This window comes from Tachysurus fulvidraco, chromosome 5 (assembly GCF_022655615.1).
Source record: "Tachysurus fulvidraco isolate hzauxx_2018 chromosome 5, HZAU_PFXX_2.0, whole genome shotgun sequence".
Classification (NCBI taxonomy): Eukaryota; Metazoa; Chordata; class Actinopteri; order Siluriformes; family Bagridae; genus Tachysurus; species Tachysurus fulvidraco.
In genome coordinates, this window is record NC_062522.1 from 25,292,194 (window position 1) to 25,436,372 (window position 144,179).

At 36.4% G+C, this 144,179-nt stretch overlaps 9 protein-coding genes and 2 long non-coding RNA genes across 28 annotated transcripts in view; 4 read left to right on the forward strand and 7 right to left on the reverse strand.

Annotated features, from left to right (window-relative positions):
* The first annotated feature begins 5,768 nt into the window (after positions 1-5,768).
* bin1b (bridging integrator 1b) lies at positions 5,769-29,146 on the forward strand. 2 transcript variants are annotated; one of them, XR_003440639.2, is made up of 13 exons: positions 5,769-6,138; positions 9,235-9,315; positions 9,614-9,668; positions 16,712-16,806; positions 17,592-17,687; positions 18,758-18,865; positions 19,383-19,468; positions 22,243-22,318; positions 22,447-22,502; positions 22,858-22,924; positions 23,265-23,437; positions 26,508-26,576; positions 26,672-26,731. XR_003440639.2 is itself a non-coding variant. In XM_027146295.2 (13 exons), exons 1-13 carry the CDS (start codon positions 6,058-6,060, stop codon positions 27,003-27,005), a joined length of 1,074 nt encoding a protein of 357 aa, XP_027002096.1. In that variant the 5' UTR covers positions 5,772-6,057; the 3' UTR covers positions 27,006-29,146. The 2 variants fall into 2 exon arrangements, 1 of the variants encoding a protein (XP_027002096.1); XM_027146295.2 differs by lacking the exon at positions 23,265-23,437 and adding an exon at positions 26,904-29,146 and having other exon boundaries at positions 5,772-6,138; positions 26,672-26,773.
* Positions 29,147-33,036: 3,890 nt separating this feature from the next.
* On the reverse strand, positions 33,037-41,629 carry nhej1 (nonhomologous end-joining factor 1). 4 transcript variants are annotated; one of them, XM_027147358.2, is made up of 8 exons: positions 41,518-41,629; positions 38,474-38,660; positions 38,134-38,352; positions 37,843-37,981; positions 37,719-37,774; positions 34,048-34,222; positions 33,861-33,943; positions 33,037-33,300 (listed from the first exon to the last, which is right to left on the reverse strand). In XM_027147358.2, exons 2-8 carry the CDS (start codon positions 38,657-38,659, stop codon positions 33,190-33,192), a joined length of 969 nt encoding a protein of 322 aa, XP_027003159.1. In that variant the 5' UTR covers position 38,660; positions 41,518-41,629; the 3' UTR covers positions 33,037-33,189. The 4 variants fall into 4 exon arrangements, with proteins under 4 accessions (XP_027003159.1, XP_027003156.1, XP_027003157.1 ...); XM_027147355.2 differs by lacking the exon at positions 41,518-41,629 and adding an exon at positions 41,217-41,357; XM_027147356.2 differs by lacking the exon at positions 41,518-41,629 and adding an exon at positions 40,812-40,893.
* A 3,878-nt stretch (positions 41,630-45,507) lies between these two features.
* nufip1 (nuclear FMR1 interacting protein 1) lies at positions 45,508-54,825 on the forward strand. Of its 6 annotated transcripts, none has more exons than XM_027146677.2 (10): positions 45,508-45,989; positions 46,351-46,409; positions 46,599-46,703; positions 46,829-46,891; positions 47,386-47,462; positions 47,584-47,676; positions 47,851-48,041; positions 48,158-48,283; positions 50,890-51,155; positions 52,644-54,825. In XM_027146677.2, the coding sequence occupies exons 1-10, from the start codon at positions 45,788-45,790 to the stop codon at positions 52,797-52,799; spliced, it is 1,338 nt and encodes a 445-aa protein (XP_027002478.1). In that variant the 5' UTR covers positions 45,508-45,787; the 3' UTR covers positions 52,800-54,825. The 6 variants fall into 6 exon arrangements, with proteins under 6 accessions (XP_027002478.1, XP_027002479.1, XP_027002477.1 ...); XM_027146678.2 differs by having other exon boundaries at positions 46,602-46,703; XM_027146676.2 differs by having other exon boundaries at positions 45,515-46,013; positions 46,602-46,703.
* Positions 52,591-56,416, reverse strand: LOC125141195. Its single transcript, XR_007140558.1, has 3 exons — positions 56,283-56,416; positions 52,899-52,984; positions 52,591-52,745 (listed from the first exon to the last, which is right to left on the reverse strand). It is a non-coding gene; the product is annotated as an uncharacterized LOC125141195 (long non-coding RNA).
* Positions 56,417-56,483: 67 nt separating this feature from the next.
* On the forward strand, positions 56,484-73,926 carry LOC113642898 (TSC22 domain family protein 1-like). Of its 2 annotated transcripts, XM_027146674.2 has the most exons (3): positions 56,484-58,567; positions 69,871-69,922; positions 72,851-73,926. In XM_027146674.2, exons 1-3 carry the CDS (start codon positions 56,484-56,486, stop codon positions 73,103-73,105), a joined length of 2,391 nt encoding a protein of 796 aa, XP_027002475.2. In that variant the 3' UTR covers positions 73,106-73,926. The 2 variants fall into 2 exon arrangements, with proteins under 2 accessions (XP_027002475.2, XP_047669474.1); XM_047813518.1 differs by lacking the exons at positions 69,871-69,922; positions 72,851-73,926 and adding an exon at positions 69,422-69,713.
* Positions 64,499-72,605, reverse strand: LOC113642902. Of its 2 annotated transcripts, XR_007140560.1 has the most exons (6): positions 72,488-72,605; positions 66,419-66,526; positions 65,832-65,922; positions 65,536-65,745; positions 65,179-65,316; positions 64,499-65,036 (listed from the first exon to the last, which is right to left on the reverse strand). It is a non-coding gene; the product is annotated as an uncharacterized LOC113642902 (long non-coding RNA). The 2 variants fall into 2 exon arrangements; XR_007140559.1 differs by lacking the exon at positions 72,488-72,605 and having other exon boundaries at positions 66,419-67,036.
* A 2,367-nt stretch (positions 73,927-76,293) lies between the features above and the next one.
* Positions 76,294-84,359, reverse strand: LOC113642900 (coiled-coil domain-containing protein 122). Of its 2 annotated transcripts, XM_027146681.2 has the most exons (5): positions 84,145-84,352; positions 83,802-83,904; positions 80,180-80,578; positions 77,239-77,355; positions 76,294-76,667 (listed from the first exon to the last, which is right to left on the reverse strand). In XM_027146681.2, the coding sequence occupies exons 1-5, from the start codon at positions 84,168-84,170 to the stop codon at positions 76,509-76,511; spliced, it is 804 nt and encodes a 267-aa protein (XP_027002482.1). In that variant the 5' UTR covers positions 84,171-84,352; the 3' UTR covers positions 76,294-76,508. The 2 variants fall into 2 exon arrangements, with proteins under 2 accessions (XP_027002482.1, XP_027002483.1); XM_027146682.2 differs by lacking the exon at positions 77,239-77,355 and having other exon boundaries at positions 84,145-84,359.
* Positions 84,360-88,426: 4,067 nt separating this feature from the next.
* Positions 88,427-93,586, reverse strand: wbp4 (WW domain binding protein 4). Its single transcript, XM_027146736.2, has 10 exons — positions 93,329-93,586; positions 93,171-93,243; positions 92,982-93,044; positions 92,597-92,720; positions 91,870-92,007; positions 91,700-91,767; positions 91,445-91,508; positions 90,795-90,934; positions 89,189-89,388; positions 88,427-88,936 (listed from the first exon to the last, which is right to left on the reverse strand). Coding segments are annotated over exons 1-10 (1,080 nt in total). The 5' UTR covers positions 93,331-93,586; the 3' UTR covers positions 88,427-88,728.
* Positions 93,587-98,808: 5,222 nt separating this feature from the next.
* Positions 98,809-116,855, reverse strand: vapb (VAMP (vesicle-associated membrane protein)-associated protein B and C). Of its 4 annotated transcripts, none has more exons than XM_047813794.1 (6): positions 116,333-116,855; positions 110,273-110,425; positions 108,123-108,226; positions 101,722-101,802; positions 99,849-99,953; positions 98,809-99,711 (listed from the first exon to the last, which is right to left on the reverse strand). In XM_047813794.1, the coding sequence occupies exons 1-6, from the start codon at positions 116,388-116,390 to the stop codon at positions 99,550-99,552; spliced, it is 663 nt and encodes a 220-aa protein (XP_047669750.1). In that variant the 5' UTR covers positions 116,391-116,855; the 3' UTR covers positions 98,809-99,549. The 4 variants fall into 4 exon arrangements, with proteins under 4 accessions (XP_047669750.1, XP_027002539.1, XP_047669749.1 ...); XM_027146738.2 differs by having other exon boundaries at positions 99,849-100,025; positions 116,333-116,848; XM_047813793.1 differs by having other exon boundaries at positions 98,809-99,714; positions 116,333-116,847.
* Positions 116,856-122,436: 5,581 nt separating this feature from the next.
* Positions 122,437-127,152, reverse strand: tubb1 (tubulin, beta 1 class VI). The gene is made up of 4 exons (XM_027147323.2): positions 126,996-127,152; positions 126,372-126,480; positions 124,813-124,923; positions 122,437-124,485 (listed from the first exon to the last, which is right to left on the reverse strand). Exons 1-4 carry the CDS (start codon positions 127,050-127,052, stop codon positions 123,365-123,367), a joined length of 1,398 nt encoding a protein of 465 aa, XP_027003124.1. The 5' UTR covers positions 127,053-127,152; the 3' UTR covers positions 122,437-123,364.
* Positions 127,153-131,781: 4,629 nt separating this feature from the next.
* Positions 131,782-144,179, forward strand: part of gnas (GNAS complex locus) — a 48,319-nt gene continuing 35,921 nt past the window's right edge. Inside the window, exon 1 of one of the 3 annotated variants that reach the window (XM_047813765.1) lies at positions 131,782-133,381. In XM_047813765.1, coding sequence (XP_047669721.1) covers positions 133,243-133,381 — 139 coding nt within the window. In that variant the 5' untranslated portion in view covers positions 131,782-133,242. The remainder of the gene's footprint in view (positions 133,382-144,179) is intronic. The other 2 variants (XM_027146978.2, XM_047813766.1) reach the window with 2 other exon arrangements.

Sequence of the window (144,179 nt, forward strand, 5' to 3'; positions counted from 1 at the left end):
GCAAAAAAATGATTGTTATGTTAAACCCCTTGCTCTTGGTCATCCAGAAAGAAAGAAATGAGGTTGTTTTGTGAGCAAAGGGGGGCCTTACCCAGTATTATTATAGTAATACTAAAGATTCTAATGGGTTTAGTAGGACAACCACTTCCTAGAAAACTACCACTACCTTTGTATATTAGTTTGTTTCCTCACACTATTAAAAAAATCTTATAACTAATTATCAAATATATATGTTGCATGTTATGCAAATCATACATTTGATAATTAGTTATAAGATTTTTGTGATCTTCACAATTGCTATATCATACTTAGTGTAGATCTTAATAACTATCGGAAACAATGTTTAGAACTGTAAACAACAAGGCACCATATTCTAATGAGGTGGGACCGGTTTACTCAAATAACTACGTACCTGACAATGAATTGTCAGAAAATGGTGATGCATGGTGCGGATTGAACCCGGTTTGTCAGAAGATAGGCTTGTAAGTCACCCACTTTAGAGTTTAGATTCAAATGCAGGATTAAAAAAACAAGGTTATTTATTAAATAAAAGAAAACCAGGGTAACACGAAGAACATGAAAAACAACAGAAAAAACTCATTAGAATATGGTGAAACTCGTTATAAACTTGACAAAGACTTGGTGATGACGGAAACCTGACAAAGTGAATCATTTAGCTTTTTACAGTTTTTTATTAATGTTCTCTACAGTGTTTAGGACAATTTCAGTAGTGTTGTTATTTTTTATAGCAGACACATTGTTTGCATTGTCTTTTGTCCTGCACTGTCTTGTTTGTCTTGTCCTGCCCTGTTTGCACCAGGTTGCACAAATGCACTTTGTGACTTACTTACTTAAGTCCTTAGCTCTGTCTTCTTTTATGTAACACTATGGTCCTAGAGAACGTTAACTCATTTCACTGTGTACTGTAACAGCTATATATAGTTAAAATGACAATAAATGCTTCTTGACTTGACTTGACTTGACTTGATTTGACTTGACAATTAATCCCAGTCTGATTATTAAAGGAACAGAACAGATTTTTGAAGAAAAATCCCAATCAGTCTTGTACATGTGTTTGCATTCCTAAAATACAACAGTTTATAAGAAAACAATTTTGTGTTTTTCAGTTATTCAATGTTATTTGCATGGTGTAATTTAACAATGGATATTATCAAGAAACAGCATTTCAAGAATATAAAAAATACATGCCAGAGGCAACATTGGAAAGCAAAAAAAAAACTCCCTGAAATTGTATAAGGAATAAACATTGTTATCTGGATGACCATGGACAGTGTGAGTATAAATAATGTCCTTTCTACAGCTGTATATAATCACAACGCTTCACGTATGATTAATCTATGCTCTTTTTAATTGTCCCACAAACAACACAACACAAATCATACAAAGTTCCTGTTTGGCTATTTCACCTATTTCACCTAGATACCACATTACATCCAAGTCAAGTCAAGTAAAGAAGCTTTTATTGTCATTTCAGCCATATATAGCTGTTACAGTACATGGTGAAATAATACAACATTTCCCCAGGTCAATGGTGCTACATAAAACAAAGACCGAACTAAAGACTTAAGTAAGTTAATCCGAGCCACATAAAGTGAATATGTGCAACCTTGTGCAAACAGTGCAAGAGAAAATACAAAAAAGACAGCGCAGGACAAAAGACATTAACAATACAAGACATTACTCAAAAGATAATACACATAAGCAGCCTCGACCCGTGTAAATACTGTATGTTCTATATTGCATGTGCAGAAGTACTGCAATGAACACATTAGTATTATAGCAGCAGTTATAGGAGTTATTGTAATGTATTGTGCAAAACAGCAGCCGACTGAAATGTAAAAGACAGCATGTGCAAAGAGCAAAATCAGTGTACAAAACAGAATGTAAACAGTTTTATATGGGTGGGAACAATACATGGATGTATATTGGAAGAGTGTGTATTTGGTGTAGGTCAGTGCAGTCCATAAGGTTGATTGCTGTAAATGTAAGTGTGTGTGTGTGTGTGTGTGTGTGTGTGTGTGTGTGTGTGTGTGTGTGTGTGTGTGTGTGTGTGTGTGTGTGTGTGTATTGTGCTCGAGGTATTGAGGAGTCTAATGGCTATGTTAGACAGTCAGGTCATGAGGGACTGAATGCTTCAGTACTATTTTCCAGATGGCAGGAGGGTGAGTGTGTGTGAGGGAAGAGAGACTCCAATGATCTTCTCAGCTGTCCTCACTATCCACTGCAGGGTCTTGAGGTCCCTCTGAAAAACATAGTCAGGGTGGGGGGAGGGAGCTGTGCTTTTCACAGGCTTTTTAAGAAGTAGAGATGCTGCTGGGCTTTCTGGGTAATGGTGCTGGGGTTGCAGACCAGGTGAAGATCTCTCTTGAAGTCAACAACCATCTCTTTAGTTTTATCAACATTCAGAGACGTCGTTCTTACTGATGAGACCCACCACGGTTGTGTCATCGGTGAACTTGATGATATGGTTCGATCTGTGCATTGTTACACTGTCGTGAGTCAGCAAGGTGAACAGCAATGGGCTCCAGTGCTCAGTGTGGTGGTGTTGGAGATGCTGTTTCCGGTCCGGACTGACTGAGGTCTCCCATCCAGGAAGTCCAGGATCCAGCTGCAGAGGGAGGTGTTCAGTCCCAGCAGGCTCAGCTTCTCAATCAGGTGCTGAGGGATGATTGTGTTGAATGCTGAACTAAAGTCTATGAACAGCATTCGTACGTAAGTGTCTTTATTGTCCAGGTGGGGGAGGGTTAAATGAAGGGCCGTGGCAATGGCATCATCTGTGGAGCGGTTTGGATGATACGCGAACTGAAGGGTGTCCAGTGAGGGTGGTAACTGGGTCTTGATGTGCCTCATGACGAGCTTCTCGAAGCACTTCATAACGATGGGTGTGAAAAGTATATGCCCATGGCAATGCATGGATAGCAATAGAAACATTTTGAGAACTTATGGCTTTTCTAACACACATCAGGTTTCAAATATTTCTTATACAACCTTTTATGTGATCAGATTACTACTTGGCCTGTGCCGATGTAAACATTGTAACTCCTTTAAGGATAAAGCTTTTTTTAATGGTGTGTGTATATATATATATATATATATATATATATATATATATATATATATATATATATATATATATATATATATAATGATATGTGTATTGCTGCATCTGGTCAAGAACAGTACAATAAGGATAATAAATTCAGAATTATAGTAATGAATTGTAAGGGAAAATAGCAGGACATCTGTCAGTGTTCTGAATCTCAACAGATTCGGTCATACACAAACAAAAGCATTCAAGCTAAAGCGAACTTGGGTTCTGCAGCAGGACAATGATCCAACACTCACCAGAAAGTCCAAGACCTTGGAGTGGCCATGTCAAAGTCCTGATCTGAATCCTATTGAGATGCTGTGGCATGATGTTAAAAAGGTGGTTCATGCTCAAACCCTCGAATGTGGCTGAATTACAACAATTCTGCAAAGATAAGTAGACCAAAATTCCTCCACAGTGCTGTAACAGACTCATTGCAAGTTATCGCAAACACTTGATTGCAGTTCTTGTTGCTAAGGGTGGCCCAACCAGTTATTAGGTTTAGGGGCAAAGACTTTTTCACACAGGGCCATATAGGTTTGGATTTTGTTTTCCCTTAATAATAAAAACCTTCATTTAAAAATTGCATGTTGTGTTTACATGTGTTATGTTTGACTCATATTTAAACTTGTTTGATGATCTGAAACATTAAAGACAAACAGGCAAAAAAATTCAAGAAGGGGGCCAATACTTTTTCACAAAACTGCACACCAACACACACACACACACACACACACACACACACACACACACACACACACACACACACACACACACATACATATATATATATGGAAGTGGAAGCTTACTAACTTTATTCTGCTTAATTCTGATGAGACAGACGTGCTTGTACTAGGGCCACATGCAGTCAGAAGTCAGCTTTCTGATTACAGAGTATCTGAGTGGCCTTTCTGTTTTATCATGTGGAGCAGTAAAAGACCTATGTGTGATTATTGGCTTACATTTATATCTTATGTAGATAATATCATTTCAAAAAATATAATTTCAATACATGATACAGAAAATACTTTGTTTGCTTTTATTACCGCTAGGTTATTGCCATTTATAGCCTTAGGTTATAGCCATTTGCTTCACATGGCAAAGGGGTCATGCAGCCACCCAGTGAACCCAAGCAACTGAGATGTACATACCTCAATGAGGCCGACAGAAAGAGTGATGAATGCTGCTGGTGAGCACTGCTGCTTTTACTGCTGCCAAGCTGACCACCTCATTGGGCAGTGTTCACAGCATACCATGAACAGCACTGCTGAGAGAGGGCACACCATTTCCTGCCTCTATCTGATTATGCATTCATGATACCAGTCATAATGGAACACTCAAATACCCTCTCTTTTCAAAGCTCTGATTGACTCCAGGGCTGCAGGCAACTTCATAAATGAAGCCTCACTGTCACCTTTTTTTAACTTATTGGCTTGTGGCTGACCATGTATTGACTAATTGATCCTGAAGCAGTGCAGGTTGAGGGGACTTTCTCGTCACTAGTCCCTGCAGCCCTTGAGCAACAGAAAATGACAAAGTTTTTTTTTACTAAACGTGACCTATAATATAACAGAGACCTATAATCTAATTTGTGTCCACAGTGGGGACAAGTGGGAATTTATTACCAATTATTACAAGTATTGTCATGCCATAGATCTTAAAAGCACCTTATCATTGCCTGATTATTAATGTGTTAGTGACATGCTTGAAATGTCAGTCCCTGCCACAGGGCAGCCATAAGCACATCACCTGGAGCCGGTCAGGCACCCTGAGGACATCTTTGAGTCTGGAGTGGGGGTCATCCTTACCCAGCGTTTCAAATTCAAATTCAATTCCATTAATATATTTTTTTACATGATTAAAAAAAACATTATTAAGCATTGCAAATGTATATGTCTTTTGTGAAAAAATGTGCATAATTTGTCCTACAATGGACAGGTATCCTATCCAGGGTGTTTTCCTGTATTGGAGCAAATTCTTCTGCACTGAGATTCTGATCAGGATAAAGCAGTTATTATGGATAAAAATGCATGAATGAATTAAAATGAACCTTGAAACAAATCTCAGTTATGAAAGCTTTTCATGTCAATAATTTTTTTTTTCTATTATTTTTCTAGATGGTTGTGATTTGTTGTGTTGCAGTTTTCCTTTGGCAGCCAAAGGAAAACTGCAACACAACAAATCACAACCATCTAGAAAAATAATAGAAAAAAAAATTATTGACATGAAATATGATAGAAGTGGGACAAAAATTGCTTTGTCCCAAAACAATTATTTAGTAATCAAAGTTTGGCTACTAAATAATTGCTTTGTGACAATCCCATAATAGATCCCATATGGGACAATCCCATAATCCCATATATTTGGGACAATATAATAGAAGTGGGATTGTCCCAAAGCAATTATTTAGTAGCGAAACTTTGGCTACTAAATAATTGCTTTGGGACAATCCCACTTCTATTATATTTCATGTTACTATGCATGAAAGTCAGAATTCCAACTTATGTGCTACTCTCGGCAAAGTCTACTGCCTATGTAGAATAGAAACACCACTAGTTAAAAATAGAGATGAAGATTCCCTCACTCATGCCAATTTATAACTGTCGGCTAATGAATAAAACAAGTTTAACTGCGCCTTTAAGGGGGATGCAGGAGGGGTAACCAAATCGCCTTATATCTGTTTTAGAAGTATTTAAAAATCATTTATGCTGCCGGAAGAAATGACACTAAGGTTATGAATACCTGCGTACACAGTCACTGACTGCAGTTCTTTATGTTTAGTACATGGAGACAGCGTCGTTATAATTGGTCGAAATCGCTTTGAAGTGGCTTTTACTCTGGACGGTGTCTTCAAAGCCCCTTTAAGAAGTTGAAGCACAGTGCAAGCGACGCCTTGAGAGTTCTGACTTTTTGTTGTTATTTGTTTGTTTATTCCGTTTATTTGAACTATGGCTGAGACATCGAAAGGGGTCAACGCCGGGAAATTGGCTAGTAATGTACAGAAAAGAATAAACCGAGCACAGGAAAAGGTAAGAGAATGAAAAACTCCTTGCGTTCTTATAGATATAGATATAGATATAGATATAGTGCTTTTCTATTCAAGGGGCCATGAACATAACAAGAGGAAGAGCTCATGAATTAAACTCATCCCATCTACTTACTTCACTTCACCTAGTGTCCTCTTGGATTATCGCTTTTAGGTCAAGTTATTTCTCAAACTGTTCTGATGGTATATACTGTAGTGATTTACCTCCTCAGGCTGTGGGGCTATTTATCTCTTATGGGAAATTTCATTTGAAAACTTTACTAGTGACATTCAATTTTGTATTGTCCTGGGCCTTGTAAGATTTTTATAAAAGTATACATTTCAGGATTCTTGTTACCCAGGAAGATTTATTTATTTATTTATTTATTTTTCCTCAAAAACTGTCATTTAATTTTGTGTATATTAGTTGAAACAGTTTTAAACATTAGTTTAATGAGGAGATAGTAGTGTTTTAATTAGTAGTAACTGAACATTTTAGGTCAGAAAATTTAAATACTCAAAGTTAATATAATTTCGATTCAGGTTTGCCTAGAACAAGCTATTCTTTGCAAACACCTGAAATAATGTACCTGAATATTTCCTGTAAATATTATGTAGACAGTGGTGTAGCGAGGGCCATGAATTTCACATTTGAAACTATTATTAAAATATTTTCCAGTTCCAAATGGTGAGTTACAGTATGTATAATTTTTAGCAGAACATAGGATATTAGTGTATATATATATATATATATATATACGTATTTATATATATATATATACATATATATATATATATATATATATATATATATATATACGTGTATATATATATATATATATATATATATATATATATATATATACACGTATATATATATATATATATATATATATATATATATATATATATATATATATGAATATTTTAATAATAACACTGTCAAATAACTTGTTTTCTGTTATAGTAAGCAATGGCAATGATGTTAAAAATTGTATATTTTAGAAGTCATGAAGGTATTTTATTTGATTGTTAATTATGATTAACAATAAAAATTAATAATCTGACATCAACATTAAATACCATCAGTGCCTCGTACTTATTAATTTATTACTACAGCTCACATGGTGACTATATGTAGTCTATTTCCTCACACCAGCCCCCACCCCAAAATAATGTCTGGTCTATGCTACTGCACATTGCTGTAAGATAATCATAAATCCTGCCTCAAGTTATTTTTTTCAAGGATATAAAATCTTATAAATTTGTGAGCCTTTATATGTCAGATGAGCTTTTGTTTCTTATTTAGATAATTATAAGGGAGCACTTACTCATGACCATAATTCACAGCACAAATGCCAGTTCTAAATACTGCCCACCACTCCCAGTGAACAGACCTCATGTCAATCAAAATGTTTCCCAGTATACACCCACACACCTGTCCTGTCCCAAAATGTCTTTGGAAGATCATGAATATAGGCTATGAATAGCACATAGGCATCCCTGACAGCTGTGTAAATGTGTGGGGATTTTTTTTTGGATCAAGTGAGGCTGGACATATTTTTAGATCTGCAGATCAACAGGTCCTATTAGATTAAGTCTCTGATACATTTAAAATTATGAATACATACGTTTTGTTTTAGCTAAGATAAGTTTTAAGCTCTTCAAAATCTAAGACTAAGCATCTCCCCAAACCTAAGACTTGTCAGGAATATTGATATTAGTGACTTGATTCACTTTAAAACTGATGGTGTGTGCTTGTTGGTCATATAAAGTGGAGGGAGGTAATGAGCAAACCTTAGCAAGCCAATGCAATTCCACAGGTAAACTGATGAGGTGAATTTGAAGAACATAGAAGCCTTTATTATCGCCACATATACATTACAGCACAGTGGAATTCTTTTTCTTCACATACCCCAAATGTGGAGGTTGTGGTCAGAGTGCAGGGTCAGCCATGATACAGCGCGCCTGGAGCAGGGATTGAGGGTAATATAAGACAGTTGCTGGTAAGTTGCAAGAAGCTAGGAAGCAGAAGCAGTCAATCATTGGTATCTCAGGAGTAGCGTCTGTACATCAAGAGTTTTAGGCATGCTTGTGATCATGTAACAAGAACAATGTACAATGTGTGCAGAGTGCTGGCAGGGACTCATTTATGATTAGCGCAGGACTAGCTATAACAGTGTACCAAAAAAGGAAGTTAGCAGGTGATACAGTACGTGTATGATGGCGTCCTGAAGCGGCCAGCCACTCCTAGTTCACAAAAACGGTCTATGCCCATGAACACTCCTGATCTGCCCTGTACCTAAGAAAAACTGTTCATAAATGGCTTCCTAAACTAAACAAATACATTTTCAACCTTGACTTGCAGCACTGAGAATTTGCCTGAGTCCCAAACAGTGCTTTGTAGGAAAAAGCCTTTACTATGTACTCTACCTATAACTATGAGGTATTGTGGCTATAGACTATACTGTGCTTCATCAGCAGCTGAATTTAATAATCAATGCAAAATTTGACCATGTTTCTATTAAACATAGTACAGTACATTTCAAGATAGCAGCACTATTTTTCTATTAAACATAGTACAGTACATTTCAAGATAGCAGCATCTATTTTTGATGTTATGTATGTTTCAGCATAAATTTATAATGGTGAAGTAAATTTGGCTAAATTAAATGATTGAATTTTTTCATTTATTGAAGTATAATATTTTTTTACACCAGTTAGTGTTTAAAAAAGCTCAATTAAAAGTTACTTATTCATTATTGAATTAATTGCCACATATTCTAATAATCTAATCATTATATTAGTTGATTAACAAAATCATTGTGAGTAGCAACCCTAGTCAGTAATAGCAAATATTTACTAAAATTCCCCGGGTTTTATTAGAATTTAGTGGCTCCTGAAACTACAGCAACAAATTTAAAGACCCATAAAGTATTTTTTTTAAATATTAAAGATAAAGTTTTTTTTTTATTCTTCAGAGCTTAGAGTATGAGCACAATATTATTTAGTTACAGTCCTGCACAAATTAATGGACATATCTTGCACTGATGGTAAAAGCAATGGGTCATGAGCTGGATGTGCCTGGTATGATTTCTAGATGATGCAGAAGCTTGGGAAGGCTGATGAAACCAAAGATGCAGAATTTGCAGAGATTGTGGCTAACTTTAGCAAGCAGATGGTAAGACTATTGTTCATTTTCTTGATGGCCTACTATTTAATTCTTTATTTATGTCTTTAGCTATAACCTGAACATTATCTGAATAGTACATCTGAATATATTTGATTGTTTACTGTCTTATTTAAATTTGTGTAGTGGTAGAAATTATTATTAAATATTCCAGCATTTTTGTAGATACATGTATAGTATACTATACTTCTTAGGACATCCCCCCCATTAAATAACGTGATGCTAATTCTACTGAGATTTGTGTTTAACATGACCTTTAATTTGGGTTGTGATGTATATGCTCTTACAGGCAGAAGGCACTAAATTGCAGAAAGATCTCCGAGCATACCTAGAAGCAGTCAAAAGTAAGTTTTTTGGAATTTTTTTAAACTTGTTTTATGCTGCATGTCTGCAAAATTAAATTCCCATCTCACCTGACAATATTATTAAAAATGATTTATTCTTTATTTGTTTTGGTTTTACTTGTTATTTACACTAACATTAATTATGACATTATAGTGTAGTTTGATGTTGAATTGATAATTAATCTTTTTAACCTGATTTATTTATCACTGATTTTAATGTAGTTACATTTCAATAAACCCATGATTTTCCATACATTCTTGAACATATTTTTAAATTTTAAGACAAAAAGAAATTTAAATCTTTATAATTTTTTTTTATCTACTCCAGCTGGTGAGTATAATGAGTGAATATGCCTGCTTTACCTGTTTTTTAATTAACTTAATTCCAGCCATCCATTTCCTCAACAATTTGAAACTGCAAGTACTTATTTGAAACTGCATAATAAATTATCTAACTTTATCTAAACGGTGGACTTCACTGAATTTTGCAGTTCTACTATTTCAGTCTTTGGGTCTAACATTTCTTTAAACATTAAAATGGTGTTTAAGCAATAAATCTATCCAGAATCGCTGGGGCTGGATAAAAGACCAGCATGAAAAACATAAGCCAGGTTTTGTCTTAAGTCTCCACCTCTGTTAAGAGAAAAAATTTTCACCTGGGCATTTGATGACCTCCACTCCTCTCTCAAATCATCTGTCTAAAAAGTGCAGCGTATCCTGCTCAAATGTGCGTCCTATGTCCTTCAGATACAGGAACACCACTGATTCCAGTCCTGAGGTCTTGTTTCTTATGTGTTTACATCCTCCTATGTAGAGGTTGTTATGTCTACAATTTAGAGCTCTGAACACTCTTCACTGCACTTAACCGCGTAAATTTATATTGCTCTTCTTGTGTTTTGGTGCCCGGTCTCTGTCTTTGGTGGACAATCCTCTGTCTTTGTTGGTTATTAACTTTAAAGTGAACATAAGATTTTTGAAAAAAAAAAAACTTATGAAAGTTTCTTGGATACTCTGCCATGTAAGTGATGACAAGGTTTTATGTTGGTTCTGGGTCTCAGTTTAGTCTGCTGTCTATGAAGCAAGAAGCTGTCTTGTTAAAAGCCCTATTAGTATGTCTTAAGGGCCTTGAGGGCTGCCTTCAGATGATTTGCTTTCTTTTACGTGGAGGTGGGGATGCTTTCTGCTCTGTGGCTCAGTGACCTGATGACTCCGTTTTGTGTTACAAGCATTACAATACATTACAATAGTCCCACCTAGAGGTACAGTAACAAAAGCATGAAATAATTTTTCTGCATCATTTTGTGACATTACATTTCTTATCTTAAGATAACCCGGAAGTTATGAGAGACTGGAGTCAATAATCACCCCAAGGTCTTTTACTGCTGGACATGATGAAATAGAAAGATCATCCAGTTATTCTGTAATCAGAAAGCTTACTTCTGGCTGCCGGTGGTCCTAATAAAAGCAGTTCTGTCTTGGCAGGAGTAAAGCAGGAGGAAGTTATTAAGCATCCACTGTCTAATGTCCTTTTACACATTTTTCAATCTTTTTAAGCTGGTGTCTCTAAGATGGTGTCTCTTGACTTGACTTAGCTGTGTGTCAACCACATAACAATGGAAGCTAATACCATGTTTAGGAAAATTGCAGCAAGGTGTAGCATTTATAGGGAGCAAAGCAGTGAGCAGAACCTTGTGGAACAAATAATCCTTTCTATGCTTAGAGAAGTCTCCATTAAGATCTACGAACTGAGAAATCTCAGTCGAATAAGACCTGAGCCAGGAGAGGTCTGTAACCTTTAGCAACAACAGCATTTTCTAGCCTATCAAGAAGAATAGAATAGTAAATGGTGTCAAAAGCTGCACTAAGATCATGTAACACCCACAAGTAGACCCAACCCTGGTTAGAGGCCAGTAGCAGGTTATTTAGCTTTAACCAGTGCCGTCTCTGTGCTACTGTATGATGAGGCCTAAATCCTGACTGATTTCCTGACAAATCCTACATTTCAGGAATTAATTCCTATGTAGGTATGAGCATAAGTGCTGTGCTACAACCTTTTTTAGGATCTTGGAGATAAAGGGGAGGTTTGATATTGGCCTATAGTTCAAGGTCAGGTCAGGTAATCAGAGGTTTGACAACTGTTAGTTTAAAAGATAGCCAGAGCTAGGGGAAGAATTAATTATTTTAAGAAGGAGTTCAGTAACTACTGCTATTATCTACTTAAAAAAACAGAGGTAAGGGATCCAGTATGCAGGTTGATAACCTTGAAGAAGGAATCAGTGAAATTAAGTCAGTCTCTCAAAGGGGAGTAAAACTAGTCTAAGGGAGTGCTGATGAGAAAGAGTGATATTAATTAGAGCATTATCAAATTGTTTGGTATTTAATCAATGGACTGAATTTTCTGCCTGATATTATAAATTTTTTCTATTGAAAAAATTCTATTCAATTAGATTGTGTGCTCTTTTTTTTTTTTTTTTTTTTTTTTTTTTTTTACAGTGTTTTTAGTCCTAGTTCATTTTGCTACAGTATTAGATAAAGATTTTGGATTATTTTTATCTTCAATTAGGCTGAAGAGATACACTGATCTAGCACCACTAAGATATTTTTTGTAGCACAGATGGCTCTCCTTAAATGCAAAATGAAATATTGATAATTTAGTTTGAAGCCAATAGGGTTGAAATGATTCCTCGAGTAACTCGAGTAATTTGAATGCAAAAAATCTTCAAGGCAACAATATGATGAATCAGCTATTCTTGCTGACTTCTGTGTGTTACTGGCTATGTTAACTTAAGGTAACATGATGCATGAAAGAAATGTAAACCTTGTTTTATAATCACACCAATACAGATCTATAGACTTAAAAGGAGCTTAACAAAATACAGTAAAGAAATAATACACAGTAAGCTCACCTAACAGTACAAGTTCAATGCTACAACATCTGTACTTATATTTAAACCTGTACTTGTGCTTTGAGACCAAAAATGTGCATAAACTTAATTTAATAAATTTTATATATATAAAAAAATCATATCAGAATAATTTTTTTTTGTTGCATAAATCTGTTAACTTTAGTTCTAATCAAAAATAATAAAACATTTTTTGTGACATCACAAATTTGCATAAAAATACACACAAAATGACTTTAATAATAAAAAATGGTGAACTGGACTTTTTTTTAAATTAATAGATTAGATATTATTAGTCTTGGATAGGTCAAAGATTACTAACAACATTGGCTTTTATGCATTGTTAGTTTTTGTGCAGCCTCAGATTTTATTATTTTTTGTTTTTCATTTACTTTTCGCGGACCCATTGGCTGCCATTATAAACGTTTTTTCATAAAAAAAAAACATGCATTCTTGCTTGTTTATGGTTCCCTCAGCTGGGAAGAGGTAAAATTTGTCATTTTTACTGTTGACCAAAAGGTGGTGCTATTACTCTATTTCACAGGTCATGTGTTTGTGTGTGCCAATGTTATTAGTCATCTTTGACATATCCAAGAATGTAATAAAAGGTAATATATATATATATTACCTTTTATTACATTCTTGGATATGTCATATTCTTACATTACATTCTTGGATATGTCAAAGATGACTAATAACATTGGCTTCTATGCACACACAAACACATGCACACTATAGTATGCTGAGATAATCCATAGAACTCAATGTACAAATGTTTTTTTATATATAAAAAAGGTAATATATATATATATTTCACTTTTTTAATATGAAAAATGACATTTTTTTAAAGGTAGAGTGACTAGAAGGAAGTGAGTAAAAAGGCACCTGACTGTGAATCATTATTTATGTGATTTTGTTTGTTTGTTTGTTTGTGTTTTATTCTTATTTGTTGTCATTATGGGGTATTGTTTGTAGAAAAACTGTGACAATATGAGGAACGAACCTTGAAATTCTGTACGCATTATTGTTTTAATGTGATTCTTTTCTGTCAAAGCCTACACATGTGGTGATGTAAGGAAATAAGCACAAAACCAAACACAGCAGCAGTTCAAAGCCACTAAAAAAGAAAAATGCAACAAATGAAAACCGAAGTACAAAATTATTGATGAAATATAAATGTTGTAATCTAAACCTACTTTGCAGACGTTTTTCTGTTTTAGTCTGTTAGATGGTTGAGGGTTTATTTAAAACAGGCACACAATTCAATATTTGTTGGCAAAATTCTGAATTCATGCAACAAGATAAAACATTCAAACCCAGAATAGCAAGATAAACAACAAAGGCTTAATAAGTAAAAAAAAAAAAGAATACACTGAGCATTACACCCAAGGTCAGGTTTTTTAATCCACCAACTACTTGGTTAAAGGTTTTAAATACACAGACTGTTGGAAAAGTGGTTTATATATTAATCACAGAACCACACCCCTAAACATATTAAATAAATAAAAAAAACATCACACAAATAGAGTTGTAAGTCTTTTTTACTAAGATAATAAAAATACTTTACAGTGTCCTGAAGACAAACAGATGGGCAAGGTCCTTACTACATGGACATACTAACATATCTTGTTTAGCTTCTGAGCCTTTTGTTCAGTTTTATCAGAGGCTGATTTATAGTCCACAGAGTCTATCTGGCTTCTTTTAGATGTGAACACAATCGTGTAAAATGTATGAGATCTCAATCTTTTGCATGCCAGTGCTGCAGATGAAGTTACACCTACTGTAGGTAAATTTTCTGATGAACAATCTGTGGTGGTTGCAACAAATTTTACTTTAGCCAATTCTACAATTATAGATTTCTTTAGGTCATCAGCAGCATCACAGATTCTGCTATGGACAGTGGATCTGGAGATGACTTTAGCTTGCGCTTGCAGAGTTGAAATCAGCTATTTGGCTGTTCTACCACTGCAAATGGCTGTAGACATTTACATATGAAATTGATAACAAGCGTGTTGACTGCTAAATCCTATCTGGTAACTTGGCTTGTTGTTTGGTGTCTTGGTATGGCCATGGGCTTCCGGTGACAACATGCTGCTGTTCAGATGTCATGGTACTTATCGATCTTAAATGGATGTTTCCTATGGAAAAAATCACAGAGGAATTATACAAGTGAACTTATGGGTTAATCAGCTTTTGTATACTTTGCTTTCCATTCATTACATCACACTTACAATAAGGCAAAAACATGATTCCTTACTAATATACAGTACATACGACATGAAACTATAAGCATTGAAATAAGAACAAATAAACAAATTAGCATGGATACATGTTCTTGTGATTTGTGTAATGATTATCATAACAATAGAGCACTGCTGTTATTTTATAAAAGCACAATGTTTTGTTATTATTGTGAGTATACACAAAGACCATAGAAATATACACAAATAAAAATAGACCAGTAACAGTTTCAAATGATGTATTTCTCCTATATTTTTGAACAAAGATTATGAGGTATACTCAGTTCTTGTCTACTTCATTTGAAAAACTACAGCAAAAAATCACTTGAAAACTAGAAGGAGTTACTCTTGATAAATTTTTGTCTAAGCATAAACAGGAAAACAGAATGTTGGCTTCTACAAAGCCAACATAATGATGGGGAAACTTTGCTATTAATCTAATCGTGCTATCTGATGAACTGAACCATCAGCATGCGGTCACATTTCCTCCCACTAAAAGTTAACAGTTCGGTGTGGCCAGTGACACATAATGACGCATCCGCTTTGTCAGTCATTTCTGCATTCTTTAGATTCATTATCGTTGCTGTTATGAATCTCCATGTGTCTCAAGCCTTCAGTCAATAACGTCTTCACTGTATGATCATGGTCAGCTCACGTACATCTGTGGAGTTTTGTTTTTCGGTGCAAATACAAGGCTTTTTATTGGTCAGTTAAAATTAGATATTTTTATTGGCTACCGAAATGCCGGGCAGTGGTTGAAAAATTAATTGACATTGCAGGAGTACTCAGTAACTTATTGTGATTTTAAAAATAACGAAAGTAATTACTTAGCCTAATTGGTATTTAAGTACAAGTAAAATTACAGACTTAATAAAATAAAAATAATGTACTTAATTACAGTAATATGAAAATGTACTTAATTACAGTAATATGAGTTACCTCCACCACTGCTAATAGGAATAAACGATTATAATTGTTTTCATAGTTATAGCCTTTGCTACTACCTGTTTTAGCTAAAGATTTACCTTACTGTTTGTAAATCTGCTTCAGTGGTGCTCTTCTTCCTGGTTAACTTATAAATCTACATTAAAAAGTATTTTGTTATTGTGAGTGGTGTGCTGATCTAGCAGCAATAATTGCCTTCCATAGTTAGACATCTCTGTGCAACACTTACTAATATGTTTCATTTCTGAGTCATGACACGGATATTTGTTAGATAGAAATGTAAAACCTGGCTAGAGATATACAGTAATGGCCTATATTGTGGCTAGTTGCTGTACTTTGGGTCTGGTGTGAATTCTAGATCTAGAGAAATGTGACGTGACGTGACATACGGCTAAGTACGGTGACCCATACTCACATACTCAGAATTCGTTCTCTGCATTTAACCCATCCAAAGTGCACACACACAGCAGTGAACACACACCCGGAGCAGTGGGCAGCCATTTATGCTGTGGCGCCCGGGGAGCAGTTGGGTGGTTCGGTGCCTTGCTCAAGGGCACCTCAGTCGTGGCCGGCCCAAGACTCGAACCCACAACCTTAGGATTACGAGTCAGACTCTCTAACCATTAGGCCACGACTTGCCCAAATGTTGTGCATCAGTCACTACAGTGTGTTTCAATCTGTGGGTTAAATGAAATTTGGCCCAACAGCCTTGAGTTTGACACTTTATAAGCAGCCAGAGCTTTCTAAAGTTTCTGAGTTTGAACACTTGTGTTTTTATACATCCCATTCCAGATTTAGTTCCTGAATTTTTTTGTCTGTCTGGCTCTGTCTCTGCTCCCACCATCACTCTTAACTTTGAGTAAAGGAGTTTTAATTTATTTGAACCAGTTTATAAATAATATTTTTTTTATAATGAATTAAAATATACTTTGTATATACCTGTGTCTCTCCTCAGCAATGAATGATTGCTCAAAGCGCCTACAATGCTGCCTAGTAGATGTGTATGAGCCAGACTGGATTGGGAAGGACGAAATGGACACCATATCTGAGGTGTGTAAACATGTCGCCACCAAGTTTTGGAAAAAAGGATCTGTTTTTTTAAAGGCAAATGTTACAATTCAAAATTTTTAAGTTTTTCATGCATAGCATTTTTAGAAGCAGAAGTCAATAGAACTATTAATGTTGCATTTCAGCATAAACCTGTTTTGATGGTACTCCCTCCTTGAAGGAAATAAAAAAGACGAATAATATTCTGTAGGTAATATCTTAGTCTGTAGGTCCTTTATTTTAGTATACTTGCTGTTTTAGCCAACACCATAGTCCTCTACATTGCCTAAATTATGTGTACATCTGAATTTCACTCCCATATGTGGGCCAACCTAAAACTACTGCCACAAATGTAGGCTATTGTATACAAGACCTTAACTGGAACTAAGGGGCCTAGCCAAACTTTGTTCCAGGATCTGGATTTAAATTAAATCCATGAAGACATGGTTTGCCAAAGTCAGGGTAGAAATCTGACCTGAAAGTGTCCTGACCGCAAACGCACTCTAAAATTTTGTATGAATTGTGCTAGGACTTATGCAGATATTAGTGCTCAACCTTGCTAATGCTCTTTTGGCTGAATGAGCATAAATACCTACAGCCACAAAAATCTTTTGGACAGCCTGCTCGAAGGATTAGAGGTATTTATAATAGGAAAGGAGGGATTAAGTCATATAATATGTGTAATTTTTACGTATCCATATGTTTGGCCAAAGAGTGTATCTCTCCTGTGGTTGTGGTTGTAGGAATTGCAGTGTGGAGTCAATGTTTTTATCCCTTTTGTTTTGCAGGAAACAGATGTTCTGTGCGGAGATTTCCATCAGAAGCTTGTGGACAGTGCACTCAGCTCAATGGATGCCTACATGACCCAGTTTCCTGAAATTAAGGTTGACTATGGAACAAATTATTGGAATGTGATTGCTTTACAAAATATCAGTATGAGATGAGATGATAAGCATATAGTGTCATTTTAAATATGCTACAAGACAGATTAATATATCAAAGATTTCAGCTGTTAGCTAACTAAGCAGTGGATGCATCAAAAGTGCAAAATTACTAAACTTTGCCGATCTTTAATTTGGTGCACCATTAATCCTGACCAAACCTCTGTTAGCAGTAAACTTATAAGGAACTTCCAACATGCATCACAGTTGCCTGCAGAAACCCATTATTCTACCACTCTCCAGCCCTTAGGTGAACAACTTGCTTCCTGTTACAGCCAGATATTTTAAATATTGACTCCTTAGTACTGGGTACCTGCTGCAATTTTTGCACCTAACTCAAACCTTATGTTTTCATGCATAGTTTGTGGTCTAACATGGGTGGTCAGTAGTGTCATAATATATCATTTCATTGTGACTAAAAGTGGTTCCTCATTATTTAGGATGCACTTTTTGACCCCCCTTTTGGTCAACAATTCTTCCATGATTGCCAATAACCCTGACTGAGTAGTATCTTAAATATGAAGGGGCCGTTGCAGCCTTTTTTAATTGTATACTCCTACAAAGTGGAATAAAATAGTTGTTAAATGGAGTCATTTGTGGTGCTATCCACACTTTTACAATTTGGATACATGCATTCCATAATGCTCTCTCTCATTTTTGGCATTAGATAGATATAAGTATGTACAAATGGCATTTTAGAATTCTGTAATCTACATCCACAAGATCTATGATCTTCTGCCAAAAGTAAGAAGATTGTATTCTGTATACAGCACATGCACTGGCTCAAAAATAATTCTCTTTGCTTGCCTTTAAAATGACTGCTCATTAATCAACTGAAAAGATTTTTGGAGTTTTTCAAGCTTGTAGACAAGATCCCTTCATCTGCAGGCATTATAGGAACAATCTAAATAATCACAAGCACATCATAGATTACCTCTGTCCTAAATAATGAAAATCCTGTCAGGCTTCGTGGATATAAGCTTGATCTTTATTGCCACCCTTTGTCACCACAGGCACGCATCGCTAAACGTGACAGGAAGCTGGTGGATTTTGATAGTGCCAGACATCACTTTGCCTCTATACAGAAAAGTAAAAAGAAGGATGAGGCCAAAATTGCTAAGGTACCCTTGCATTCCATGTGTGGGGCGGAAGTCCATTATAGTATAATATATGATTATATATATAATATATATAATGTAACCAATTAATTGAAATAATCGAGTAACTGTGTGTATATGTAAATCTGTAGCTAACCTGAATTGATCTCAGATTTCAATTCTGGAAAAAATGTTTGGTAACAAAATTGCATGTCTTGCCTACTTTCGGTACTTCTTTCATTCTCTGAATATACACCGCTTGGCCCTGATGGAGAAAGCTGCTCCAGCAAGGGCTTCGGGAATAATCACATTGCATCAGATGTTTCAAACTAACTTTACAAGATGCCAGGTGACAGACCTAACACTTTTAACTCCCTATTAATTCTGTCTGCTTGACTCACAGTATTGGTATAAACTAAATTGCACGGATACACAGTAACTGTTCTGAAAGTACATATTAATTTGATGCCTTACTTCACATAAATGCTTTAATGTGAACATAACTGCAGTAATACAATTGTGTGTACTTGTATACTGTCAGGCAGAGGAAGAGATGGGAAAAGCCCAAAAGGTGTTTGAAGAGATCAATTATAACCTTCAAGAGGAGCTTCCATCTTTGTGGAACAGGTGTCATATAATTTCTCACTTTCCCATTCTGCTCCATAATGTGTGTGTGTGTGTGTGTGTGTGTGTGTGTGTGTGTGTGTGTGTGTGTGTGTGTGTGTATATATATATATATATATACATTCTATGGGTTTTATAAAGCATTTCATAGTAATATTGTTCAAACTAAAAAGTGTTAAAATAAAATACATAACAGGTCATGGCAGAAAAACACTTTCTAAATATAAGTTTGTTTATTTACAGTGTTTGTTTCTTAGGTTGGTGTCTTTAATCAACTTTTTTTCTGTATGATAAACCTCCAGCATTTGACAGCTATATGAACACAAAGGAGTAGATCTGGTTTCGTCCCCAGCATTTCTTGTTTGCTTCACATACAGCAATATGATTGTTGTGAAAACTACAATCAATATATTGTGCAGTCTGTCAATATATCGGGCAGTTTAATCCTGAACAATCACGTTCTAATTTGTGGATTTGAACACTAGTTAAATTGAGATTGGGTATTGACACTGAGCATACAGGTGAATGAAAATAATTCAGAAATGATTTCAGTAAGAACCTGGTTTATAATTAATTAATTATGTGTTGCACTCGCACTCATCAAATGTATAATTTCTGTACATTTATTTGTACACACACAGCGGTTGAGAGCTCCCTGGTGAATAAACTGGACTACGTCAAACTCTAGCGCGGTGCATGGCGCGAGTTTAGAGACTGTTGGCTCCATTAAGAGATTAAGGCATTTCATTTACTAGAAATGCAGCTTTGTGGGGTAAAGCTCATGTTGGTGGCTTCGAATGGTGAAAGAACTCTGTGCATGTCTCTTGTTACTGCTTATCGTTATTGGAGTTTTTAACAGTTAGATGCAAGCCATTTTATTTGCCACAGAAGTTCACCAATTTTTTTATTGTCAGAGTGTACATTCCCCCCAGCGCTAATGCAAAGAAGGCACTTTGTGAACTCTGTGGGCCTATTGGTGATCTTCAGAATGCTTACATCAAAGGACTGTTTATTGTTGCTAGAGTGCTATTCGGTGCTCCCTAAATTACATCAGCATTTGGACTTATTTCAGTGAACAAGGGCAAACACGCTGGGTCTTGTTTATAAAAAAATCCCTGGCGTGCATCACACCCCACCCCTACCTTGACTACTCAGATGACTTTACTGTTATTCTTATTCCAGCCTATACACCGCTTGTCAGACGCTCTAAACTGGTACTGAAGCAGGTGAAATCCTGGCTGTCAGGACTGTTTTTAGTGCACTGATGGGAACAAGTGAAGGGACCAGTGGCAATTTCACCAACTTTGATTAGTACACATCAGTGACAAAAACCCACCAATTCAGTATCTCAAAAAATTTGACCAATAAAAAGATTTTTTAGTGAATTGTTGGCCCTCTGGAAAGTACGTTCATTTAATGCATATGTACTCAATAATTGGTAGGGGCTCCTTTTGCTTTAATTACTGCCTCAATTCGGTGTGACATGGAGGTGATCCATGACACTGGGGCACTGCTGAGGGGGTATGGAAGCCCAGGTTTCTTTGACAGTGGCCTTTAGCTCATCTGCATTTTCAGGTCTTGTGAGTTTGCTGGCCAGTCAAGCACAACAATACCTTGGTCATTTAACCAACTTTTGGTGCTTTTGGCAGTGTGGGCAGGTGCCAAATCCTGCTGGAAAATGAAATCAGCAAAAAAACTTTAAAAAGCTGGTCAGCAGAAGGAAGCATGAAGTGCTCTAGAATTTCTTAGTAAACGGGTGCAGCGACTTCGGTTTTCAAAAAACATAGTGGACCAACACCAGCAGATGACATTGCACCCCAAATCATCACAGACTGTGGAAACTTAACACTGGACTTCAAGCAACATGGGCTATGATCTGCTCCAACCTTCCTCCAGACTGTAGGACCTTGGTTTCCAAACGAAATACAAAACTTGCTATCATCTAAAAAGAGGACCGGTTCTTTTTCTCCTTAGCCCAGCTAAGTGCCTCTGACATTGTTTGTGGTTCAGGAGTGGCTTAACAAGAGGAATACCACAAGTATAGCCAAATTCCTTTACACGTCTGTGTGGTGGCTCTTGATGCCTTGACCCCAAATTCTTCACACAAATTCTTGAATTGATTTTGCTTGTCAAGCCTCTCAAGGCTGCGGTTCTCTCGGTTGGTTGTGTTTTTTTTTTTCTTCCACACTTTTTTCCCCCACTTTGTTAACATGCTTGGATACAGCACTCTGTGAACAGCCAGCTTCTTTGGCAATGAATATTTGTGGCATACCTTCTTTGTTAAGGGTGTCAATGTCTTCCCCATGATTGTGTAGCCTAGTGAAATGAGAGACCATTTTGTTGGCTCAGGAAACCTTTGCAGGTGTTTTGAGTTGATTAGCTGATTGGCATGTCACCATATTCAATTTTTTGAGATAGTGAATTGGTGGGTTTTTGATAAATGTGAGACAAAATCATCACAATTAAAAGTACTAAAGATTTAAACTACTTTAGTCTGTGTCTACTGAATTTGTATAATACACGAGTTTCACTATTTGAGTTTAATTACTGAAATAAATGAACTTTTCCACGACATTCTAATTTATTGAGATGCACTTATATTTATTTAGATTTCTTGTCTTTCTTTGTTTGCTTTCACCATACCTTTAGGGGGGAAAACAGGTAGATAAGCTGTGAAAGGCAACAAAACGTGTGATTGAATGAATGAAAAGCTATGGTTTTTGTCTCTTTTTGTGTGTACACATAACTCAGATTCGGTTTTTCTTTTTACTCCTCAGACGTGTTGGTTTCTATTCGACCACCTTTCAGAGTTTAGCCAGGGTGGAGGAGAATTTCCACGGCGAGATGGCCAAAGTGAGCACTCTGCTAGCATTCATCTATTTATATCAATATATCAAAATAGTGAATATAAAAATATAAAAAATATATTAAAAAATTAACTGTGTAATATGTTTTAGAATAAATCTCTGTTTTATTCCCAGCTGAATCTCCGTCTGTGTGATATTATGACCAAACTTGTGGAACATCAACAGACTAAGTAAGTGTTTATTGTGCTTTGGACTTTGGTGTTTTAGCTCTAGCATGTTCCTTTGTCTATTATATACTTCATATTAAAACTGAGAAGTTACAGAGAAGTGGTAATTACACTTTAGCAGTGTTGACAGTGTGTGTGCGTGTGTGTGTGTGTGTGTGTGTGTGTGTGTGTGTGTGTGTGTGTGTGTGTGTGTGTAGTAATTTGGCTAAGAAAATATTGTTCAAAGTGTATGTTGTTGCACAAACTCCACCCCATTTACCCAAAACATATTCTACACTTGTTACCTTGTCCTCTGTGTGATTTTGCAGGAAATTTACAGGAACTTTAATAACTACATTGATTTTACATCTTCTTGCAGTGAATTAGCAGCCAACCATAATGTCACAGCGGAGTCTGGGTCTGACGTAACTAAACAAGCATCTAAGGTACTGTTCTACTGAAATACATTTGTAAACAAAAAAGGGACAGAGAAAGGAGTACAGTAGAAAGAATGAGGCACCTGTTCTTCATAGAGTTCATATTTGAGCTCTTTTAAATTGGTGAAATTATGATTTCCACCAATGTGCTACATATAAATGTACCAAGGCATCACACTACTGTCATTTTAGAACACTTACTGTACATTCTGTAGTACAATCTGAATCACAACCACAACAAAGAATAATACATATACACAGGGTGTTTTAGTTTACACTGAAATTTTGAAACATTTTGGTTTATGGAATAAAGCTAACCATGTAATTTGTAACTCTTTGTCATCTTTAGTACCTGCATGTGTATATTTTGGGTGGCATGCTTGTGTGTGTGGAGGCTCAGCCTAGACCAGGGTGACTGGTCCACCCAGCCCACCATATCTTCTTCAGTTGAAGTGGTCCGACAGGACAACATAGCATGAAGATACAGTGATGCCTGATTTAAAAGTTACTGATCTGATACAGGTCAGCAGTGCCTCTTACTTCTGTTAGATCTCTCTCTCATTTTAGACCTTCACCAGCTCAGCTCGTCCCTTCACCATGCCTGTCCGTTCATGAGTCCACCGTATATGTCTTTCACCCACCATTATTTAAAATATATATATAGAAACTTGACAAGTTTGCACTGTTCAAGTATTTTTTTTAATTTGTAGATATGTAGAGAAGCAGGGAAATTTAAAGGAGCTGTAATGTTTACAAAAAATATGGGTAGTTCTCGCAATGCTCAGAACAATTCCATAAACCTATTCAACAGATCTACACCAAGCACAGTGCTAGTTCTGCAAGTAATAATGGTTTGCAATGACATCCCAAGAATGAGTGTTTAACACATTCCTTTTTTAAGACCTTACCACAATGGTACATGGTGACTAGATGATGAAATGGTTTTAAATATAAACTGCCTTTGATGGTTTGTGCCTAAAACATTTTAGCCAATAATCTCAGCCACTTATTTTGTTCATAGAAAAAGTTAAATATATACTAAACATCATTCAATTAAACATCCTAAACTTTGAGCTAAGCCTTTTGTTCCTCTTTGTCTGTGGTACTTGGAGTTTAGCCAAATCCAAATGTCAAACATATGTTGGGATTACAGGGCACAGGATGTTGAAAACATTCATATTGACATTATTGCATCATACAATTTCTGTAGATATTTCAGGTGTTCTGTCATGCTGCAAACTCTACCAAACCAGTTGGTTGGATTCAAATTAGTAACTGGAAAGGCCACTGAAGAACAATGAACTTATTGTCACGTTCATGAAACCAGTTTGAGATGACTTTGTGACATTATCTGTATGCTGGAATTAGCAGGACAGAATACATGGCCACATGGCCTGAGTAGCCGAGGTTGGCGACGGGGCTCCCGATGATGTTTAAGTAAACAAGATCCAGCACGATCACCCTTTTCACTGAAATGTCCACCTGCTTATGACATTTGCGTGGTTGAAATCTCTGGGCACAATCAACAATCTGTCAAGTGAACATTCTGCGGTTCTTTACTATCTTCACAAGGTGCCTTCTACGTATTATTACTGTAGAGAATGTATACAGTAACTATGAAAGTATTGGACAATGCCTTTGGCAAATAAAATGGTCAATGTTATCTAACAGTCACATACTCGATCAGCGATGAGCAATAATCAAAAACAAGCATTGAGATCTTGAACCATTCTGTGTTGATGTAAACACCACTGCAAGACTTACTGTAGAGAGCTGCGTTTCTTTTAGCATGGAAAAAAGGTGAGCCTGTATCGCTGAATGGCAGCATCCAGGATGTCAGTAAGCCATGTCTTTGTGAAAACAAAGCAAAATCATTCTCTAAACTCACACCACATAGTCTGCTGTAGTTGGATGTAATCCAATTTATTGTCGAGGGATCATACATTGGAGAGCAGTCATCATCCAGGCTGGACACAGAGCAACATCATCAGTGGACCAAATGGGGGGGTGACCTCCTCAGCAGAGCAAGGGGCACAGCCTTTGCTGGGCAGTAAAAAAAGAAGGTTATTAGTAATTAGCATTCTTCAAAAGGGCCTGTTCCATCACCTCATGCCCTAACACTGCCTTTATGCTGCTTGTTCTGTTGCATCCATAATATAGTAGAAAATTCTGTTATGAAGCATTGGAGGTTGTGAATACAAAAATGCAATGAAAAAGAGAAAGACAACATAAAAAATACAGATAAACTAAGACTGGAAATTGAGCCAAAATTAGCTAATGATAGGTAAGGCATGCATTCATTTTCATTTTTATAAAATTGAACATGAAAGTTATGCAAAATGCAAACAGTAACCATAATCTTACATGCATGCAAACACAGCCACGGACATAAGTATATAACATATAATGTTCCAACAACTAAAGGAATTGCCCTAAGGCCATCAGCATGTAAAAAATCAGGAAGTAAAGACTCTTGGCTCCAATGTAAGTGGCTGTTAATACCACTGAACTATGCTAGTGGGAAATATATTAGTCAGTATGTGCCAGACAGTGACCAGTATAAGAAAAAGAGACAGAGGTGCAAATTAACAAAAAATAACTTTAGCTAACTAACTAACTTATGATGCAAATCTTAGTTTATGGCAAGCGTTTATCAAGTTGCAAACTGCATTTCCAGCATACTGATGTGAATCTCCAGTCTTTATCTGATATCTCATTTCTTTGCATGCAATTCCTTATTCTTTATTTACTAGCACATTTCGTGATCTCCATTTTACTGAAGAGAAATAATACAGGGGTCTGTTTTTCCTGTTAGCATTAGTTATCTGTTCCTAAGATGCAGTTCTTAGTTTCTTCGATTTTTCTTCGAGTTTTTTCCCTAATTTTCCCATGGCCAATTCCTACCCATCAGCCAGCTCTCCCCTGTCACATGATATACTGCCAACCAGGGAGGTTCTTCCAAGTCATGTAAAGCCAGCTAACGTTATTTCATATCACTGCACATGCAACATCAGGAAAGTGGAAAGCAATATCCACCCACTTTTACATGCATGAGATCTCAGACTCCCATGAATGGCTACTGTCCCTATGATTAATAGGCCAGAAAGAGAAATGCCGCCACCCCCCCCCCCCATTTATAATATTTAATTTAAATAGGGCAAATATTATAACATCGAATTGTCTAGTCTTGCTTATTGTTGTGATTTTACAAGAAGCCTAACTATTCAAATCTAACCACTCAGTAACTCTTTATTTATTTGTTTGTTTGTTTGTTTGTTTTAATTTATGTATTTATTTATTTAGCTAATTTTGCTGTTTGTTGGGATCTTTATATGATTACCATTGTAATATAATTAAAAATGATAAAAGGGGATTATTTATGACACTGATGACCTAATAATACTGATAAAGATTTTCAAATGAAACTGAATAATTAAATTTGTAGCTATAATTAGACCTATTGGTACACTTAAAGCTTTAAAAAAATTTAAATGTGAAATAGCAAATGATCAACCTAGTACTTATGACACATGAAAGTAATTCTAATCAGTCATACTGCCAAATACTAGAAAAGCTCATTTTTCATTCGCAGACAGTTGCAGACACATTGGTAACCAACGGCAGGTCTAATATTGATCTTCCACCAGGAATTCTCTATAAGGTAAGACTCATTTGTTCAGACATTTGTTCTGCAGTGGCGATTTGGAGTAAATGAAAAATGTATCTTATTATCTTTGTGTATGCGCATAATGGCAGGTGAAAGTAATCCATGACTATGCAGCCACAGACAATGACGAGCTGGACCTCAAATCTGGGGACATTGTGCTTGTAATGCCCTTTGTCAGCCCTGATGAGCAGGTCAGTAATTGTTTTCATAGCAATACATTTCATAAACATTTAATGTTTTTAAGGCTAATGTAATTAGCCTTGTGTGATTAACTAGTACCTTTTGTGCCTTTCTTATTTTATGTTATCTGTGGATGTGTAGGATGACGGCTGGTTGCTAGGTGTGAAAGAGTCACACTGGTTTGAAAATAAAGACCTTACTGCTAAAGGTGTATTCCCTGAAAATTTTACCCTGAGATTGTAAACAGGGTGTCTATGCTATTTCTGTTTAAACCATTATCTTTATTTTGTTATTTGCTCACTTATATGTCCTGTTCTGTTTTTATTTTTGGTTTGGATAAATAAATCCATCCCCAGGTTTTGTTGTAAATTATTTCCTGCACTGTGATATAATGGCTGGAGGTAGAGTACATTATAAACATCCCATTTTACAGTAATCTTTGAATGTGACATTATTACAGTCCACACTTGCAATGTGGTGTGTACATTTTAACATTTCTCTTGTAATTGTGCATGTAATTGGCTTTAAGTTTGATTGTTATAATGAGCGAAATCAATATTTGGAACACTTGTGACTAGTTGACTAGTACTTTTCTGCCTAAGTTGTGATGTAAAGCATTACCTTTAGTACTTTGCTTATATTTTAGGATTCAGTTTCACTCTAACCACCAGGAGGGAGTGCTTGTCACCTGGTCATTTTCTTGTGCATATACAGTCATGTGAAAAAGTTAGGACACCACATTAAATATGAAGCTCTTTATTAAGAAATTTCAACTTGTCAATCTATATTTGTTTTAATTTGTACCATTAAATTAAAGCTATTATTTCCACCTTTAGCCGAAAATAACCTCAATTAGGTGTATCTTATAGCCATCTACCAGTTTCTGACATCAACTTTATGAAAGTTTTCACCCACTCGTCAATGCAGAATTCTTTCAGCTGTGTGATATTTCTTGCATGTCCGTTTCAGGTCAACAGACAGGATCCCAATAGGATTTAGAGTTGGGCTTTGACTTGGCCATTCCAAAATTCTCTGTTTTTTACTTTTCAGTGAATCCTAGTTGGATTAAATGGTATGTCTTTGTCATGTTGCCAGGTCCAGTTTGACTTTAGCTGCAATTTTTTGACAGATGGTCTCACCTGTTCCTCAAGCGCCTTCTGATAAAATGTAGAATTCATAGTGGATTCTATGATGATGCATCAAAGCATCCCCAAATCATAACACTTCCACCTCTATGTTTAACAGTTGGTATGAGGTTCTAAAATGCTGTATTTGGTTAATGTCAAACATGTCCTATGTTATGGCCTTCGAATAATTACATTTTAGACCCATGTCCAAAGCACATTATTCCAAACGTCTTTTTTCCTTTGTCTCTATGCTCTTTTGTGCACTTCAGTCTTGTTTCTTAGACAGCAAAGGTTTCCTCCTTGCACACCTTCCATGATAATTAAAGATATGCAGTCTCTTTCTGATTGTAGATTCATGTACTTTGACATAAACTGTAACAAGAGCTTGTTGCAGGTCCTGTTGTGATATTTTAGGGTTTTTGGAAAATTTTTAAAGCAAATTAAGAGCAAACCAAACTAAATATCTAAATATTCTTCAAAATGTTCTGTAACAATATTCTAATAATTTCACCTGATGTGATACACCTGTAAGTAATTTTATTCATTTTAAGTACAAATAAATGTGGTGCTTTCCTTAATTTTTCCTCACAAGACTTTTGATTTTTTTTTAATGATTTTAAAAAAGACCTTTCTTTGGTTTTATTTGTTTAATTATATTATTTGAATCATCCAATATTGTGAAAATGAATCCATCTACATTGTTAAAACCATAAAAAAACCACAGGCTTTTGTGGGGTGTCTTAATTTTTTCAAATGACGATATAAGACAAATGGGCCAAGATTTGATTAGATTTCTTTCTGCAGCAGCCTCCTAGGCATCACTATACAGTCACAGTAGGATGAGTACATTGATTAAAAACCTTCCTTGCCAGTTCAATGGAAGTTCCTTGTGACAGTATAGTATAGTTTTTCCAGGTGTTAATCACCAGACCCTGGTGGTTAGACGAAACTGGAGTCAACCTAGTGTGAATTTGTCAAGATATTTTCAGGGACAGATAGCCAAATGTATTTTATAGAAAATACTACATCATATTTTCTCTATGTCTCATCATATGATCACTATGTCTCAACATGTGTGCATAAGAGAAAAAGGCATCCAAGCTTTAAAGCCCACAGTTGTCTAGTGTTCATAGACCCATGGTTATATGTGTAACTAGCATTTTATTGTTTGTTTGGTAATGGTAGTTATCAGTACAATGTTCACAGCACTTGTCTGTAACTAATTAATTATATTGTATTAAAATGGATTGCTTTAAATATGTGTAATTTTGACTCATTTTGATATAGTTGCATGTTCTTTTAATAATACCTTTTTGAATGGTGCGAAAAATGTCAGAATTACATTTGCTAATATTTCCTCTTTTAAATAGGAAATAATGAAATAGGATTTTCTGCTGATATACTTTGCTAAAATGCTTTGCTATAGGATTGATCCTAACGTATGCCGTAAAGCTGTCATCTATAGCCAAAAATTAATGAGGAGTGTAAACTTTAATCTCCCTCTTTCAATCATCTTTACAAAACCCTAATTAGTGTATTATGTAAATCTTAATTTTGATAATTTCATATTTTACTTTAAAATAAGTGAAACCCTAAAGAAAGAATCTATTTTTAGAAACTTTTACATAAAACAATTAAGCATTAATGTATTACATGGAATCATTTTTGCTGCTTCTGTTATCTGCCACCTGACAGTAGGAAGTTAATTGTTAATAGGTTGAATACTCCATTGAGTTGATCATTTGTTATGGTCTAGGTTTCTTAATAGGAGGCTTAATAATCTCCAATCTGAAGGGTTCATGGACGTGACCTAAAGATAACAAGGAATTAATAATATTGATACTTTTATAGCTTTGTTGTTGAACTTGTGGAGCTTGATCAAAGAATAGAATATGAGATGTTGTCAATGGTTGAACATCCACAGTTTTGTTCCTGGTACTTTAAATTTTTTCAATGAAGAAATCCATAAAGTCCTCACTACTATCTGACTACCTGTGACAGAATGCTCTTTTCAGATATCAGATTTTTTGTTAATCTTGCCACTTTGCTAAATAAGAACCTGGGATTTTTTTGGTTATTTTCCATGAATTTGCCCAGGTGATCAGCCCTAGCAGCTTAAGATATAAGATAAGATATAAGAGAATAAGATAATAGATAAGATAATAAGAGGTTACTTGTGAATCTGACTTTAGTCGTTGGAATAATAGTTTTACCAGGTAGATAACAGTGAGACAGGGTTAATCTTTTCTACATGTAGTGTGTATAGTTTGAGGTAGTGGTCTGTGATATCATCAGTTTGAGGTAGAATATCTTGATCAGCTCCATCTGCTCAATGGCATATAATTAAATCCAGTGTATAATTAATACGATGAGTTGGTCTAGTGATGTTTAGTTTTATTTTTAGTTTAATATAAATGTGAGTCCTAAAGCATCATTTGCATCGTCTATGTGAATGTAAAATCTCCTACAATCAAAACTTTATCAAAATAGACCAATAGTTCTTAAAGCAAACTTTGTTTTTGTATATCCGAGAGTACAACATTAAGAACAAGCACTTCAAATGATTTAAATCTGAATCCTTTTCTCTGAGTAACATTAAGAAAATTGCAATAATTAGTTGCAGCAACACCACATCCACGATCAGTCTGATAGGGCTCCTGCTTATATCGATATCCTGACAGGGGAGATTTATTTAGACTAGATGTAGTCATTTGGTTTAAGGCAGAGTGCATCAATTCAAATCAATTTTCAATTCAATTTAATTTATTTGTATAGCGCTTTTAACACTTTCCCATTGTATCAAAGCAGATTTACAGAAGTATAGAAACAGAAGAGAAAGAAAAAGAAATAAATATATAATAAATAAGAAGAAGAAAAAATAAGAATTCAAATAAATAAGTGAATATATACAATTAAAGTTTAAAATTAATTTTAAAAAAGATTAACTTAAAATTTAAAATATCACATATCTATCCTTTTGCCTAATGACTAAGCCGGAGGCGACTGCGGCAAGGAAAAACTCCCTGAGATGATATGAGGAAGAAACTTTGAGAGACACCAGGCTCAGAAGGGAACCCATCCTCATTTGGGTGACACTCTACAGTAGATAATGTAAATGTAATTAATGTCCTTTCTACAACAGTTTATAACAGTGCAACCGAGAGCCCCTGAGAAACTAATGGGTCATCGTAAACTCTGAGTTCAGTTCAAGACCAGACCATACAACTGACTGACACAACCTTGGTTCAAAAGATAGCATGACAGTTTCCGGGCAGCTTCATCCACAACAATCCCTTGAGCCACTGGCTGCACATGCAGATCAATCCCTGGCAAGGTGAGACTTAACTCAATAAGTAGAGACTTTTAAATAGCCAGTGTTAAGGGAAGAATTTATTTTTAGAAAAGGTTTAATTGCTCCTGATAAAGCAAAGAGTTGCTCTTAGAGATGTAATTCTAAGAAAATTCTTAGAAATGTGGGCATTTCCCCTTAAAATTAAAGAGAAGATCCTAGTAAACATAAAATTGTTCATAAAGCATCTTAACTCTTAAAAGAGCGCATAAGGTCAAAAAGGTTTAGGAGACGTGAGGAGGAATTTTAAGAGGCTTAAGAGGTTCTGTAGCAGAGGAGGAAATGGCCAAATGGTGAGAAAGGGGAGAGGAAATGTATACAATATTTAATAATGTTAGTGAGTTAATAAAATGCTACAGATTAGATTGTGTAGGGATACGCAAACACCTCCAAAATAAAGCCGAAATCCTGAAGCATTTGATGATGACATTTTCAAAGGCTGCTTTCACAAAGACCTCAATACAGCTCTAATTATGGTTTTACCTAAAGACAGTAAATACCATTCTTACAGTTCTAATTATAGACCTATCTCCCTGATCAATGATGATATAAAAATCTATGCTAAAGTTATTGCCAGATGTCTACAATCAGTGATAAATGAATTAATTTTAGAGTGACCGTTTATTGTGGCCAGCCTAAGGCACATCTGTACAATCATGCTGTCTAATCAGCATCTTGATATGCTACACCTGTGAGGAGGATGGATTATCTCGGTAAAGGAAAAGTGCTCACTAACACAGATTTGTGAACAATGTTTAAGAGAAATAGGCATTTTGTGTACATAGAGAAAGTGTTGGAGTTCAGCTAATGAAAAATGAAGGCAAGACAAAAAGTTGTTGTGTTTATAATTTTATTCAGTATAGGTAGGCTTCATTTTAGTATATGCTGCCTGTCTTGTCCTAACCAAAATGTCTGACATTCTCTTTTGTCAAGTTTCTGTAAAAAAAAAAAGTAGTAATTACATGATAGACTGTGATCTATTTTATAATTATAACAAAGTTAAAGGTTTCGGGGTCAGGCATTCTTTAGTGAGGCTCTCTTACTACAAAAGAAACAAATGCAATCCATTCAGGATGTATAGTCTGAATGTATGTAAGTAATTCTAAGATAAGGCACAAGCATAATTGCAAGTATGGTCTGTTGTAATTAAGCTGTTTGTTAATATTGCCAGCAAGTTAACATATGATAGAGTAGCACAGGTAAGTCCATAAATAGCCAAGCTGGACATCAACTGTTTAATGATATCTGTATGGTTTGATTATTGTTCATTTTCTTTGTCTTTTGTGTCCTTTCATCTCAACTCAGCTATAAGGATGAATCTAATAAAAAAAAAATTGAGACACAAATTACAATTTAATCAATCTTTTTTTTAAAGAAATGAATCCAGACATATGCATTCTTTAAAATGGAGACATTTAACATATTCAAAGATGTCCATTTTTTCAAGATTTTTTAAGCATTTAACGATTTATGCTTGTACTGAAAATTGTTTCTCTTTTCATTAACCATGATATTTACTTTATCAGCATGTTCTACTTCTGTTGGGTTTCCTGGTTTTCTGTGTCTGTCCAAAAACCTGCAGGTAGGTGGATTAGCTATGCTAACGTGGAACTGTGTGTAAATGGTGACTTGTAATGAACTGGTGTCCAGTGTTCACAGGAGAGACTCCAGATCCATCATGACCCCAACCAGGATAAAGCAATTACTTGAACAAATAATTGAATAAATAAGAGGTCTGTTTATGAATATCAATAAATATTTACTGTACAGTATAAGCAAAAACCCAGAGAGGCACAAAGATGATGCACAACAATTTTATTCAAATAAATAACAAAAAATGTAAAAAGAATTTCAGAAAATGTTAAAATTTGGTCATTTCTAGAACTCGTGTTTATTAACATTTTCTCCCCTGTCAATCAACATTTACACAATCAACTATTGGACCATAATGTCACTGGAAGAGCCCAGTTGCTTTCATCTTCTTTGGCATATCTGATCTGCCAGCAGATGTGACTACAGGAACAGCAGAAGCAGCAGCAATGGGTAATGGGCATCTGACAGTCTGAAATGAAATAGTCACACGAAATTCAGAGATTTCTTTTCTCCAAACATTACAGTTCACATATACAAAAATAACTGGAAAACATTGATTGACCACCAGTATTTGAGGTAGTGATGCATCTGAAACTGGTCTGGCTTTTCAACATCTTTTCAACAATGTGTTTCTACCCACAGACAGATTCACATTTTCTTCATTCTGAATTTCTTCTGATATATATCTGTATCTACATGATTTTTGTATTACATTGATGCCACATGATTGGCTGATTACACAGATTAGCCTTTAAATCACTGACTGGTGAAGTAAATAACATTGATCATTACAATGGCACATGTAAAGGGCTGGTATATATTAGGCAGCAAGTGAATAGCCAACTCTCAACTGGCAAGAAAAATAATTGAGCGAAGTTGACTAGGGCCAAACAGTGATGGCAGGAAAACTGTGCCTATATATATATATATATATATATATATATATATATATATATATATATATATATATATATATATATATATAATGCATAGGTAAAGATGATGTGAGGTATTTAGACTTTATCAAACCTCTTTGGTGTTAGCAGACTGTGTGTCTTCTGCTTGCTGCATTATACGATTAGCATCAAACCGAAAAGAGGCAGGCCTCATATCTGTAATGTTTAAACAAAAATAATTGATGATGTAGACAATATAAAGGCAGTAGGAATGCACTTTGAAACATAGATGTGTCTAGGATGAATTGAGATGCAGTAACCTGTTGGCACACAGCTGGTCTGGTCCTGGTCAGGGATAAAGGTGTCTACTGAAGCAGAGCTGTATTCGGGAGATTGCTTGCGTTTCCGGGTATTTCTCGCATCACATATAGACACATACAGCTCTTGCAGCTCAGAATCAAATTCCAGACTGTCCTGCAACATCTTTGGAAGTCTCTGAGAATGTGGAAAATTATTATTTTGCTTAAAAAGGCAAATAAATGGAAAACAAATAAAAGTTTTTGACTGGTAATAAAAAAAACACCTATGAAAGGCTGTTAAAGACAAAATTTAGACACTCAGTGACTCTCATTTCATCCTATCATACTCTCTATCAAATCACTTACACTCATACCTCTTTCATGCCCAATTAATTTTCAACTAACCAATAATTAAGTATCATTAATCCTATAAAATTTCATGGTGTGAAACATACTTCAGGTGGTTCATACTGAGCAGAAAAAACACCCTAAACTAAAACTGTACATATATATCCAAACTGTACATGGATGATCAAGGATTTTAAGAGGGTTTATCATCTTGGGTTAATGGATCATAGAGGTACCTTTAAGGAGGAAATGACTGACAGCTGAAATGTTTAAACAATCGCTAGAAATTAAATGGCAATTTGTGGTCTCCTATCAGACATCAACAGGGTTAAAGGAAACAGCTTTGGCTGTTGCTACAATACAACAATCTCTTGGCTCACAGGAGGAGTGGCTGAGAGCCTTTAAGGAATCTTTAACAGCCGTGAGTGATAATTTCATGCATCTTTAAAGTACATGGTCTGCATGTCAAACTTTCAGACCATTTCAGGTTAAGGAGAAATAATTTCAGGTTGGATGGAATCACAGAGGGAGACAGAATTTGTTTCAAACTTTCTTTGTGACCCGTATAACTGGGAAGAGAAGCCGCTGCTCTCACAATGATAAAATATATATAAGCAGGAATGTTTACATTGTTCCGGCTTATAAATGCGCATACATACACAGATCATCAACAAACCCTAGACATTCGGCTCTCCCATACATTCTACTTTCAAATGTTTGCTCCCTGGACAATAAACTGGACTACCTTCAACTTTAGTGGAGTCTAGGGTCAGTTGCATCTTTGTGTTTACAGAGATATGGCTCACTGTCAGGTTTCTGGATGACGTAATTAGTCAGACTCACCTCGTTTTGTGCTGAATGTAATGCAGTTCTGTACGGTAAGGCTCACTGTGGTAGCATGTGTGTTTGCATCAACATGGAATGGTGCAAGAACGCTGTGTTTGTGTCTAGTTACTGCTCATCACCAGTGAAGATTGTGCAGAGTCCCGCCCACCCATCTCGACTACTACATGTAGACTACATCTCTACAGGCTGCTTGTCAGAGGCTCTAAACTGGTCCTGAAGCAGATAAAAACCATGCCAGCAGGAGCCATTCTGACTCTTCTGGACTGTTTTAAATGGAGACTGGAACATGTACCAGCAGCGATTCCATCAATTTGACAGAGTACACAGCATCAGTGACCAGCTACTTCCACAAGTGCATCAATGACATGACCCACTCCAAGACCATCACCACACCAGAAGCTATGGATTACTGCAAAGGTGTGTGCGCTGCTGACGTCTAGAGACAAAGGACACGATGCCCTTAATAACACCCAGCACATGAATAAAAACATATCTAAGCAAGCATACATTTAGGTCCATATGTACTGTATGTGGACTCAGGCACACATTGTTTTTTCAGGTATTTAAAAAAACATTCAAGCCATATTTATATAACTGAGAAAGTGGACACACTCAGGTTTAATTTGAAGGTATTTACATCTAATTTTGAGGAATGTTTTAGGAATTACAGCTCTTGATAATAGCCACCACACTTCAAGGGACTAAAAGTAATTGGACATTTGAATCAAAAGCAAGTAAAAGGTCTGGAGTTAATTCTCAGTGTGGTATTTGCATTTGGAACCTATTGCTGTGAACCTACATCATGTGTTCAAAGTTGCTCTCCATGCAAGTCAAACAGGCCATCAAACAAATTAATCAGAGATAGCAGAAACATCCACAGTGGCCAAAGCATCTGTTTGATTTAGTCTAATGAAAAAATAATGCACTTGTGAGCTCAGCAACATAAAAAGGCCTGGATGTCCATGGAAGACAACTGTGGTAGATGATCGTAGGATCCTCTACATGAGGGGTGGCCAACCAGTCAGAGACCAAGAGCCACATTTTTTACTGTGTTACCGCAAAGAGCCACATCATACACATGGGCACATATGATCATCACCTTTTTTTCCCCTGCCATTTTGAGAGCAAACTTGACACAATCTGTTTACTCAAATGATCTTGCTCCTACTGAGGAATAATGAGGAATTTTTATCCCACTCACATACACGTTTGACGAAGATATCGTATTGAACTCAAGCGAGGCGAACATGCTTACTAAAAAATACACAAATACAAACTTCGGTATAAATGTAAGAGCCGCATGATACCGGGCAAAGAGCCGCATACGGCTCGGGAGCCGTGGGTTGGCCACCCCTGCTCTACATGGTAAAGAAAAACCCATTTACAACATCCAGCCAAGTCTACAATTAGGGGAAGACTTCATGAGAGCAAATATAGACGGTTCACCACAAGGTGAAAACCATTCATAATCCTCAAAAATAGAAAGGCCAGATTAGACTTTGGCATAAAATATTTTAAAAAGTCAGATCAGTTCTGAAAAAAACATTATTTCGACAGATGAAACTAAGATCAAGGTTTGGAACAGCTCATCTGTAAAACATGGTGGAAGCAGTGTGATGGCATGGGCATGGCATGGAATGTATGACTTCCATTAGGTCACTCGTGTTTACTGATGATGTGACAGAAGAATGCTGGCAAAGTATCATAAAGGAGGAAACCCAGTCTTTTGTAATGTCCATGGGATCCAGACTTCAGGCAGTCATTGCCTGCAATGGTTGTAGTTCCTACAATTTGTACTATATTTTTGTTCAACCCCTTAAATAAAAGCTGAAAGTCTGCACTTCAAATGAATCTTGATTGTTTCATTTTATTTTTAATCTGTTGGAATACAGAGCCAAAAATATGAAAATTGCACCCACGTCCAAATATATATGGACCCAACTGTATACACTGTATGTGATATACACATACAAAGATTCCCACCAAATCTGCCATAACAGCTGAGACTGTGATTTATTGTGAATGATTTCACAATAAATCATTTTTTTTAACCTGGGCCCTTTGTTATCCAATTAAACCAGGTGGGGGCAGTCCTGGCCTAATGGTTAGAGCGTCTGACTCGTAACCCGAAGGTTGTGGGTTCGAGTCTCGGGCCGGCCACGACTGAGGTGCCCTTGAGCAAGGCACCGAACCCCCAACTGCTCCCCGGGCACCGCAGCATAAATGGCTGCCCACTGCTCCGGGTGTGTGTTCACGGTGTGTGTGTGTGCACTTTGGATGGGTTAAATGCAGAGAACAAATTCTGAGTATGGGTCACCGTACTTAGCCGTATGTCACTTCGTTCACTTCAATCATTTATATGCAACTAATGTAATTTATTCATAGATCTAAGTCTGAATTAGGAAAAATCCTTATTACACAGTATGTTCAGAGAGCACACATGTACTTTCGTGTAATTAATGAATGAATGTATTTGAAAGTGCGAAGGTGAGTCTCACCTGGTTGAAGTTCTTTCTGTACATCTCTTCATCAAATGGCTCAGTCTGAAGCCTACCTGTAAATGATGTGTCATTAAATTAATATGCACACATGTGGAAGAACTTTTGTATATAGATTATGCACCTCTACTAAGCACTGCTCCATTCTCTTTGTAGTCTTGTATCTCAGCGTCTTTCTTGAGCAACAAAGCAGTTAGTTCTCCAACATGCCTATGCAGCACTTGAGTCATAGACAACAAGGGACTCACTAGCTCTCTGGAAACCTTTTACATGACACAAAAATACACAAGATTACAAACATACATTACACCCTTTCTTTATATATTACACCTTACACTACACTGTTGATTTCTGCCAGATCATTAGGTGTTTGTCACAACACTTAGGGCTTATATATACACTGTATAAATCATACCAATGATACTGAGGCAGGGCTGCAGTGGAACTCCCAATAGAATGGTACATCTCCCATATCACTCTTGAGTTTCACTGTTAGATGGCCCTCGTGATGCACGAGATGGAACTGTACAGATGTGTTCTGTTCAGAAGATTGTCTGGAGAAACAAGGCCAAGCCACTGAGCGCAGGTGAGCAAAAAATGCATGTACTGGAGCCCTTAGACGTTTATTTAGAACCTGAGAGGAACACACAAGATTTAAACAAGATTTTACCATTTTTGATGAGTATTTAGTACTGTCTGTGATATCTATCTACAGTCCATGTTAACCTTGTGGTGAAAGTATGAAAATTCCTTGCCTGAGCACGACTTTTGATGTCGTTTCTGCTCATCTCTTCCTCCCAAACGCTGCTCAGGTCACTCAGCAGCAATCGATATTCTGCGTCACCAAACCAGGCTTTGGCCAACAACTTGGAACCCCCGACATTCACATGCACCCATGGCAAAGCAGACAACGCTCCCTCAGCATGGCCTGTATTCTCCATACTGACACAATATACAACCACAGTTAAAGCACCTTGAAATTTACAACAGACAATAAATGTTAAAAACAGAAGCGCCAACTAATGGTTGAGTTTAAAGTTTAAAGGCAACAACAATAATTCTAATAACTTTTTTTTTTAATTTCTATCACACTATCTGATATTGAATTGAATCTGGAACTGAAGTTATACAATGGTGGGTAACATCTTATTGAGTCATGCTTTCCTCATGAAGTCAGGAGCATGTTCACTTTGTGTAGATCTCAGTTCTCACACTGGTTTCAAAAGGCTGTAGATGGATTCTTTAAAGACTGAATATTTTAGGACCGAAGAACAGAATATAATAATGGATTTCTTATAAGACTTCAAATAGCTAAATCCAAAAAGAAACACAAAACAAACCCATTAACATACATGCTGCATCACACAATAATGATATATTATGGGCTACATAGGGTCGAGGTTATAGTCATAGCAACCAGCCTTTACCTCAAATTAACCGTTCACAATTAGTTCAAAATGCTGCTGCCAGACTTCTTTTAAAAAAGTGTAAAAGCGATCACATTACCCCTCTTCTGAGGACTCTTCACTGTTTGCCTATTGAATACAGAATTTGTTTTAAAATACTTTTACAAGTCCCTGCATAATCAAGCGCCTATTTATTTATCTGAATTATAACATCCTTAGTCTCTTTCCAGAAGCCTAAAATCAGGCAACCAGAACCTCCTCACTGTTCCCTTTTCAACATTTAAGCATAGAGGGGATCAAGCCTTTTCAGTGATTGGGCCACAGCTTTGGAATTATTTGCCCATAGAGTTAAGATTAGCACCGTCTCTGTCCATCTTTAAGTCCCTTTTAAAAACGTATCTGTTTTCCTTGGCATATCCATAGTTTTTCCCTTTCATTTTCATTCTTCTTATTGTTCTTTAATTATGTTGGCTTTGTAGAAGATTCATATTCAGATATGTTGTAGACCCTGGTCTGAAGTTTGTTGCTATCACTTTTTCCAGTACTGGGTCTCAAAGTGGCCTTTTTTCCCATAGACCCCCATAACTTGGCAAGCTTTCAAACTATCTACACCAAACTTGGCCAGCTCCTTTAGGGTGATACTCTGAACAAAGTTTTAAATTGGTGTACCGACTGGCCTTTCGGTTGTCCCACAGCCCCAAAATATGCAAAATCAAAAAAACTTTTTACAACATGGACATGTGACATATCAAAACACTCAGAACAATGAGGGGAACTTCCTCACAGGAATTCTGATGACGTCACATGCTCGTCTTCACTTGCCTCCAAATGTTTTGACACCCTAGCGCTCCACTAGATTTCACAAGTTTTATGTCCACTTGCCTCCAAAAAGCACCAGCCTTTGCAAATACTTGCATCGTCAAAGCCAACATCAAAGTTTGTTGCAACGAACTTTACAAATCTAGTTGTTCTTATTATTGCTTGTTTTAGCATGTTTTACTATATTGTTTAATTCTATTTTGCTTTCATTATCTTCTTGTCTCTTTATTGTACAGCCCTTTGGACAGTCCTATGGCTGTTTTAAATGTGCTATATAAATAAAGTCAACTTGAACTTTATATGTAAACATGTTGAGGTTATTATAACCCACCTGTATCCCTGAACCCCAGGACAACTTTTGGATACTTAGTGATAACAGAAAGGAAAGTGAAGTCTCCACTCCTCCCTACACAAGCAAAGCGACTTAACGCCCTCCAATAGGAAAGCATGTTTTTGCTCTTGAATACTATGGATGTAGAAATAATTATTATTAAAATTAACCTGCTTTTATTCGTTTACTAGATAATTGATGGGGAGATTTGACGAATGAAGCCTGACTTGTTTCGACAAACATCAAAGTAACTCCATTTGTGTTCAACAAACGTAAAGCCCGAGTTAATATGACAACATAAAAATAAATAATTATAATAAAACTGCTTAACCGCAATAAAGTAAATAAATAAAGTTTTAATGCTGTATATTCGCTAAATGCAATGGAGGTGTATAGAATGGGCAAATATGCAGTTTACTACTCTGTAGGGAGCAGAAAACGAATTGCAATGCAACATATTTTAAAGATAATTCTCCTATAAAGCTCCTTATGTGGGTCAGAATCTGGCCATAACTCCACAGCTAATATGAGACCTACCTTGTCAACAAGACTGATAAACACTTCTTCTGTTGTTAAAATGGCGGTTGGCAAACCAACTGTAAGATGCATTTTCCGCAACCTACAGGATTGGAGTATGGAGCGCGTCATATTTAAGGAAGTAAAAAAAATCCTATTTATCAGTCCCGTATCTTTCAAATAATTAAATATCTTTTCTGTAATTCAATTCCCGTAACATTTATTTAAGTGAATAATTATTTACACCCATTTATTTTAGTGACTGAACAGGTTTTGTGCGTTCTCTATTGTAAGCTGATATGTTATGTTTCTGGTCACATATATAGTTGCCTGGTTAATGTTTCACTATAATGATAAAATCTGATGTCCTATACATAATCTTGTCATAAGCACTTCCCTTTTTCTGTTATTGTCAGTTTTCCTTACCATCCCCATTGGTTTGTATATTGCACATTTCTTTGTATATTGCATAGATGTCTCATTGTTCTTCCAGTATCCCATATGTTTTGCCACTTCTTTTCCATTTTAACTCGACTCAAACGCTAAATTTCTGCTTTACTCAAAAGAACTAGATCCTTTAATGACTACTTAGCTTGTTTATCAGCTTCCTCATTCCCTTTTCCTCTGAGGTGGAACCCACAAAAAAACAACAAAAAAAAAAACAGTTCCTTAACCCTAAGTTCTTTATGCCATATAGTTTCTGTAATATTTTGTTTAGGATACTTGCCTCGTTAAAGATGCTCCAATAGCTTTCCACAGCTGAATGTGAATCTGTACGTATTGTTCAGGTAGTACTCTAATCAACCCATTGTAAAAGTAGAGATATTGCAATCAGTTCTGTTGTGAATGCAATGGTTGTTGCTCTTTTTCCTATTTGAATATTGTACTGAGGGATACATACTGTCGAAGCTGTTCTACCTGTTTTAGGATCCTTTGATCTATCTGTGAATATCTGAGTTATGTTGCTGTACGCTTGACTTAAATACTGTATAGCAAATATTTTTGGTGGCCTGTTGTTTTTCTTCCTGAGTGCCTCCTTATGAATATACATATCAGTTTGTGGAGCTGTAAATCAGACTGCCATAATCTATTGCGAATCTTATCAGATCTTATATTGCGGATCTTATATTTTTCTTAAAGACTCGCTCCCCACTCAGCCCCTGCCAGGCCTCTTTTGTATTAATAGACTAACTTTTGGATATGATTACCAAATGTCAATTTTGAGTCCATCCACATCCTTAAAAAGCCTAATACTTTTACTTGCTCTAATTCATGACCATACATTTGTTATACTCACTCAACTGTTTTTCCTCCTTTTGGAGAAACATATTAGCTGTTTTTTAGCAGAAAAGTGAAAACCAAAATAAATTGCTTAGTTTTCAACTTTATTTACTTCCCTTTGTACACTTTCCGCAACATATTTTTCATTCCTTCTCCTTTTCCACAAGACTCCATCATCTGCATACAGTATCTTCCTATTCCCTTTTCAATTTGAGAATATATATCATTTATCATGATATTGAACAGTATTGGACTGCCTACACTAGCTTGGGGAGTTTCTACGTTTCAATAGAATATGTTTGTGAGTATGTATTGTCAGTTCTTACTTTTTATTCTTACTACACAAATGTATCCTTTCCCGGAGAAGTATTTCGTAGCCCCGACAGTGCTCTCTTCATTTCTTATACTGCAAATTCTGCCTCTATTACACTAATTCACATTCAAATTAAAATGTATCTGTATAACACTTTTAAGAGTTGACATTGTCTCAATGCAGCTTAGCAGAACAAACATAAAACAAAAAATTAATATAAAAATTAATATAATACAAAAATTCAAGATTAATGTTAGTTATATTTAAATGTGTTTGTATTTATCACCAATGAGCAAGCCTGAGGCAACTGTGGCAAGGAAAAAACACATTGGATGCTAAAGAAAAAACCTTGAGAGGAACCAGACTCAAAGGGGAACCCATCCTCATTTGGGTGACACTGGAGGGTGTGATTTTAAATATACAGTATTGATGAGGAGTTTGTAGTCCTTAAAGACCACATGTAGTTGCCATGTCCTCTTACTATGTCAGAATACTTCATGAAGCACAGTCCAACTGGAGCTGGTAAATCTCTAGATGTCTCAGGATCCTCACATAGTTGGCCTCATCTCAGTGAAGGTCCAAAATCTTTATGACACTGAAGAAAATTGGAGCTGGTACATTTCTGGATGCCTCTGGATCTGGATGGGTAGAAAGAGAGAAGCAGTGGAAAGGAATTAGCATAGCTGCTATTGATAATTTTAGCAAGCACTAGATAATAATGTGCATGTACTAAAGCATACGATTATGGGAGGTATTTTGAGTGCACCTGACTAAAAAGACATTTAAACTGGGAAAGTGTGTCTGAGCCCGGAACACTATCATAAAGACTGTTCCAAAGTTTGGGAGCTACAATAAATACAAAAACGCCCTTCCACCTTAATAGATTTTGATATTCTGGGAACTACCAGAAGTCCTAGGTTTTGTGATCTAAGAGAGCATGAAGGATTATAGCATGTTAGAAGACTAGTTAGATACATGGGAGCTAAACCATTAAGAAACTTGTAAATAAGTAGCAGCAGTTTGTAATCAGTTCTAAACTTAACATTACCCATAACATTACCCTCTTTTTTCCAAGATTTTCTGATTTACTGTAGCCCATTTTTTTGTATGTCTTTTCATTTCCTCAGATATATTATCATTGCTATGCACCTTCATAAATGTTTATGCTAATATTTCTATTCTGCTCTATTTCTATTCTATATTTTCTAATATTTCTGCTACTTTTCACTATTTTTAACTGCTAACTTTTATTTAATTGTTAGCACTGGTATGCCACTATCTGTGTGAATCCCGCTCATCTTCCTAATCATACCCCATATCTCATTAATTTCAATATCTTCACCAATTCTTTCACAGAATTCCCTCCAATATTTTTTCTTTACTGTTATGATTACCCCCTCACTGAAGCCTGTGCTCTTTTATAGTTAATCATTAAAATTAATGCTTCCTCTTACTTTTCTTAGAGCTTTATTTCTGATATGAACAGCTTCACTACACTCTTCATTCCACCATGGAACTACTTTTTTCCTATTGCCTGTTTTTTTTTTTGCCAGTTGATTCTTCTGCTGCCCTTTGTGTTGCCTCGCACATATGCATATTAGAATTATCTGCATCTTTCATTTCCAGTGATATCCCCTCCAGTTGGTTTTCACTAATCTCCTTCAATTTTTCTCAATTTGCCTTTTTAAATACCCAACTTGCCAATCTACCTACCTCTTCTTTCTGAATATGAATCCCTATTTTACATAAAATAAGAAAATGGTCACTTCCTATGTTGTTTTGGTTTATTACTTTTCAAAAACTCTTACACGCTAAAGTACCCGATACCAGTGTTGAATCTATTGCTGATAGCTTTCCACTTCCTATATCTATTCTGGTACCGGACCCATCATTCGTACACACTAACCTAACTCCAACAGGTCAAGTCAAGTCAAGACGCTTTTATTGTCATTTAACCATATATAGTTTCCTGCTGGCGCCTTAAACAGATGCCCGCTCTTATTCTGTAACTTAGGTAATAAACTGTATGTCTGCAAAAAATGTATTAATAAACAAGAGAAATAAAATACAATTTGCTCCAACCCCACCTTCTGATTATAAACATTTGCTTAACCTATTGATTTTGGGAGTGTGTGTATATATATATATATTCTGAAGTATTGTTGGTATTTGCAACGAATGTGAGCAGCCCATTAAGAAACACACCAAATGTGCATGTGTACCAGCCTGTTTACAGCAAGATCCAAAGATAAAATGATGTACTACAAACACAAATGCATGGCCATTTACTGTCATGACCTTTTTAAACTGCATTCACAGCTACGACTATACATTTGCATTCTTGAAATGTGTCTTATTAACCTTGATACAATACCATCTGGAGCAATAATATTGTACATATTGGTTCTCAATATGTCAGCTTCAAAAATGTCTTGACTTGCTTCAACTGAAACAATATTGGTTTTGAACAAAGTGAAAGAAGTATCACGTACATTGTTATTACTCGGTTTAAAAGTATATTGCCTAAAGATTTAAGTGTTTTGTGATACCTTGGTGTATTTATCAACTGTCATTATGCACAGAGACTTTGACATGGTGTTGTTTGCAGCATTGTCAATTTTAATTACAGAGAGCTTAAACTTTACTTTGAAAATGTTTGATTTCATTTCTTTCAAAACAGGAGAGTAAATAAACATATATAATTAGAAATTAAATATTCTTCTATAAAAATAAAAATATATCTCCTCTTGTGTGTGTGTGAGAGAGTGTGGGTGTGTTTGAGAGTGTGTGTGTGTGTGTGTGTGAGAGAGAGAGAGTGTGGGTGTATGCCTTTACTGTGTGTGTAGTAGGGGAGATGACCCAGTGGGTAAGTTGACCCATCGCCACTATGCAAATTTGGTGTAATGTGACCATACATTCTGAAGGACTACATCATTTCTAATTTGTTGTGAAGAGGAGAAGCACATGGGACAATTTTTTCCCCCCACAAAAACACTTATTTGCTTGTTAAAGTTGATTTTCTGCATTTCAGGTATACTATGTCATATCTATGTAGACATATGTCTATGTCTTTCTTATATTTTCAGTTGATAGGCAACATCCCAAATTAACAGTAGATGTCTTCGTTGTACTTCTGTCTACATTTCTCTTGCCTGGAGATCCACATAAGTAAAATCTGGCTCATCGTACCCCACTCTCCCCTACACTGTAATATGAATATGTAGTTGTAAATAAAAACAGGAAACGCCCTCCTTCGGTGACCCCCGACGTCATCAGTCACGTGGTAGAGTGTGATACGCGCTTCACCACACTTTGTCGTGAAATATCTGGTCGGTTCCTAGTTTTCACACGGCGGTGTACATCCCAGGCAGGGTTTCTGTTTATCGCCTGGCTGTTGGTGGACATGGCTGAACCAGAGGGATGTTCATCTAGCAACACAGGCTGGACGTCTACGGCACCGGTCAAACCGCCGAACTCACAACAGGCTCCTCAGCAAGAATCGCCCCATTTTCAGGCATTAAGAGACTGGAACTGGTTTCAGGCTTCGCCGACAAGTTCGTGGAGTCCCAACACGAGGTGTCTTTATAATAGCTACGGAAGTCCAGGTTATGTACAACATCAGTCTTCTGGTAGGTCACGTGTGAACTGTCTGCACTGCACGTGGCTAATGGTGATCTCATACGTCCCAAAACACCACGTGTGTTTGTCACTATATCACAGCAGTGTCACTTCCGATAACTACATTTTTAGTTTTAATGGTTGTCAGTAAAAGTAGACGTACCCTTTCAGATTTGTCTAGTAAGTCAGGCACATGGTGCATGTTTCTGTTCTTGCTTCTGAAAGAAAATCAGTATTTCTCCTGCATGCATATTCAGGCTCGTGGCCGAATATCATCTGTGCACGTGGCTTTCATTCTATTAATTCATTTCAATTAATTTCTAAACATTTGTTTTTTATAATTTGCAGGATATCACCCTGTTGAATTCAGGAGGCAAGACCATGGCCAAAACCAGTGGAGAAAAAGAGTAATAAAAATAAATTATATATATTTTTTATATTCATATATACAATTATTGTGTACTGCACTGTGTGTGCTAATCATTTAATCTTTTGTAATTAAATGATAAACTGTGTAAAAGTATGTCCATGTTTTATGTTATGCTAATGTAAGTCTGCTGTCATGCTTTGTGTGTATTATTGGGTCTTTTGTCCAGCAGAAAAAACAGAAAGAACCAGAATACAGTCATTTCTGTGATACTTGTGACAGAGGTTTCAAAAACCAAGACACATACAATGAACACGTTGCCCAGCATGTAAAGGTAATCCATCATACATGTAAATGTTTAGCTGTGGGACTTCCAATGAAAATAATTTTTTCATTTTAAATTTTTTGTTCATTCATCGTAAATGTAGATTCTTTTTTTTTTTTGTGCTTCCTTCCCAGTGTTCTTTTGATGGTTGCAAATACACTGCACATGAGAAGCTTGTCAAAATCCACCGGAAAAATGTGAGTGAAGCTAAAATTAAATAGTGCTTTCACAATGGCAGTTTAGTCTGAAAGAGTGTGAGGTTTGCATGAAAAATTGATAATGTGAAAAGCTGTCCTGTGAATGTGATATCAAACCTGTGACTAACTGTAGGAGGTCGCTTGAGTTCCGTTCCACTGGAACTGTGCTGAGATTCTTGTGAATCTGGACACAACTTGTGCTCTGGTCTGCATTTGCTCATGCAGTAAAGTAACCTGTGCAAATGTTTTAGCTGATAATAGCATTGTTAGACCTGAGTGGCAGTGGACTGTTGTGGTTTATATACATATATAATGAGTACGAGTGTGTGTATATGAGGTGTGTATATTTAGTGTGTGTATGTATATGGTGAGTCACGATAGAATCAAATGACAAACACCATGTGGAGCACTAGGAACAATCATACTCTTAGTATGACTGCAGGTAATGTGCTCATTTTGAAAACCATTTTTCTTTTCTCTTCTATGGCTTTCAGTGTCATACCCCCGGAGCAAAGCGTATAAAGTTGGACACGCCAGAGGAAATTGTAAAATGGAGAGAGGAAAGGAGAAGGTAAAATTCTCTAATGATTGCATAACTGAGTAACTTGTAATTGTCACCTATTTAATTGTTCTATGATTACAGTAATGTCTTCAACAGTTTAAGAATAATAAATGATGATTGTTTTATGCAGGAACTACCCAACCCAAAGCAATGTAGAGAAGAAAATGAAGTTGCTGGAGGTTAAAGAAAAGAGAGGAGATGTGCTGGAAACTTCTCAGTTTAGGTATTTTATTGTATGCATATATATGCTGCTAGTGTACAGTTTTATATGTTTGACTTACTCCTGACAGTCAGCTTTTGAATATAAATTGATGCCTGCTGGTTATTTGACTCAAAACAGGTGTTGTGTTTTAATGCAGCGCAATTACTTTTTTATTTTTTTATTCAATACAACCAGTTGTTTTAAGAGACGTGGCAGGGGGCGTGGTGGGCATTGTCATGGAGAAGGTTTCCAGACTCGCAAAGGACATGCATATGATGGCTATCACCACTTCCATCCAGGTACTGAAAAGATGGAGCTGGCATCACCTCTGACATGCCTCCCCCATGATGTAGATCCTCTAGGAGCCCTGGCCTCCAATGACCCAGGTTAGATGAATCCAGCAACTGCTTTACTATAAAAAAATTATCAGTATTTATACCAACACATTTCTGTGTTTTTATTTAAAGGGAGCAAATTATTTCAGTCTGTATATTTTTGTCAGATTCAGAGAAAGAGGAGTCGGTGAAGGAGATTGCCGTGGCCCCTAAAAATATGACCTCCGCTTTAGGATCACTGATGTCCAGTTATGGAGATGTGACTGAAAGTGAAAGTGACCAAGAACCAGAAGGTGAGCAATGTCCTGTATAAATTCTTCTATCCATTCAGAGTCACATTAGCTAGTAAATGCCAGTATTTGACTGGTGAAAATTCTATAGCAAAAAATAATAACAGCATGAGGTAGGTCACATGGTGGTGTCCCTAGAAGTCATCTGTATTTGGCTGAATTAAAAATTCTGTAAACTCTGTAAAGAGTGGTAAAGAATCAGACATCTACAATGCATGCTGCATTGGTAATGCCAACAGCATTGTGGATGACCCCACACACCCACTCTTTACCCTCCTGACATCTGGAAAAACATACCGAAGCATTTTGGCCATTACAACCAGACTGGAATAGTTTTTTTCTAAAGCTATTAGACTCTGGAATACCCAGAGCTAGACTAAACTGAAGTGACCTACACATACACACACACCTCTATTCAATTTACACGTATGTTAAAAGCACCACTTTTTTATTCTCAGTTCTGCCAAATCATTTATGTTCATGGCACATTAGATTTTAATGCTGTGTAGATGCTATTTATGCACATCACACTCTAATGCTGCTAATAATGGCTAATGTTTATAAGAAGTCTTTTCTTTAGACAATGGTTTATTTACTAGTCTGTGCTATTTTATGCATCTGTATCTCCATCGGTTAGAGAGCCATCAAAGAGCCAAGTCTGATGTCACTGTATACGTGTCACGTTTCCCAGCAACGTTAGCGCAGCAGCGGCAAACACATCAACAATGGTGGATGTTGCTTTACTGTTAATGGTCATGGCTTTGTGGACTTACATTGGCATCCAAACATGGCGAATCCAACGTGTACGTGCAGCTCCATTTAATTTGTATAAACGGAGGTTGTAATCGAGAAAGTACATAACATTATTTTATCATTAACCCAGAAAAAAGGTAGCCTTAGCATGTAGCTACCTACTACATATCATGTGTGCTGATAATTGATCCTATTGTGGTAAAGTAAAAGTGTATTAAATATTAGGTGCTAACAGTAGCCCCGCCCCCAGCCCTGACGTACGCAGTTCTTAAGTCTAGACCAGCAATGTTTTGGTGCTACTTAAGAACCACTTTTCCTGGTTCAGAGCCGGTGCTTTGGGTGTCGAAAAAGAGAGAACTGATTTTAAATTAGGCTCTGGCTCTGAACCAGTTTATCACCACCCTCACATCCTCCTATACTGCTGCTCCAAACTGCTGCCAAAGTTAATGACTAGATTATCTTCTAAATATGTAGCAGCATATACACTGTGGCACCTCAAAACCCAATCCATCATTCTTAGTAATGTGGCTGGCACCCTGATTAATCAGGATAGAAGTACGACACATTGAAGCCCACTCCTGCAGGAAAATGGGTGGTCTCCAACCATGAGCAGAGTTAAATCAGCTCTCTTTGGGCACTCCGGTCCCAACTCACCTGTCTTTGCCACTGCCATTACCGGAGCATCATTGACTGCTCAGAACATTCGTAGGAGTTTATGGTGGTATAGCTGCTGTGCATTTCTCCTGTCTTTGTGCACAACCAGATATTCAGCTAGTCCTACTCACCATGTGAAATCAAAGGGCCATTCACTGCTCTTCATCCTCAGAGGCTCAGTTTCATCTAGTCATACTTCATGGTTCACCAGAACTATTACGAAGAGATCGTCCAAATCTTGATTAAAGGTGTGCAGTGGTGCATTAAGAATGGCACCAGCTGAAATTAGCCACTGTTTGGGCTAGTGCTTTCTCTACCCCAAGTGGCATCAGGAAAATTTGAGATACACTAGATGAGAATTTGTAATAAGAATTAACTTTAGTTAAACTTTAAATATGTTCAGCATTTTTTGTCAGTGATTAAGTATAAGGCCCTTGGTTTTTGTTTATTTAGGTTATTAGACTAGTGTAGCTGCAGGCTTATATTTCAACCAGGCATTAGCCACAACTGATACCACTTGTTTAATCCAGTTATCTTGCTCTCCAATCATTTACTGTGCCTCATTTTTGGTCATTTTTTGGCATAAGTGTTGAAAGCCTTTAAAATCCACAAATTATTATTATGCAGTAGAAAAATCCATATATATGCTGCCTGTCTAAAAAAGTTACCACCTGGATTTAACTAAGCAAAAAAGGTAAGAGCCTTCCTTAGGATAACTAAGTTAACCCTAACTCATGCAGTGAGTAGCTTCTCATTTATTTAAACCATCATGTTGGAAGACATATCCTGTTGTCATGGAAAAGATCTTACTCAGTTTCTGATGGGTCAAATTATTGGCCTGCATTAAGCAAAGAAAACAACCAAGAAGATTGCTGAAACTGCTAAACTGAGCTAAGAACTGTCCGACGCATTATTAAAACCAGGAAGGATGGGGGAAACAGGAGAAAGGTGGTTGTGATCAGAGATTACTTAAATATTTGTTGAGCTCAAAAAAAAAAGTGAGAACTTAGGGCTATGTTTAATAGTGATGAAAATAAGAAAACTTGAGGTATACAGCTTGTTAACAGTTGATACAGTAGAAGAAAATGCTTATTTATGGGCACAGTTAAAATATAAGTTATATAATGTCTGTTGCTTTTCTTCTGCATTGCAGTTTTTGTTTTACATGCATTGTTTAACAAGTGGGTTGTGTTGCTTGTTAGATGACCGAATCCTGAAAAACGTTGTGGCTTTAGAAGAGAACAAGGCCTTGCTTGCAGCTCATCCCAACGTAAACCAGAACAGTGCACCAGAGCTTGTAATGAAGACAACAATTGAGGAATCTGAGAGCAGTCAACAAGTACCACAATTTCAATCAGAGTCACGTATTGTGAGGAGCGGATGGAATTGTGGTGGCAGAAAAAAAGGAAGACAACATAATGAACCTCGGACTGGACCACAGAAACGTCGTCCGACTTTACTAGAGATGGTGAGAATTGCTACTTTCATTTTAACGCTAATTGCATTACATTCAGTTGGATTTATTTATTAATCCATAACATTTCATGAGCATTTTTTTTTCAGTAAAAACTTCCATGAAGAATTAAGTTCCCTCTGAAACTATTACAATGGCAAAGCTTTATTTATTTTATTTATTTATTTATTTGTTTGTTTGTTTGTTTACTTGTGGCTGTAGACTGAACTTTTGGGTTTGAGATCAAAAGATGACAATGAGAAGAGAATTTTTTCAATTTCTTTTATGATCTTTCATTAGTTTTAGCCTCCCATTTCACCTGTGAAGACACCTAAACGATGAGAGAACTGACTATGATATTGAAATGCCTCTGAATGATTTTCTTGCTTTTCTCAAACATTGGGAATAACCAATACAACAACTGGAAATGTCCTGAGAAAGAAAAAACATTACTGGTACTGTATACTGAACAACAGGCCACAGGAAACAAAAGCAGCTGGTAGAAGAAACTTTGAAGTAAAAAATAAAAATCAACAGTCACTGACGTCAACAATCTCCACAGGCAGGGGTGAAGGTATCATACTCGACTGTTTAAAGACTTTTAAAGAGAGGAGAAATATAGAGGCCATAACAGAAGATGAAAAAAGAAGAAAAAGCACTTTTTAACCGGAAGAATTGGAATTCAAAGAATTAAGGTGGTGAGCCACAAACGTCTAGAACCAAAATCAACCTCTGTTAAATTTGTGGCAGATGAAATAACCAAAACATACAGTCTCTGTGAAACATGGTGGAAGTAATGTTTTGGCTTCGGTCTGCATGGCTGTATTGCCTCCTTTTAATGCAAAAAAAAAAACAAAAAACATGCAGATTTTTACATTTTGTCTGCTCCCAAATGCACCCAAATTATCAACTGCTGCAATACAGTTTCAAGATATAATCTAAAACACCGCCAACTCAGCAGAGTTTTATCAGGGGCAAAAGTGGGAGATTTTAGACTGGCAAGTCAAGCACCATATCTTAACCCAAATGAGCATGCATTTCACCTCCTGAAGAGGAGACTAAAGGAAGAACCCCATGAAACAAGCAACAATTGAAAAATTCTCTGTTGAAAGCATGGAATATTTTCCATTTTGTGATGTCAGTGGGTCGCATGATGGTTAATGTAAGCAAGGAATATGCAACCAAAGATTTAGTATTCTTTAATTTGCTATAATTTGACTTTCCTGTGTGAGTTCAGTTCAATTAAATTTTATTTGCATGGAAAATGTCACAAAGCAGCTCCACAGTACTAAAAAAGTGACAGTTTTTAAATATTAATTTAGATTAATCCCTCTCATACTTCTGGTGGTCTGATAACAATTGAAGTCCTAAGCTCTTGTCTCATTTCTATATTCTGATCTCAAGCCCAACTGTGTTTGGTGTAAAGCACAGACAAATTATTTGACAGGTGTATGATAAATGATTTTTTCATTTATTGTAAACAGTGTATTTTATTCCTTATAGTTGCTGGCCCCAGATATTCGCCATGAAAGGAATGTGGTTCTTCAGTGCATTCGCTATATAATCCATAAGGACTTCTTTGATCCAGCTTGTCAAGACTCTGACCTGGTGAGAATAGTTGCTGGTTCAGTAACTGAAGGGTTCTGTGTCAGGAAATGATGTTAGTGGACGTGCCATAACAACATAATTATCTCTGGAATGGAACATTCAGCCGGGACGTGTTGCCTAGTCAGCCAGTCACAGGAAGAGAATACTTACTTTGACTTTCAGGACATACTGGCATACATGACACAGGAAATGGAGACCGTTGCTTGCAGTCATAACGATTGTTGTCATCAAGGTCACTGTAATATTATAATTATTATTATATTATTATTGGCAACCCTTATACACAGCAAATCATTATTAGCTGGAATACATCACAGGTACTTTTTTTTTTTTACCAGCAGCCATCAGGTTTTATTTGATTTTGTTGCAAAAAATTATTGTTAGGAGTCATTTCAAGTCCTATGAATCTTTTCGAGTAAGTGAACACAACATTGTTGTTGACTTGAATGAAGGTCTGAGCTTATAAATGAGGAGTACAGTGAAATTTCTTTTGTTGTTTGGTCACGAGTACCATGCTGTTTAATTGACTAACAAATGATGACCAAGGTAGTTTGTTTATTTTAGTGTTTTGTTTAACCCACATTTAATTTTTTAAAACATATTAACCCATGTTAAAATGAATTACTGTTATTTTCTAACAGTTTACTGTACTTCATGGCAGTAAGAAGGTAACAAATTATAAACCATTATTCCTACATGCATGCCTGTTGAAGGATTTGATTAGATTGTGATTGCCTATTTCATTATTGTTTTTATTTGTCATGTCAATCTCAACAATTTTTCTGTAGATTTTGCATCATGTTGTGAATTGTTGCAGTATGTATTCATTCTTTATAATATTTAGATTTTGTGCATAAATTGTAAAAATAGAAATAAGCCCTTGAATGGATTTAATGATATTTAATTTGCAAAATTGTGACCATTAGCCACAATCCTTAAAGCAATACCCACTAGTAAAGGGCGATGCTGGTGCAAATAAAACAGGAATCACCAAATATTTATGATGCATCATTTGTAATATGTGCATTCTTTTAAAGCTTTTACTGCCACTTTGTCTTCAAACAGTGCCCATCCATATTTAATCTGTCTTAAATCCTTACCAAAGGGCTATCACTAAGGTAAGATATTGACCTTGTTCAGTGCGTGTTTAGTCATTCTTCTTCCTTCAGTAATAGTTTTATTTGTGAGAAGCTAGCAGCATTATTTCGGTAGGGGAAAATCTGGGTGTCTTAGGAAGAGATCGTAAACACATAAGCTATGGCATTAGAACCATAACAGAGGGTAGAAGGGATCATGGATTAGCAGCATAGATGCAAAGCCAGATAACACTCTTTACCTATGCCACATGAAATTAGTTATGTCTTTAGGGGAACAAGCAGCTTGTAGCTTATAAGTCAACTTATGGTTTATTGTAATTTTTCCACATACACAGTATACAAAAGAACGAATTGCTTTTCGTATGGACCAAGGTGCATAGGTTGTGAACACAGTACGAAATTAAAACAAACATGATTTAGCAGTAAACCATCCTAGAGCTATGGTGTGTTAAGTATGAGGTCAATGTAGTAAAAATGTAGATTGAAGTGGAAGTGCAGTCAGAGGTGACTGCAAATTTGTGCATTAGTACAGTTAAAGTGACGTGGCATACGGCTAAGTACGGGGACCCATACTCAGAATTTGTTCTCTGCATTTAACCCATCCAATGTGCACACACAGCAGTGAACACACCCGGAGCAGTGGGCAGCCATTTATGCTGCGGCGCCTGGGGAGCAGTTGGGGGGTTCGGTGCCTTGCTCAAGGGCACCTCAGTAGTGGGTAGCTCGAGACTCGAACCCAAAACCTTAGGATTACGAGTCAGACTCTCTAACCATTAGGCCACGACTGAGTGCAAATGTCAGCAGATGCATTATATGACCAATGTGCATTTTAGTGCACAGTATAGTAGCAGTGTTCTAAACCATACAAAATTCATTAAAAACAAAAAGTAATAATATACAATTGCTTGGTAATGGATGTGAACACTGACTGTTTACTTTGCAATGAATGTGTGAACTGAGAGACCATAAGTAATGTCTCTGTAAAAAGGTTTTTTATTTTATTTTTTTATTCAAAAGAAGAGAGAAATCTTTTTACCAAATTCAATGTATTATAAAATGAACATGCGAAAATATCAGAATCAGATTACAAATATTTAAAGCATTCCATTTTAATACAGTGTAATCAATTTGATTTGTCACATCATTCCCAGAACATAACACTACAATGTCTAATCCAAACTAAACATTAAAACGCTAGTTAAACATAAAGTTGTGGGTCTGCGAACACTTGCTAACTGTCAGAACGTTTTGTTAAACACCTGGATGCCGTTTGTTTTCATGTGTAACGACAATTATATTCAGAGGTAAAACTGAATAGCAAATAGGAATTTAATTTATATATATATATATATATAATGTGGTATTTAATGAAATTGCTAATAAATTACTATATTTGTATGCTTTGAGATATTCCACACATAAGAATCACTGATATACATTATTAAAATCTGTGTTCTCATCTTGGAAAGTGATCACATGCATGTTATTTATTTTATCTATTTAGGTGATTCATTCTCTAAATCTTTTTTTTTTTTTTGCATTTTTTACTACTATTTTCTTCATGAATACATAGGTTTGTTACGGATATTTGTTTTGTGATCATAAGAAAAAAAAATCCTACTATGTTTTTGTTTAATAGTATAATATAATAATAAATATTAATGTCTGGTAGCATAGGTTGTCACAGCTGATCTATACATCTCACTCATATGGACGATTTTGAGACGTGCTTTATTATTAAATATAAAACTATCAAACTTAAAAGCAACACGACCTTCTTGCTACGTAGTGACAACTGAATCGCAAACTAAAGATACACCAAAAGAAAAAAAAAATACCACAAAACGTAACGTGACACATTGTGATATTTTAAATGTTGTCATTACTGAATGAGTCCAGCAGCAGCAGCTCACTGGCCCAGCTGAGCAGTGAACCCGTGTTCACGGTCTCCTCCCACTCCTGTCGTCAAAGGATGAGTTGTTAGCCTGTCTGTTAGCATACTAGCTAACTGCACTCAACTATACCAACAGACGGCTGAAAATCCAAAAAGAAAGAGGATGATACAGCAAACCTTCTAACATCTGCGAAATGGATTTAACAACTTGACAGCCATTCGAGGAGGACTAAAACCAGAACAAGGCTGAAGCTGCTCTAGCTTTTCCTTTATTAATAAACCTTCCAGCAGACTAAGTGACGATGTTTGACCCAATATGATGAACACGTATAGCATCTGTTTGTATGAAGTTATCTACCCACCGTATATCGTATGTATGACAACGGATGTCGGTCCCCAACTGAAGGAATATGTATTTACTTAACGAATGCGTTGAATTGTGTTTAACACGCACTTCTGCGTGCATTTCAGACTTGTCAGTTTGCAAGCAACCTAGCAATAGCTGGCCTGAGAAAGTATTGTAGTTAGCTTGGGGGCACTTACCTGCTGAGTTAGCTTTCAGCCAGTCACTTTGATTAGCATTGTAGTTGCTCAGCGTCTCATCCGAGCTGGAAGCTTTTAATCTGTGAATAACGGGACCTTACTGTTTGTTATCTAACTTTTCGCCAGCTACGAGAGTCTTTAAACTCACTTTTTACAAAAACGTTTCCCTCTCGCTATTTAGTGAAGGCACAGTTTTATGAAATGCATCATTCTGAATTAACCGGGGATTCTCCCGGAACCAAGAAAGTTGCACACGCATCGATTTTTACCAGTCGTAGAGGCAGTAATACTGGAAATGGTGACATGTCTGCCTCTCTGAATGCAGTCAACATGAACTGCAATGCCATTTTGACTGATGACCACGAGTCGTCAATATTAATTCATCATGCACCCCCTGCTGGATCATCCTTATCAACATCAACCTGCCTGAATTTACACATCCAGTCTCAATCTCTCCAAAGTGCTGGGGCACAAGGAAAAAAGAAAAGTGGCTTCCAGATTACAAGTGTTTTGCCAGCACAGGTTAGTGCTAACAATAACAACAGTATAGCAGATGATACAGGAGGCTATGATGATATGGATGAGTCCCATACTGAGGATCTGTCCTCTTCTGACATTTTTACAGTCACAGGAATTCGTGAGAGAAGTTTTTCAGAAGAAACACTAAATGGTCTACATGGAAGAGAGACCCCTGGAGATATATTACCCAATGAACTAGGGAATCCTCACCTGCACTCTGTTCAGCCAGGATGTATGTTGAATGGGACTGTTTATCACCATAAGGACCATGGGTTGACCTCTATACCTACACCACAACAACCATTTCAAGGGCTAACCATGTACTCTTCATCACTTAATAGCAGTGCTCTATCGTTAGGCACCACTGTGCAGTCTGTTGCTGCTACCCAGAGTAGAACCCAAAGATTAGCTTCAGTCCAAGGTGCTGTTGTTGATGTTTGTGCCACTGTAAATGTGAACCAGATCTCAATTTCAGCATCAGGTTCTGCAACTGGTTCCAGTGGAGCAGGGATGCCAGGGGGTGTGATTAGGTCAAATGCTATTGAGGGAGGACTCCTTGGCACAACAGGAATTACAGTAACTGCTATGCAGAATTTCACTGCACCCGGGACTACTCAAATTCAGTCTTCCACAGCCATTGCCTCCCGTTTCAGACTGGTAAAGCTGGACTCCAGCTCAGAGCCCACCCGAAAGGGACGATGGATGTGCACAGAGTATTATGAGAAAGAAGGTGCTGCTGCAGCTCCATTTGCAGATGCAGCCTCTAGCTATCGAACTGTGGATAATTGTATCTATCCTGAGAGTGATGGTACAATTGAAGCATCCTCTTGTAACACACTGAGTGTTTTAGGAGATCATGGAATGCAGCTTACCCAACAGAACTGTGTTCCCCCTGCTGTCTCTGTTCTTCACCCAAGTCTTTCTCAAAAAACTTCTCAACTTCACACGCATTCCCAAGATACTGGAATAAACACTCTTACTTCACCACCTTTAGCATCCTGTAACAACCCACAATTTATTTCAGTCCCAAGTCTATTATCAACTGAGAGTCAGCCTTCCCCTCCCATGGCCCAACAACAGATCCCATATAATGTAGAAGGCCTTTCTGAAAAGTTAATGGGTGGCTACCCTATAAATCAATTTTCTAGGCTCATGAGCCAGGATTTACAGGCAGTAGATTATGCACAGATTTCAAATAGCACCCAGGCCCCTTCTCAGTCTCATCAGATGCTGACAATTCAGAGCTGTATAAGGCTTAGGGCTACTGCAGCACCTAGCCATCCAGCTGGGACCCCCACAATACCTGTCCCACAGTCTGTATCTCCAAAGCCCCAAGTTCCATTTCCACAGAAGGTGTTGGCAAAAGGAAGCACAGTAAATCAGGTCCAGCAATATCAACCACAAATGCCTCCAGAACAGCAGGCTACTGCTAATCAGCCACCCCAATCAGTGTCCTTGAATACAGGCCAGACTACTCCTAGTATATTTTCCTCTTCTCTTCAGAGCAATATTCAACCAGCCATTCCAACATACCTTCTGCATGAAGGTCTTGCTGGCGATCACTCTGGAGGCCAGTCCTCCCAGATTCTTCCAGCAAGAGACCCTTATGGTAGTGTAGCACCTCTGATCACCTCACAGCTTGAAGATGCCAGCCGTCTACTTTTCCACCAGTCCCTATTTTCACAGTATGACTCTGAAGCAAGTGTCAGTTTTGGACAGAAGGGTAGTGCCAGTGGAGATGCCAGTTTGGGCACAGATGAAGACAGGTAAGAGTTATTCTCACCTCAAATATATGATAATGAAACTGTAGAAGCCGTATAGGAACGTACCATGTTAAACCAGTAGGGGGCAATCTCTCTTAATGAATATAATGAGTGCACCTGGGATAGAGGTAGTGTTTTTTGTGTGTACGGGGGAAGCTCACAGCTTTTTGACCGTGAAATATGAGCGCGAATTGGATCTTTAGAAGGATATGTGAGATGTATTGTGTTCGAGCCTATACCTTCATCGTTTTGGAAATTTGTTAGTTGTTTAGCTACACATGTGATATGTTCAGGATTGGCGTGGACATGAACTGTGGAGGAATGAACAATGGAACTATGGTGACTGTATGATATGCTTTTTCCAATAAAAGACACATAACAGCATATAAAGAACATTTGCCTTAATTGACACGCGTCAATTAATAGCTCACTCCCCACACACACACGATTCACCTCTGACTTTAGTGAAAAGTCAGCCACAGAAACTAAAACAAATTTTCTTCTAACTATTGCTCACAGAGAAACAAACACCACGTGCTAATTTGTGCTTTTACTTTAGGACTGAAAGTATTAGTGTTGTAAGATGTAGGATTGTTTTGCCAAAAATGAGTCTCCTATTTTTTTGGTCTGTATAGCAGTAATCTATAATTTTGTCTGGGCAACAGACATTTGCATTTGACTAAAATGCTGTGTAGACTTGCTTGAGTTAATAATGTGCTTCTAAATATAGCATCACTTCTTTTCCATTCACGGGCTGTTCATTTACATAATATGACTCACTGAACATTATCTGGTCTCCTGGGCACATGGCCCTTGTTGAATGAATAGAAAATAATCTCTTTTCTTTTTATGCAGGGAGTTAGTGATTGATTGTTTCCCATGTTGGGACCATACTAGGACTTCATTCATTGCCTTGCATGTCTTTTAGTTTAATCACACCGTCATTGCAGAGCTGTTGTTTGTTTCGTTTTTTGCTTTTATTTAACGGAAACACAAACAGGTTTTATACTGATGCAGGACGACCAATATGAGCACTGTTCTGCAAGTGTCTGGTGATGCAGTTCCTTAAATCTAAGTACAGTTAGTAGTGCAGACGTCATTAAAATTACTCTGTAAATGTCGTTCAATTTTCAGCTGCATATAAACAATGTTTGCGCCCTACTTGAGACAGCCGGGGGCTCTGATGCTGATATCACTTGCCTTCTTGTTCTGATTTAAATGTTATTCCTACTAGTAAGTATTGGTCATGTCTTATAAATATATGTGCATAAGAATGTCTTATGAATGTTAATATTTAGGAAATACTTATTAAGACACTAAGTGTCTGTTATTGTTAGGGTTGATGCCAATTGGGCTACTTAAAATATTTCAGAACCTGCTGATCTCATGGGAATCTTAAACACAACTTTAGAGTTTACTCAGAAGTGCAAAAGACAAAAAGCCTCCTCTGAATAGTGCATCTCAGGCTGAAACACCTTTTTGGTGAGAAGGATCAGAGGAGACTGACCACACTGTATTGAGTTGAAATGAAGTCCACAGCAACTTAAATAAGCACTCATTACATTTGTACTGAGCAGAAAACATTTTGAAAAACACAACACATAAAATGTTGAGACAGATGGGCTACAGAAGTTGGGAAGTCTACTGTTGGGACAGAAGATCAGTTTCCACTTTTGTCCACAAAGAACAATGATTTGAGGCTTTATGTGCACAAACTCACCAATCTGCCCGTTTTTTCTGACCTATCTTATCACCAAGGCATTTCCAGCAGAAAAGTCACTGCTTTGTTTTTTGCATGTGTGTTCCTAGCAGAGACTGTTGTGTGCAAACATTCCAGAAGTTTATGAAATGCTCAAACCAACCCATCTTTCCATTATCGGATGATGGATGGTTCAGTGCTCTATGAGATTTTCAAGGCTTGGGATATAGTTTTATAATGTAACCATGCTTTAAAGTGGACTATGTGTGCATGTGTACTATTAGGAACACTATTATAATACTGGGTAGGGTCTCCTCTTGCTCTCAAAACAGCCACAGTTCTTTGTGGCTTGGATTCCTTTGAGATTCTTGTCCGTGCTGACATAATTGCATTGCAATATGTTTGCAGATTTTTTATGAATGTCCCGCTCTGCCACATCTAAAAGATGTTCTACCGAAATCAGAGCCAGTGATCTGGACTGTTACTGAAGAACTGAACTCACTGTCTTTCAGTGAGGAACCAGTTTGAGATTAAGTCAAGGTGGGTAATTTGTGGCCATGAAGGGATGTTGTTCATGCTGTTGGCACTTATGTCTAACCCTACTGTCTTTGTGTCTTAGCAGAAAAATATATTCATCAGCTCAATATGTGTTTCCAGTCTTTTTCTGTCCAGTTTTAGTGCCCACTTCACCCTCAGCTTTCGGTTCCTGCAACCGGACTTTGGGTGTTGTAACCTATCTGCCTTAAAGCTTAACTTGTTTGAGTTTAGTTAACTTAACCAAATCTGCGAGTTGGCAGGGTTTTGTAAGTATTGCACTGCTGTAACATGAATGGCCTATTAGATCCTTGCATTTAATAAATAGCTGTATAGATCTTCATAATGAATACAGTGGCAAAGTCACAATGTGGAGAATGGAACATGTTTAATACACATTCTGAATTGCTCCTTTAATACACCCCTAAAGTGGATCTGTAATATTCAGAGCAGGAGGCTGTGCAGGTTAGAGAGATGTTTAACTTTACTTTCAAGTTACTTTCAAACTGTTCTGTCACCAGTCTTGCTGTGTGTATTGGTGCATTATCTTCCTGATAACTGTTTAGTGTACAATGTTTGAACTATTGTCTGCACCTGCTCCTCTAGAATTGTTTGTTATTCCTTAGTAGTGACATGCTTCTCGCACAAGTATTATTGTAGGCCTAGGGAATGACATGGTAGCACATCCTAAATTGATCCACACCTCTGCTTCCTTCTGAGTACACAGTAGTCCAGGTGCTAGGCTTCTTTGGGGCTTCTCCTCACTGCAACTGTCCCAGAGGTTGGAATCGTGTGATGTGATTGACCTGGAGTCATCAGAGTGCACTACGTTTTACATTGTCCACAACCCAAGATTAATGCCGCTTTGGTGCTACATGAAACACCACAGAGCTAAGGAATTAAAGTGCATTGTGTGCAAACAGACAAAACAAAACACTACAGGTCACTACCCAAACAGCATGGACCAGTGTGCATACTGTATAATACCTTATACAGTATACTGTGCATAAATATAGGATATTGAAATGTAAGAGCAAGACAGCATGTGCAAAAACAGCAGAAAAACAGATTAATATGAATGGTGCTGTAGACAAGGATGTATACTGAATGAGAGTTTGGGTGTGCTTTTGAATTTGGTACAGTACAGGTCAGTTCACACAGTTAAGTGTGTGTGTGTGTGTGTGTGTGTGTGTGTGTGTTCACACAGTTGAAAGCACACACGGTTGAGTGTATTTTCAGTACAGTGAAGTTTTGGTTGTTGAGGAGTCTGATGGCTTGCGGGAAGTTGGTTGTGAGGGACCAAAATGGCAGGAGGGTGAAGTGTGTGTGTGTGGGGTGAAGAGTGTGTGTGAGGGGTGTGTGGGGTAATCGACAATGCTGTCTGATTTGTGAATGCAGTGTGTGAATGGTGTGTATAAATGTCTGTGATGGAGGAAAGAAAGACTTTGATGATCTTCTCAGCTGTCCTGACTATCCGCTGTAGGTTCTTGCGATCCGAGTCGGTGCAAGCCCCAAACCAGACAGTGATGTATCTGCTCAGGATTTTCTCGATGGTTCACCTGTGAAACGTGGTCAGGAGTTTTGGTGGATGATGTGCTTTTCTTAGCCCATAGGAAGTAGAGATGCTTCTGGACTTTCTTGGTGCTGGAGCTGGTGTTGAGTGACCAGGTGAAGTTCTCCGCTACATGAACACCAAGGAATTTAGTGCTATTGACGATCTGTGCTATTGACGATCAACTACCATCTTTTTCGTTTCGCCGATGTTCAGAGTCAGGTTGTTGCTCTACACCAGGCTGTTAGCTGTTGAAATGTTCACCATGCTCATATCATCTGCGAACTTTGTGGTTTGCCTTTACTATTTGATGTACTTCCAGATAGCCTGCACTTTTTGAATGAAGTAGGCATGGTGGGTCATAAAAAAACAAACTAGGTCTGCAATCCAGGTAAGTATCCAGACATCTCTTTCAGACAGCTTCCTCTTGTGTTGACATTTAATCTTGTTGGATGTGGTTCCTCCTTCATGCACAGCAACTGTAACATGTAACTTTAAATTCATTGACTGGTCAAATAAATAACATTGATTATCTCATTACAGTGGCATAAGTATATGGCCAGTGATTTTGAAAAAGGTAAAATTTTGATAGCCAGACAACGGGGCATCTCTAAAATGGTATGCAGTGGTTAGTACAAAATATGTGCTAAGGATTAACACCCGGTGAACTGATGACATAGTCTATGATGAAAGGCTCTAGCCACCTTTTAGAGTCTTTTGGATGTTGTCATGAGACCCCATCAGCACTGTGTGGTGCCCACAGCCATAAAGTATTATTTCATTCCATATTCCAATTATAAAGTACTATTCCATTACACCACATGGTTGGCCTAACTTAAGGTGTTCCTGTGTGAGCTCCAGAAGGCCAGGCTCATGGCTAAACCATGTAAATCATGTCCTCTGGAGCTGCAAGATAATACAGTGGAAGCAGTTAAAGAATACCTAAGTCCCACACCCAAGCCATCATGAAGCTCATTTCATATATCCCACTCCTTGATAGGTGCCATTGTAAGGATGTGCAATGTCATCAGGAAATACTGCAATGGCAAGGCCAGTTCCTTTGTTATTTTGCTATACACTAAAACATTTTAGAGTCAGGACGTATAGATTTAACATTTATTTGACATTTTGTTGTTCAGTTCCTTAATGACTTTGGGATAGAAACTGTTCCTGAGACGGTTTGTGCGTGATGTGATTGACCTGAAGTCCTTTGTCCTCCAGGGCTTCTGCTTGGGGTAGAACCAGATTTGTTTGTCCACAGTGACATTGTTGTTTTTTATGTAGCAGAGCAGTGTTGATGTATACACCTCCACGCCTTTGTCTATGAAAATGTCCCAGTCTGTCCTCTCAAAACAGTCCTGCATCTGTGAGGAAGCTTGGTTTGACTGGACTAGTGGTACTTTTATTGTTCTAAAACTGCTCTTGATATTTTGATTAGGCTTTGTCCCTCGAGTGGCACATGTGCAGTTCAAATTTTGGGAAAACTGCCTTTAAATTCACATAAATAAAGTCTCTAGCTATGAAACTGGCTGCTTCTGGATGGTTGTTCTGCTTCGGGATTAATAGCACTGGGCTATTGCTATGCCAGTGTTAGCATCCCATGGGATGTAAACAGCTGTAACTATATGAATGGTATAAGCAAACGGAAGTTAAAACAGCCTGCGTTTAACAGTCATGCACTCCAAATTAGAACAATGTGTGTCTCTGATTTTGATGTGGTTGCACCAGCTGTTATTAGTGTAAAGACACACACCCCACCTTGATTCTTACCAGAGTCTTTGTTTCTTTTTTACAAAGTGCTTTGTGGCCTGATCCAGGAAGACCCTTGTGTTCTGGCTATCTTGTCTGGTATGTTGTTCTTATGAAGAAATTCACTCATGACAGCCTGATTATACTGTGTTCTCAGAATTAGAAGGTCTTGTCGACTGTATATGGGATTCCTGCTGCTGGAAAAAGTACACACTTAAAAAGCACCGAAAAGGAGAGTGTCGAGCCACTATACCTGAAACGTTAATATGATCGATCTTAATTTTATTTTCTGTTGTTCACATCTAGACATCTTAGCACATTATATCTTTTGTTTGAGCCCACACATTTTTCAAGTGAGCAAAATCATTGGAACATGTAACTGACAGTATTTTTTGGTGGTTACACTGATGTATCTCATTAGATTGACAGTAAACAATTCATAGCATTGACTGCCATTTTGAAGCTATAATAGGAAATTCAATTATAGCTATTGCTCAAGCATTAGACACGGACAATACAACAATTTGGAATGTCATGTAAAAGAAAGAAACCACTGGTATACTGTCAAGATGACCTCAATTATGTTCAGTCAGGTAAAGAAAAAGAAAAGAAAAAAATGATTACAACCATTGAAATAGCCATGATGCAAACCAAAAATAGAATCTATAGATTTTTTACATTTACAGCATTTGGTAGATGCCCTCATCCAGAGCGATTACATTTAGCTCATTTATATAGCTGAGCAATTGAGGGTTAAGGGCTTTAACTAACAAATAGTCAAAATACCAAAGACTAGATACCAAGCAATAAATTATTTTGTTAAATGTGTTCTTTTTCTGTCACCCTCAAGGTCACCAGCAAGATGAAACCACCTTTAATACATTTTTCAACCTCCATCTCAGTTGTCTGTGCACAAACAGGATTTCTTCTTACAGTCTCTAGAATAGGAGCATACAATAAATCCATTTATTTAAAATGAGAGACATAAAGCACCTACTTTACGAGATGCCACTTGTCAAAGAACTAATGATTTCAACATGATGGAGAAAAGTTCTAAAAAGACGATAAAAATACACTTACCAATCACAATGTTTTGAAGTTCTAAAGTTTGGAACGGTGTTTTCCCATCTACACCTTTGGCCAAGTCATTTACGATGACCTGTCTCATAGTTCGCCAGACCGTATCCTACACATCCACTCCACCCAGCAATCAAGTACCTGAAATAATTTTTAAGCATGCTGTCACTATTAAGCCAAAGCGCTACTATGCTTTTGTATACAACACTTATAGACTTAACAAATCATTAAATACATCCAAATAGTTTAATCATCTGTTAGATCTTTTGTTTTAGACTGAACACACACTGAACAGTAATTATAACCAGACCTCTAAATGATAAGAGTAAGCAACTATGCATAACTCACACTGTTACCTACCACTTTTTGTCTTATATCTTGACAGGATCGAAGGTCATATTCCAGAGATTAATGACCTTAAGTCTTCAGTTGGAAATGTTTTTGGAGTTAAATGTTCAGACTCTGTGAGCTCACAAACATTGTGTGCCTTTAGATCTTGTACCATCCTCATAAGGTTTCCCTGCTGTCCCATAAAAAATTCTTGTTTGCTTATTATGTTATGGAGAATTGCTGAAACATCAAAAACACCAATCACATGCTATGAAATTAGCCTCACACCAACAGACAATATAAAAGAAACAAAAAATAAATCTTACATCTTCTAAATGGGTCACAGCTTGGGAGGCATTTTCTTTGAGGTTTGGCTGTTTTATGACTCCACATTGACTGTGCTGCGTGCTCAAGAGACTGTAAAGATAAGTCATTTTGCATGTCATTTCACTGTGAAGCTCTGCATTTATTGATACTTGCAGAACTTCTTGCTTGTAATGGCTGTTGTGAGGTCTGGTGAGGTGGCAGAGTTGGCTCAGGCAAGTTAATCACTTGGTGTAATGATAATCAAAGAGTTTTTTATGCCACACAGAGACGGGACCTCTCTCTCATGAGGATGATTGTGACTTTTCAGTGGTCTGTGTTAAACCTGAGGATGTTTATGCCATACAGTGGGGTTTATCCTTTGCAATAGAGGACTTGCTTGAAGTTCATTAGAAGCCGAATAAACTATTTTGGATAGTGGCTGTATTTGTGGAGCTTGAGGCAAATTCTCTCCTAGGGTGGCATGTTCATGTGAAGATACTACAGTATTCAGGAAAATATCCCCATAATTTATTAAACTGCACAATGATAAAAGAACATGTTAGAGAGGTTAGTGTTAAAGAATTTTACATAATACACACAATCTTACTTTATTTTCCATTTTGGTGGCGTCAGGGTATCAGGCTCAGCCTCTGACTGAAGATCAGTCTGCTGTTCTGCAAGAGGCAGCTTCCGCTGTGCTTCACTATAATTATCTCTGAAAAACAGAATTCAGAATTAAAAACTATCCAAAAGTTTACTTGCAGTATAAATAATTTTAACTTTATATGCAGACCAAGACTCCTGGCATTGCTTAAAACACTTAGTTGCCCTCTGAATTCTCTCACCTTCGTATTTTCATTACTTTAAAAATGTCCAGTGCCGTCATCACTAAAATTCTCACTTGAAACCTCCTCGTCACCTTCAAAAGCATAATCAATCCCAAATCTTGCAACACTAGAACTTACTTAAACACTATTTTGGGTTGGCCTGTTTTCAGTCTGAAAATTAAGTCTTTTCTCCAAAGATTCCCACATCTTATTTACTCTTTTAATAGCCTTTTTTGCATGTTATTTCGCTCACTATAAGCCTGAATATTTTCCATTATGCCCTGCGGAATAATTAGTAATAATAAAAGCTAAAACTAAAAATGAAATCAAGTAAGCGTGATGTGGATGGGGAAAAGCTGGTTTAATGCCGAATATACAAGTAAACTACTATTCCCAAGATGTTAATGTCCAATATTGTGGAATTGTGAAAACTTGTGAAAAAAGCATTCATTTGGCTTATTTATTGGTTGTCCAAATGTTTACATTTTTAAAAGTTATCTTTAAGGCTGGAAAGGTTAGACATTCATCCAAGTGACGTCGTGGTTTGGAAAATGTTATCCATCATGTTATTTAATGCAGCAGAATGTGCATGGAAGATATCTAATCAAATAACAAAACAGAAATACAACAGGCACAGTTTATTAAAAAATGTAGTAGTTGTTTACACTAAAGTTGTTCATGTTAATTTCAGACAGTCTTAAATCTGTCTTATTAAAAACTCAATAGTACATAAAAGGCTATTAAAAGGACAAGTCCCATTCAGTCATAGAACTGTCTTGTAGGATGCTACAGATTGAACCTTTAGTTTCTTTGTATTTTTATTTTTTAAGTCAATTTTTATGAAAGTTTCTGCTATTGGAATTTTTAACTTTAAAAAACACTTTCAGTATTTTATACTTTTTGACAAAATGAACTTTATGAATATGTATAAAATAAATATGTACCATTTTACTGTGACACGCATCTTGTATGCCAAACAGATACAATTTTCTTAATGTTTCTCTTGGTTAGTCCAACTAGAGCTCAGCCTAATGCTGTTTGGCACTAGACTGTGAAATAACTGTGCCAGCAATAATCCAGAAGTGCCAAATGTAAGCCAGACTAGTCCCAAACTCTGTTGCTATCTAGGGTGGCCCTGGGATTCGAAGTCACGACCTTCCGATCAGTAATTTCACATGAAATGGGCAAAAAAAATGTGATCTCTGTGACTTTAACTGTGAAATTATTGTTTATGCCTGGTTTATTATAGCAACTTTTTACACAATATTAGTTGCTAGATAATATACAGAATGGTGCAAAGAAGATGTAAGAAGGGTATCTATTCTATGTAATTACTATGTAATACTTACTATGTAATAAAATCTTTTTTTCTACCGGGATATGGTACAATTATAAGTACCTCCCTTTTGTTATAATTTAAATTAGTTAAAATTTAATAAATACCCATTGACTAATGTCCTGAAAACAATCCTCAACTTAATTAAGCTACAGCCTCTGGCTTTGAAGAAACAAAATGTGTCAGAGGCATAACAGTGGCATAACAGTGGATGCTAATACCATGGTTATGAAAAGAGGTATACTAGTAGTGAGTAGACCCCTCGCATTTTTGTAAATATTTTATTATATCTTTTTATATGCCAAAACTGAAGAAATGGCACTTTGCTAGAGTGTAGTGAGGGGACAGCAAATTTACACTGTTATACAAGCTGTACGCTCACTACATTTTGTGAATAAACCTCTAAGTGAAAATGTCTAAATTGAGCCCAGTTAGCCGTTTTCTCTCCCCGGTGTCATGTGAACGGGGAACAGGTGTGTTAGATGTGGTGTTATCACTCTGGCAACATGGCAAAGAACTCTTTGAGGAACAGAGAAAAAGAATTGTTGCTCTACATAAAGATGGCGTAGGCTATAAGAAGCTTGCCGAGACTCTGAAATAGATCTGCAGCACATTTTCCAAGACCATAGAGTGGTTTAACAGTTCCACTCAGAACAGGTCTTGCTGTGGTTGACTAAAGTCATTGAGTGCACGTGGTCAGCTTCATATCCAGAGGTTGTGTTTGGGAAATAGCCTCTTTTAAAGATAATGCACAAGAAAACAGTAGTGAACATTTTAAAATGATGTTATTAGCTCCTCCACACACTTTGCTGCTGTGTCTGTGCCCTCAGAATTCTGTGCCTGTTTCATGTCTGAATGCCAGGCCATCTTCATAGTGTCTCACACTACTTTTTCCATAAAATGCAACAAAAATATGTTTGACAGTGACACTGAAATAATTGATTAAATAAGCAATGAGATTACTGCATTTTCTTCCCTGGCAGTAAAACTCTGGTGCTTCATATCCCTTCTCAATATCCCTGAGCTCAAACTATCAAACTGAACTGGTTGTCTAAAAAGAAAAGAAAAAAGAATGATTACCCACAAGCAGTAGCCAATAATATGCGATTACACAAATTAAGGTACTGTTTGTCATTTTAGGATTTTTTGTCTGTCTTGTCCACACTTTTGGCCAAGCGGAGCTCTCTGTCATTTGACCATAGGTAGCCTCATTAGGCTGCATCAAAAGAATGAATTAATTAATGGATGAATACGTTTGTGTCTAGTAAATATACACTACGTTTTTTGGGGGGGGTTTTTAGGATACACCTGTCAGTACTATAGAGCCGACTATACAGGTTTATAAAAATTTTATGGGTTATGAAAGCACATTGGGCAGTTGTTCTTGAAGGCTTTATGCAAAATTCTCAAGTCTCATTCTCAATTCCCAAATCATTATATCTTCTAGATCATTTCAATTGACCACTTACAATACACAATGAATGCAGTATTGGTCCATCTGCAGAGAAGATCTGGGGTTGTGGGTTTAGGATCTGTGCCATTCTGAGGAATTCAGCTGAGAGAAAGAAGGCGTCCTTTCGGCTGGTTCAAGACTGGAGACTAATGTATTGGTTCTCAGATGGGAGACTAGTACAGGGTCCATGGTTTGGGTGAAAGATGTCTTTGATGCCTCTCACTCTCTATAGGCTTATGATGAATAATTTATATATTTTAGAAATATTTCATTTTCTAACATATCAGAGTGCTGATACTTTGCCACATAATTAGCCATTAATTGCTATTTTTTCAGTTGTAATTTTCATTCTTTTTTATTTTAATTTATATCATGTGAATATATTAGATAAATTATCGTGTTTTATGAATTTCATAACGCTTTGTCTGTCTGGCTCTCTACAGCTCTTTAGGTGCCAGTGTTGTGGCCATTGACAACAAGATTGAGCAAGCAATGGTAAGCATTTTTATTTATGAACCTATTCTAATGATAGTTAAAATTTATATTTTCCCTTTCACTAAGCACCATGATTGCTTTTAGAACCTGATAAAAAAAAATCAGGTGTATTTATTTATTTGGCAGCTTGAGGCTTGATTTTCACTAGACAAAGTACATGCCAAATTATGTCCCATTCTAATTAACTCCCTCCATTCAAAGAAGGCTGGACACTACTGAAAATCCAGCCTATTAAAAACAAACAAACCTCTCTGTATCAACTATTGACCATGACAAAAGAGTTGAGTGAGTAAGTTCTGCAATTTTGGCTTTACTGGAAGAGGGATACATTGAGTGTCAGGTTGCATCCATTCTTAACATTGAAATTTCATAATAAAAAGGTCAAGCTGCAGACACTGATGACGACAAAGGTACAGACTGGCAGACGGCAAAAACGAATCTCCACTGACCGGGATGACTGGCAACTCATCTAAATCTCACTCAACAACCGTAGGACGACATCAAGTGACCCTCAAAATAAATGGCCAACGGCAGTTAGGGAGAAGTGCACTGCAAGGACATGTTGAAACAGGCTCCTAGAAGCAAGGCTAAAGTCATACAAAGCTAGGAAAAAAAAAGAATAATAAAGAAGCAGTGAAACGCTAGGCTGAGGTTTGCAAAAGACCATGGGTTTTTTTTTTAGCTGTGCCCATTTTTAGCTGTGCCCAACACATGGTTGTCTAATGGTTAGACAGAGAGATAAAGAGGCCTACAAGTGAAAGAGTCTCGCATTCACTCTGAAATTTGGTAGAGGATTGAGGTTGCTTCAGCATGGCTCGAATCGGACACATTCGTCTTTGTGGAGGGCGCATAATTCAAGCCGCTTACAAGGTTTTCCTGAAGAAAACTTGCTTCATTCTGCTATGACAATGTTCCTCAACTCTGAGGATTGTTTTTTCCAGAAGGACAATACTCCATACCACACAGTCAGGTCAGTCAAGGTGTGGATGGAGGGCCATCACACATTGTGAACATTTAAAACTCCTTCCACAGCTATGCAGTACAATAGCTTGTACCTTGTTTGTTTATTTAATTAATATATATATTTTTTTAAGATTGGCCTAAGAAGCGGGTATTTGAACAGATTCCCATCCCCTGTTAAAATGTGTAAGATGAACTGTGTTTTCTTATACAACCATTGTATTGTAAGAGTGCGTCAGGACTCAAACACACAAGTTTTATGTGGACATTTCACGAGATAAGAAATAACACGAAACTCATTTAAACTGGTACAGTTAAAAAGCGGAACACACTGGCCTCATGCAGGATAAATACTGTTTCCCCTTGCTTTTTTCTAAAACCATCCCAATTTACTTGACTCAACTTTCAAATGGGTTATTGGTGTTGTGGGAGAATCATTTTAATACATTGTTTTATTTCAAGTATACTATTAAATTTACATTAGTCTTGTGGTTTCGATATCTCATTAATATGAAAGGAAGGGGCAAGTTAACTCCTGTGACATTTGTCCTATTGTTTAAGTTGGCCATTTGATTCAAGGTCTGAGTCAAGAAGGAATGCTCAGCATTAAAGGTGAACTCATTCCTATGATAATGAAGGGGTTAGGTTTAGGTTGACTGTTATGTTAATGGGATTAAGGACGGGTGAAATTCCAGGATCTGGTGTGTTGCATCCTTTCATTCTTTGATTGTCACCCGAGTGTTTTGTCTCTATCTGATGGAACTGCCCCCTAAAATCTGTATATTTACAATGTATTACAACTTTGTCAGACTTGATAACTGCAGCGCCCATGCCAGTACGCTCTGACTTGAAGACTCGCGTTCATCATGTCTCTACAATAAAGACCACTGCACAAGGAAATCCAAGTCTCTTGGTCTTCCCTGGAAAAAGTTTACAAGAGTGTTCACATACAAAATGATTAAAAATAGCAAAAGAAAACAGTAGAGCAAAAGGTAATTAATGTATAAAGCAGAAAAATGGAGGACAAGGAGTGTGAAAAGAAATGATGCATAGGTTTACAGTGTGAAAAAACTACAACTTGTTAGTATTAGCATCTTTTTTTAGAGCAGATGCTAATTCCATTTAGATTGCCCACACTTTTGTTACTCTTTTCTGTTACATTTAAATGCTGTTCTAATAATCTGTTAAATAGAAAGATAATAATCTTGTAACCTTCACATCTGATTACCTTACATTCAAAATAGGTGTCTGTGTTTGGTGCAGGAACAGGAATATTTTGTCTGAAACAATAAACTTCAATGTGTAGGACAACACAGTTTATTACAGATTTTAATCTGTTCAAAATAACTGAGATTGGATTGTTGATGCAATAACGACGTGCCTGTTCTCTTACTGCCCAAAATACCTGACAGGTTTTTATCTTCACAATTTGGTGTATGGATAGTGTATATAACTCATGTATTCTGTGTTTAGGTTTGTGTCTGTCATTTGTCCCTTTTGATTTAACATCAGCAAAGATGATCTTTCACTGTATGATCTTTAATATAAAGTCCTTGGAATAAAATCATTACCTACAAAATTGCTAAACCTAAAAAAAAAGCTTACCTACAAAATTGTCAGTTGTCCCATCAGAGGTTCCAGTTTGAGGTTTCTTTTTGTACCTTATCTCCAAACACCTTATCTCCAAAGCCAAACACAACACTGACATTTCCATGCTTCAGGATGACCATTTACAGCGTCTGCATAACAATAATAAAATTAAACACTTCCACTGGTATCATCTGTATGTGACTGGATTGTGACAGGACAGTTTATCTAGAGATTATTATTTTGGGAAAACATGTGGGCTGAAATACATAATGCACAAAGTTCTGGTGTTGTATGAACGGGCACAAACTAGTGCTGACAATGGCTTATCTCAGTGTTGAACTAATTTCTCTTTCTCCCTGTTTATCTCTTCATTTTTAGGACTTGGTGAAAAGCCACCTGATGTATGCCGTACGTGAAGAAGTAGAGGTGCTAAAAGAACAAATTAAAGATCTGATTGATAGAAATTTCCAGCTGGAGCAGGAAAACAACCTACTGAAGAACCTGGCTAGTCCTGAGCAGCTAGGTCAGTTCCAGGCTCAGGTACAGAGCACCTCCCCAACCATTGCAACTCAGTCAGCAACTCTGGAAGGTCTACCAACCTCACAGACCCAGGGTTTGGGTCCTTCGGTATAACTACCTACTAACAGTGTACTGGAGGACTACTGCCCTATACTCTCAGCAAAACTTAACACACGTTAATCAATACTGTGAACACTTTTAAAGATGGCAGCACTATTAAATGCCATTGCTGAGGCTTGAGGATATACTTCTAAACTTTTTGCCATTTGCACATAGATCTAGCTTGCTGAGAGCCAACCCCTAGAGAGCTTTATTTGCTTCAGACAATCAATACTGAGAAAAATGACTTGAAGTGGACTGTAACAAATGCCAATCATGGAGGATAAAGATCTTTGGAATTTGGGTTTAATGACTTGTACCTCTGCATGTACAAAAGTCTACTTGGTATTATTCATTTCAGCAGTAAATGTGAATTGTGGTGTTATTTATACATGGTCCATCTTTTATTGACCAATGCTTATATATTTGTTTCCATTCTTAAAATAAAAAGGAGAAAGCACTTTACAATGATTAAAATTAAGAAAATAAAAGAAATATATCCCGTCCCGTTTATAAATCTGAAATTGATTTATAATCTAATGCATATTAATGCGGACTAGATGAAGGCTGCATTTCATGGCTATGCCTCAGTGTTCAGACTTTATTCTTGTCATTTCAACCCATTTAAACCTGTGACTCATTTGGTCTTAAGCAGGCATACAGAGCATTTCAGTTGAGGGATATTAGTATTTTTCTGCTACCAGCCTAAGACTAGATGTCCATTAAGAGTTTGTGAACATTTTGAATTAATTTTGTTTGTAAAATAAATGTTCTCCATGTAAAAATGACTGTTATATGTAGCAGGAAAATTGAAATAAAATGAGTTGTTAATGTCACACTTTGTACAAATCAAGTTCAGACTGAATATACCATAGTTCAGACCTTATAATAAGGAGCTACTTGACTTGACTTGACTTGACTGAGCACACTGTATTTGCTACCATCCTTATAATAAGCAGTGCACACTGATGAAAATGTATTCTGTTTCCACAGGTTCGAAATTCTGATAACAGATCTTATTTTGATGAAAATAGGTGGGAGGTAAAACTGAAAAGGCTATAAATAATTTTGTTATAGGATGTTTATATCATTATAATCAACCAAACTTAGTGTTTTATATTTGGGCACAGCTTTTATTGTGTGTGTGTTATAAGGATAGGAATGGGGACAATAATGTAGGAAATATGACCAATGAGAACCAGGTTACTATGAGAACTCTTTCTGTGATTCTTCATATGCTTGTTGGTTGTCATCTGATCTTGGTGTTTGAAAGATTTTTAATTTTTTATCCAGAGGCTCACCAAAGTTTACAGATAGAAGCCACGGTTGTGATTTCCCAACAGTACAATGGCTCAATGCTAATTTGTACCTGCTAAAATTAGATAGACTGGAGGTGGTCATCTTTTTTTGTGTTTTCAGTATTGATTAAAAATATCAATTATTAGATTGATGTTGTAAAGCACATCAAATTTTTCAGACTTTTTGGTTCTGAGAAAGAGCTTTCAACTTGTTTCTGCTCCTTTTCAGTGGTTATTGCCCAATCTTTGCATAGTCCTTTGCCATAGTCCCAAGAGTCCTCAGTGCACTTTTCCTTAGAGATGAATGATGTGGTAGCCTTATAAATGTCCAAAATATTAATTTAGTTTCATATTTACTTTTTTTTTTAATTCGAGTGGACACATTCATATAATGGGTGCATATGTGTCTCATGACAATAACTCTGTTTATTCAGTCAAATGCTTACAGACAAGTCTATGATGACAAAGATTTTTAGAATGTCTCAATTTAATTAAAAAACAATTTAGAGAAAGGCAAATAAATGCATCATATTAAATATTATCTTGAGTTGGTCTTATAGTTCCTGAACCCCATCAGACCTTAACTGTGCTTGAGCTGTCCCATGAACACCCCTCCTGCTGGACCATACAATATTCCTAGCAGAGTTTTCAGGGGATGTGCAGCCCTGCTCGTGGATGTCTCTATGGAAATCTTCAATATTTCTGCCCAGCCATTCCATCATACTTCAAGACCACTACCATTGTTTCCATGCTAAAGAAGTACTTTTGGTACTTACAGTCAGCAGCACAGTGGGTTACAGCATATAATAAAGAAACAGTAGAATGTCTGCCAATGGTGAAGACCAACTGCTAAATTGTTATTTAGGCCCTGTTAAATAATATATAATTAAGTAAGGTTATACAAGTTTGTTTTTTCATTACTGTATTATTAAGGTATTTTTATTGATTAGATTAACTACATATAAAAGTGCCAAATATCCCATTTTATTTCTCTACATAATGCAACTTTACTTTACTTTACTGTTTACTTTAATGTATCTTTACTTCATTGTTGGTGAAACTTTTTAGACCCCATTCTTTTCCACCACTCCCTATCTTGCTCTGATGTCACCACAAACTCGGTCTCCACACAGTTAGAACATATCATGCCCACCAGGACTGGATAGCAGGGCAGGGTAGCTGGCACCATGAGGAAGCCAGGTGTTTACTGGACTAGCATTCCTACCTGGAAGTGGGAATATTGATCTGGATCCCGGTTTTTCTCAAAGAACAACCTCCAAGATCCCAAGATAGTTTGATGGAGAACCTGGAAGGTCACTCATATCAGGTAATATAGAGAAAATGGTGAACAAATACAGCCAAATAATTCTGTATCCCACATGCATCTTTCTGTTATTAAGGAAAACTTATACTTTGTGATGCTGGACACTCAAACTAAAATATAACCCAATTGCTGGTACCAAAATAGGAGGTTAAACCTTTCCATGCAGCTCATTACAATCCTATAACTGGGTTTATGGGGCATCTCACGGCCAATTTATATTGGCTGGGATTTTGTGGCACGTGTCATGAATGTCAGTTGCTGAAACAACTGGGCATCCCAAAAGAAGTACTGTAACCTCCACCAATGACTGAGGTTCCATTTTATAGAATTGGAATGTTTACTTATGTGTGCTTTGTTTGCTCTTTAATGGACAACCTTGTGAATCTGAGCGAGAAGGACAGAGCTGACAGAGCTTGCATGGCACATGCACATTCCCAGAGTGTGAGCTTGGTAAGTGTAGGCGAACTGGACTGAGGTGAAAGCCCTAAAATATTGGGACTGTGTTTCATTTACTTTATTTCCAATTGAGTTTTGAATTTAAAAAAATGCCTTTTGAAATAATAAGAAACTCAAGTCACATAAAAATTCTGACAGGAATATGTGCATTTATTGTTTGTTATTCAGATTGTACACTTTATTGCGTTGTACACGCATTTATTCACATAGTCTTCCACAGAAATAACCTAAAATAAGAATAATGAATGAAAAATCTCAGAACACAAATAATATTGTCTTACTGAACCATGCACTTCATGGACAAACTGAAAGAATACCAACAGCACATTTGTACATTGATTCATCCTACATTGTTTAAAGTACCTAGTTGCTTCTTAAGATGTTTCACCTCTTTCTCCATATGGAATATTTCACTGCTTAGCTCTTGTTTGGTGGACTGAGACTTGTTTAGTTGGCAGCAAAGCCATTTTATAATGGCCTCACATCTTCTGTTATGAATCTAAACAGGAAAAAGTGTCTTATTACATACTGTAAGTCATGTAATCCCTACCAAGCTTGTTTTCTTTCAGAATAAATGCAAACAGTACTGGTTTGGTTCTACAGTAATGTCTAGAACATATTTTTTTCTAACACCACTTACTTGGAAAGTAGCAATAGACAATAAAAAGGATGCAGTATTGCAAATTCAGTTCTGACTTATCATAATCATTTGTTTCCTTTATGGTCAGTGTGTGGCTTTGATGGAACAGGTGGGTAATATATAGTAAAACATTTTAGTTAGGTTTTTTGTTACTTTTATGTATAAAATCAATAGCATTTCATTTTATTTGTTTGATTATATCATTCTTTCTACAAGCCTTGCACATATTCTATCAGCTTTTACCAGACAAGGTATGGAATTATGGACAGATGCAATTATATTAATTTCTATTACATTATTGTTTACATGGTTCTGATGTAATTTATTGCTAAAGCAAAATAAGTATTTATCCTTTAGGCAGGTTTTTTTTAGAATTTTTTTTTATTTAAATACATTTTTATATAAAGATAATAGAATTCTTGCAGCTTACTGCTATATCTCTTCTCAGTTGTGAATGGTTCTTTTTCTCATTCTCCAGCAGTGTCGCTTTTCTTCTTACAAGCTCTTTTGTTTTATGTATCTGGGCCTTAATGATGACAATTTCTTTCTAAAACGAACACAAAATAATGTTAAATTAAGCATAGCAACCAAACTCAGACAATTTGTTTGAGTTTTTATGTGCCCAAAAGCTTGCATACGCATACAATGTGCGGTCACATTATACTGCTATTATTTTGAACAATACTGTACTGTAGGTCTTGAAATCATCTCATGCCTTTTTCATGCCATTGCTTAAAAACAGGATCAGTAATAGATGGTGGAAACGTGATTCTCCTGTAGTGGCATTAATGGCAGAGATGAATTTAAAGTGTCGCCTAGATCAGAAGAGTGGATATGACTACTGGATTATGTATTAAAGAAGTAACTTTACAAGAGAGGGGTGCAGTAAGCAAAGCCAATAAAGAGGTAGATCTCACAAGACCTTCTGCCCTTTATTACCACTATCATCAATAGATCCATAGCATCTGGTCATGTACCAACTACCTTTAAGAGAGAAAGGTAAACATTAGTTAAATTAGTTAAAGCTCAATCCTAGCAAAAGTGAACTGCTGATCATCCCAGGTGATTCATCCCCAGGTCATGATTTTGTCCCCAGGTCATGATCCCCTCTTTTGCCTATGAATTTGTTTTTGTTTCTTTTTACTTTCCAAGGACAACTAAGTGCAGCTGATGCTACACCCGACCGGAGAGACTGCGGACAGGGAAGTACGTCATGTGACACACTCACAAAGAAGTTTCATGCTGTGTAGGTAAGAAATGTATGTCATCATGTGTATTTTTGTTTTGGTAGTTAGCGAAGCGTAAATATGGTGGAATCACTGAGTGGAGTAAAGTAGACCACTTGCACCAAATTATACACAGCCCACCACTAAGACAGCAAGTACAAGGCCAAAAAGACATGTCTCATGATGCTATGGCTCATGTTCTAAACCCAATGACAATGCCACCTTTTGTTTATACTCAGTCAGTTCTTTACCTAATGTTGTACACAAAGCTCAGGGTATTCCTTTTCTTTCATCCATGCACAAATCCCATTGGGACCTAAGAGTGTATTGATATATTTTAATATATCTGAACGCACTCTGTATATTTTGTGATGTCTTTTTTCTATTACCTCATCTTATGACCACAACATCCTTTGTTTAAGAACAAGGAATTCTTTATTTTTATTAAATAAAGAATGTGTCAAGCACAGATTCTTTGTTTGCTTTAATAATTCCTTTTATTGCACATACAATAGACAATGATAAAAAACACATTTCTGGTTTGTATATATACTCCCTGTCATCTTATTACACTTTGAAGAATAGTGTGTGTTTCTTTCTGCATTCCTCTTCCCTGTTATCAGTTCATGTTATGTTATGTGTCCTTTGAAAAGGTATTTTCAGCTATGGCAGGTTCCAAAATCTTGGTCTTGGAGAAAATCTGGCTTTTTAAAGATAGAACTGGCTTGGAATTTTTTTTAGAATATATTATGCATGAAATTCGTAAGGGTGGAGTGATAAGTGACATGAATAAGCATGATGCAATCATTCAAAAAGTCATCCAAAGAGCAATAAGCAGACAGCTGATAACAGCAGATGGTTTGAAGCCAGACCTAGGTAATTCCCCCTTATAATAGTTTGACATTTACAGCATTTGGCAGAAACTATTTCTCAGAGCAACATACATTTTTAGCTCATTTTATATAACTGAGCAATTGAGGGTTTAAGGGCCTTGCTCAAGGGCAAGGCAGAGGGAGCTTGTTGGACCTTGAATTCAAACTGAGAACCTTGAAATTAGTAGTCTGCCACCTTACCCACTAGGCTACCATGTTATGACCCCCTCAAAGTGAAGTAGTGACTGGATGAAAGCAAAAGCACCCAAAAAGTTCTACTATGACTATACCATGTGCGATGAGATCCTATGTTGTGGACTTAAAGAATACGATCACAATATTCAACATCTTCCCAAATCCAGTATATCACCAGGCAGGGCAGAATTGTGAAATCTCTCAGCAGTCTCTGGTTGTAGTCAGGGAGAGGCATGGTAAAAATGCCTTGTGGAAGTGATATTCTACCAATGTCTCCTTCATAGTCAGTTTTGTAGGTGTTTAGCTGTTCATTATTATTTCAGCAAGGGTCAGTGACTAAATTTTATACAGAAAATATGTGTACTTCTCTGTTCTTGCTCCTATTTGGATATCATTTAAGCTAATTTAAAGTGAGTAATTTCATGTTTAACGATAATTCCTTTTACTCCACCCACCCTAGCTGCTTTTTGTTGTTTTGTTGTAGGTATATACTTCATTACTGAAAAAACAGAGACGATCATAGCTCGGTGCTAATTGGAAAATGCTGTTCTGGCCTTGTGCATTATATTACAAAACTCAAGAGAATAAAGCATATAAAACAAAGACACATGGAGACATAAGTAAACAGAAGAATGTGCCATAGTGCTGTGGGCTGCTATACACATGATTTGCAGCTTGACCTGCATTTTTGATGCTGGTATAAAATATTATTATTATTATAAATTTTAAACTGACGTAAATAATTTAATAAGCTTTAAAAACTTTAAAAGTCCTTATCAATGCCACCGTAATTTATGAATTAACAGTAGGCCTAACACAGATTCTGAACAAAGGTGATTACATATCGATCAGAGGCTGCATGCATCTAATTGTATTGTACAGCAGGTTTCATATGAACAAATATTATGGTATAATATTCAAATATTAAAATTATTTCACATATTTCTTGGAAACCTGATGTTTACATTAAGTGCACAGTATTTCAAAATAACAATTGCAAGATATATGCCTTATTTAAAATCTTCTAAATTTGATTTTCCTTGTACATAAATAGCCCATGAAAACTATGTTACTGTACCTGAGCCTGTTGTATTGCATTCCCCTCTGGATTCTGTAAGTCCATCTTCAGTTCATTTATGTGCTCCTTTTGTCTCTTCACCTTTTCCCTTTTCTCCATCAACTCCATATGAATAGTTGTTTGGCTCTCCAGTGTAGCAAGTGACATTTTGTAGCTCTTCATTTTATTATGGCAATTGTTGTACCAAGCCAGCAAGGAATGTGACTTCTCTAATTGCTCTTCTATGCTGCAGCAGAATGTCCTGTTTTCCATCTGGATCACTTGTATCTCTGTTTGCTGTCTCTCAATTTGCCTGTTTACATGTTCCATCTCATTTGTGATGCCAGTGATTTGTTGGACTTTCAGTTTAATGTTACTGGAAACAGTGGCAAAACTCTTTACTGTCTTTGATAGTGTATCCTGCATGGTTGTGGAAAAAAAAAATATGTGAGATAAGGACAAGGTTGCACAGTCCACAATATTTTACACACATACTTCAAGCTAGATAAATATAATGATCAAGGCAGTAAGGGAAGAAAATACTTGTAATTTGTACATTTGAAAAGACTGCTCAGTTTTATTAATTGAGAAGTCTTGCAGATTAAAATTTGCTTCTTGTGCACATAACAGAGATCATTGTGTGAAGGGAGAGGTTATAAGAAAAAATTTAACAACAGGTAATAGAAGATACGAATGTGAACCACATCACCAATATTCCTGTCCCAGAAGGCCATTCAAAAATCTGACTATGTTCACAAGAAATTACAATGCAAAATGATGGTTATGTTAATGGTAATAGATATATTTATTAGAGAGATAGGTTGAATATATGGGTAAAAGCAGTGCCATCAGTAGACCAAAAAACACTATTTAAATTTGTAACAAATAATGCATCAAGACTCTTCTCTGTTCTGACTCCAAGGTGGTGGAATGAAATCTTGAAAGGACAGGCGAATTCAATTTAATTTCATTTGTATATTGCTTTTAAAAAGGGGCATTGCCTCAGAACAGATTTAAAGATTTAAATGAATATTCATCCATTATTTTACATTTACAGTATTTGGCAGAAGCCCTTATCCAGAGAAACATACAAAAGTGCTTTTAAGTCTCTATCATTGAATACATTAACTCTGGTCCACAAGGTTACAGACTTAAAGGCAGGGTCTCCGATTTTTGAGAAATGCTTCAGAAAACTGAGTCGGGCCGATAATAAACAAAAATCAAAACAAACGTGTAGCCAATGAGCAGAAAGGGGCGGGGCTTGTCAATATTGCTTGTGTGTCATTTTTGCTTGTTTGTTTATCTGCAATCATATTGTTCTTCCCTCCAGCTATGATAAAGACATTCTTTCCATTATATGCCTGGGTTACGTATGTATGTGTGGGCGGAGATATCAATACAGGAGTGGGACCATTTGGGTTAGGGCTGTGTTTGTTTTGGTGATTTTATATGTCAACATTGGCTTTCAAAAATCGGAGACCCTACCTTTAAGATACAATGAGCCTAAATCACTGTTCACTGTTTTTTTTTTTAAATACACACATACAACAAGCAGAGAAGAAAGTGCTAGTTCAAGAATCCTGAATCCTATTGAGATGCTGTGGCATGATGTTAAAAAGGTGGTTCATGCTCGAAAACTCCAATGTGGCTGAATTACAACAATTCTCCAAAGATAAGTAGACCAAAATTCCTCCACAGTGCTGTAACAGACTCATTGCAAGTTATCACAAACACATGATTGCAGTTCTTGATGCTAATTGTGGCCTAACCAGTTATTAGGTTTAGGGGCAAGCACTTTTTCACACAGGGCCATGTAGGTTTGGATTTTGTTTTCCCTAATAAATAATAATAATAATAATAATAAGCTTCGTTTGATGATGTTTGATGATCTGACACATTAAAACATTATTTAAAAAATCAGGAAAGGGTTTCTACAACTCTTAATCTAACTGGTTCAGGGAGGTGTTGATGTGTGTGGGGTTTAAATTCAATTTATTGGTATAAAAGGTATCAGAGGGTTTAATGTCCTGTATTTTAAAGAGAATTCAGCAGATATACACACAGTTTAACATTCCTAAGAATGTTATTTTTTTCCCACTACTTCCAGATTCACAGATCCTCGGTGGATATACAAAAGTTACTGGTCACTCAATACCAGCTCCATCAGTAAGATAGCCCAGCAGCGCCTTTACTTCCTATGAAGGCTGAGGACAGGCCATATCCCTCTCCCCATCCTGACCATGTTCTACAGAGGAACCATTGAGAGCATCCTGACCAGCTGCATTACTGTCTGGTTTAGGAATTGCACTGCACCAAACTGTCATGCACACACACCCACACACACACACACACAAACACACACTCATTCAATATTAATCTGTTTATATTGTCTTGCACTGTTTGCACTATGTTGCACACTATGCACTTTACTTTTTAGTCCTTTAGTTGTGTGTTGTTTTTTGTTTTATGTTACGTCATGGTCTTTGAGAAATGTTGTTTCATTTTTCTATGTACTGTGTCAGCTATATATGGTTAAATTGACTTGAATTGACTGTATGATTTTGTATGTAAAATGATGCCTGTTTCCTGCTGTGTAATGTTCATCCCTTCTTTATACAAAGGCTTTGTGGAAAGAACTTTTACATATGGTTATTTATTTATTTTTCTGTCCTACACAGAATAGATATGATAGTCTTTTGTCTTGCAATGTTTGCACCATGTTGCACACATTACACTTTATGTGGCTAGAACTTAAGTCCTTAGCTCTGTGTTGTTGTGTTGTAGCTTTATGTAATTGTATGTAGCACCATGGTCCTGGAGAAATGTTGTTTCATTTCATTGTGTACTGCATCAGCTAAATATTGTTGAAATGACAATTAAATCTTCTTGATCTGAAATATTGGGTGACAACTCATTGCCACTAGCAGACATTCGGATTAGCCTGTTTGTCATTGCCACCGATTATTTAGGCTTATTCTGTGAATATGTGCTATGCTGCAAAAATGCAGCAGCTCCCTAAGCAGGATAGACACCAACCTGCCCTAACAAGCCTTGCCCTTGAAACTACCCCAATTATCAATAAAGCACACATTGTTTTCAGAGCACTAACTGGACATCCATCAGTTCAATGACCATATCCTTGCTGTTATCCACATTGCCATGTCACATTGGGATGGGACCAGAGCATATTACTGCATTGGACTTTGCCTTGTTCACACACCTTTACAATATTACACTTAGTAATTTTAGGTAATTATATTATAGGCTAGAAGGTAGTTGTATGAGCTAATGATGGCCAAATAGGCCTTATAAATCCACCTAAGCCATCCAGACTTTCCCCTAAAGAGAGAACACTGTTCTCATTGTCACCAGTCCTCTCTGGCATCTGAATATGCACAGCTACTGCTAAAATCTTCTCCAACAGAGAGTTGAAAATACACTTTTTATCTATCTATCTATCTATCTATCTATCTATCTATCTATCTATCTATCTAGTTTTCTCCAAAAAATTGGAAATATTTTAAGTTTTCAAGCCAACATCAAAAATACAATACAAAGAAACAAAAATACAGAATAAACTTTTTTCCATTCACAAACAAAACCCAGCAAGTAAATGGTAGTGAAAAAGGTAAATTGCTGAAACCTGAGCAGAGTTTAGGATTTGTTGTTTGTCCTTTAGTTCTGCAGCTTGAGACTCCCCCTGTTGTGTAGCCTGTAAAAGTGCACTGCAGAGAGTAAACTGCTCACTGTCACAAGAGACAAAATAAACATTATTAGCGTCATTTATGACGGAATTAGTATAATAGATGTACAAGTTACAGTGACTATATGTGTCTCGTCTAACTGTTAATGGCTAATGTTGCTAATGACTAACAAGTATTGCATTTCAGTACAATACTGACACATTTAAAGGGCAGTGTTATAATTATTTGGACGATTAAGCCAATGTATTCGTAATGCTTAACTTGTAACGTTTTAATGTGTACCTGAATGAGCTTTTTTTGAAGGACATAGTTAGCCGTCTTGCTATTTGGTAGCTGTTACTTTAGGCGCGTCGTTTGGAGATGATTCGTTAGGGAATTGATTCTGTTTCCAAATGAATCTTTACAACGAACGAATCGTTTTCGTTCACTTACATGTACTGACATATTTTGCGTTCACTCAAGTTTCGCGTGTAAAACACGTGACTACTTTGGTGTGTGCGGGCTGTGACAAGCACGTTATTTGGCTGTAGTGGTGGTAGTTTTTATTTATCCCACTGACTCGATTCTTTTGATGCTGTTCACCAAAAAGGTCAATTCCTATTCGTTCACTGATTAGTTCAGTGACCCTTTACACCAGTGAGTGTCTTTTTTAATATATATATTAAAAATAATTTCATCGTTCGTTTTACTCATTATATTCATTAAAAAAAACAAAAATTAAACGTTTCCAAGAGACAATTTTTAGAATTATGATTTATTTTTTTATGATTTATTTAAAGTCAGTATTTTCACATTCCAGTCAGTGCAAGCTAATTTTGAGAGAGTGGCACAAATGATTTTTAAATGTAACATTTTTCATACATGTATGAGGACGTTTTCAATGCTACAGCAATAAAGGCTTGCTTTGTGCTACAGTACACACTTTTCAAACACACTGTTCACTATCACTTCTTGTTGAAAGGGTGGTGAATTGAACAAATGTTCAGATCCTTGTTTGTTCACAGAGTTTGTTCAATTTATTCACAAATTACATTTATTCATGTCATCTGTTCATTTCTTTTACAAATGAAACATCTACTACTGCAGAAAGGTTTATCAATAATCTCTCAGAAATATTATCCATTATTGGATCATCGTCTGACCCCAGTGAATTTGATCAGGTGACTGATTACTTAGAGTCAATGTTTTGCTGCAGGCTAGATAGCTGCACTTAGAAAGGAAATAATCAGAGAGAGATCAAATCTAGCTCCCTTGTACAGTGATTCAATTCAATTCAATTCAAGTTTATTTGTATAGCGCTTTTTACAATAGACATTGTCTCAAAGCAGCTTTACAGAGCATAAACATAGAGCAGAAGGAAGACATAATTAATGATAAAGGAAATAACAAATAATAAAAGAAGTAAGAATTTACAGAATAAAAATTCTAGGTTATTATTAGATGTATATAGTTCACAATCTGTATGTATTTATTCCCCTATGAGCAAGTCTGAGGTGACTCAGGCAGCAGTGGCAAGCTTTAAACTCCCTTAAATTGGTAAAGGAAGAAACCTTGAGAGGAACCGGACTCAAGGGGGAACCCATCCTCATATGGGTGACACTGGGGGTGTGATTGTAATATACAGTCATTTAAATGTTGTACTGGTGTAAGGATCATGGACTTCAGATCTCCTTAGTATTACAGAGTCTAACTGGAGATGTCTCAGGATTCTTAGAGTCGGCCTCGGCTCAGTGGACGTCCAAAGGCTTCGTCCCACAGAGGACGTGATCACAGTGATCACAGTGATCACACATGCACCTCAAAAAAAGGCAGATAGGAAATTAGAATGTAAATGATCAAACTAAACTGGCTGTATTTCAATTATCGTGAATCTCTTTAATTGAAGATGACAAAAATAAACCTGAATTCAAATGTAGAAAATTTAACTAAAACTAAGGAAAGTGGCACAGAAACCTTTATTATCACCACATATACTTTACAGCACAGTGGAATTCTTTTCTTCACATATCCAAACTGAGGAGGTTGGGGTCGGAGAGCAGGGGCAACTATGGAGCAGGGAGGGTTGAGAGCCTTGCTCAAGGGCCCAACAGTGGCAGCTTTGCAGTGCTGGGGCTTGAACCCCGATCCTCTGCTCAACAACCCAGTGCCTTAACCACTTGAGCCACCACTGTCCCTAATATAGAAAATCACACACCATCATTGCAGCAGCAATGACTTATATAGTAATATAAATACATGTAATATAAAGTATATATTTGATAGTGAATCCTGTAGATAATAATATTGGTGTTTCTGATATGAGAATGCTTCACTCCCCTTCAAGAGCCCGATTTAATTTTATTGATCTTTAAAATCATCAGCCTGCGTACTAGATCTCTTGCCTACATGATTCTTTTAGAACTTAAGACATTGCATCCTTTGGAATTGTCCATTGTTTTGTTTGTTTCTGTAAAAAAGTGTATGTTTTCAGAATTTGAAAAATGTCAGACTGGTCCCTAATCAACCAAATAAATCACCCCAGTCTTAATCTGAGAAAGCTTTGGGAATATCACAGAACAAACTCTCCTACTAAACAATAGGAGGAGTAAGTACCTTTTAAACAGTATTTTATGTTATGGTAGCTTTATCAATATGCATTGTATATAATTTTATGCTATTTAAACACTATATTTTACACTGGTGAAGGCAGTAATTGAACTCACAACCTACTGAGTAGTAATCTAACACCTTAATTACTTAGCTACCACATCCACCTTTGATTGAAATTAAACTGTCAATATTATTTATTATCCATTGTAGAAAAATTGGGATAATTTTTGGGTATAAGGTAAATCTTTTACCCCCAGACATTCCAGTTAGAATAAGTAAAACAAGATAGAGACTCTATTTTAAGGCATGTGAAATTAGACAGGCCTTTAGGGGCTCCAACAGCACTGGTTACGTGTATTCCGGGACAGGATGAAGGACATAGCAGGTAATCTTAGGGTTCCAGGCAATCATAGGTTCTCGAAGGTAGTTTTTCTTGAAGGTAGCTAATATACCTTTATTAGTTTGCGAGAGCACGGTATTAGCTTCCACTGTTATGTTGATAACACACAGCTACAGTGGTGTGAAAAAGTGTTGGCCCCTTCATTATTTATTTATTTATTTTGCACATTTGTCACACTTTACTAAATTTTTGCACGGGATCCGATTTTTTTCACATCTGATCTGAGCCACTTCCGAAAGTGGTTTTAAATCAGATATATATCTGATACCTTGACATCCGACCTATGTCTAAACAAGAATATCCGATTTTCCTTGGAATTCCAAGCCATATATATAAAAACATTAACTTGCTGTTGCTCGGATGGTGCCTGTTATAATGTTATGATCGAGGCTCTGGACTCAGCACCACTAGTTTTTCTGTAACAAACTAGAAAAAACAATAATGCCCTAGTAGTGGCAAATATCTTTAGATTTATATTTTAATTCGATTACATGTTTAAGTTGAGATTTACAAGAAATATTTTAACTGCTTCTATGTAAAGGGTATGCTGCTGTAAAAATGTAAAATTGTAAACGTTTGTAAATGAAATGTTATTTCACTTTTGCACATATAGCAGTACTTTTAAAATAAAAGTGTACAATAAACTTCTTTTGAATTCATAAAATTTTGTGCATAACAATGCGATTAATTACAATTAGAAAATTTTAATTGTTACCCAGCACTAATTGTGATTCATCCAGGCCCTTCCCCTTGCAGGCCATTTCCCTTTCACATTTCCCTCTTATTTTTCTAAGAACTACATGTTGCTACATTATCTAGATTGTAGCACTGACTAAGTAATCAGTCACCTGTTCAAGTTATGAGAGGTCAGACTGTGATCCAATCCTGGGAAACTATTGAAATCATAACCCTCTCTATGGTAGCAGACGTAAATCTACATTTTACATGGTAGCATGTAAAAGTGCATATGTTATGAATAGGACACATTTAATTTGTATAATTGAGATAATAGTCAGAGAGATTCAGACTGTGATTAATATTGTCTATATTATAAAAAAATGTTACTAATTAGCTGTGACATTTCATTCGTATCAGAGGCTGATGTATATCCAATATCCATGTGCAGTAGAGTCATTTAACGGTACATACTTATTTGGGTTACACGTTATCTGTTAAAAATAGTACATGAACCTACTCGTCAGTAATAGTAATAATTAACAAGTAATAAGTATGTATAAGTAATAAAACTATTTAACTGTCCTAGCTTCAGATCAGAAGCGCTGTCTGTACATTAAATATGATTTAATGTTATGTTAATCAGGTTACTAATACAAACACAGAGCGCTTCTATATTTCGTTTTAATGGTCAGCCAGATCTCCTTGGCTCCAGATTGTCAATGATTAGTTAGGCCTGTTCTGAGAATAAGTGTTAAACTGCAGGAAAGAGAGCAACACCTTCCCGAGTTAGATGGACACTATCCCACCCTAAAAGCGCTCCACAAATCTGTAACAATTATTTATACTGGCAGACATTACGTCTAATGTATTTTTAATAAGCACACACAAACACTAATATAGGAACTGTGAAAGCAGTTAATGACTGTTTGTAGCTTTAATGTGTTACTTGTTAAGTATGTATTCATGAAGTCAAATAAAAAATTGGTTGAAAGAATTATGAAAGGATATACAAATATTCCTATAGAAGCTCTTTCTAGTGCACACCACAAACTGGTAACAATAAAAAAATCAAGTTCACACCACAAGCTGGTAACAATACAAATTTTAAAAAGTTTCCAGAAATGATGAGAACAGTCAAGATGTATAAAATAGTAGTCTATTCAATTATTTGTGGGATCTGATGCCATGGCATCAAATCTTCAATCTTCCTTCCCTCTTTGCCGAAGACTCCTGGGTTTACCATTATCTGTCTTTCTCTTTTTGAATATGGCTCCCACGCTACTTTCTTCTCCCAGAAAGGTGATGGTGCGTTCCTTAAACTTAGCTTTGGGCTTCGGGGGAATATCAGAGGACATTGATGCAGCACCTCCGCTTTCTTTATGTGGCAGCTGCAAATCCACATTTTCACTGCAGATAAAGACAACACATTTTATTGTACACATAAATAAACTAATAAAAATATAATTACTGTTCTATTTAGTGTATTTCATGGACTTTGGGAGTATTAATTATATCCTTAAACACGGGCACATCAAATGACATTATCTTCATTATGTTATCACTACAAACTTGATAATGTATGTACAATGATATTAGTATAACAGCACAGTAATGTAGCCTACAATGCCTCAGTGTTAATTCCAGCAACAATGTACTTACTATGGGTCCTCAGCCTCCTGAATTTGTTCCCAGTCTCCATATGGGTTTGCCTTTTTGTTTGTTTTAGCAGGAGGATTGTTTTTTTTCGGAGGCACAACTGATTCTCCATTCCCTTCATTTTTTTCTTCTTTTTGCAATTCTTCAAATGTAGTTTCTTTTTCATCATTTGCCACTAGATCTGATACTTCCTCCTTTCTTTTCTGGAGAGAAAGTACTCGTTATTTTACAATTTACCATTATGTAAAGACTATGTACTATCATTAAGAATTATACAAACTGGCTAGCACAAAGACATTACTATATTATATTAAATAATATATATATATATATATATTTGTATCAATTTACAAAATCAAAGTGAGAACAGAAAATAATCTAAATCAAATGGATATTTGGTCCGACTACCCTTCTGGCTGTAAACGAGCATCAATTCTTACAAATGCACACTGTGTACACTTGCACAATGGTATATATTTTATAGGATCAGAGTCAGTTGTATGAATAACCAATTATAGGTTGTAGGTTAAAACATAGTCATTAACTTTAGCATAAAAAAACAGCTGTGTAGGATGCTTAGAACTGGGCGAGGATCAGCCAAACTCTAACTGAGGATGTGGAAGACAAAGAAGTTTCATGTCACAAGTCATATACCATGGCAAGCACAGCAACAAGACACAAGATAGTTAGTTATATGTAGCCTTGTCCCCGGGAAAAAATTTCATGTTAGACCATGATGTACAGTGCAAGCTTTTCTGAAGAAGCCAAACAAACGTGAAATGTTCATTACGGTAGATGCAATGGTTGGAAAAGGAACCTTAATGATGAAAGACACATCATGCTTACTTCCCTTCGACATTGGAAGGTGTTCAGCAGTGCCATCAGCAAAGAACTGGTGGAAACCAGTGGGACACATCTACTGTCTGGAAAAGTCTTGCCAGAATTGGCCTTCATGGAAGATTATGCTTATAAACTTTGTTGTTGTTGTTGTGTAGGGAAATGGCAGCAGGTGCTCTGGACTGATGGGGCAAAATTTGTAATATCTGTAATATTTGGCTGCAGTAGAAGACAGGGTTTTTCTTAAGTGCTGCAGCACGGTGGATGTTCCATGCAGGTATGAGGCTGCAAGCCCAATCATACAGCCAATATCATTAACCATTGTCTTCAGCGTGAAGATGAACAAGGCATCCTGAAAGTGATGGTTTGGCCCCCCCAGAGCCCTCAACTCATAATCAAGTCAGTCAGGGATTACATGAACAGACAGAAGGATTTGAGTCAGCCAACATCCACAGATGATCTGTGGGTTGTTCCCCAAGAGGTTTGAAACAACCTACATGCAGAGTTGCTTTAAAAACTGTGAGCAAGTGTACCAAGATAAACTGATGCAAAACAGCATCAGTTTATCTTGGTACACTTGGAAATACTAATACAGGAAATACTGATTTGGATTTCCCTTCCTCTTCTTTTCATTTAATTTCCATGTTGTTAACTGATAAAAAAATAATCTTTTAAACACTTCTGTTTTTGAAAGCATTCTTAATTTACAGCATTTTTTTTTAAATACCTGCCTAAATTTTTTACATATAGTACTATATAGAAAGTCTCTTACCCTGAAGCTAATTTTAGAAGCATGGATCTGTTTGGAACTTGTAGCCTCTTTGCCAGAGTGGGATTCTGACTGAGACACATTTGTTTTATTTGGGCGTCTTCCTTTAGGAGAAAACTCAGAAGGCTTTTCCCATGTAGACTCTGAAAAATGACACAAATTTCTTCTGACACAAATTCTTCTGACAAACAGCTTGTAGTAAGTTTGTATTATTAGAACCAAATACATAGACCTAATAAAAAAGCTATTGTAAACAAGATTTATTTAGCAGTTTTACATAAAATTATATATGTATTTGATTATACATTGCTTTAAATAACAAATGTTAACGGTATGGAGAACCTGTCTATACACTGTTGCATCATGTGACTATCTATAAGCATTTACACTTGTGCAATGTATAAGGTTTTGCTTTTGTAGGTTATTTTCATCAGTCAGTTATGACACATATAGGGATAAATGCAAACGTGTGTAGAATGTTTGCTGAAATGCACGTCAGCCCTCCTTAAGTGGTTTCGTGATCAGATATAAACCAACTAAAAAGCTTTATATCTGAAATTTTATGACAATATTTATAGATCTTAATCCCAATACTCTACCCTACCAGATATAAATGGGGTGTAAGAATATATCTTATGTAAACCTGAACTCACCTCCAGTCTCTGTGTTATAGTAGTACATATATCCCTCTGGGCTTGTGGCTTCCATCCATACACTCTGTAAAATTTGCTCAGTATGTTAATCTATATTTTGTATTAGTATTTAAAATTATTCTATTTATTTATAATCATTATCATCATGAACTTATTTATTGCATATGAATTACCTAATATTCCATTTGATATTAAACCGTTAAAAGATTAATATATCTTTCACAGTCAAATAAAATATTAAATAAAATATTTCACCTTAGTTTTGTCTTTAGCTGATGACGCACTTTGACCTTGAAACCCTTCTGGTTTCTCCCACTGAGACTCTAAAATCAATGATATACTTAAGTTGTTTGTGCACAACACAGTCACGTTTCAACAAATTATCTGAAGTGTTTAATAAACATCAGATTTAGGTAGAAACCAACCTCCAGTTTTTGAATTATAGTAGTATATTTGTCCATTGTCACTTGTTCCTTGCACCCATTCATGAGATTCACTCTTGCGGTCAGGTTCTGCAGTACCTCCAACCTCAGATATTTGAGCTTTTGCATGAACAGTAGTTTCTAAATTATACAAATAGAGTAAATCAAAATTTGAGGAATCAGTTTATCTTTATTTTAGCTTACATTAATTATAATAACATTAATTAATAACATTATGTTTATCTATATTTTAGCTTTTATTACAGTGTAGAACAATAAACAAGATGTAAATACAAAACCTCAATTGTACTATCCAAATACACAAACTGTATACACGATCGATAGAAAATTGTTATGACTATTTGCACACTTCCATGCTTAATTATGGTTTTGTACCATATGACCAAACTGTTCTTAATAGGTTACATTTCTTAGGTAACTCTATGAGCCAAAACAAATTTGTTAAGCTGTAAGATGATTCAAATTAGAGGTAAATCTAATTTATTTGTTATTTTTAGTTGTAATTCTTTGACAATTGTAAATAATATGAAAAAGGTGTGTGCATACACATATAACCTAACTCCTGCCACAATCACTAGATTCACCCCTCAAAAAAGTGCGTAAAAGGTTAAGGAAAAAAACATGGATTAACATGCAAATAGCTTAGCAGAAATAGCGATAGAGTAATGTAAAAATAAAACAAATTTTCTTATACATAGTGTGACTTTACCTGTTTCTGCTTTTAGTCTTTTCATATCTTTTTCATATGCTTTCAAAGCAGCTTCTTCCATTGCTGCAAATTCCTTGGACATTTTTTCGACCTTCTTCGCCTTTTCGGTGCTTTTCTTTTTAATCTGAAATGAAACAGGAGATTAAGGGTGAAAAATATTTGCCAATATAAATTATCACCACACACCCAACTCTTATCTCTACACAAATATACCATGGCTTGCGATGATAAATATTTTTGTCTGAATCATTGATTATAGCGTCCCCTAGTGGTCTATAACGTACCCACACAAAAATAGCACAAGTGAAATGTCCTTTTCGATGGTTTATTGCTTTATCAGAGCCCATTAAGGGCTCCTTAAACGTAGCAAAGGACTTAAACTTACCTCTTCGATTTTGTCCGTAACATTTTGTTTGTGATTTTTTCCTCTCTCGTGAAATTCTACACTCTGTTCCAACATAACAAAAAGAACGTGTTGAATACATTAAGTCACAAAACAACTACGTTACAGCAACAACTAGAATACTAATTGTAGATGTAGGGAATTGGCAGCAGGAACATTGGCACTACTCACAGGCTTGTTGTCTGCAATCCAGCACTTGCAATACTGGCAGAATTTTTTGGGCTGAGATTTCCAGTAATCCGCCCTTCATTTAAAAGACGACATGGTTAAATGTATGTATAATTCATATATGCAACTAAAAATGACTGTGTAAAGTAGCTGTTACTTACATTACTTCCGCAATTTATCGTACACAGTCCATTAGATACTATATCCAAGCTAACTACTTAGCCAAGTAACATTTGTCGCATAGGATTGACGTTTCAGATTGTGCGATACTCACAGGGAGCAAATAGCCCGGACCCATGTGGTTTAATGGCTACACTGCGTTTAACTGAGATTGTCTGGTACAATGAACGTCATCATGCCGAAAAGAAAAACTTCTCTACCGTCTCGTTGTGTGTGTGTGTGTGTGTTGTTTTTTTTATTTCTCACGCTTTTAGTGTAGTAGTGATGACGTTGAAGAAATGCGACGGAAGTGGAATGTTATTTAATGAACTGTTGATAGAAAAAAGGTGGTTGCTGATATTTTTGTTTTTTCTTTACATCATATCTTATTTGGAATACCCAAATCTTTTTTTCTTAATAATAGTTATTTTAGCAAAACATTTCATCCATAAATGTAGATTCTTTAAATTACCCCCTACCCCCACTACTTATTATTTTCAAGTGTCTATCTATCTATCTATCTATCTATCTATCTATCTATCTATCTATCTATCTATCTATCTATCTATCTATCTATCTATCTATCTATCTATCTATCTATTTTTTTTTTTTTTTTTTAAATTTTGTCTTTTCTAAATAATCTATCACTTAGTCTGTGTTAAGCCTGCAGGGCTCTCAAGTTTTGAAGGCAATAAATAAATAAATAAATAAATAAAGGGGGCGTTGCTGTGTTTGGTAAGGATCGCTGACCGTAAGAAATACAAAGTGTTTGTTTAATTTCTATTTATTAATTTGTGTGTGTGTGCGCGCGTGCGAGTGAGAGAGAGAGAGAGAGAGAGAGAGAGAGAGAGAGAGAGAGATTATGACTATTGTTGTTTATTGTGTTTGTTGCCTTTTTGGACTCCTTTATCATTTGTAATGTTGCTCCCATTTAAAACAGTTTGGCTCAAACCCAGGCATTTTTAGGGTCATGATTGTGTCGTTTTGGAGTTTTTTTTTCAAACCGACCGTCGAAAATACCCTCGCTAATGAATTTTTTTTTCTTTCATTGGTTGTTGTGTTAAATCTTACCCAGAGAGTGCTATTTTCTGATTGGCTATTGTGTAGCCTCTTTTTTTTGATTGGCTGATAAGTGTCAGGCAAGACTAAGAACTGAGACGCGCCTGATTCCTGCCCGGTTCCATAGAGACAGCGGTGCGGACAGATACATTTTGGGCGCTGCGGCTTATTAAATATGATAAATAGTCAAAAAGTTTTTCTGTGTGAGAAATACGATGTGTGGCGGGGCCTGTCATATCAAGTCAAGTCAAGAAGCTTTTATCACTTTACTCTTGTAGAATGATTATTTGCCATTGTTGTTTATATACTTTAATAAATAAAAAAATCACAGTGAAGCTTCACTTAAGAGAAGTGATTTCTAATGTTTATTGAACAACGTCTTAATGATGTTAAAAATAAAAACACATTCACAGAAAAAAAAGTTATTTAATGAACTAAATTAGTAGGAAAATGTTTTAGTATATTTTAGTACAATTTCATTTCATTTAGGAAGACAACAAACTTGGGAGACTTCTGATTTCTGTTCTGTTATTTCCACTAGAGACAGAAGCTGGAAATGTAAAAATTGTTTTTATTCATTTATGAAAGTCAAAGCAAAATGCATTTGTGACATTACATGAGAAAAATGGCCGGTGGTTTCAGGACGATTTTAAGAAATTGAGAATATATTTTGGTCAATGATGAAAGTCTTGAGTGATTCACAAAGGGATAAATGTTATTTTTGAATTTAATTAATAATTTTGATATATGCGTTTCTTTTGCTTTGGAGGGTTTGAGAGGGTACATTGTAAGGTATATTGTAAAGTATTTTGTAGAGTATGTTGTGAAGTACATTTTAAAGTATGTTGTTGTCAGTTTGTTAATTGTATTTTTTTTATCAAATTTGTGTAAGATCTATGTAAGATGTGTAAGATGTTTTGTGTATGATGTTTTGTTTCCAGGGTAAATTACAATTATGTATAAAAAATGTCTGTATTTTTAATTTTATTTTTATTTCTCCATAAATCACTTAACTTGCTAGCCTCCATAATGTCCCACAGGCAAAGACACTACAGTCCTGTTCACCAGTATTGGCACCCATTTACTTTTCCAGCATTTAGCAGACGCCCTTATCCAGAGCGACTTACATTATCTCATTTTTATACAACTGGGCAATTGAGGGTTAAGGGCCTTGCTCAGGGTCCCAACAGTGGTAGCCTGGTGGATTGAACTCACAACCTTCCGATTGGTAGCCCAACCACATGGGCTACCACATGCCCACCCCTTCATTTTATGCATAACCTGTGCAATATCTTCAGGAATATAAACGCAACACTTTGTTTTTGCCCCTATTTTTCATGAGCTGCACTCAAAGATTTAATGCTTTTTCTATGTACATAAAAGGCCTATTTCTCTCTCTCATATTGTTCACAAATCGGACTAAATCTGTGTTAGTGAGCACTTTTCCTTTGCCGAGATAATCCATCCACCACACAGGTGTAGCATATCAAGATGCTGATTAGATGATTATTGTATAGGTGTGCCTTAGGCTGGCCAAAATAAAAGATCACTCTAAAATGTGCAGTGTTGTGTTTATAATTTTGGTCAGTGTATATGTTATCCTTTGACCCAGCATTCTACAGTGCCTCTGCTATCTTCTGTAAAATCCTGTAAGTCTACTACTGAACAATAAGCTTTTGTGAGCTATCTACTTAACAACACAGTATGTTTCTGCTTTTATCACCAATAAATATAAAATTATTAAATTGTATTATCCTGGCAATATAGTATGTTTTAAAAAGTGGCATTAGATATAGGGAACACTTTAAACGTAATTTTTTTACACCATAATAGACTTTTCACTATGAATATTAGTACTTATTTTTTCCATACAAAACTGTTAGCCTATCTCCTCATGGTATGAAAAGGTTTGTGGCACATACATGTCGGATTAAATAATCTCACAAAGCCTGAAAGCAAAATGCAGATGAATTCATATTAAAATGTATGTCCTGGTAGATCACTTTCAAAAACTTTTCAGATTATATAAATACATGTAGTGAAATATTGAAAGAGCCCCAACACACATTAAAAAAATCTGTTCAGTGATAACACAGCATACAAAAATGGAGTTTGAGTGTGCATAAGAGGAGTTCTTAGATGCCATTGTTCATGGATCAAACTGTGAATAAATGGCGGAAAAGACTGTTTCATGGACAGATACTGAGAAAATATTCTTTATATTTAGTGCATTCCTTTTACAGAAACAGTGCTGTGCAATAAAAGTCTTTATTCATAGCTTAAATGAAAGGATCTCAAAAAACAAGAAAAAAGTAAAATCAGAGGTCTTTCAATAGTACAGCAACTTTACAGCCTAATGCAGCAGAATAAACAGTGTATAACATACAACAGAAACACTATAAGATTAATTCTGAGTCATGCAATTGTCTTAATACCTTCTGGCTTTAAAAAAAAAATCAGACACGTCCATAAACATTTGGACATTTTCAGAGATATTGTTATTTAGTAGTCTACCACATCATAACATAGATAAATAATGCATATGAATGCCAATAGAGTGAAAATGTAAGGATTGCTTTTTATATATTCTTTTTTAAGGGACAATTATTTGCTCATGTTTCATGGCCAGTTGAACCTTACATTATAACTGCATATAAGTTAGCAGATTAAAGGTCTAGAGGTGTGTGGCATTTGTGTTTGTAAAGTTTTATGCTGTTAACTCTCCTTATGATATACAAACAAAATATCAGGTGTGGCCACATCAAATATTTGATAGATTCCTATAAAGAAAATATGTACTGGTGAAAGGTGCCCAATGGCCTAAAAAATCATGGAAAACAACGGTGGAATATTGCAATAGGTTTCTTTCCATTGTAAAGAATAATCCCTTCATAACCCTCCAGGGTTAGGCTATAAGCCCAAAGTTTGGAGACACATGAAAATTACACCCATATCTCTGACTTTCAGAAACTGGTGCCACAGAATTGGAAGCACAGTATTGTAAAGGGTGTTTAAAGGGCTTTGTATGCAGAAACATTACAATTTTCCTTAACTGAAAGGGAAGGGGTCCTATTCCATGGGCTTGAAACTACTTTTAGAATGATAAATGCCCCTGTGCAAAATGGGGAGCTCCATAAATACACTATTTGCTAAGAGTGGAGTAGAGGAACTCATGTGGGTTTACATAGAGCCCTGACCTCCACAATCTAATAGAAATCCTTACTGCTGCAAGATGAATTCTGAAGTCTATAGGACTATATTATCCGTTCTGATTCAGCTGGCTGCATCAAGTCATTGGTCAGTGACTGACCTGAATCCAATTAAGCAGGCATTTCATCTTTAATTAAAAAACTGAAAAAAAAAAAAAAAAAAATTGTCAGAAGTAGTAACAGATTTAAGCTTCGATAAAGGCCTGGCAGACAATCACCAGTATTTGGTGATGTTCATGGGTTCTTTTCATCTATATGGTTGAAAATGCCCTTAAAACAGAAAGTCTACATTTTGAACTAATATTAATTAGTTAAGAACAACTACAATATACTGCGGTAGACAGCTAAAATAACATCATCAATTTTGAAATATTTATGGAATTGACTGTACATGAGCAGTACTGGATACAGGAAATGCCACTGGGTAGAGTAATGGTTGTCAAAGCAATAGCATAAACCTATAGGGTTTTTTCAGTTTGCACATAGTGTTGGACCAGCAAGTTTATTTCTCATGAGCACCTCTAAGGGAATCAATCGTCTGCCAACCACACCACTTTTAAGAAATCAAAAACTACAGCTTTGTCATGCTTAGACAAGGGAGCTGTAGTAGATACATAATATAATATGCAAACAAAAAATAGAAATATCTAAAAAAAATTAAAACAAAAAGGTTTATGCCCTAGTTGAAACACAATTAGACACGCTATCAGACACTATCAACCGTTAAAAGAAAAAAGATAAAGAAATATTGAAACCAACACTATAGGAAAGTTTATCTGCCCCAAGCTCAAGATCAACACTGGAAGCATTTCTCTGACATCAGCCCTATGCCTTACTCCTCTCTGGCTTAATTAAATAACTTTGGATACAAGGTTTGAGTTCATAGACACACCATTGATTATAGACAATGGATATAAAAAGTCTACACGGTCATTACAATACATACATTTAAGCAAAAGCAATGTTCCTTTTATCTGGTTGCATAAGTCTGCACACCCTTGTATAATTATGGATGTGGCTTTGTACAGAATTAACCAATCACATTCAGTGTCATGGTCAAAAGTAATTATTATACAGATGTCGCCAATAAAATTGTTCTGACTGACCCAATAAACATCTGTCTCTGCAGAATTTTCTTATCTTTTTGGTCTCGTCTGACTGCTGTAGATGATGCACAAATTATGGTAAGGTATAAAATATTAGAGGAGTATAAATTATTTCCAAAACATGATATTTAATGAAACATAGCAATAACAAATCAACAAACAGAAAACAAACACAACAGCAACATCACCAAGAACTGGTAAGTAAGCTGCCAAGAGACCTATGTTATCATTAAAGGAGCTGCAAGAGTATAATTAGTATATATAGTACTGATATTTTCTGACTCTCTCTATTCTTCACTTGTCTGTGCTATAAATACCAGGCTTCGTTTCATTTTTCCAAAACAAACAACTGCCATTTTAACAGGAGTGTGTAGACTTTTAATATTCATTGTGTGTGCACGCACATATACATTTAATAAATAATCATTTGTATGGTCAATATTTGAAAGAGCTTTTAGTGTAAATATAAGTAAATGTAATAAGCTTCTGTAATCTGTCTAAACAAAACAGTCATAATTTTTAACTGACCTTAGTTGAACTCTGAAGTTAAGATGACAGTATATAAGATAACAGCTTGGTATGAATATTTGAGCACTAGTGTTTCTAAAATAGTTCAGAGAATGGCCTGAATGATGTCATTTTGTCACTATAGGGACAGTGCTTGGTTTATGTATTCCCCTAATATTTTGCACACAAGGTGGAATAATGTTTATTTTCATTTTACATAATTCAGTGACCCAGCACTATCCAAAAATGATATGGCATTGCAACTGAATATTCAGCATCAAAATACGTTTGTTAGGTTTGTTTCATTCACATTGCATGCTGTCACGAAACTCTCCGTTATCTTTACAGGAGCAACTTCCCTACAGTGACGCCAATGACAAAGAATAGCACAATTATAGCGATGGCCCTGATGCTCAAGCCCTCCTCCTTCACAGTGACAGATGAAGTTGTAGAATGCTGAGCTGCCATCACTGTGTTCTTCCTCATCCGCAGACAGTCATCTTCCTGCTAAGTATAAGAAATAGGAACTGTGATGTACTTTTCCATAGTATTTAACACCTGATCCTTCATCTTGTCTCACATACAGTATTATGTCATATTTCAAGCTATCTGCCAGCTAGTCTGTTAAACAAAAAAATTACCCTGATCTGTTTGTTTTCTTCTCTTAGTCGTTGCACCTCCACCTGAAGTCTTCTGCACTCTTCCATAATCCTCTTCACATCTCCATCATCCAAACTGGACCCCAACTTCATGGACAATGTGGATGAATCCGATTTTAAAAAACTAGAGGAAATCATCTTACTTGTGTCCATATCATGCTATGAACAGTTTGCACACACACACACGCACACACACACACGGTAAACACAGATTAAATCTGATCATCTAAAAGGAGAAAGTACACACACACACACACTTCACAGAAATGCAAAATACACACTCACTGTTCACTTTCATGCAGGTATCTAATCAGCCAATCGTGTCAGTAGCTCAAAAAAAATCATAGCAATTATCACTTAGTAATCACATCAAAAATCATAATGAGAAATCATAATGAGTTTTGAGGGAGGAAGTACCATTTTAATAACGACATGCTTGAGGAAAACCTTTAGGTTTGTTTAAGCTATCAGAAAGGATATATTACTCATGTCATCACTCTTTACCACCAGATTCAGAATCAGGTTTATTGGCCAAGTGTGTTGACACACAAGGAATTTGGTTCCAGCTGTTTGTGACTCTCAAAAGTACAGACATAAATAACACCATACTATACAAACTATACAAGACAATGCAGACGATGAGATACAATGTAGACAGAATGAGTATTAAATATGAATATAGAATATGATCAGTTATGTACATAAAGTGTGGGAGTGCAAATAACAATATTATATATGTGTGCAATATTATGCTTTATTAAGTTAACTTTATTTATTATGCAAAACTAAGTTATATCAGCATGCACAAAGCATCAAAATTTTAGGTGGATGAATTACAACAGCAGAAGACATCAGTCTCCACTCAACAACAGACATCTGAGGCTACAATGGGCATATGCTTGACTGATCTGAGGCCATCATGGGCAAAGTCTCTCTGTAGATTCTTGTTCTGAGCTGAGATGGAATGTAATGTCTTTTACAGTTGTAGTCCATCCACTATACTACTGTATATACTATATCCTTCTGACCAGTCTTGTTTTTATGTCTTTTGCATCATTCTTTGTTGTGTGTGAAAATCATTGGTTTACACTATACCAGTAATATATGTAAAATCATTGGTATATCGTCGCTGTCGGCGGAAACCTCGTATGTCCAAATTTTGTCAATTTCATATTTTTTCACATATCGATGCAATTGGACAGTTCCCACGTGGGTCTATTATTTTTACAAGTTATTAACCAATCTAAAGTCTTGAAAATAGCTTGAGCGCAAATCTCTTAACTACCTCTTCTTCACTCCGTGGGAGAGCTTCGCGGCATATTCTCAAGAAAAAAAAAATCTTCTGGTGCTCGTCTGAGGACAGGAATTTAGCGCAAGACAATCCACTGCAACGCGGACTAAACCCTGTGCATTGCAGATAAGATATGCCGTTTTTTAAAATTCCTAAAAAATAATGGTTGTGGAGATACAAGGATTCTGCCCGACAGCGACGATATGTAATATCAGATCAGTGATTATACTGATACCAGCCCACAACTATTCCACAGCTACAGTCACAGAGATCACCATCACCACCATTTTTCTCCATTCTGTTGTTTGATGTAAACATTACCAGTATAGCTCTTGACCTGTAAATGCATGATTTTTTTGCATTGTGCTGCTACCATATAATTGGCTGATTTGTTAACTCCATGAATGTATAGTTGTACTTGTGCGTATAGATGTGTTAATAATAAAATGGAAAGTGAGTGTACAACATTTGTCTTCACGTTGACACAAACATTTCCATAATGTCTTGATCAGAGGGATCATACATTTTTGGTTTTTGAGTTAGTGGTTTTAAAAGTATTGTTACCGTTTTCTCGTTCTCATTTGGAATTTCAAAGACACATCGCAGCTTAGAGTCCATCAGTTCCTCTGGCTTGGCCTCCTTCCACTGTATGAGAAAAGGGGAAAAACAAGAAAAATGTGATAGAAGTAGACAGTAGACAATAAAAATGGTCTGCAAGAGTAACTAGATTGTGCAGTTCCTGTAGAAACTGTGACTAAGACACAAATCTTCAGCATTGAATGGTTGCTCACACATTTAATTTACATAAATTCTAAACATATATAATGTGACATTTAACACATTATCCATATTTCCAGCATGAGACAAAAGGTACACATTTTTCACTTTTCATCATTAACATTACCAGTATGAGAAAAAAAAGAGAGTATATTTTTCCTATCTATAATGGCAGATAACAGAAGCAGGAAACAGGTGCTTTAAGTTGTTCGATTTTGTATTTATTTTTAACTAGTAGTGTATTCTAAAGTTTATGTAATAGCTACTGACTCTGTTGGATCTAACCTTATGCTTTTAGTACTTATGATTCTGTAGTGTTGTTTGAAGGTGACTGTGCTAATTAATTAATTAGGTCTATGTTAATTAGACACCTGTGAGAACTAATTAACATAGACCTAATTAATTAGCACAGTCAACACTGGACAATGTCTAACTGAAAAGGAAGATGTAACAAACACTAAATAAACTTAACATCTATCTACATTTTGCTTCTTACGTAGATAGATATTGTTACGTTTATTTAGTGTTTGTTAAATCATCTTTTTCAGTTAGACAGTATTATGAATTCCCTCTCAGTATTACAAACAGCATCTCTCCTTAAGGAAGAAAAAATGTTGTCTATGCGTTTTTGTTAAATTACCTAGCAACAGTTTTTACACTGACGGTATTATTAGTCTGTGATCTAATTAACCAACATTGATATTTCAATTTTTATAGAAACTTCAAAGCAGTGTTGTAAGTTGCACTGGGCACTTTTTACATCTGCTGAAATTTTCTGCACAACATCCAATGATCCTCTATGATCCCTGACAGATAATGCCAGTTTTTTGATGGGAACATTTAAAAAATCTGGTAAGCCTGACACGTACGCTTAATTTGGTTGAAGACCTATTTCTTTTTTTAAATGTTGTCTTTTGTTTTCAACACCCAATGACACTGTTTCAATTAATGACACTTTGAAAACTGACATGGTGCAAAAATGTGTGGATCAGGTGGGAACCATTTAATTTATGGTTGTGTTAAAAACATATATGCATTTAGTAAAAGCCAACACTGGTGCTGCCAGACACTTCAAATATCTTGGAAACTTCCAGAAGGACAATATACATTAAAAAGGAAAAGCTGCTTTGGCCAGTGTTTAAAGCAATCATAGAAAATGCTACTGAAGTCAGGAAGAGAGGGTAAGAAAGACAAACTGGGTTGCCAAGGTATCAAGAGTCATTTATGTTTTTTGTACATAACGTATAATATATATTTTGTTGTATTTGAATAAATATTTATTTTACATGGTGTATTTTTTATGTACACATGTACAGTATGGTGCATGTACAAGCAGCAGAAATAAAGTAAGATTTATTTGCAGGATAATTAAAAAATAAATGGAATTGTATAGCAGAAGGCCTAGACAATTACCTATAAACAATATATAATGAGATTGATATACATATCAATATATATTTAATTATATATATATATATCGTATATACATATCATATATATCTAATTGTTCCCTAGAAATGGAACAAGTCTCTAAGAATTATCAGACAACTTCCAGAAATAGCACGCAGAGCTAAAACGGCACCACCAAACCAAGAAATGTCAAATTTTGTCTCCAAATGGCATAGACAAACAAATGAAATTTCAAATGGCAATATTAAGAAAGTATTAATAGAAGTATTATAAAAGTAGTATAAGATAGAAATGCAAAGCATGAACACAAGTGAAAGAAGGATAGTAACAGTCAGTACCATGTACCACTGGCTCTCCTAATGGCTGAAATGGGTGATACAAAATGCTGACATAAAATGATTCTCTGGGGAAGGGGTAGCTCTAAGTGGATGTTGAGGGAGAAGGCCCAAAAGAAGAGTGTACTCAGTATGACATGTAGTGAAATGTGTTTTTTGACTGATCCTTATTGAAGTTAAAAATAAGTATAAGGAACAAAATAGTAAAATGGGTGCACAAGAGAGATACAATTGAAACGTTATACAAGAAACATATAAAAATAAATAAATTTAAAAATAAAAACAATAAGTACAATAAGCAGTGAAAGGATGGAACGTGGATGAGTGTTATATATACAATTTAGATATATACAGGGCAGATAAATATTTATATACATGACAGTATGCAAAGTAAAGTAAATGAAAGTGTGCAGTGCGAGAAGGGCCTTAAAGTGAAATATGCAATGTATACTGTGCAAAAGCGTCTGAGGTGGAAAAGACGCTGCCAAGCCTTATTTACCACAGTGTTGATGTGACAAGACCATGACAGCTCCTACGAGATCAACTAGGTACCAGAAACTGTCCACTCTCTCCACTCGGGTCCTGTTGATCATGAGCAGTCGGTAGTTCTCTTCCTGATTTGTGCTGAAGTCCACTATCAGCTCCTTGCTGACATTGAGAAGGAGATTGTTCATCTAGCACCATGTCTCTAGGCTTTTAATCTCCTGTAGGTATGCTGAGGCCCACCAAAACTTGATGATGTTGGTGTAGTTGGAAGTGGCCACACAGTCATGAGTGTGCAGTGAGCACAGCAGGGGGCTCAGTACACTACCCTGGGGTTGCGCCAGTACTGAGGGTGAGGGAGGGGTGAGACATGTTTGCCCACCCAAACTGCTTGTGGTCTGTCTAACAGGAAATTGGAGATCCAGCGACACAGAGACAGGCAGGAATGTGGAGGGAATTATGCAGTTAAATGCTAAACTCTAGTTGACAAACAGCATTTTCATATAATTCCCATTTCTGCTGTCCAGGTGGCTTAGGGTGGTGTGGTAAAGGTATATGATGGTGTCCGTGGAGTGGTTGAGAAGCTACACAAACTGAAGATGGCCAAGAAAGAGAAGAAGGGATTAAGTCTCTGACTAGTCTTTCGAAGCAATTCATCAAGACAGAGGTCAGGGCTAAAGGGTGATAGTCAGTAAGGCAGGCGGGCTGGGGATACTTCGGGACAAAAACGATGATAGATTTTTTGAACCCTGTGAATATTACATATGGGAGAGGTTGAATATCACGGTGAAAACACTGGTGCTAGCTGGTTGGTGCAGGCATTCAAGACCTGACTTGTGACGCCCTTTGGTCCTGCTGATTTCCTGGTATTTACTCTCCTGAACGCCTTCCTCACGTCATGCTCTGAGATCGTGAACGTGTTTTCCATTAGCGGCCTCGAAACTAGCATATAAGGTGTTCAGCTTGTCTGCCAGAGAAGTGTCTGCATTAACTGCTCTGGTGTTTTGCAGCCCGTTCTCAATCCCTGCCCAAATCTTCTTGAGCCACTCCTTTGTAGTGTGTTTTGCGTCATTGTTATGCTGGAAAACCCATCCAAATGTTCCACAACATCCACTCTTGATGTAATGAAGTCGGCCTGTGCCCTCAGCAGAAAAACACCACGAAAGCAAAATGTTTCCACATCCATGTTTGATGGTGGGGATGGTATTCTTGGGGTCATAAACAGCATTCCTCCTCCTCCAAACACGGCAAGTTGAGCTGATGCCAAAAAGATAGACTTTAGTCTCATCTGATCACAACACTTTCACCCAGTTCTATGAATCATTCAGATGTTCATTGGCAAACTTCAGACAAGCCTGTAAATGTGCTTTCTTGAGCTGGGGGACCTTGCGGACTCTGCAGGATTTCAGTCCTTCACTGCGTTGTGTGTTACCAATTGTTTTCTTGGTGACTATGGTCCCAGCTGCTTTGAGATCATTGACAAGATCATCCATGTAATTCCTCACCGTTCTCATAATCATTGAAACTCCATGAGGTAAGATCTTGCATGGAGCCTCAGAGCGGGGGAGATTGAGATTTGTGTTTCTTCCATTTGCAAATACAGTAATTGCACTAACTGTTGTCACCTTCTTACCAAGCTGTTTGGCAATGGCTTTGTAGCCCATTCCAGCCTTGTGTAGGTCTACAATCTTGTACCTGACATCTTTGGCCATGTTTTTTGGTCTTCGCCATGCTAGAGAGTTTGGAATCTGATTGATTGCTTTCTTGGACAGGTGTCTTTTGTACAGCTAAAGAGCTGAGATTAGGAGCACTTCCTTTAAGAGATTGCTCCTAATGTCATCCCATTACCTGTATAAAGGTCACCTGGGAGCCAGAAATCTTGCTGTGTGATAGGGGATCAATTACTTATTTCACTCATTAAGATGCAAATCAATTTAAAACTTTTTTGAAATGTGTTTTTCTGGATTTTTTTAAAAATTATTATTCTGTCTCTCACTGTTAAAATAAACCTAACATTAAAATTATAGACTGATCGTTTGTTTGTCAGTGGACAAATGTACAAATCAGCAAAGGATCAAATATTTTTTTCAAGTATTTATAGTAAGTTGGATCTCAAGGATTAGAAATAGTAGTAATGTCAGCATGGTGTGTAATTCTGCCTCTGATGACACATGCACTCCAGTTCAACTGATCTAAGCTAAAGATGTGTGCAGGTTAAAGCTAGTGTAGAAGAATTTGGGTGCTCTGTACAGAGCACTGACTAAAACTGCAACTTAATACCTCAGATGAATTAGAAGGTCTTGTAAATAAAAAGTTGTAAAGGTTAAACCCCTTCAAAAGTATTGGAATGGCATAAATAATTTAATCGTTTTCTCTTTTACTCTTCAATAGAATTTTACTGTATATTCTATTGAAGAGTATAAGAGAAAACGATTAAATTATTTATATAGATAGATCGATCAATAGATAAATAGACATGATGAAGATGAGAGATCAGAAATTCAGCTTACATTTCCTGATATTTACATCTATATTTAAATATATTTTGTTTGAACCCATCTATTTTTCAAGTGATCAAAAGCATGTGACGGAGAGGACTTCATTCTATTCCATGTGTGCCTTGTTAGATCGACTGTTTAAACAGTTAATAGTACTGAATATATAACCTTAGTTTGAGACCTGAGTAATGTCCCATATGTTTTGTATTGTAAATGCTGCAATTAATTTGTTGCATGGAAAAGCCTGCCATTGTAAAGCTGAGAATAGAAGGAGTAACATAGCCATTTTATAAACCTTGGGCATAGCAAAAACAGCAATTTAAAATTCATGGGAAAATAGAGAACAGGTGAAGGTATCATATTCCACTGTATAATGAAGACTTTAAAAGCAAAAATGTATGTAGAGCCCACACCATATGCAAGGTACACATCAGCTTTTAGGAAGTGTATGGTAATTATTCAGAAAAAAATTATAGATTGAATACATAGCACAAAAGATATGGAACCAAAATTAAACTATAAAACTGATGACGTTTTGTGAGAAAATAATTATCTGCTCATGATCCAAAACACACAAGATTATCAGGGAAGCATGGTAGAGGTAGTGTAATGGTTTAGGCTTGCAAACATAATTGAAGCACAACATAATTTCTGCTAAAATTTCATGTACAGTGAAATGCAGCCAATCAAATTTGTAGGAACTTGTAGAAACTTAGGAAATATTGGAAGGTTTAAAGATGGTCAAGTCAATCACCAGACCTCAACCCAACTGAGCATGCACCTTCTTAAGAACAGAAGTTAGCCCTCCCCACCCAAAACAAATAGCTGAAAGAAGCTGTAGTACAAACCTGGGAAAGAAACAAAAATGAAGAATGCAACTTACTACTTTTGCTAAATACTAAGTATTACTTTCTCTGAGAAAATCTGTTTCTATACTTTTGCTCACCTAAAGTTGGGTGGTCTGCCACAAAAGGTGCCATGATCCAAGTTGTTTAACACATCTAGATGTAAATATCAGTAAATTAAAGCTGAAATTCTGAGTTTTATCTGATCATATACATCATATGTTCAAACCCAAATGTCTACTGTACATACTGTAGAGTACTGCAAAAACAAAAAATGACCATGTTATTCCAATTCTTTCATAGAGGAATGTATATACTGGCCTTCTCACTTGATATCAGTGCCTGGCCTCACTAGTACTCTTGTGGCTGAATGGGTAAATCCCCACAGCCACATTTTAAAATTATAGTATAGGATAAGTATAGGATTTTCATACAAGCACATATTGCTGTGATGGTCAGGTGTCCACAAACTTATGGACATATAGTATACATTATATAATTACTGGTAAACTGTGATAATAAAATATAACTGCAGGTACACTGCTTATTCCACACAGTTCCCAGATTTAGTCCCATATTATATAACAAGTCTTTACCGCTTTTGGATGAGTACTCACCAGACCCTCCATGTCAGTCATGTCAGGTGGGGCCATTAACGACTGCACCATAAACTTGTGCTTGCTCTTCTCATTGGGATCATAATCAAATGGCTGCAGCATAACTGCAAAAAACACATCAAAAATTAATTTGAAAATAAGCAAAAACATTGACTAGTAACAACTAATGACACTAGAGTATTTTTTAATGTAGAATAAATCTCAGGCTATGAATGTCATTATTTTGTGATGTTATCTGATGTCATTCCAATTACAGGAATCTTTTGTTTTTTTACTGAAATGATTTTTTTTTTCCTGACAGTAGTCAGTTTAACTGTAATTTGTCTCTATAAATGATAATCATTATAATGTCATTTTATGCAAGTATTTTGGTCTGCATCGTTCATTGTTAGCAATTGTTTACATTTTACATTTACAGGCTATTTCATATTTTAGGAGTGTCTGGGCCATGTGAACTGAGCAGTACATTGCACAGATGTGACAGACCCAAGATGAGGCAGAAACACTGCATATAAACATACCCTGGCAATGCTGCCATAAGTGAAAGAGAGAGATAGCTGGGAACAGAAAGCCCAAGCAGGGTTTCTGGTCTGGCAGTGAGGCTAGGAGTTTCTAGTAAACAAGGGAGGACACATGAGGCCTTGGTGGACTCAGTTTGTAATGAGACCTCCTCCTCTTCACTCTTTGTGCCCTAGAGAATCTACCAGTGGACCTTTGACAAGATTAATCAAGACAGATCAATCAAGTAATGCAGTACACTCAAACCAAGGAAGAGACGACACAATTATTTCTACTGAAGATCTGTATGAAAATGTCACTGTGTCCTCTTCTATTGATCAAGGTCCTCTTCAAAAGATATTGTGAAGGAGTAATACTGTATCATGGGCAGGTGTGTCCTCAGATTGATAAGACAGCATCAATTTTGGCAATTATAATAAGAATAAAATAATAAATGATAATGTATTCATATGACTAAATCATATTTTATTCCAAAACAGTCCTATAAATTTCTGCATACAGTGTGCATACAATGTCAAATTCTCTTTGGGGTGTTACATGAGCAATTGTATTTCACTTTAAACAATGGGACAAGTGGCACAAGGAAAAACTCCCCAAGATGATATGTTTGAAGTGAACCAGATAATATTATCAATTTATTTAAATTTGCCATTTTAATTTCTAATTATATTTACGAGATATGCAAAAGCAAACATAATTCTTTAAAATTTACCTTAAGTGCCAGCTGCTTCTCTCTTTATCAAACAAGGCAAAAAAAGCTAAAGAAGAAAGGGCATTCTTTTTGTTAGAATTGCTCAAATCTCATGAGACAACATTAATTACGAATCTGAACCTCAACGTTGGTCTGCTATATTGATACAAAGCCAGATGATCATAATATTCTAAAAAAAAAAAAAATGCTTAATTGACTTATCAATATCAGTTTATAGATGTAAATGTTGACTTCTATAGACATACTAATAAATGGTATATCTTCTTATGAATGCTACCTTCAGATAATATTTTTGTAAACATGGTATTCGCTTCAACAAACGTTTCAGCAAAGCCAGATGAGAGGCACCAGCTTAATTAGATTGAAGACTGTTTGAAGGACATTCGACTGCAGAAGCTTACTCACTTCCTACTACTTAAGCTCTGATAAGAAAGAAGTGCTTGTCCTAAGACCACATGGTGCCATAAGTAAGCTTTCTCACTACAGAGTAACTCTGGAAAGCCTGTACAACCTTCTTAAATATTACCCGATTATTATTTTATTTAAATGTATTAATTTCATTTATTGATTATAATAAAAATAGGAGTCTAGTATAAAGATATTGAAAAGCTGAATAAATTATTAAAAGTAAAAAGAATTTATGTTCTATTCCATTGACCATTAAGATCTATGCTATTAGCTGTGCATTACTTGCGGAGGATTCTACTTCTACAGTGCACACTGCAATAAAAATAAAGCTATAAATAGGATTGCATTGTGGTATAGAAAACATGAACTGGTCTTGTTTATTTTTCACGTAAGAAGAAATGATATAAATAACTGTGATCTTGACTTGAATAAGAAAATGTAACTTTGAATTTATTTAAATTTTAAATAAATGATCACAAACTATCAAATTATGCTCAAGTGATTTATTTACCGGAGACATTAACCGAGGTTCCAGCTTCGATCACTCCACTGTTTGGACGCACACAATAGCGACGTGGTGCAGTTGTCTTCACTTTAAAGCACACATTTCTATCTGTGGGGTTAGAAAGCTTCAAAGTTGTGGTCACCACATCTGTAAATGGACCTAAAAACACAGACAGAGGGCAGTTAGATGCTTTTGTATTCATTATAACTTTGTCACAATGGTTTAGTCAAATCACTAGTATAGTATAGCATAATATCTATTTAATATATACCATAAGATTTGTGTGGAAGAACTCTACTGCCCTGCATATAGCCCTGAGATCTTTTGGATAAAATGGAACGCGAGCACCAGACCTCACAAATCCCCTTATAGCTGAATGAGCACAAATTCACAGCCATTTTCCAAAATATAGTAGAAACCTTACAACAATTGGGGCTTCTATTCTCAGCAAAAGTCAACTCAGCTCTCTCTCTCTCTCTCTCTCTCTCTCTCTCTCTCTCTCTCTCACACACACACACACACACACACACACACACGAAGGTGTGTGTTCAAACCCTTGAATGCACAGGTAGATCCAGTTAATCTAAATTAATGTGCTGCCTACAGTTACAGTTCCATACAGTATGAGAGCGCTATTGCTTAGCTAAATTAGTGTTTTTTGCATGTGATTTAACTTATAGGTCAATATAACGAGCCATATTATATATAACATTGTATGATCCTGAAAATAACACTGTAACTTCTGAAAATAAAAAAAAAATAAAAATCAATATGTAATCATTTAAATCCAAAAAGTAAAACAAAGTAAGAATTTAGGGCAAAGTAAAAATTTCATTGCTCAGGGAAACCTGCTTTCCTCACTGGGTATATGACAATAAATGCTTTGAATCTAGAAAACAAAAAGCAAACATTCAGAAACCAGGTGGATGTAAAAAAATAAGTGCACCTTATAAATCAGTAAAGTCAAGCCCACCTTAAGTAACAATAACAATTCTTATTTTCTGAACAAGTTTGTCTTTCTATGTATTGTTTTGGAGAACGTTTGGCCCTCTGCTTTACTTCAGAGCATTGCTTTACTTCACTTCTTGTTCCCAAGCAGTTGTTTATGCACACAGCATCTCAATGAAGTGAGGTCTGGAAAATTCTGAAAGTATTCCTTCTTTTTTTTGGGATCATTATCCTGTTGCATGATCAAAGTTTGTGTCAGTTTAAGCACAGATCAGATCAAATTTATCTCGAGAATATTTTGGTGTAAATGGAATTCAACATTGTCTCAGTGTGTACAAGTTTCCCCACGACCTGTGGATCATCACCTCCACCACCATGCTTGATAGTTTGTATAAGGTATTTGTGGTTATAGTGGTATTTATTTGTTAGTACACTGTTAAACCCCAACTAACAGTGCTAATTATTTTTACATGAACTGAAAAAGAAAGAAAAAATGAAAAAAAAAAAAAAAACCCTCAAAGGCGTAAAGCAGTTCCACTATTTTAATTTCTTCTTCTTAATTTCATCTAACAAAGCTAACTTAACAAATTGTTTCAAGTAAAGGCGGAGTTTTAAATTAATTTAACTTCAGATAATAGATTAACTTATTAACACATTTTCCAATATGAACAAAATGTGGCCCCCATGTGGCGGCTTTTGACTTTTAAGAACGTTTTGAACCAGAGTGCTGAGAGCCTGAAAAATTCCCGCTTACAAAAATAGATGCTTCACTTCAGACCGACTGAATTAAAATGCAAGTCATTTAAAATTCTCTCAGAACATATCCATAAATATTACTGCTAATGCCACATTAAGAAAATGATATGCTACATAAGTAAGTACTGTAAGTACTTCAAGTATAGACATGTGGGTGGCTTAGGTTAGCATTTCAATTATCTTTGCATTTACTGTTAACTTGTGTTTAATGATAACAGCATATGTACAGTACCTAACATATAGCAAAAAGTAATAAATAAACTAATAATTAAATAATAAAATTTTTTTTTGACTCGATTGACATGGTTTGGGAGAATTTCAGAGCTAAGCCATAAGAAATAAAATGCAGCTTAAAAGTGTGATTGAGGGGGGATTGTCCCATGAGGACACAGGACAGTCATGACATTTCTGTTCATGATATTTTAACAACCGGAGTGTGTGGTCTAAAAGGTGACTGTGTGTTCTGTGTGAAACCCTGCAAAACTGCCACTCAATCACAGGCTTCCCTTCTGATATCCGCCATAAACTATTGGAAGGTCTTGTACTAGGCGAGTTGTGCATTTGCCTTCAAGAGCTTTTTAATATGAGTATTTTACTTCGTAATCAGTGAGACAGATTTTTCTGTGTGTTTGTATGGAAATGATGCTGACAAACCACACCCTGTGCCCAGATCCTTGGACCATAAAAGGAGATGTTGGAGTATATGGGCATGTTACTTTAGACTGCTAGATGGATGGTGAGCAACAAAAATGTCTTAATGATTTTAAAAGGTCTTGAGATTTTTTAGTTGTCACTATCCCCTGCATTTAGAGATAATAATAATACATTATTAGCAGTTAGATTGGTGACAACAAACACATTTTATGTGTCATAAAAAGTATAGCATCATGACAAGTATAGATTGTGCTACTGCTACTATGATTACCGTTATGCTGCGTTTGTGCCATCAGTGAATCTCTAGAAAACGCAGCATAACGGTAATCATAGTAGCAGTAGCACAATCTATACTTGTCATGATGCGGGGTAAGGATGCGGACCCAAATGCAGGATAGCCAAATCAACAGGGTTTAAATAACAAAAGGACATGAAACAACACACGGACTAGAGACAGGACAAAGACAACAGTAGATTCCACGCTGCACAGATAAATACACATGGTAATCACAATAGGAAACAGGTGTGTTGACAGAGAGGAGCAGACGAAGGCGGGGCAGACACGTGACGAGGAACGTAAACAGATGCACGTGGCCAAAATCCGGGCTGAGTCCTGACAAAACTATTCTTACGGGCATGGTAGATGGTACAGACAATGTCCCTGAAATATTTGAATCTGCAGGAGGATGTTTTGGGCTGCCTCAGTTCTGCAGAACATCTATGTTACAATGGACTTTAATCAAGATAAAGGAGACTGTGCTTAATTTTGCTGGTTATCTGTTTGGCCAATTACTGCTGACCACCAAGAGATAATCCTGCTCAAGCAGTGCTGTGTTTTCTGAATGCAAATATTTCAGTGGAATACTAATTCTAAAACATAAAAATGTACTTTTTTGTGTAGTACACAATGTTATTAAACATCATATTTTTATTACATGCAAATTTTAAAAAAATGTTTTTGAAATGACCAATATAACCAAGGTGAATTTTGCGTGTCTGCTACTTCAGTGTTTTTAGATCTTTTTGTGTGAATACAAGCATTTCATAAGTGTCAAAGGTTTTATTTACAATTACATTAAATTTATGCAAAAAGTCGATATATGTAATGTTGACCCTTCTTTTACAAAACCTCTGCAAGATGCACTGACATGCTGTCAATCATCGACTGGGCCACACTCTGACTGATAACAGCCCATGGGAAATTGCGCGGCGGGACGTGTTTTTACATCAATGAAAGGTGGTGTTCTGATGTAACTGTGTTAAAGATGATGTGCTGTACCGATCTTGAAACATGCTTCATTAACTGCAAACCGTTCTATTCGCCGCGGGAGTTTTGCTCATTCATTCTGTTGAGTGTTTACATCCCTCTGCAAGCGCACGTGAGCTCGGCCCTACAGATACTCGCTGACATGATCACAGAGAGTGAGCAACAACACCAGGATTCTGTACTAATAATTCTCGGGGCATTTAATAATGCAATTCTTTCATGTGAACTGCCTAAATACAGACAGCAGGTTACATGTCCCACCAGAGACAGTAACACACTGGATCACTGTTACACTACAGTAAAGGATGCATACCACTCTGTCCCACGGGCAGCTCTGGGACTCTCTGATCACTGTTTAGTTCATCTCATACCGACCTACAGGCAGAAACTGAAATCAGCTAAACCTGTATTAAGGAGTGTAAAAAGATGGACTAGGATTTACTGAGCAGGATTTACAAGCCTGTTTCTCTCTCACTGATTGGACTGTTTTTTAAAGCTGCTGCCACTGACCTGGACGAGCTCACAGAGACTGTAACATTATATACAGTATCAGTTTCTGTGAGGATTTGCGTACTTATAACAATGACAAGCCATGGTTCACTGCAAAACTCAGCCAGCTCCGTCAGGCCAAAGTGGATGCTCACTGAAATGTGGTGAATCAACAACTGGCAGACGACCTGAACGAGTTCTACTGCAGGTTTGAAAAAGCCCAATTTTCACCTCCTGTAACCACAGACTCCACCACACCTAAAATTCAGTACAGTGAAGATGATGTGTGCAGGTCTTCAGGAAGAACAAAAGAAGCCCAAATGTCTACACCATAGGATTGGAGGGGATGCTTTTAATCACGAGCAGCCCTCTCCTGTCTCCGTACTCTTCTCGCCATAATTTTGGTACATCTGTTCTTTGTCCCATCTGTCCATATTGTTTCTATTTCTTTTTTCTTTCTTTCTTTTTAAAAAAAACGTTTGTGGAAAAATCTAATCAGGTCTTCCTGTATTTAAGGCTTTCCAACGGTTTACATCTTGTATTAAACCTGCTATATTTCTGGTTGTGATATTTTACTGGATTTTTGACACTGACACAGATACAGTACACCTACCTTGGTGGGTGTCCTTGACCTGGCCAGCAGTTTTTCTGGTAAAGAATTCTTTTGTTATCTATTGCAGTTGTTTTCTATAGTCTTTTGTTGGTGCTGAGCTCACCTTTGTCTTCTTTATTTTTAGGAATGTACCAAATAGTTGACATGGTCATCTATCTTATGGTGTGTTCAAATTGTTTAACCTATGATTGCTTTCTTTACTGGCAGAGAAAATTCATTCAGGTAACAGCAACAGATTCCAAATTGGTACCAAATACATAAGTGTCGTAATTCCTACTAGATTGACCAGATTTGGATGTAAATACCTTTAAATTACACCTGAAAGTTTGCACTTTGTTATCATATTATTTTATTTTAACTTCAACATACTGTGGAAGACAAGTATGATAACAGAAGCTGTCAATGTCCGGAAATGTTTGGATCTCAATAAAGGTTTATGCTGTTTACTTATTAGTTTGTGTAATAATTATTTAATAATGTAATATTATAATATCTTGTAAACACCTGGACAGCGTCTTAGGAAAAAAAATTAAATGAATGCAGAAAACAACTTTCAGTGGTTTTGTCATAACACGTGGCACAAAGAACAGTCAAACTTTAGTGGCTTGTCACTACCTGTGTTTGAAGGGTGACCAGGCAAAGCAAAATAATATATTGTCCATAAACTCTTTTTAGTGAGAAGCTTTGTGGTATGATATTCTACAGAAATAATGCTTTGATTAATTCTGACAAATTCATATTAGCTCATAAATTAATTAATCATGAAGGTAAAAGTGAAAAACAGCCCATTTTCATTAGTCATATCATATTTGTTTGGATTCCAAAATGCATGTGTGTGTGTGTGTGTGTGTGTGTGTGTGTGTGTGTGTGTGCTTCCGTTATTGTTTTTAATACTGACAAATTTTGATTTCACAGAAGCACCTGCAGTAAAGCACAGTGTAAGTAATTCATCTCTGTTTGACTGTTAACAAACATCTTGTTAGGTGAAAAGCCGTCTTAGGAAGACCTTGGACTATCGAGTGTCTAATGGAAAGAACACAGTGGGCCTGGTTAATGTTGCTCCATTGTGGACACACATCCATTACAAAGCTAGCTAGTTACTGTTAACGCTAACATCGCTTACCTTCGCTTAGCTCAACGCCTATAACTCTTACTGTGAACTAAAGTGCATTATAGTCTACTTAGCAACCAAGCTAACGAAAAGCAAGTCGACATTCACGACGTCTAATACAGAACCGAGGCCTGTGTTTAACGCCATGTCACAGACCCGCTTCTTTGCATCAAATGACCTCCTTAACTCACACCCAAATCCACGTCTAGCGCGCATTTTATAACTCACCTCGGAATTTCAGCTCGTGTTGAGGCTCTAAAATCAGGATCTGCTCTGGCCTGGCCATGTCCCAGCGATACGGGCGGTCGCGTTATACCTCAGTGCACAAACAGACCTGCTGAAGCTCTCGCACTTCCACTATGTTGCACTTGACGTTCGGTTCGCTGTGTTCAAAACACGTGACCTTTCAACCACTATGTGTACTAAATCGTACAATGACAAATGGTATAGAGCGCTACAAATATATCCGAACTGAATTGCTGTGATGCCGTGAGACAGACTCGCCGTGACGTCACAGCCTGATGGTGCGCGACAGCTGGTGAGATGATGTCGTCTTAGTGTGGACGATCACGGGAGAAGTAAACAGTGGCTTTTCCCATTAAAGCAAAATGAATACAGAAATCATTTAAAGGGGTTAAACGCTTCACGACGTCTCTTATTTATCTTCAATACTCCAAAGTCTCCAGAGGATTTCGGCGATGCTAAATGATGTCAATCCGGTCGCTTGTCCAGGTGATGGCACTGAGGTTCTCTGGGTTTAACCTATAAAAACGAATGTAACCTTCTTGTTAAATTCTCTCAAATATAAGCGAAACCTCATGCTTTCTAGGACTAAACACGAAAATACTACAATATTTAAACACTTGCCGATATGACGTCATTATTTTATTTATTAAATCTGTTAAGTAATAAATTATTACCTGTTCTGAGGGACAACACCTATCAATATTCTTTATTATTAATATAAATATAAATTTTTAATGTTATTTCAAAATAAATATAAATAAAACATGTATATACGTATATAACAATAACATTAAAATAAATCAAATATTATGTTTATTGTATTTTAATATAATAAACTGCAAAAACCTAGAGGGTTTTAAGCTGTACAAGAAATAGCTGTGGTTAACACTTTGATTTAAGGATCTCCTTATCTCTGAATGACAAGTTTGAAGTGGTCTAAAGTATGCTTTTACTTTTGTGTTCATTTGCTCAAGAATAACACTAAATGTACATTAAAATTCGAAATGTTTGTATTCTATTATAAATACTGACGTTAGTTGAATAACATTGAACAAAAATGGATCCGAATTTCACACATGCCATAGGAGAATCCACAATATGATTGAACAGGCAGAATCAGGCGGAAAAGTATAAAGACACACTTCTCATGTAGGGTTTCTCAGCTACTTGAAAAACAAAAAAGAAGACATTTAATGGCCACAATAAACCCAATTTGTAAGAATAAGGCTGAATAATTGCATCACAGTTTCCAAACCCTTCTATATTTGAGTCCAATAACAATTGTTCTGTTAGTTATGTGGCCACGGGATGTCATAAAGGGATAATTCATATGTTCCCCACATTTATATGGCATAGAATGAGCACATGACAAAGGGTCATATGTTCCCATGTTTTCCCAGTTCACTAGTCTGGTCAGCACATTTTCACAGGATCATATTAACTTTACTCAGAAGTGAGTACACCTCTCACATTTTTGTAAATATTTTATTATATCTTTTCATGTGACAACACTAAAGAAATGACACTTTGCTACAATGTAAAGTAGTGTACAGCATGTATAACAGTGCAAATTTCCTGTCCCTTCAAAATAACTCAACACACAGCCATTAGTGTCTAAACCACTGGCCACAAAAGTGAGTACACCAGTGAGTACAAAAGTGAAAATGTCTAAATTGAGCCCAAAGTGTCAAAATTTTGTGTGGCCACCATTTTTTTACAGCACTGCCTTAACACTCATGGGCATGGAGTTCACCAGAGCATCACAGGTTGCCACTGGAGCCCTCTTCCACTCCTCTATGATAACATCACAGAGCTGGTGGATGTTAGAGACATCCTTCCTTTAGAAGATGCCCCACAGATGCTCAATAGGGTTTAGGTCTGGAGACATGCTTGGCCAGTCCATCACCTTTAAACTCAGCTTCTTTAGCAAGGCAGTGGTTGTCTTAGAGGTGTTTGTGGTCGTGATCATGTTGGAATACTTCCCTGTGACCCAGTCTCCAAAGGGAGGTGATCGTGCTTTACACTTGACATACACAGAACACACAACTCTATTCTTACATTATTTACTTAAAACACATACCTACTTATGTTGGCTTTGTAGAAGCCAACATTCTGATTTCCGTTATAAGCTTATTATTATTATTATTATTATTATTATTATTATTATTATTATTATTAGACAAAATTTTTTTTAAAAAAATGCGGCCTAGGGCTTTCGAGCCACATACACCAAATTCGGATATGTCGTAGTCCCTGTCGTAGACCCTGGTTTGTTGCTTCTATTTTTCTTTTCCGGCATTCCCAGTACGGAAGCTCAAAGTGGCCTTTTACCCATAGACTTCCATTATAAACTCTTGAGGTTTATAACTCCGCAAGTTTTCGAGCAATTTACACCGAACTCTGACAGGTTCTTTAGGACCTTACTCCGGATGAAATTTTTATTCCGGGGTCCCGACAGAATTTTCGGTTTTCCTGTAGTCGACAATCAGACATCCCATAGACTTGAACAGGGAATTCCGAAAATTCCTCTAAGCTCTCACACACGCAGAATGCCAAGAGCTCAGGCACGGCTTCTCTCTCTGTGATCCATGCAGTATAATAATAAGTAGAATCCCTTAATGACAGCAGTATTGACATGAAATTTTCAAACCCTCAGTAGCCACTTTTTGCCAAAAGTATTGGCACCCCACCAGGTATTCTGGTGACGTCACTCGACACCACGTGACGTCACGTGTAGCCCCGCCCCCAAAACAAGCGAAATCAAAAATTTGCACAACATGGACATGTGACATATCAAAACACTCAGCACAATGAGGGGAACTGCCCCACAGGTATTATGGTCACGTCACATGACGTCACGTGGTGAAAATTAAAAATTTGCACAACATGGACATGTGACATATCAAAACACTCAGCACAATGAGGGGAACTGCCCCACGGGTATTCTGGTCACGTGCTTTCACAATCTTTCTGTCCACTCGCCTCCAAAATGCACCGGCCTTTGCGAATACTTGCACCATCAAAGCCAACATCAAAGTTTGTCGAGACGAACTTTACAAATCTAGTTTATATTTCAATTTGCACATATATATTTCAATTTGCACATTTTCCCACTGTACATACAACTGTCTATATTATATATATGTTCATGTCTTGTCAATGCCATTCTGTTTACACTGTGGAGCTTCTATACTAGAACAAATTCCTTGTATGTGAAAACATAGTTGGCAATAAAGATCTTTCTGATTCTGATTCTGATACTGATGTTGTTATTCATGGTTCCCCCCAGTGCCGGCCGCACTCATGCAGCCCCAGACAATGACACTCCCACCACCATGCTTGACTGTAGGCAAGACACACTTGTCTTTGTACTCCTCACCTGGTTGCTGCCACACACGCTTGACACCATCTGAACCAAATAAGTTTATCTTGGTCTCATCAGACCACAGGACATGGTTCCAGTAATCCATTCTTAGTCTTCTTGTCTTCAGCAAACTGTTTGCTGACTTTCTTTGCATAATCTTTAAAAGAGGCTTCCTTCTGGAATGACAGCCACGCAGACCAATTTGATGCAGTGTGTGACGTATGGTCTGGACCTCAAACCCCTTCAACCTCTGCAGCAATGCTGGCAGCATTCATACAGAGAGAGTGAGATTGATAACATCAAATTTAACACCTGCTCCCCATTCACACCTGAGACCTTGTAACACTAACGAGTCACATGACACCGGGGAGAGAAAACGGCTAATTGGGCTCAATTTATACATTTTCACTTAGGGGTGTGTTCATTTTTGTGGCCAGCAGTTTAGTGTGCTTTCACACCTGCCTTGTTTAGTTCGGTTGAATCGTACCAGAGTTCGTTTGGGCAGGTGAGAATGCAGTAATCGAACTCTGGTGCGCACCAAGAGCGGACCAAACAAGCGTACCGAGACCTCCTTGAAGAGGTAGTCTCGGTACGCTTTCAAACGAACTCTGGTACGGTTCGTTTGTGGTGAGAACACGGTCCGAGATCGAATAGACCTAACTGCAAAAAGTATCGCGCATTTTGGACTAAACCAGCTGCCGTAGTGGGTCGTTGGCAGTATTTTCTGAAGATAAGCATGTCACAGTTTCGCAAAAGTAATGCTCGCCGCCTCCTGAAGCGTCTTGCGATGCATCTTCGCCGAATGCAGTACATTAAAATGATATTTTCAAGCAGCATCTGCGCTTCATTCTGAAAATTAAGACTTTGCATAGAATGTTGTATACAAGCGATGTAGTAGATTACAACCACGAACATAATTGCAGCGCACAGTCGTCTCTCCATGGTGTACTGTATGCGGTATTTTCCTGTATTTTCCTCTTTTTGTTTACTTCTGGAGTTTCGTTTATATTTCCCGCACGTTTATTCTGACCAAGCTAGAAGCAGTTTAGGAAATACCCTCAGACATGTGGCCAATGAGTGATGTGGATGTTATCACATGACTGCATTTTGGTTCGTTTCAACTGGTGCGGAACAGAACGATCAGTGTGGTGTGAAAAGGAACCAAAACTGCTAAAAAGCTACAATGTATCATTTTTTGCTTTTGGTCCGGACCAAATGAACCGAACTATAGGTGTGAAAGCACCCTTAGACATTAATGGCTGTGTGTTGAGTTATTTTGAGGGGACAGCAAATTTACACTGTTATACAAGCTGTACACTCACTACACTCTAGCAAAGTGTAATTTTTTTAGTGTTGTCACATGAAAAGTTATAATAAAATATTTACAAAAACTTGAGCGGTGAGATACCTCTGTGAGATACTGTACATACGTAAGTACATACATACATACATACATACATACATACATACATATATACATACATACATAAATATCCTGTACTGCTTACATTAAACATTGTCACAGGGAGGATTCCAGGGGACTTGGACATGGGAAGCAACCTGGATAGAGTACCAACCCATTGCAGGCAAGTTTGCTCACACTTACAGAACCATTCACACTCTTTGGACAATATATTTGGATGCCAGTGAGTCTACAACACATGTCTTTGGACTGGAGGAGGAAACCAGAGTATGTAGAAGGAACCCCCCCAAACCTAGCATGATAAACTCACCCATAGGGCAAAAACAAGAATCAAACCCCGAACTGTAAGGTGTGAGGCAAAAATTGAAAACCACTAAGCCACTGTGCCCCATTCAAAGAACACAGAGTGCAAAACACACAGGGCTCACATGGTAAAAAAGATAAGCTCATCTGGGTGTTGTCTGGAACTGTGGTAAGTGATTGTGACGAATGCTAGAGTTAAGCTAAGACGCTATGTATCTAACCAGATGGATAGTTTTTTTATCCTCATGGCTTGTGTATAATGTGTTTTAATGTGTATATGATAATCAAGTATAAAAGGAATGTACAGTAGAGGTCTTCACGGGTCCACTTAGATCCGAAAACCTGAGGTCCGACCCGAGACCCGAGCGGGTTTGGGTCTAAAAGTTTCTCGTGTGCCTCCAACACGGGTCAGGTATAATAATAGCGGCATCGGGTCTCGGGTAATTTAAAATTAATGTGGTTTTACCGAATGGACCCGAGAAGACCCGAACTACTGTATCTTGCGTGTGTGAATCGACTCGAGTGCTTTTCCAACCTCGTGACATGTGGCTGGCGACATGTGGCTGGCGACATGTGGCTGGCGACGTGTGGCTGGCGGTAAGCTAATTTTCGTTGAAACAGACCTGTCAATCAATGTTGCATCCACGCTGTAGCAGTTACTTTAGTGTAGAGTTACTCAACATTTGGGTCCAGTCGGGTTAAAAAAAATTGCCAACGGGTCGGGTCGGAGTCGGGTCTAATTTTTTCGGGTTTGTCTCGGGTCGGGTCTTTCTAAAAAAAATTAAATTATGCACATCGGGTTCAGGTAAAAAGTGATTCGGGTCACTTCAGGTCGGGTACATTCCTTTACACCTGAGAAGACCTCTAATGTACATTATTGTGCAAAGGGGATGTCACAAAAGGCTACTTTAACATTGTGGGGGTTCCAATCCTGCAGTAGCCATTCGGTATTTATTTATGTATGGAGGTCAGTAATAAAGTATTAAAAATAAAATATTCACAGATTTCATACAGTTTTATTGTTTTTATGAGTATAATTCTTTTGAGTATTGATTACAAAAAAGCAATGTGGAGGCAGACTTTGAGATTAAGATGCGCACCAGCCTAATTAAACAAATTCAGTCAGTGTAATAACCTCTCTAACTTAGAATCCATATGTGGCAAAACTCTGCTTTCACCAGCACTTCCTGCATTATGGTACTAGATCTATATTCTGAGCAAGAACATGTCTTAGGAAGAAGGGCATGAGACTAAAGGGAGGGGTGATCTTTTTCAGTGGCTAAGTCTAAAGGAAGTTAACATGCTGTCAATATCGCTTACAGAGGCGTTTGCTGTCATCTGTGGTTAATGAAACTTTTTTGTGCTGCTCATCACTATCTTCAGAGCCACTTGTGTTTAATCATGTCCTGTCAGATAGCCTGTTTGGAAGCCTAGGGTTGCCTTTCAGACCTTCATGGGGGTATTAGCATGTTTAGTATTTTAAGATATTTAGTCTATTAAAAAAAGGAAAGAAAGAAAGAAAGAAAGAAAGAAAGAAAGAAAGAAAGAAAGAAAGAAAGAAAAGTTAGGTATTAATTCAATCTATTAAAAAATGAAAGAAGATAAAATGTCATCTAATTATAAAAAGTTGCTCAAACATAATTATTGTGTTTAGCACCTTTATATACTATATCTACTAAATTTTGAAACATTAACATGTTAGTTGTGCATGTTTTGAAAAATATTACAAACATTACAAAGAATTCATTATAGTTAAGTAGAAATTAATAGTCAATGAACACAAAATTATGGATGATGTCACTCCAGTGGTTTCATATCAATAAATTGTAGTAATAGTATCATTTTTAATAAAACATATTTTGGTATTCAAGATGTAACACAGTTGGTAACATAATAACCCTCTTCACAATAAATGTTCACTAGACTAATCTTCACTCATAGTCTCAGTTTTTATATCTACTCTGCTGTTTATTACTGTTGCTGCATTTCCCTCTACCTCTGTTATTTCTTCCTCTGGCTCCCAATCCAGCTCAGCTGTGGCATCCTGATATTGCTGGTATTCGGATACCAGATCATTCAGGTTGCTCTCAGCCTCTGTGAACTCCATCTCATCCATTCCTTCTCCTGTGTACCAGTGCAGAAAAGCCTTCCTGCGGAACATCATGGCAAATTGCTCCCCGACTCGACGGAATATTTCTTGGATTGCTGTATTGTTTCCAATGAAGGTAGCTGCCATTTTAAGGCCACGTGGTGGGATGTCACAAACGGCCACTTTAACATTGTGGGGGATCCAATCCACAAAGTTATTGCTGTTCTTCTTTTGAACAGAAAGCATTTGCTCATCCACCTCTTTAGTGGACATGTGGCCACGAAAAACTGCTGCGACAGTGAGGTAGCGGCCATGCCGGGGATCACATGCCGTCATCATGTTCCGGGCATCAAACATCTGCTGGGTGAGCTCGGGAACAGAAAGGCCCTGGTATTGTTGACACCCTCGAGGTGTGAGAGGTGCAAAGCCAGGCATAAAGAAGTGAAGGCGGGGAAAAGGAACCATGTTGACAGCCAGCTTGCGGAGGTCAGCGTTCAGCTGACCAGGGAAGCGCAGAGAAGTTGTGACTCCACTCATAGTCATAGACACAAGATGATTGAGATCTCCATATGTTGGAGTGGTGAGCTTCAGTGTTCGGAAACAGATATCATAAAGAGCTTCATTGTCAATGCAGAATGTCTCATCTGTACTCTCAATGAGTTGGTGAATGGACAGTGTGGCATTATAAGGCTCCACTACTGTGTCAGAGACTTTAGGAGAGGGCATGACACTAAAGCTATTCATGATTCTGTCTGGAAACTCTTCACGGATTTTGTTGATGAGTAGGGTCCCCATTCCTGAACCAGTACCACCACCCAAGGAGTGAACAAACTGGAAGCCTTGCAGGCAGTCACAGCTTTCAGCTTCAGTACGGACACGGTCTAATACTTGCTCAACTAACTCAGCACCTTCTGTGTAGTGACCTTTTGCCCAGTTATTTCCAGCTCCAGAAGTCCCTGTCAGTTCAATGCATGAGAAAATCAGTTACACTAACAGAAACAGAAACCTAAGAATGGTTAAAAGGGTTAGGGTTGCTACTTACAGCAATATACATCTCACTTTGTAACCTTTAGGTATTAACTATCTAAACTTACAAGCAAAAAATCCCAAAGAGTTTTTAGCTAATTCAGTCCTGTATATATTATTTGGTGCATTATGCCTCAGCCTTAACACCTGAGCTTCTGGTCACACAGGATAATGAGGGAAAAACAATTAATCATACTATTTGATTTATTCCCATCAGATAATTTTCTTTAATTGATAAATCTCTTTCTTGATCTCACCATGAATGAAGTTGTCCGGTCTGAAGAGTTCTCCAATGTGACTGCTCCTCACACTGTCTATTGTTCCTGGTTCCAAATCCACCAGCAATGCCCGGGGAACATACTTCCCACCTAAGTAAACACAATAAGAAAAATTTAGCAATTACTCAAATGAATATTTTAATCTCGATGTAGATCTATTTTTTGAATGACTCTAAAACGTGTGATTCTAAAGAGAACAGTAAATGCTGTTTATGTGCTGTTTGTTATTAATATAAAAATATTAGAATGGCAAGGCCAGTTTCTTTGTTTTTGCTATACATGAAAGACATTTGGATTTTAGATCAAAAAATGAATAAGAACTTACATTTAGTAAAAAAGTATAGGCACATTTATATATAGTCTTCCACTGATCTTTGCAATAGTCAGTGAAAGCAAATAACACTCAATATTTGCTTGCTTGTCCCTTCAAATCTGCTTCAAGCTGGCAACACTGTGATATCATCAAACAGTCAGTCTAAAACCTTTCAATTTTTTTTTTTCTGATGAAGTCCTTTTTTGTGTAGCCAATGTGTTTTGGGAAATTGTCTTTTCATAATGAAGCTCCTTGATTGGATGTGTTTTTCTGAAAATTGGCTGACAGAATGTTTCTGTAGGGATCTGAACTCATCCTGCTTTTAGCATCATGAGTTACATATTCAATAAACAGTTGTGAGCCTTTTCCAGAAGCAACCATGCAAGCCCAAGCCATGACATCACCTCCACTGTGTTTGAATTATGAGATTGTTTGTTTTGGATCATAAGCTTTTCCATAAATTTGGTATGAGATAATCTTGGTTCCAGAACCTTTGTGGCTCATCCCTTAGATACAGGTACCATTGACATTCATAACTTATAGGGCAAACGCAAACCTGGGCGACAAGAAACACCTGTCAGTCACATTTTCCAAGATTTACTTATCTAGAATTGTTGCATTCTGGAAAAATTCCATGTGCAAACTATTACAATCTACTATAACTTTGAGATACAGTTTTGCTGTTAGACAAAATGGGGTCCTTTAAATAGCAATTCATTGTAATGCTATTTGATTTTAGGGGAAAAAATTCCTACAACAGTGGGGAATGTTCACTCAGGAATGACCAAAAAAACATAATGCAAAAGAACATACGAGTTAATATAAATAATTATTTTTGAGAGCTTCCAGCAGAGACATGTTGGCCTGTGAACAGTGCCACTGCGTGTGGGCTATACAGAGCAACAACTAAATAACTGAAAGCATTATTTGTGTGACTTTTATATCAGCTTGAATAGAATATTGGTAGAAACATGGTTATTTTGGAGCTCATTAAAGCAGTATGGCTACTGGAGCAAACTACTGATAATAAACAAACAAAAAAAAATAATTGTGCACTCTTGTGCACTCTTTTCTAAACAAATTCACAAGATTTGTTCATAGACTTAAATAAATACACATAAGTAATACAGCATGTGTCTGTAAATGTCTGCAGTACTATAACTAGACTCAGACAATTATATATAACTATAGAGCAAATTTAAGATACCGAATTAATATCTCTTACCGTTTGCTTCATTAAAGTAGACACTGACTCTCTCCAGCTGAAGCGCTGTGTCCCCCTCATAGGTTCCCACTGCATTGATACCATGTTCCTCACTGATAACTTCCCAGAACTTTAAACAGAAATAATGTTCAAATACAAAACTGCACATGAACTTTTGTCATTGAATTGATTCTCAAACTAACTAAAATGAAGAGAATGTACAATTAAATATGTTCAAAATACTAAGAGTCCTGTGCAATACACTAGATATGTACACAATATTGCAATCTTGGGTAGATAACCATTATTTTGGTTAATTCTGGTCATTTTTCTTGTCCAAAACAAAATGCTGATGTAATTCACAGCAGTGCCCTAACAAAAACTATGTTAGTTGTACTTATTATTATTTGTCAACTACGTAAACTATATACTACTAATATACAATACTTCTCTTCTCAAACTCTAGATTAAATTTTACTTAATTGTACAAATGTTTTCAAAAAGAACCAATGGGTTTATTAGGCAATGTATTTGAATATGTTAAACGTTTAAAAACTTTTAAACCATATTATTTTTCTCATAGGGCAAGCCATATAATCTTACTATTGCAGTTGAAATTAAAATAACAATTTTGCTATTACATACCTTTGAACTGATTTGATTTCCACACTGTCCGATCTGAAGATGAACAATTTCACGCATGGTGATCAGACTCACAATACAAAGCAGAAGATAACTGTACGTGCCGACTGTGAGTATTATACTGATGATGATGTCATTATGTGGGAGTCTCTCCCACTCTCTTGTTTATTTATATAAGAAACTTTTTACAGTTACTTTTGGTTATTAAGATGTAATGGAATATTATTTCACTGAAATCATGAATGTATATTTTACCATTTATAAACTGCTGAATTTCAGACATAACATTATTAAGCAATGTTACATCATTAGTAATTCAAGTAATGCACATTATTAAAAGTGTATTGTTAAAGTGTGTTACAACTTACCTTGTGATTTTTTTAAAATATTATATCGCTATTAGTCTTTATAAATGAGAATGAAAAATTAATACTGAAGCCCTTTTATGCTGGCATTTATTCTTTCTAAGTGAATACACCATGACAAAAAATGTTGGCAAATGGGTATGTGAGATGACTTTCTGCCCATCATGCCTGTGTATGATAAGACTATCTCGGACATTCAGACACAAATTGGTGTCACATTCTTTCACGCCATTACCAGCACGTCACCATTGGTCTTAGCTACTGGAGTTCTAAACTTAATGTAATGGCAACTGGTTGCTTTTACCCACCCACAATGCATTTAGAAAGTATTTTGAGCCTTTAAAGTTGATCTAATTATATTATATTGCAGCACTGAATTTATTTTCAACATTCACATCAGTTTAATAAAGCACTTAGCATTGCATGCATAACATAAAAGAATAACCATATATATATATATATATATATATATATATATATATATATATATATATATATATATATATATATATATATTGTTTAGCCTGTGAACCAATTTGTTTGTGATGACCTTCAATCGTTACATTTATTGTTTAAATTATTTTATGCTTGTAGAGGAGTGACTATCAACTATTTGCTATTAATACTTCAGAAGTCAAAAGTCTCTGCCTCATCCATTAGGTAGTAGTATTGTTTTATAGGACAAATAAAGTGGTGGGGTGCAGAAGTATTTGTCCATCATACCATATAACAACAATTATCAACAAGTATATGCCACCAATGGTACGAAAAATCTAAAAAAAAAAATGCATTCAAGTGAATGTGAACTGTAATTACTACCTGCTTGATTGCTATGTCTTCCTTGGAGAACATAACAGCACCAGAATAATTTTTATTGAGAAAATGGACAAATCTTTCATACATGAAAAGTCAGAAAAAACACCATATAAATAAAAATTAACATGCATTTATATTATTTAAAATATTTAGATGGTAGTTTTTTAAATGTACTATTCTATTTTAAATTACTTTGACAAAGCAGCCCCCAAATGTATGCTCATGTAATTTTTTGTTATATTGTCCTTGACTTGCTTCTCTGACACTGTCATGTTCACATTCAATTTGAAAACTGTTAATATTAGCGCTGAGGATTAGGAATGCTGAGTTCTCTGTGCAGTGGTGGCATTTTTCAAGGCTACCACTTGATGTGATTCCTTACCACAGCAATCTTGGTCTGCTGTGGCCAGTCCTAAAGACACAGATAGAAGAAAACCTTAGTCAAAACCTTTGGAAGTCTCTGATGAGCACCCAGCCACACTCATCACACTTTCAGGCATCTACCAATGTCTTGACACAGTGGTAATCATTTACAGTCAGAAAAAATAACAGATTTTAATATTTACTTGTTTTTTCTGATGTTATGTGACGAATAATATGTAAATTCACCATTTTTCTCAAAGAAAATAATTATTAAAATATGTAAATTGTAAAATATTGATATCCTGTTTATAATGGCTATTTTTTTACACTTTTATGGCATAAGCAATTAAGGATTTAACCAAGAACAAAAAATAAATAGTGTTATTAATTGTATAATTACCGGTTGATTGGCCTTAGAGAGATATTTTTATACAATTCCTAAGAGAAATATTAATGAAATGCTGCCACCTCTTGGAGTAATACATGAATTATATTTGCACAATACATTTTTTTGTTCTGGTTACAAACAGAAGATAGAGTGATCAATGCATTTTAATTGCATCTTAATTGCATTTGGTTGCTTTAACAACATTAATAATACACAGATGTCTTGACAGCTTTTTTCTTGAGTATATGTTTTTCTGTTTTGGTTGGAATTTAATCTCTTCAAAAAGGCTAACATTATGTGATGTAAAATTGTGAAGAAATCACCACTCAAGTTATTTTATTTTTAAATAAAATAGATTTAAAGCAGAGAAAATAACTTTCAGTATATCAATATAAAGTAAAATACAGTTTACTCTAAAATGTGGCTGTTTTGTTAGTAACATCAACTATATTGGTACGGCATGACAATAATGTGACCAATTTCCATATCCTGGTGTACTGTCATACAAGTGCATTGTCCCACTTTTTTTTTAGATGGATTGTGTATGTGCCTTAAGACATACTGTCATTCAGGGGCGGTTCTAGGTCTTTTTTAGGGTAGCTTCAGCCCCCTGTCTGTGATCTCAGCCACCCTAAAACTAAAAGTATAATTTTTACTTTCATAAATAAACAATAAAAATTACGTTAAAATACAGGACATGTCGTCGATGGGGTTTGATCCAAGAGCGAATTTTTTTACTTTGCTTTTACGCGCGTGCGTTGTAGTCTTTCAATAATGCGTCATCAGCTGTCTGTTTTATTTGAACGGAGAAGCTCAGGCACGCGCAGCGTGCACGCGCAGTCAGAGCTGGAGGCACTTATCTATAACGTTAATCGGCGGAAAGCTGCAAAGACGGCAACAAAAAGCAGTGAAATTTCACTATTCTATTACCAGAGTTGTAGCACAAACAAAATGTTAATGCAAACAAACCATTTAATACTAAATAAAAATAACATTTATTGATTTGGTCTTTGTCTTGTGAATATTTTTTATTAATGACTGCTTTAATTAGACACACTGTTTGTAGAGAATGCACACATACATGAACTGATTTGATTCGAGACTGGCATCATTACATCATGCATAAAATTTTGGTGTCCACTTTTGCCATTTTAAATAATACCATAACTTTTGGCTTACTATGTAGTCATATAATATATAATATAAAACTCTTCTTGTTTTAAATTCTCACTGAGAGCTAAACCCCCCAATGATGAAATCCTAGAACCGCCCCTGCTGTCATTGTTATTTTTTCGATTTACAAAATAGTAGCAAGATATTTTACATTAGCACTCCGTCCAGGGTGTATCCTGCCTCGATGCCCGATGACGCCTGAGATAGGCACAGGCTCCCCGTGACCCGAGAAGTTCGGATAAGCGGTAGATAATGAATGAATGAATATTTTACATTATGAAGAGAATTTTACTGCGATATAACAGATTAGTAACTGATCTATTTGCTACATATGCAGTACATGAGCCTTTATCCCTTTTGTGACAAGATAAGATCATTTGTAACGGGTTACTAAATTATTTTTATTATAAGTTTTCTGTGAGCCCCAGTTGAGGACATCAGGATCTTATAGATGGCCTTAGCCTGTCAGCCTGTACCTACCAGCCCTACAGCACACCAGACTTCTCCCTGCCTCGAATGGATAGCAAGTTCTCTTCAGAATTAGATGCATGGAAGTATAAAGGTACATAACCAACAAAATATTGCAGGAGCAAAGTACTTACTTAGTTCATAAATTGTACTTACTTAGTTCATTTCTAGTAGAAAGTGGAAACTAGCAGTTTCTTTGTGCTCTGTCTTCAGTGGTAACATTTCAAGTGCTCACTGTAAAAAAAATTCTGTTATCTACTAAGACTAATAAAGATGCAAAGCACTCTGACGTAAGTCATATCTCTTAAAGTGCTCTCTTACATCTCCCCGTCGTGTCATGCTGAAGAAAAGAAAAGGGTCCTGATTATGACAAGCTTCATTTCTCAGTCTACTTTCATTTCTTTTGGATTTTTTTAAAAACATTTTTATATTTCAATTCAATTCAATTAAATTTATTTATATAGAACTTTTAACAATTTCCCATTGTCTCAAAGCAGCTTTACAGTATGTAAACATGACAGAGAAAATAATAATAATAATAATAATAATAATAATAATAATAATAATGAAGAAGAAGAAGAAGAAGAAATAAGGCTAAAAATAAATTAATGAATATATACAATTAAAGTTTAAAATTAATTTAAAAAAGATTAACTTAACATTTGAAGTACAAAATCTATCCCTTTCCTATATTTCGTCTTTGTATTTTTGTAAATTATTTTTTGTATATTAACATAGATTTATGTATACATGAATTGAATGTGTGATCTGAATATGGTTTGTGTTTAATAAATGATTACACAGGCTGGTTTATGTATTTGTTAAAGTACTTGATATTAAAAAAAAAAGCAGAAAATGTGTTGATTGTGTGATGTTTCAACCAACAGAAATCAACATCGTTTCAACGTACGGAAGCAAAACAATGTTCACAACCGACGTTGTTTCGGTACCGGGACCGACATGGACTTTGTTTTGTTTCTGTCTGTACTGAGCCTGTATTTAATGCAACATGCTCCTGCTCGTATGATGGTGCCTAAATAACAGCACAATAGCTCCAGCTGTAACGTGAACGATGTTTTCTTTGTATTAACGCGCTCAGTCTACAGCGTTACTGGGTTTAGTGAACAGCTGTTTGACTCGCGCTTTTAATAATACTCAGTTTCCCAGCACGGGAAATTCCTCAGGACAGATGTGCTGCCGCTGGATTGCGCTGTTAAAGGTTGCATGTGCACTAAGCTCCAGTGTACGGTGCTGGTGTGTGTTTAAAGAGGGCGCCTTCGGGCCACAGAAGTCCTACTTGCTGACGTTTTTGTGAATGTCATGTGATTAGCCGCGGTCGGTATACAGGGTTCAATGAGAGCTGTTTGCCCCACCCATCTCTTCAACGCTATCTAGCTCAATGTACGATTCAATGAGAAAAGGGAAAAATCGCCAAAAACACTCTCGGCAAGCGGATCAGCTCGCGTCCTTCCGAGAAGTGACACGATCCGTCCGCCAAAAGCTCGCTGTCATTGCGGTATTTGTCTTTTTAAACGGGTTCTCTTCATGGCTGTACGTGCACATGTATAACCCTGTCTATCTGCAAGGAGAATTCAAAACGGGTAACACAAAGCTTAAGCTGACAGCGGACTGAGATGCAGTGAAAAATCTCGCGTTGCTCGGAGCCGCTGCGTTGCCGCGTGCGCCGTCATCGGAGCCACTCGGAACGTTCACGTAAAGCTGACGGATGTGAGGACGAATTCAAATGACATCAGCTAACGGAGAAGACAAAAAGCCTCTTGATCTGAATAGCCACAAAACCCGTCTGTTATCATTGTATGCCAGCAGGAAAAGAAACGTTTAACTTTGGGATTTAATTAAAAACAACAACAACAACAAACAACAACAACAACAACAGAAAACAACAGCACTCAAAAAAAAAAAAAACTTGTGATGTGACATTATTTCATAGCGGAGTTTAAAGAGGTTCATGTCGGCCACGGGCTCCAGGCGGAATGAACCACAGGCCGTCAGTTTGTGGGAGACATTTATCTCTTCAGATTTTTTATTAAAACGCTAATAAATCGCTTTTCCACGTCTTAATGTGTCGATGAACGGATGTAACAGGAACGAATATTAAAACCCCGTTTCGTGGTGACTGATGGTTTTGCGCCGAGCGCCGGCCGCGACTGTCATTTTGGGGAAGCGACTATGGTTTGACGACGAGAAACGTGTTAAATCACACTCGGATTTCTGGAACAGCAAGACAAAGATGTTGATGTAACGTCGTGAACCACAAGGCGAAGTGTAAAACTCCCGCTCGGATATTACTGCACCAAAACGCTCGGAGGACTCGGCCTTGTGTGTAGGCCGGCCTTGGTGTTTTCACCACCATCACAAGCCCTCCGTCTCTTTCCATAAAGCTCCTACTGAGCACTCACTTAAAGGCACTGCTTAAAAATTTCCCCCTTCATCCCTTTAAACGATTGCCCCATTCATCCCGTGTGCTGTTCTTCCTCGGAATTTGCACATAGAAATGTCAGAATTCCCAATCATTGGAATTTGAACACGTTCCAACCAAGGATTTATTTATTTATTATTATTATTATTATTATTATTATTTTTTTTTTTTTACATATTTCTTTACATTCATTCCCCATCCACAAACATTTTCCTTTTTTATTGGGACTTTGGGAAGATGGGGTGTTTGGGCAACAGTAAAACAGAAGACCAACGTAATGAGGAGAAGGCCCAGAGAGAAGCAAACAAAAAGATAGAGAAACAGTTACAGAAAGACAAACAGATATACAGAGCGACCCATCGGCTACTACTGTTGGGTAGGTTTTTTCAAATGCAATAGTACTGCTTATTGCTGCAAAATTATATGTACTGATCATTTTATGCCTTATCAACTGTTGATGGCTTTCTGATTACCTAATTTGTCTGAGGTGACTCAGGTGTGTGTGTTTGTGCTTGTGAGTGTGAGACAAAGAGCAAGAGACATAGCTGTGAACCAGAATCATTGTGTTCACTGTGAATATTATCTGCGTAGATAACCAGCTGCATCACTTTGGCCATATTAGAACTACACACTTCTTTACAGCTTGTGTGTTAATTCTGACTCTTAAAAGCATCACCATCTGCCAACATTTTCCAGTGTAATATATTCTGTTATTCCAGCATTTGACAACATTTGATTTTTTTGCTCACACTAATGGAAGGCTTTCCATTAGATTTTGGAATGTGACTGTGGGTATTTGCCCATTCTGCCACAAGAGCATTAGTGTGGTTAGGCACTGATGTTGGGAAAGGAGGCTTGGGGTACAGTCAGCATTCCAGCTTATTCCAAAGGTGTTCTGTGGGTTTGAGGTCAGGGCTCTATGCAAACCACTGGAGTTCCTCAATCCCAGACTCATCAGACCCTTTATTTATGTCCCTCACATTCTATAAAGGGGCAGAGCCCTGCTGGAACCAGAAAGGTCTTCACCAAACGGTTTCCATGAATTTTAAAAGCTTTGTATGCTGTTAACCTTAACATTACCCTTAACCTACAGCCCCAGACTATTATTCCTTCTTTACTGTTGGTATTAAGAATTAAATTAAAGTGGGATTCTCCTGGCATCTGCCAAACCCAGATTCATCTATTAGACTGCCAGATAGTAAAACATGATTTATCACATTTTTAACATTTCTACTGATCCAGAGTTCAGTAGCAGCATGCTTTACACCATTCCACCTGATGCTTGGCTTTGAGATCTTTTGCTGGTATACTTTTGCTCAGCCATGGAAACCCATTTCATGAAGCTCCAGACACACGATTCCTGAAGTTGTTTTCAGAGTCAGTTTGGAACTCTGTACTAAGTGATGCGACATGATGGGAAATTTTTATGTGCTTCAACACTCGGCAACCCCATTCTGTGGGTTTGTGTAACAACCATTGCTGTTGTTCCTAGACACTTCCATTTCACAGTAAAGCACTTACTTCAGATGTTGCTGAAACTCTTCAATAATTAGGAATTGTATCCTCATACAAAAACTATGGCCAGGTGTGTGTGTGAGAGAGAGAGATGCAGAAAAGAAAGTATAGCCTCTTTCAAGTTTTTTATTTTTATTTTTTTAGAATATTTTATACGACTACACACATTTGTGTTGTCATCTAAGATAATTAGTTTGTTTTTAGGAATTGGTAAGGACCACACAATTGTTTTTTAGGGCCTAATATATAAAAAGGTATCATGAGGTGTATTATTTTTTCAAACGAACAACATATATACAGTCGCATATCCAAAATATTAGAACAATAAGGGCAATTCCTTTGTTTTTGCTATACACTAAAGGCAATTGGGTGTGACATTAGATTATTTTCTGATATTTACATCTACATTGCATGTGCAAAACAACTTAAAACTTGAACCCAAACAGAAGTATTATAGTAAGCATGACTGACAGCTGTTTCTTGTTACTCCATAGATTGTTTGTTTTAAACAATTAATATTTCTGAAAGTCTACTCTTATTTTGAGACCTGGGTTTCACCTGTGAAGACTGTATTTGTTGTTAAAAAGTTTGAACCATCATGAAGCCCAGAGAGATGTCTGTTGGAGAAAAGCAAACCATTTTGAAGTTGAGAAAGGGGGGAAATTGAAGACAAGTATTGCAAAAGTACAATTTGCATCATCCTAAAGTACCATGTAAAGTTCAAAATTGAATTTAATTCAATTTCAATTAAATTAAATGTACTTGTATAGTGCTTTTAACAATTCACATTATATAAAAGCAGCTTTACAGAAATATTGAAACAGAAAAAATAAAAACAAATAAAAATAAGAATCTAAATAAATAAATACATACATTTAAAGTTTAAAAATAATTACTATACATCTCTAACATCTATCCCTAATAAGCAAGCCAGAGGTGATGGTGGAGAAGAAAAACTCCCTGAGATGATTTGAGGAAGAAACCTTGAGAGGATCCTGACTCAGAATGGAACCCAACCTCATTTGGGTGACACTGGACAGGAAATAATGTAAATGTAAAAAATGTCCTTTCTACAGCAGTTTATAATAGTGCAACCGAAAGCTCCTGAGGAACTAATGGGTCATTGTAAACTCTGAGTTCACCATGGACCCAACACTAATTCCTTCCTGCCAAAGTCTTCAAATGTTTGCTGATAAAGACCAGACCATATCGCTGTCTGACACAACAATGGTTTAAAGAAGGTATGACAGTCTCCGGGTGGCTCCATCCACAGCAATCCCATGAGTCACTGTCTGACCATGCAGATCAATCCCGGCAGGGTGACCATCAGGGTGACGAGACTCCATCCAGCGGTAGAATGTCAGAGTTGACGAAGTAGGTCTGTAAGAAGAGATGTGGTCCTAGTAAAAGCACTTCTGTCTTGTCAGAGTTAGGCAGAAGGAAGTTAGTAAGCATCCACTATCTGATGTCTTACACACAATCTTCAATCTTATTAAGCTGGTGACTCACATCTGACTTAGCTGAAACATATACAGTAGCTACATAACAGCATAACAGTGTAAGCTAATACCATGTTTAAAAATAATTGCACCAAGACGTAGCATATATAGGGAGAAAAGCAATGCGCCTAAAACAGATCCTTGCGGAACACCGAACATTACCTTAGTTTGCTTAAAGTAGTCAACATTTAGATCTAGGAACTGATAGCAATCAGTCAAATAAGACCTCAGCCAGGAGAGGGCTGTCCCTTTAACACCAACAAGATGCTCTAGCCTATTAAGTAAAATAGCATGGTAAATGGTATAAAAAGCTGCAATAAGATCAAGCAACACCATCAAAGTGACACAACTCTGATCAGAGGCTAGTAAATCCACCATCAGAAGACTTTCAGAGCAGAAATATAGAGTACAAACATCAAGATGCAAACTACTTTTCTGCAGTAATATTTTCTTTAATTAAAGTAATGGTTAAAATGGCCAAAATGCGGGTAAGGAAGGATCTGCACATAATTCCAAACATACAAGCTTACTGCTCAAGTTGCAGGTAGTGATATGACCTGGGCATGCACAGTTACTTCTAGAATATACCTAACATGTATTGATGATTTAACTACTGATGATAGAAACATTTCTACAGAAACATTGTCTGCTAATTTACAGAGAAATACATCCCATCAAATTGGAAATTCATTATGTAGCAAGACAATGACACAGAACACACAGCAAACACAACAGAGGATTTCATCAGGGGACAAATAAAAGGTTTTGGAATGGCCAAGTCAGTCACTAGATGTTAAATCAATTGACCATTCATTTTCCCTCCTCAGGACAAGAGTGAAGGACACAAAAACCACTTTAAAGAAGCTGAAATATGAAAGTATTTTTTCAGACATTTTTCCAGAGGAGTTGCAAATTGTCTTTGCACACAGAATTGTGACAGAATTAAAATGAAAATGCTAATTATGTATTAATGTTTGCCTTTTTATTTACAGAAATGTACAATGTCTGTCAAATTTCAAATGGAAAAGTAAAGTCCATTTGCAATTGCATTTTACAAGTCTTATGACCCTATCATATTGATATAGCAATATCTATTAACCAATTTGCTGTTTCACTTCTACCATTTCCTTGCATGAGTACAATGCAAAAATAAAATAAATTAGTGATTACAAAAAGAACAATTCAAATTAATATCCTTTATGAATTTCACAAGAAATTATATATTTTTTATCTGTGTAAAATGTTAAGTAAGTTCATTCACTTTGTTTAATAATAAATCCAGGTCCAGATTTAAATCCTTCACTAATTTATTCCTTCCAAGATGGTGGTGAATGCAGACACAGTACCTATTCACTCCCAAACTAGCAATGTTCTTCAAAATATACAATTTGGAGTGAGGCAGTTTTATTGTAAAATAAAAAAAGTTTTATTGAGAAATACTATTAATATAAGGAAACAATTAGTTGACCTGTCAAGTAAATCAGAAACAGATGGGATGTTCAGCACAATTCAGGACTCATTGACAGCTGTGCAAGGGATTGGAAATACAAATGCAAAGTGAATTTCAATTCCATTTAAATTTTTGCAGACTTTGTTGCATCAGAGAAAATAAAATAGCAAATGGGGTAATTTATGTTGCTATTTCAATATGACAGGGTCATAATTTGTAAGACTTGGGAAATGTAATTTCCAATGACTTTGCATTCCCATTTAAAATTTGCCAGAAATTCTACATTGGTGTAAACAAAATCAGTATTACTGTATGCAGTTTGCATTTTCCTTTTAATTATGTCACAATTTATGCATCCACAAAAAAACAAAAAAAAAACAATAACAAATACAGTACTGCGGCACAAAAGTAGAAAAGCATAGGGAAAGGAGAGTATAGGAGATTTCATTGGATCATTGGCTGGATGTAATTTTTGGAAGCATGGTATATCAAATGTGTTATTTAGGTGTTATTTACATTAATTTTATAGAAAAATATCTGTTGCTATGTGTTTATCTGTTGCCTATCTATACCTAATAATAGGGTGTTCTGTCACAGACTATCAGAAAATTAAATCATCTAGTCATCCATATTTTGATCTCAAACGCAAAGGTCTTTTCAATCCTATACTGAAAATGACAACAGACCATTGGCCATTTCAATACTTTGGTCCTGGCATTCATGTGGATACTTGGAAAATAATAGGCAGGGGGTTTTAATGTCATGTATTATATAGATTATGTGAGTAAATGCCTGTAAAGTACCACAGTGGCACAGTGGATTTACATTTAGTGATGACAAAAAACTCTGTAAGGCCAAACTCACAGAGAGCTGAAAACAATAATGAAATTTGTCACCAATTCATGCAATAAGCATGAAGAATAAGGGGAAGAATGATCTTATTTTATTTATTAACACCTACATACAGTAACAGTTGTGTGGCCACCAACATATAATAAACATATAATGACCTCACACAAAAATACACACTTACAAAAAAAACTTTTTCCTCACAAATGTACACCTCATTCAGAAACAAGGTGTAAAAAAATAGTGCAGCCTTCCAACAATCATTGAGAGTAATTGGCAACTCAGTGTTACTAATGAAATGCACAAGATTAGTTAATCATCAAGAAGTTTGCTTAGTGCTAAAAAAGCACTTTTGATACGGTGGTGTTCTATTAAAATGAAATTGCTAATTGTGTATTACTGTTTGCCTTTTTATTTACAGAAATGTACAATGTACAGTGCTTTTCCACTTCTACTGCCCTGTATACAAAACCTGGCAACATTCAAACAGAATCATAAATCCTTTTGCATCTGCGTTCCTGATGCCTTGCATGGAAACTTGTCAGTCAGAGTTGTGGGTGTAAGTGTTTGCAAGTGATGTCAAAGTTGATTGCAATTTAGAGCACCTTTCAGTTGAGGACTGAACGAGAAATAGTCTTGATGTATATTTTCTTTCATTTGTGTGGAAGTAATAAGGCCAAATAAAGTATTTTCTTAACAAAAAGTTGTCCAAATCTAGCAGTCCAAATTCTTGACACCATTTCCTTGCATGAGTACAATGCAAAAATAAATTAAATTAGTGATTACAAAAAGAATTAATATTATTAACTTAATATCCTTTTTGAATTTCACAAGAAATTATATTTTTGTATCTGTGTAAATTGTTGGGTAAATTCATTAAATATTTCAATAATAGATCCAGGTCTAGATGGCCTTCCAATTTAAATCCTTCACTAGTTTTTTCCTTCCAAGATGGTGGAGAATGTGGACACAGTAGCTAGGCACTCCCAGACAAGCAATGTTCAACTATACAATTTGGAGTGAGGCAGTATTATTGAGAAATAACAAAAATTGTATTGACATTAATTACTATTATTAAGGGGAAACAAATTAGTTCAAATGAGCTATCAAGCTACAAGAAGTGTGATTATTGCTATAAAAGCTTAACTTTTGGTACGGTGGTATTTCTGGAACACCTTGTATGTTTATATGATACTGAGTTGAAAGAACATTGGCCATGATCCCAGAGAAGCAAATGTTGCAGCACATGAATACAAGAAGTTTTATAAGGTTATCTCATCTCCAGATAATTTGAAATTCACTATTCAAGAATGATTGTTTGCAAATAGAGAGCATTCCAGACAATTGCTGATCTTCCCAGGAGTGGGTGTCCCAGCTAATTCAGACCGAGGTCAATGCTTGGAGATATAAAGAAAATCCCAAGAGCTACATCATGTGACCTACAGGCCTCTGTAAGCATCTTAAATATTTATGTTCATGACAGTACAATCAGCAAAGGGCTACACAAGTATGGTTTTCAGGAAAACCTGGCTAGGAAAAAGTCTCTTTATTCCAAAAAGATTATGGAGCCCGACTTTTTTGGTTTACAAAATTGTATTGTAACAAATAACAGATGTTACAGACCAATGTTATATGAACCAAAAATAAAGTTGTTGGAATGGCCAAGTTCAAACCTCAACTACAATGAGAAGCTGTATAGGCAAAGGTATTTGCATACCCGAGGTTATTTGTTTGTTATAATATAGAAGATAGTGAATACATAACTATTGTTGTTTAAGCAATTATATATACCATGGACGTATAGTTGAATGATTTTCCTTCCCCAGCCATTAAAGCTAAACTACTATAAGCAAAAACTGTTCCTCCTTTTGTACAGCATTATATTTGTATTAATTCATAGATTTCTTTTGATTTAATTATTGTTACGACTGAGTTACACATTGTAAACAATAAGTTAACAATATTGTTGAAATGTCTGCAGTGGTTTTGAATTAGTGGAAACATGGTTACTACCAAGTACAATCAAATACTTGATTAGATAAAATACATACTTACTGGCTGGTAGGCATTTTTTTTACAAATTTGGAAATAGATCAAAGGGTACCTAAATAACTAAAACTGCTGCAGAATGAAGACACGTTGATATGTACCCTAGGTGCTTTTTTAATCACAATATCTTATGAGTAATGTTTTGTAGTGTGTATAGCAAGATATTATAATGTGCCCAAATAACTTTAGTGCCCAAGCTGTAAAAATGACAAAAGTGCACTAGTTTGAACTAAATAATTGAAATATCACAGTACTACATCTGTAATTAAGCTTAAACTTGTTAACTTCTAGACTGATTAATGAGTTCATAGAATGGTATAAGATAAGATAAGTCGTCCCACAATGGGGAAATTTCTCTGTTACAGCAGCAAAAAATATATAAAAAGAATAAAGAATAAAGACATAATATTATATACAGTATATGCAAAAACAAAAATGTATAAAAAGAGAAGTGGTTACACTGAATACATATTTCACATAGGTAATATAGCACATTATATAAACCAATCTGTGTCTGATTAATTAAACATTCCTATGAAAAATCCTCTTGCCTGCTAATCCTTTATTTACATTACATATACATAAGGCACATACAAGTTTACTCATGTACACTGACAAAAAATGCTCTTGCCTAATATGTACAGTAATATTGAAATACCTGCAAGAGTTAAACATTTAACCTTAATGATAGGAGAAAAAGTTCTCTCCTCCAGCAGGTCCTACACATGCAATATTGACAATTTAAAAAATATATATATATTAAAAGCACAGCAAATTTTGTAATAAATCTCAGCATTTCAAATTAATCTATATGAAAGTTATTAGAGTTGAAAATGGATATTTATTTCAATTATTCAATACAGATATTTGCATGATATATTTATTAAACCAGTGAAACATAGCCTAAATACTGTACATGTGAGAGTAGAACCAATATTTAGAAATGGAATGAGAATAAAAACTGTCACTTCTTAAAAGTCACACATCTCTGTTTCAAATATAGAACCAAGATATATCATGTCCGAACTTTTTCCACCTTTAACGTATTATAACAACGAGCAAAAGTAAAGTGACAAATACAGAAACACACTGACAATTTCCTTGTTTCATAAGTGCATACCATTGGTTAAAAAGTTCCACATGTTTCTTGATAGGATTTATTTCTGGTCCCTGACGGAGTCTTGATCATCTTCTGAAGACATTAATTTGTTTACTTAGATTTCCCTTAGTAGTGATGCAATACATGTAAGTATAAGTAAGGTGGGATGCATTGGAATGAAATCTGTACACTACAAAACAATAGTACTGAGGTAGATCACAGATATCCTTCAGATGATGAGCTGTTTTGTTTTTGTTCCAGATATATTGTATAGAATTATTACCAGAAAGGACTACCTTTGGTTTATCAGGCCACAATACATTTTGTCATGTTTTGACATAATTTAGGAAGACCTGGATGTTTTCTGTTTGTTTGTTTGCTTGTTTGTTTTTCCTGAAAATGGACTTCAGTCTAGCCCCCATAACCCTTATACCAAGCATGTGAAGATTGGGATATTTTTGGGTGTGTATTTATGACACTTAGTTTAAGTAAAGTAAATGATATTTACAAAAAATCAGTATAGATTGCAATGCAGCATAATATTTTTCAATAAGTGATGAGCCTTTACTTAGTACAGTTTGGTTCAAATTAATTTTTCTTTATATGGCACTTGGCCAACTTTACAGATATAGATACTGTATAGATTTAACTGGATCCCTAATAAACAAGTCAGCTAAGACAACGAAAAGGAAGAATTCACTGAGATGACTTGGGGAAGAAAACTTGAGAGGAACCATACTCAAAATTTTTAAATTTAAGATAAAATATTCCGACAAAGTTATCCACTATATAATGAGCAAATTAGTGTCCGTAAAACTTAGACTTCTATTCATTTAGAACGACCCCCTTGGCTGTAACTATAGCAAACTTTAAACAGGAGTTTGGCATGTGAGAAAGATATTGTGGCAGTCAAGCAACCAAGAGGTGCAGATTCAATATTAGGAAAAATTTAACAAAGGATATCCTTCCAGAGACTAAATGTCCAAAACTTGTGACACATGGTGCTCTCAGAACCCAAAGCATCCCCTTCTTTTTCCCTTCTACTGAAGAATTGTTATTTTTTGTTATTTAATCAAAAAAGTGATTAACAAAAAAGACAAGCATCATTCATAGAATGAAGAAACAAATTGGTAAATTTTGTGTAGCATCTCTTTAGAATAATGCCCAAATTATTGTGCATAACCTTGTTAAAAACCCATGGTCTCAATTCGGGAGTGAAATATTTCACCATTCAAATACTGAAAATATTGTACTAATTGTGAAAAGAATTTGCATTTCATATGAAACTATACATCAATATACACACAGAGTATTTTATTAGGAAAATATGTATACCTAAGCATGCATGCTATTATCTAGTCTGCATTGTGTGGCAAGATTTCAGAGCATAAAAAAATCATGCAGATTTGGAATGAAAGCTTTGGATAATGTTCACACAACAACCAAAAATGTGATCTTGTTCAATTTTAATATGGCTTGAATGTTTGCCTGGTTTGAGTATTTCAGTAACTGATCTGCTGGGATTTTTAATGTAGTTTCTTAGAATGAGAGGTTACTTCATATAGTCCAGTGAATGACAGTTTTGCAGATAGAAATGGATTGTTGATGAGAGAGGTCCACAGAGATTGGCCAGACTGTTTCATGCTGACAGGAAGGCTACAGTAACTCAGATAACTATTCTGTACTATTGTGGTGAACAGAAAAGCACCTCAGAATGCACAAGACTGGAAAAACATGGCCTGGTCTGCTGAATTTTTATTTCTGAGGCAGAAAGATGGAAGGGTCATAATTTGGTGCTAAAAGCATGGTTTCAACATTCCTTGTGTCAATAGTGAGGCTGTTGGTGGTAGTGCAATGTGTGGGGAATGTTTACTTGGCACACTATGAGCCAGTTAACACCAATCAGACATCTCTTGAATACTGTAGCATAGTATTGTTGCTGACCATGTGCATCCCTTCATAGCCACAGATTATCAATCTTATAATGGCTACATCCAGCATGATAATGCACCATATTACGAAGCAAAAGTTGGGTGAAACTGGATTTATGAATGACAATGGGTTCAGCACTTTTCCTGTCATCGGATCTGAATCCATCCATTAGGATGTGGTAGAATGGGATATTCGAAGAATGAAAATGCACCTGGAATATCTGCTGGGATTGCAGGATGCAATCATGACAACATGGACAAAAATCTCAAATCAAATGTTTTGGTATCCATCCCATGAAAAAATGAGGCTGTTTTGAAAGCAAAGGTATAGTGTTCCTAATAAAGTGTAGTGTTCCTAAAAAAGTAATTCCTAATATTTTCCCGTCATATCTTTCTTAATCTTCAGTACCCAATGTGCTACTTAAATAATGCATGTGGGCAAAGAATATATAAAATACAATATTTAGTATGAGACCTATGTATGTCGTTTACATGGTCCAAGCAGTTACACTTGCCAACAGGCAAAAACAAAAATGTCCTGTTTGTTTTAATTAGTATTGGTCTATTGCTGTTCACAGCCATGAATTATATTTTGAATGATTTTATTGTTTCATTCAGTAACTAATCCGAAGCTCTTTAACTAGTTTCACCGTGTTATAAAACATGATGTGGCATGTTGGGGCAGTGCATTTAGGAGAACATTTCAAATAATAGTATGACCTCTCTAAAGTGTGAAAAATCACCTCAGTGTGGACAGTGTGAGAAACAGAGGAAGCATGTTG

Bases quoted from the DNA above. Each gene is read 5' to 3' on its own strand.
- bin1b (XM_027146295.2), top strand. From the start codon at position 6,058: ATGGCTGAGACATCGAAAGGGGTCAACGCCGGGAAATTGGCTAGTAAT. The intron at 6,139-9,234 runs GTAAGAGAATGA...TATGATTTCTAG, and splicing joins TAAACCGAGCACAGGAAAAG to ATGATGCAGAAGCTTGGGAA. The intron at 22,925-26,507 runs GTACTGTTCTAC...TTTCATTCGCAG, and splicing joins TAACTAAACAAGCATCTAAG to ACAGTTGCAGACACATTGGT.
- nhej1 (XM_027147355.2), bottom strand. From the start codon at position 41,314: ATGGAAAAGAAGTGGCAAAACATATGGGATACTGGAAGAACAATGAGA. The intron at 37,775-37,842 runs GTGCATAATCTA...CATCATTTACAG, and splicing joins TGGAGCAGTGCTTAGTAGAG to GTAGGCTTCAGACTGAGCCA. The intron at 33,301-33,860 runs GTTTGATAAAGT...ATTTCATTTCAG, and splicing joins AGTCTGCTAACACCAAAGAG to ACTGTCAGATGCCCATTACC.
- nufip1 (XM_027146675.2), top strand. From the start codon at position 45,788: ATGGCTGAACCAGAGGGATGTTCATCTAGCAACACAGGCTGGACGTCT. The intron at 46,892-47,385 runs GTGAGTGAAGCT...TATGGCTTTCAG, and splicing joins TCAAAATCCACCGGAAAAAT to TGTCATACCCCCGGAGCAAA. The intron at 47,463-47,583 runs GTAAAATTCTCT...TGTTTTATGCAG, and splicing joins TGGAGAGAGGAAAGGAGAAG to GAACTACCCAACCCAAAGCA.
- LOC113642898 (XM_027146674.2), top strand. From the start codon at position 56,484: ATGCATCATTCTGAATTAACCGGGGATTCTCCCGGAACCAAGAAAGTT. The intron at 58,568-69,870 runs GTAAGAGTTATT...GGCTCTCTACAG, and splicing joins TTGGGCACAGATGAAGACAG to CTCTTTAGGTGCCAGTGTTG. The intron at 69,923-72,850 runs GTAAGCATTTTT...CTTCATTTTTAG, and splicing joins ACAAGATTGAGCAAGCAATG to GACTTGGTGAAAAGCCACCT.
- LOC113642900 (XM_027146681.2), bottom strand. From the start codon at position 84,170: ATGTCCTTCAAAAAAAGCTCATTCAG. The intron at 83,905-84,144 runs GTACACATTAAA...CTCTTGTGACAG, and splicing joins TTCAAAAAAAGCTCATTCAG to TGAGCAGTTTACTCTCTGCA. The intron at 80,579-83,801 runs GTTTCAGCAATT...ACAACCATGCAG, and splicing joins AAATCCTAAACTCTGCTCAG to GATACACTATCAAAGACAGT.
- wbp4 (XM_027146736.2), bottom strand. The intron at 93,045-93,170 runs GTGAGTAGTGCC...ATGTTGGAACAG, and splicing joins GGATTGCAGACAACAAGCCT to AGTGTAGAATTTCACGAGAG. The intron at 88,937-89,188 runs GTAAGTACATTG...CTTTATCTGCAG, and splicing joins CAGGAGGCTGAGGACCCATA to TGAAAATGTGGATTTGCAGC.
- vapb (XM_027146737.2), bottom strand. From the start codon at position 116,390: ATGGCCAGGCCAGAGCAGATCCTGATTTTAGAGCCTCAACACGAGCTG. The intron at 101,803-108,122 runs GTGAGTACTCAT...TTTCTCATACAG, and splicing joins TGACTGACATGGAGGGTCTG to TGGAAGGAGGCCAAGCCAGA. The intron at 100,026-101,721 runs GTAACAATACTT...AACTGTTCATAG, and splicing joins CAAATGAGAACGAGAAAACG to CATGATATGGACACAAGTAA.
- tubb1 (XM_027147323.2), bottom strand. From the start codon at position 127,052: ATGCGTGAAATTGTTCATCTTCAGATCGGACAGTGTGGAAATCAAATC. The intron at 126,481-126,995 runs GTATGTAATAGC...TTCTGTTTAAAG, and splicing joins GAAATCAAATCAGTTCAAAG to TTCTGGGAAGTTATCAGTGA. The intron at 124,486-124,812 runs GTGAGATCAAGA...TTGAACTGACAG, and splicing joins ACCGGACAACTTCATTCATG to GGACTTCTGGAGCTGGAAAT.